This window comes from Odocoileus virginianus, chromosome 2 (assembly GCF_023699985.2).
Source record: "Odocoileus virginianus isolate 20LAN1187 ecotype Illinois chromosome 2, Ovbor_1.2, whole genome shotgun sequence".
Classification (NCBI taxonomy): domain Eukaryota; kingdom Metazoa; phylum Chordata; class Mammalia; order Artiodactyla; family Cervidae; genus Odocoileus; species Odocoileus virginianus.
Window position 1 is genome coordinate 29,206,852 of NC_069675.1, and position 121,896 is coordinate 29,328,747.

At 38.2% G+C, this 121,896-nt stretch overlaps 1 protein-coding gene and 1 long non-coding RNA gene across 6 annotated transcripts; one reads left to right on the forward strand and one right to left on the reverse strand.

Annotated features, from left to right (window-relative positions):
• Positions 1-59,648: 59,648 nt before the first annotated feature.
• On the forward strand, positions 59,649-115,193 carry FOXN2 (forkhead box N2). Of its 5 annotated transcripts, none has more exons than XM_070478032.1 (6): positions 59,649-59,669; positions 90,166-90,716; positions 99,522-99,646; positions 101,888-101,952; positions 109,116-109,184; positions 110,627-115,193. In XM_070478032.1, the coding sequence occupies exons 2-6, from the start codon at positions 90,180-90,182 to the stop codon at positions 111,148-111,150; spliced, it is 1,320 nt and encodes a 439-aa protein (XP_070334133.1). In that variant the 5' UTR covers positions 59,649-59,669; positions 90,166-90,179; the 3' UTR covers positions 111,151-115,193. The 5 variants fall into 5 exon arrangements, with proteins under 5 accessions (XP_070334133.1, XP_070334111.1, XP_070334128.1 ...); XM_070478010.1 differs by lacking the exon at positions 59,649-59,669 and adding an exon at positions 59,795-59,994; XM_070478027.1 differs by lacking the exon at positions 59,649-59,669 and adding an exon at positions 60,794-60,896.
• LOC110137622 (uncharacterized) lies at positions 97,426-121,528 on the reverse strand. The gene is made up of 2 exons (XR_002313978.2): positions 121,127-121,528; positions 97,426-97,761 (listed from the first exon to the last, which is right to left on the reverse strand). It is a non-coding gene; the product is annotated as an uncharacterized lncRNA (long non-coding RNA).
• Between the last annotated feature and the right edge of the window lie 368 nt (positions 121,529-121,896).

The following is a 121,896-nucleotide window of genomic DNA, read 5'->3' on the forward strand; positions in this document are numbered from 1 at the left end:
ATTAGCTTCACAGATGCCCAAAGGCAGTTGCAGAGGCAGCATCCTGACCCCAGGGATCACAGTCTCAGTGGTATATTCTTAGACTCAGCACTTCCAGAGGGAGCTCCTGAATCTCCAACTACTGGCTGTGATACTCTTCTGGCTGAAGAATTAAATGGTGATGTTCTAGGGGTCATTGGAAAGGACCTTGCTTATTCCACTCTTATCAGCCTCCCCAATAATTCTATTAGCATTTATTGTATTAAATGCTCCTGTAGCAGTGGTTTTTTTTTTTCTACTACTAAACTACTGATACAATTGATAACATGAACTTTTAACATAGGGAAACTGCAAATCTTACTTTAGAATCATAAAAGTAATTTTCTTTATTTGGTCTCTCCTATACACTGTCTGCTATCAAGGTTGGTGTTAAAGGGCTTAAAAATTGAGGATCATCTATGAGCTTCTCTTCTGCATGTGCTAACAACTACTGGCATGTTAGAACTTAAACACCAAATCAGGGGCAGAATGGTTTTTTGTTTGTTTTCTTTTGTTGTTGTTGTTTTATTTTTTAACTGGAAGATAATTGCTTTACAATGTTGTGTTGCTTTCTGCCATGAAACAACATGAATCAGTCATAACTATATATACGTATATATGTATGTATATATATGGGATATATGTATCCCCCCTTCTCACCTCTCACCCCCATCCCACCCCTCTAGGTCATCACAAAGCATCAGGCTGGCCTCAGGGACAGCATGTTTAACTTTGTTTTTAAAGTTTATCCAAAACATAGGATGAATGAAAAGGTATTAGGGATTATTTTCAATAAACTAATATAATTTTTAACTGATGAAAGTAAACATGACTGGCAGGGCACAGTGGTCTATTCTACTCTCTAAGAAAAGCCTGTGGGCATCCATTGCAAAGTATGACAGAAATAACTGGGAGATTCCAGGCTTTACTCTCCTCAATTCAGTAATGTGAAATGATTCTCAACGGGCTGAGAAACCCATTAAAACATCTCCTGGCCCATAACAATAATGGGCTTGTTACCTCTCAATCATGGTAATCCTGTGGGAGATGACAATTCTGGATTTTGTCTCTTTTTACATTGTTCAAAATGTGAATTTGAGAGTGAATAAGTAAAAGGGAGTGCCACATGAGCAGTTATAGCCTTTGAGTACCACTGAGCACACACTTAATATGTTTGTTTCTGAGGCAGCCTTTCATAATAACATTTAACCCAGTGACATTTTAGCATGTGCTTTTAGAAAAGAAGCAGTTGAAGGTGGTGGGTAAGAGAGCAAATGTTTAAGTCACAGCTCTCAGCAAACACAGACACACAAGTTTATGATTACCTGGTGGACAACAAACAGCAACAAACATCCGATTCTGAGTTTTCAGAAATTTACTCAATTATTAATGAGGTTGCCACTGAGGGCAGAATAAGACAGAATTGCTTTGACTCTCAGATCTATTAAAAACTGATGGGAGCCTTCCAGTTCTTGACCATATGTGAATTATCCACCTGGCAGATTATTGTTTCCTTGAAATTCAGCCAGCTTAGCCCCAAGTGACCTAGCCTGCCTAAGTTATATTTAGCAAATACTAACTTATTTAAACATAGACTATGCAAAGTATTTACGAGATGAATATATCCAAGGTAAAAAAAAAAAATATATATATATATAAAACATTTCTTAAATTAATGGAAATGTTTTATAAATCATCCAAAGTTTTGGAATTAAAAATTTTCAAGCTGCCAGGGCCCTTAAAGACTTCTTGTCCAAGAGTTTCATTTCATAGCTGAGAAAAATAGGCATGGTGAGGTTTACTGACTTGCCCAGAGTAACAGTTAATTGTGAAATTAAAATGTTTAAAGCATAGCTTCCCTTCTATGAAGTTTTTGGAAACATTTTTAGGATTATCTGCCATATGGGGGAAATGTCTGCACAGAGTCTCCCTAAGAACAGAGCTGGACTCCGGGGGTGATGGGTTGATGGTGTGTGTGGCTGGGGGAAGGGGAGCCTGACAGGTGTTCCCTCACTCAGCTCGGTTGCCGGCACTACAAGAAGTCTTCAGAATCTGTCCTCATTCTCTTATTTTACAACTCTCTCAAATTGCTTATTATTTTTGTGCTATCTCTTTCCTGTGAGTAAACCTTGTATTGCTCCCCTCAGTTGCCTTTTGTGAACCACAGACTCTTAGGGAAGAGCTGGGACCTACAAGGAGTTTGGAGAGACAATCCACAGTCTGAAGAGAGAATGCACTACAGCTTCAAGAGGAGAAAGTGGAGGAAAGTTCACAGTGTGTATTTAATGCTGCTGAGCAGCTGGGCCCCAGGAATTGTGAGAATTTGTATCACTGAAGGTGCTCAACAGTGGTTGGTAGGGCTCTGCCAGGAGTGAGCAGATGGAAAAAGAGGAATATGTGTCTGTGCAGCTGGTGAATAAACTCCAGAAGCTCACCTCAGCACCACTGGCTGCCTTTCAGACTAAAGACCCATAACTGGGGGCTTAAATGTATTTGCAGATGTACGTAGATTTTAAAAGGAAGTCTGCAGCACCTCACATCCAATAGGATGGCTACTATCAAAAAAAAAAAAAAGAGAGAGAGAGAGAGAGAAGAAAGGAAGGAAGGAGGGAAGAAAGAAAGAGAGAAAGAAAATAACAAGTGTGTTGGCAAGGATGTGGGGAAATTATAACCCTTGTGCTCAGCTGTGGGAATATAAAGTGACATAGCCACTTTGAAAACAGTATGCAGTTCCCCCAAAATTTAAAAATACAATTACCACATGATTCAGCCGTATATACCCGAAAGAAGTGAAAGCAAGAACTTGAACCCATGGTCATAGCAATATTATTCACAATAGCTAAAAGGTAGAAACAATCCAAGTGTCCATCAACAAGATGAATGGATAAACAAATGTGGTATATACATAAAATGGGATATTATTCAGCCTTAGAAAGGAATTAAATTCTGACACTTGCTATAACGTGGATAAACCTTGAGGACATTGTGATAAGTGAAATGCAGCAGTCATAAAAGGACAAATACTGTGTAATTCCATTTATATAAGGTACCCAGAATACTCAAGACTCTTAGAGACAAAAAGTAGAATGGTGATAGCCAAAAGGGTTAGGGTAAAGGTGAAATAGGGCTTCCCCGGTGGATCAGTGGTAAAGAATGTGCCTGCTGATGCAGGATACACGGGTTCTATCCCTGAGGTCAGAAGATCCCCTGGAGAAGGAAATGGCAACCCCCTCCAGTATTTTTGCCCAGGAAATCCCAGGGACAGAGAAAACTGGTGGGCTACAGTCAGTTGGGTCACAAAAGAGTAGGTTATGAGTTAGCAATTAAACAATAACAACAAAAGGGAGAATAGGGAGTTCGTGTTTAATGGGTACCAAGATTCAGTTTTACAATAGGAAGAGAGTTCTAAAGATGGTTGCATAAAAATGTGAATATACTTAATGCCACTGAACTAAGACGGCTTTTTGTTCTATGTATTTTACCACACTTTTTAAAATTTTTGTTTTTTTTTACAACCATACTTTTTATTAAAAAAATTTTTAAAAGGGAAGTCTGTAGTATTCCTGCACTGTTAATTGAATTTGTAAAGGATCTTTTTAAATCAGAAATGAAAAATCAAAGCTTATCTTCATTTATTCTCTTCTTTATTCCTCCTTTCTTTCCTTTCTTCCTTGATGTCTCCCTACTCCTTCCTTCAAACCTCTGTAGGCTACGTAACATGTGCCAAACATTGTTTGAGGCCCTGGGAAGCCCAAAGAAAAGATACCACACCCTGATCACAGTCCAGCAGTGGAGATGTGCCCAGATAAACAGACATGATTATGTGACCAAGGCTCTAACAGAGACTCTCTCAGACAGTCATAGCAGCTCAGAGAAGAAACACCTAACACAGACATGGATATGTGAGGCAAACTTGCTGGAATTTGGAATTCCTAAGAAGAATCTTGAAGGGTAAACAGAAGTTAACCTGCTAAACAAGGAAAATTTGAGTTCTCATAACAATATTAGTGATAGCATATTTTATAGTAACAAATCTGCAATTCATATACTACTTATTCAATTGGTGTCTTTTAAATACTAGGTGCCAAACACAGTTCAATGTGCTAGAAATATGGAGCTAAATAAGATAAGGTCCCTCTGACATGAAGCTTAGAGGAGATAGTCAATGAATATATAGACAAGTGGCTCAGTTGGTAAAGAAACCGCCTGCAATGCAGGAGACCTGGGTTTGATCCCCAGCTTGGGAAGATCCCCTGGGGAAGGGCATGGCAACCTACTCCAGTATTCTTGCCTGGAGAATGCCCATGGACAGAGGAGCCTGGTGGGCTACAGTCCATGGGGTTGCAAAGAGTTGGACATGACTGAGCAACTAAGCACATACACAGATACATAATATATTAGAGTACAGTAAAGGTTCTGGAAAACAATAGGGTAAGGGGAAAAGAAAGGGAGGATTGGGATGAGGGAAAGAATGTTACTAATTTTTATATGGTGGCTGGAGAAGGCCTCACTAGTATATTGACATTTGAGCAGAGGACTAAAAGTAAGGGCAGAAGGAGCCCTGTGCGAAGACATGGAGGAGGCCAAGGTGAAAGCAAGTGCTAAGTTCTTGAGGTGAGAACATGCCACATGTGTTAGGAGGACAGTGTAGTTGAAGAAGGAGGAGGGAGGGAAGAGTACTGGGAGAGGAAAGGATGGGGATTGGGAGGAAGACAGTGTTCCCATTACCTACAGGGGTTAAGGCTATAAGGACGTTGGTATGTGATACGAAATCCACTAGAGGGCTCTGCATAGAGGAATGACATGACCTGACTTAGGTCTTACAGGGATCATTTTGACTGCTCTGTTGGGAAGACGGGAAGAGTGAAACTGAAAGTGAAGTTCGACCTTGCTCAGTCGTGTCCGACTCTTTGTGATCCCATGGACCATACAGTCCATGGAATTCTCCAGGCCAGAATACTGGAGTGGGTAGCCTTTCCCTTCTCCAGGGGAGTCTTCCCAATTCAGGGATCAAACCCAGGTCTCTCACATTGCAGGCGCATTCTTTACCAGCTGAGCCACAAGGGAAGCTCAGGGTGCAAATAGTGTCACCAATTAGAAGACTTTGGCAATAATCCAAGAGAAATTGATTGACTTGGACTGGATGGCAGCAGATGAAGTCAGCATATTCTAGAAATATTTTAAAGATGAAACCAACATGATTTGCTGATAGATTGGATATCAAGTGTGAGAGAAAACAAAATAGTCATGAGTAGCTCCCAAGTTGTTGGTCTGAACAGTTAGAAGCATAGAGCTGTCATTTACTAAGGTGGGAAAACTGTTAAAAGAGCAGGTTTGAGTTGGGGGTAGGCAAGGAATCAGACATTTGATTTTGGACACATCAAGTTCAAGATTTTTGTTAGATATATATGGAAATATCAACTAACTTATATATAAAGATCCAGAGTTCAGGGTAGAAATACAGTTATAGATGTAAGTTGAAAGCTCTTGGCTTGTACTGGTTCAAAACCATGAATGGATGACATTCCCAAGAGAGTGAGTCTACATGTAGAAGATGTCTAATAATTGAGTCATGGGGTATTTGGGGCTATTTCAATAGTCAAAGGTTAGAGAAATGAGGGAGAACCAGCAAAGAAGACTGAGGAGGAATAGGCACAGAAATAAAAGGAGAACTAACAGACTCTTTAAAGTCAAATGAAAAGTCTTGTTTTGAGGAGATGGGGGTGGGCAACTGTGTCATGTTGATGACAGGTCAAGATGGATGAGAATTGAGATTGGACCATTGGATTTAGCAGCACAAAGGTCAGTAGTGATCTTTTCAAGAGTTGCTTTGTTGTAGTGGTGGGAGTGAGTGATTTGTTGGAGTGCAGCTGAGAGAAAGTAGCTTTTAACCACCTAAATTTTCTAAGCCTTGATTTCCTTATCTATAAAAAAGGGGAATGTTAGTATTTTCCAAACGGAGTTGTTGTAAAAATGAAAGGAAATAAAATATTTGAAGTACCTAGTAAGTGAGTGAAAGTGAAAGTCACTCAGTCGTGTCTGATTCTTTGAGACCCCATGAACTATACAGTCCATGGAATTCTCCAGGCCAGAATACTGGAGTAGGTAGCCTTTCCCTTCTCCAGGGGATCTTCCCAACCCAGTAATCGAACCCAGGTCTCCCACACTGCAGGCAGATTCTTTACCAGCTGAGCCACAAGGGAAGCAAAGTACCTACTAAAGGTCTAGCATATATATAGTTACCCCTTGGTTCCAGTATCCTCCACAAACTCCACAAATGTTGAAGTCTCTTATGTAAAATGGTCTACTATTCACATATAATATAAACATATCCTGCCATATATTTAAATAATCTCTAGATTACTTATAATACCTAACACAATGTAAATGATATGTACAAAGTTGCCAGCATGCAGCAAGTTCAAGTTTTGCTTTTGGAAACTTTCTGGAATTAAAATAAAAAATGTTTTTCAACCCTTGGTTGGTTGAATCTGCAGATGTAGAACATGAAGATATGGAGGGTTGACTATATTAGGTATTTTTATTTTTTATAATTTTATTTTTAGATTTCAACTATTCCAGAGGAAAAATAGACATTTATCGATACTTACCATCATCTTCGGGCTTCCCTGGTAGCTCAGACAGTAAAGTGTCTGCCTACAATGCAGGAGACCTGGGTTCGATCCCTGGGTCGGGAAGATCCCCTGGAGAAGGAAATGGCAACCCACTGCAGTATTATTGCCTGGGGAATCCCATGAATAAAGGAGCCTGGTAGGCTACATTCCATGGGGTCGCAAAGAGTCGGACACGACTGAGCGACTTCACTTCACCATCATCTTAAGTTAATCACCTTTCTTGAAAAACTCAGATAGGAATCGACATAGTTAACAGATCTTTTTTCACTTTTTTATGTTTCTTTTTAAAAAATGAGGGTATATAGGCAAATGGGGCTTCCCTAGTAGCTCAGCTGGTAAACAATCAGCCTGAAATGCAGGAGACCCCGGTTTGATTCCTGGGTCAGGAAGATCCCTTGGAGAAGGGATAGGCTACCCACTCCGGTATTCTTGGACTTCCCTGGTGGTTCAGACAGTAAAGGATCTGCAGCAATCTGGGTTTGATCCCTGGGTTGGGAAGATCCCCTGGAGGAGGGCATGGCAACCCACTCCAATATTCTTGCCTGGAAAATCCCATGGACAAGAGGAGGCTGGTGGGCTATAGTCCATGAGGTCCCAAAGAGTCAGACATGACTGAGTGACTAAACACACACATATAGGCAAACGCACAAAAAAAAAAAAAAAAAAAAAAGATGGGAGGAGAGGAATTGGAGAGACACACAAAGGGGAGAGAAAAAACTGAAAGCTATTAGAGAGTATTTTTGTTTTAGCTTGCTTTTTAAGATGAGAGAAATAACTGTGGATGGTAGAGAAAATGATCCAATCAAGAAGGAAATTTTAATGATACAAGAAAGGAAGGGGGTGTCTTTGAGAGGAAAAGAGTGGGATCTGGTGCCTAAGTGTAGAACTTGGCTTCAGAATGCAGACAATTCATTGCAGAGCCTGCAGGTATAGATGTAGGTGACTATATAAATGTAGACAGTGGGGGTACTGAGGGCCTAATTAAGGTTGACGGTGAAGAATTTGGGGCTTCCTAGGTTCCACTAGTGGTTAAGAACCCACTTGCCAATGCAGGAGACTTAAAGAGACTTGAGTTTGATCCCTAGATCAGGAAGATTCCCTAGAAGAGGGCACAAAAACCCACTTTAGTATTCTTGCCTGGAGAATCCCTTGGACAGAGGAGCCTGGCACCTATAGTCCATAGGGTCGCAAAGAGTCGGACACAACTGAAGTGACTTAGCAAATGCAAGCATGCCTAATGAAGAATTTAAAGTGAAGCTAGTTAGCATATTTTACAGTTGGGTTTATGTGTGCATGGTGGGAAGGACACATTCCACGGGAGAAGGTGGGAAATTGATAGTATCAGAGTTGAGGATTTGTTAGGTGAATACAATGAATGGAGAGAGGAGTACTATGGATATGCAGAGGGTAATCGTAGGGTGGGACCAGGTAAAAAGCGTGAAAGAGCAGGGAAGTGAGGCCACGAGGAAGTGAGGGATTATTGAATGGTATAGAATCCTGACAGAGTGCTAGAGGGAAAAATTGGAAGGTGGGCTCAGAAAACAGGAAAACAATGCTCTCAATGAAACTCACCACCACTATTCAATGAGCCATCAGAGAGAGTCTGCCTCATTTTCGTGAAATAAGGCTTAGTTAGATCTCAGAAGATAATAGAATTTACTCAGAACAGGAAATGGGCTCTTAGAGACTTTTGAGAACACTAATTGCAACGGATGAAAACTTTAACAGTCTTCAACAAACATTCATTGAGGGAAATCTTATCAAAATGCTATAAATTTTTGCTCCTGATAAATCCTGCCTACAGCATGTTTAAGAAATGGATTCGGTTTTAACAATTTCAGGAAAAGGAAGCTTACTTATTTAACTACTATCTCTTGAATCTAGGATGCAGAGATACAGGGATCTGCATATTCTGTGGGGGATACAGACAAGAAAACAAAAAGATACACAGTAGAGAGTAACATATAGCATAATGGATGCTTAAAATGTAATAGAGTTAAGGCACATAAGTGGGACCAGCCTTATGGTGATGAGGCTGCTGCCAGAGATGGATGAAAGCTTTCAGTGAATGGCGTACCTATGTTGTAATGTAAAGGCCTTAAAAACCTGACTTGACACAACTTGCATTTTTAAACTCTTTTATTTAGTAGAAATGTCTTTTTATAACTCTTTTCACTTACTCAGCATTTACTGGGGACCTACTCTGCCAGACAGTGGCCTAGGTCCTGAGAATACAGCTGTGAATTGGGCAGAACTTTGCTCAGTGTGGCAGAGAGACAACAGAAGTGTGTGTAAGTGTGAAGAACTTTGTGAGAGAGAAAAAGAAACAAGTGGTGGGCAATGATCTGGCATTAGCACCAACAGAGAATAAAGAACTGCTACCTATTAGCTCAGCTATTGGAAGAAATTACCAAGAGAAATTCTTTGCTCCTGCTTATATCATGGACTTGCCCCATAGTGGCCTGGGAAGCTCCATTTGGAAGAAATGAGAAGAAAAAAGGTAAAGGTCTAAGGGTAGGAGAAGCAATACCAGTGTCCCCCGAGGGCTTCACTGGTGTCCTGTACACTCACTGGACTGTTGACCTGCAACTCACCATTGCTCCTAAATGGACTTCTCCTTTGTCAAGGCGGCTAGAAGACACAAGGTTGATTTATTACCTCACTTCTTTCCCAAACATCTATGGGCACCTACTATATGCTTCTGGATACTGGAAATAAAATGATGAAGAAGATCCAGTCTCTGATCTCAGGGAGCTCACTGTAAAGAAACTCATCACTTCAGTCAGTTCAGTCGCTCAGTCATGTCTGACTCTTTGTGATCCCATGGACTGCAGCACACCAGGCTTCCCTGTCCATCACCAACTCCCGGAGCTTACTCAAACTCATGTCCATCAAGTCAGTGATGCCATCCAACCGTCTCATCCTCTGTCAGCCCCTTCTCCTCTGGCCTTTGATCTTTCCCAGCATCAGGGTCTTTTCTAGTGAGTCAGTTTTTCACATCAGATGGTCAAAATATTGAAGTTTCAGCTTCAGCATCAGTCCTTCCAAAAAATATTCAGGACTGATTTCTTTTAGGATAGACTGGTTAGATCTCTTTGCAGTCCAAGTGATTCTCAAGAGTCTTCTCCAACACCACAGTTCAAAAGCATCATGACCCAGATAACCATGATGGTGTGATCACTCACCTAGAGCCAGACATCCTGGAATGCGAAGTCAAGTGGGCTTTAGGAAACATCACTATGAACAAAGCTAGTGGAGGTGATGGAATTCCAGTTGAGCTGTTTCAAATCCTAAAAGATGATGCTGTGAAAGTGCTGCACTCAATATGCCAGCAAATTTGGAAAACTCAGCAGTGGCCACAGGACTGGAAAAGGTCAGTTTTTATTTCAATTCCAAAGAAAGGCAATGCCAAAGAATGCTCAAACTACCGCACAATTAATTGCATGCATCTCACACGCTAGCAAAGTAATGCTCAAAATTCTCCAAGCCAGGCTTCAACAGTACATGAACTATGAACTTCCAGATGTTCAAGCTGGATTTAGAAAAGAAGGAGGAACCAGAGTTCATATTGCCAACATCCACTGGATCATTGAAAAAGCAAGAGAGTTCCAGAAAAACATTACCTCTGCTTTATTGACTATGCCAAAGCCTTTGTGTGGATCACAACAAACTGTGGAAAATTCTGAAAGAGATGGGAACACCAGACCACCTGACCTGCCTCCTGAGAAATCTGTATGCAGGTCAGGAAGCAACAGTTAGAACTGGACATGGAATAACAGACAGGTTCCAAATAGGAAAAGGAGTATGTCAAGGCCGTATATTATCACCCTGCTTATTTAACTTATATGCAGAGTACATCATGAGAAACACTGGGCTGGAAGAAGCACAAGCTGGAATCAAGATTGCCAGGAGAAATATCACTAACCTCAGATATGCAGACGACACCATCCTTATGGCAGAAAGCAAAGAAGAACTAAACAGCCTCTTGATGAAAGTGAAATAGGAGAGTGAAAAAGTTGGCTTAAAACTCAACATTCAGAAAACTAAGATCATGGTATTCAATCCCATCACTTCATGGCAAATAGATGAGTAAACAATGGAAACAGTGACAGACTTTATTTTTTCTTGGGCTCCAAAATCACTGCAGATGGCGACCATAACCATGAAATTAAAAGACGCTTGCTCCTTGGAAGAAAAGCTATGACTAACCTAGATAGCATATTAAAAAGCAGAGACATTACTTTACCAACAAAGGTCCATATAGTCAAAGCTATGGTTTTTCCAGTAGTCATGTATGGATGTGAGAGTTGGACCATAAAGAAAGCTGAGTGCTGAAGAACTGATGCTTTTGAACTGTGGTGTTGGAGAAGAAATTCACATAAAAAAATAATTGCAGGACAGTGTTGTGAGTACAGTAACCCACATGCTTAGAAGATGTAGAGAGAAAGAAGGCTATAATTTCCTCTGTAGGAGCAGTATTTTGGAGTGGTGATACAAGCTAGGTTATGAAAAAACATAAATATGAGAACACCAGCCAAACAGGAAGAGGGAAGACATTCCAAGCAGACAAAAAAGAATCATTTATTCATCTGTTAAAAAATATTTATTGATTACTACCAGAAATCTTGTACTAAGCAAGCATTGGGGACACATTTCTGAACAAAATAGTTATTGAAGCTTGTCCTTGTTCTCGAAGTTTGCAATATGATGAAGTCAGGCAATCAAATTATCAAACAAATAAATATCTAATTACCAATTGTGTTAATTGTTATGAAAGGAAGGTATAAGGTGCCATGGGAACCCAACAGAGTTAAGACAGGACAGGGGGCTTCCCTGGTGGCTCAGTAGTAAAGAATCTGCCTGCCAACGCAGGAGTTGCAAGAGACGTGGTTTCGATCCCTGGTCCAGGAAGATCCCACATGCCTTAGAGCAACAAAGCCCATGCATGTTAACTATGGAGCCTATGCTCTGGAGTCCGGGAGCTGCAACTACTGAAGCCCATGCACCCTATAGACCTTGCTTAGCAACAAGAGAAGTCACCACAATGAGAAGCCCGTGTATTTCTAGTGGGGTCTAGAAAGTAGACCCCACTTGCTGCAACTAGAGAAAAAGCCTGTACAGCAATGAAGGCCAAGCACAGCTAATAAATAAACACATAAATAAATAAAATTATAAACTATATTTAAAAATAAAGGAGGGATACAAAAAGGATTCAATGAACCTAAAATTGCTCTTTAAAAAAGTGTACTAAAAAAAAAAAATGGGACAGGAATGTAGGGGGAGGGGTCACAGGATGGCATATCCAGGGACCTATAATCATTTTCATATGGATAGGAATGGAAGGTCTAGCTGTCTTGGACAGGGCAACATGCCCACTGCTCCCATTTTGCCCTTAGGCTATTCCATACTCATAAATAGTTCTTCAAAACTCATGGAGAGAGAATTATGAATTCTAGAGTTTTTCTCTTTCACCAAATTTAGCTTATCTGAGGACTTCAAACTTCCATTTGAAAATTACAGGTACACAAGTCAGGCCCATTCTGTCATATTGCTGTCTATTGTCTCTATGTCCAAGTCCATCTGGAGTTTCTCAAATTCCTTCAGTGGGTTTTCTTTTTGTAGTTTTTTAATTTTTTTTAACTTCTCCAAACAATCATGTCATCAGCTGCCTTCTCCAATGTAGGTTTTTTAAAATAATTTTTTATTTGAATATATATATCATATAAAAGCTTTATCTCATAAAAAATATGCCCCATATTAAATAGCTTTAAAGATACATAGTTTTATATATACATATAGAAAATGCTTTCAATATAATTTATTCATTATCATAAATCCTTTTGGTCCCTGAACTTACCTCTGTTTCCTTTTCTAAGGCTGGATGCAGACAGAATATAACTGCCCCCACATTGAGGAGCAAGAAATTAAGAAACCAGTCTGAGTTATCATGATGCAGTCAAGAGTCGCTCAGCAGAATGACTGTTATTCAAACATAGGTGAGAATATAACATATATGAGCAAACTTCAATAGGTGGCTCACATAAAGTATATCTCATTTCATTAAAGATTAAACTAATCTAAGTTACTTAACTATTTCTGAGTCCTTTGAAGTAACACCAATATTCCAGTTTCCACATTTTGTTAAAGATTTTGTTGGAAACATTTTAAGCACCCAACAATCGGAGATATTTTAAAGAGTTAACTTTGAATGCACTCTCTCTTCTACTATAAGAAATGACTATTTTTGATTCTCATTTAGCAAATCAAGGTAGCTCAATTTTGTCCTTGTATGACAACATATGTGATACTATCAGGTTGTGGGGAGTCATCACTGGTCTCTCCCACAGAGCACTGGCTTCCTGCTCTTCTGATTCATACTCTCTAACATATGCAGGTTCTGGATTTGCATTTACAAGAAAACACTCTGCGCATTCTGTTAAATGCTTCCCTAAGAGATGATGTCCTAGGAGCACTCAGACAGCTGTCAAGAGTCCTCAGCAAAGTTGCTATAGAGTTTGTCACCTCCCCAAACCTACAGGTTTGCTTCTCACATGTTCCTTCTCAATTGCAGTTTTCATGCTCTTAGCTCTAGTGAAGAACTCCTGAGATGGCCTGAAGAAGTCATTTGAGAGAAATGAAGAAAACCATGGTGCAATGACTCTGACAGTAAATGATTCCTTGGCTCTGGAAGTATTTGAAAGTCTATGTGTCCACACCCAACTGTACTTACACATCTTGAAAGACAGGCCCTCTTGGGAGGAGGGGTGGGTCTGTGGGAAAAGATAAGGGGGAGGGAAGCTGTCCAGAAAGGAGGAGCTCCGATGAGAGCTCCACCCTCAGGAGCAGAAGGGGAGCCACCAACACTCCAGATAAGGATAAAGTTGGAGGTTTTTGAGACTTCATAACTTCCTCATGTTATTAATTTTTTCCCCTTCTGTTTCCCCACAGTGACCCCCAAGAAACCTTTGCTATGTGCTTATTTTGGGGCATACCAAGATAGGGATCCATCCCACTCCATATCCACCCACTCTTGGAAAAAAATGAGACCTAAGAAAGAGAGTAGATGCTAACAACGTGGAAAAGAAAAGAAAGCAAACTGAATTTCTCAGATCAGTGAGAAGGAGAAAAGAGGTTCAAGGGGCTGGGTTATGGAGAATCTAACTGAGAAGAGAGCTATGGAGTCCCGAGTGACCCTCCTCCTCCCAGTGCCTGCCCCCCACCAGTGCTCTGTTCTCAAATGTCCTTTCTTTCCTCATCCTTAATCCAAACTCCCATTCGGACAAGAGGAAGAAGGAGTGGACCTCCATGGCAAAACCAAGGAAGGCTTTGCAGAAGAAGCCACATATGAGCGTCTTAATTTGGTGTCATCTCTAAGAGAATTCTTACATGATTGCAGTCTTCTGGGTGAGCATTCATGGCATCTTCAGGGAAAATATCATTTTTTCAAACGGGATAGCTACTTTCTATTTAGAGTTTGAAAGGAGAAGGTAGAGCAGAGCCAGTCCCAAGAGAAATATCCAGTGGAAGACTTTCTTAGCATCCCCTAGCTGTACTTCAGAAACCATGATTTCCTTGCATGTATTCCTCATTGTGATAATATTAGCAAGACACAAATGGCAAACATTTCATGGTAATGACTAATTTGTGTTCCTTTTACCTTGCCAAGGCAAGTGTCTGTATCTTTTCCTTTTATTCTGTCAATTACTGAGCACTAATGAAGGAGGAGAGTGAAAAAGTCGGCTTAAAGCTCAACATTCAGAAAACTAAGATCATGGCATCTGGTCCCATCACCTCATGGGAAATAGATGGGGAGACAGTGGAAACAGTGTCAGACTTTTTTTTGGCCTCCAAAATCACTGCAGATGGTGATTGCAGCCATGAAATTAAAAGTCGCTTACTCCTTGGAAGGAAAGTTGTGATCAACCTAGATAGCATGTTAAAAAGCAGAGACATTACTTAGTCAACAAAGGTCCATCTGGTCAAGGCTATGGTTTTTCCACTGGTCACGTATGGATGTGACAGTTGGACTGTGAAGAAAGCACCGAAAATTGATGCTTTTGAACTGTGGCGTTGGAGAAGACTCTTGAGAGTCCCTTGGACTGCAAGGAGGTCTAACCAGTCCATCCTGAAGGAGATCAGTCCTGGGTGTTCATTGGAAGGACTGATGCTGAAGCTGAAACTCCAATACTTTGGCCACCTCATGTGAAGAGTTGACTCATTGGAAAAGACCCTGATGCTGGGAGGGATTGGGGGCAGGAGGAGAAGGGGATGACAGAGGATGAGATGGCTGGATGGCATCACCGACTCGATGGGCATTAGTTTGAGTAAACCCTGGGAGTTGGTGATGAACAGGGAGGACTGGCATGCTGCAAATCATGGGTTCGCAAAGAGTTGGACACAACTGAGTGACTGAACTGAACTGAATGAAAAGCATCCTTGTGATACTTTTTGCTAATACCAGATTTCTTATGTCACTTTTACACATTATTCAAAAATAAAGACCTATATCAGCCCATTAGAAGCAGGAGATCCTTTTTTATCAACCCTCTAATTCCATCTCCAGACCTGGGTATTTTGCTCTAACTACACAGGTTCCTTTGAATCTTCTAGAATGCCCTGTCTATGCATCCTCAAGGGAAACTTGAGTAGCGGTCTGGCTGAACCCCATTTCCTGTCCTAGCTTCTCTTCTTCCTGTTCCTTGGGTTTAGGCTGGTGGCTGGAAGGAACTATGAGAGCATATCCTACCCTTTGAGGATAGGGCCCTATGGAATTCTGGTTATGAAGGCGGCCTCTGCAGTCTGACAACCTGCATCAGAACCCTTTCCCCCTTGACTAGTAGTATTACCTTGAGCAAATGTCTCAATTCCCAACAGCTATAAAATGGAGATCACAAACCCTTGACGTGGCCAGCTGAGAGTGGTACAGACTTGACTTCTGCTAAAATAACAACAGATACAACAATCCCTAGTTGGTATCTCATGTACACAGCAAAGGTAACTGACAGCTCTAACCCTGAATAGTTACTTCGCTTAAGTGGGCAGAAACCACTGCCAGCCAGCCCAGCACTTATACAACACACAATTATTAAGGCCAGATAGTGCTTGCCAACCAGAGACACTTCAAGTCTGTATTTTCTTAATACAGAAGAAAGATGGTTTGTGGTTTTTAGCTTTAAAAGATGTGGTGCTTGCATGCATGCTACGTCATCTCAATTGGGTCTAACTCTTTGCTACCCTGTGAACTACAGCCCACCAGGTTCTTCTGTCGATGGGATTCTCTAGGCAAGAATGGGTTGCCATGCCCTCTTCCAGGGGATCTTCCCAAATCAGGGATCAAACTCATGTCTCATGTTTCCTGCATTGGCATGGGGGTTCTTTACCACTAGCGCCACCTGGGAAGCTCAAAAGATAGTGGTAGCCAACCCCAAAACGCGCCCCCACCCCCCGCCTCTAGTGATCCGTGCCTCCAGGTATTCATGCCCTTGTGCAATTATTTCCTACATCACCTCAGAGTTGGTCTATGTGATGAACTGACCGCAGAAGTGATGGAATGCCACATTCAAGGCTAGGTTATGAAAAAACATTGTGCCTTCTGCCTTGCTATCTCACGCATCAGTCTTTATGGAGGATGCCAGCTGCCGTGGCTTGAGGCAGCCATGTGAGGAGACTGACCAGGCAGCTAACTGAGGCTTCTTGCCAAGAGCCGTGTGTGTCAGCCATCTTGGAAGTGGATTCTCCAGTCCTAGTCAAGCATTCAAGTGACTGCTGCCCTGATCAACATCTAATCTGCAACCTCATGAGAGACCCTAATCAGAACCATCCCATCTAAGCTGCTCCCAGATTCCTAATTCTCAGAAAGTATAAGATAGTAAAGGTGTGTTGTTTCAAGTCGCTAAGTTTGAGGTATCTTTGGGTTTACACAGCAATACATAACTAATACCAAATGCTTTCTCTCTCTTGAACCTCAGCCCCAAGAGTCAAAACTCTGCACTTTATTCCTGCCTAGAAGTAGAAAGAAATGTCTGCTCTGAGTTTACCCTGTGGTAATAGCAGTGCCTATCTGATCAGGTTGGGAGGATTCAGGAGGATAATACATTGTAAAGTACTTAGTGTGAGCCTAGCCCATGGTAAGCACCAAACAAATGCTAGTCATCACTATTATGCAGAAATTACAAGGGACTTCCCTGGAGGTCCAGTGGTTAGGACTCCATGATTTCACTGCTGAGGGCTTGCTTGAGTTCAATCCCTGGTGGGGAAACTAAGATCTGAAAAGACACACCGTGTGGCCAAAAACAAAAAAGGAAAGAAAAAGAAATATAGGATAGTTGGTGTCTGGGAGGCTTAGGGCATAGTATAATGAATGAAGACGTAGAGTTAGGGGTTCAGGGAAGGAAACCCTGAGGCACATTTTCCCACTTCTAGTAGCTCTTGGGGACAGGTCCTTAAATTCTGCAGCTGGGGTTTCTTCTGTGAGAGCAGGAGGGAGAGATCCACAAGAGAGACATTCTTTTTCGCTGGCTCCTAAAGTGACTAAAGCAGATGTTAAAAGATAGAAAAAGTTTACTAAGTAGAAAAAGGGGAAAAAAAACACAGAGTGGTGGAATCATTTTCTCTGCTTCTTAACTTTGCCTGGTACTACCTTGTTTATTTTTAGTATCCACTGGGTTAAGTAGAAGCTCTGCTCAGAAATATTCCTTACTGTGCGCAACCACACACTCTGCAACTCAGAGCAAAACACAGGTCTGTTGTCTAGCCCAGGCCATCTCTGGTGTTAGCTGACGGAAAGGTGGTAGGCTCTGAGAGTTGCATACAAGGAGGCTTATCATTGGGCATTTGTACTCATGGGGGACACATCAGAAGAAAAATACAGATTTTGAAAGAGTAAGAATAAATTAAAGAATATGAAGTACAAAGTGGGAGTTTGTCAATCAATGTGCCAAACTAAAATGATTAGGTAGAAAAAAACCTGAAAAACAATTGAGAGCCAAGAGTGGTCAGAGACAGACTAAAATAAAATGAGTCAGTTGGAGCAATCTTGGACCTGATTCTGTGAATGCGGCTCATACACTGAATCACTATCCTTAAATACCCTAGAGGATAAATTTCATAGTTTTTATCTGTTTCAATGACTGTGATATTCCAAGTACCTACCTCAGTGCTGAGCACATGGTAGGAGCTTGATAAATATTTGGTAAACACATTTATTTAACATGAAAGAATATGACTCAACATAGCTCAAAAAGTAGGGGCAAATCTAGAGACACCTTATTATTTAAGAGTACACATATTTATTTCTCAAGTTAAACACTTTTGATTTACACAGTCTTTTACTGATCTCCCTGATAATTGCATCTCTGCTGCTGCTGCTAAGTCACTTCAGTCGTGTCCGATTCTGCATCTCACCAGGCTACAAATTCCTCTTGTCCCAAAACTTCAGGCTCCACTCATTTGTCAGACAAATCAGAAAAAGTATTCTAGCTTTGTAGGCTGTGGAGAGAGGCAAGTTGGCTCTTTCAAAATGTTATATGAAAAAACTATAGCTTGAGTTCATAGGTCAGTAGTAACATATTAACGAAGTATTAATTGTTCTATACTTACCTCAAGGATTGTAAGCTCTAATGTTCAAGGGTAGAAATATGCTCCCTCACCCCTAATGATCTACTGTTAGAGAAACTGCTTTGATAACACAACCTGTTTAATTCAGCCTAAGGCTCTACAGGGTCACTGCATTACTGTCATTCCATTTGTACAAATAAAGAGGAAACCTAAAGAATTTCGATATCTTCTCTGTCACTTCTGGTATGAAAAAGAGGCACAAACTGTTCTTGTTTGACTAGAATCCTTTAGTCATTCGGGACTTTGAATCATTTCAAAAGTCTCCCGAGAGGTAAACAAATCTCTCTACACAAAGATAAACTAGCAGCACAAAGTTCAGGTCAGAGCCCATGTAGGAAAGACTCTCCTCAGTTACCCACAAGTTTCACTGATTGTCCACAGCAGCTTGGTTTGAGCTTCCTCAGAGCTCAACTTGGGAACAGTACAGTCATCTGGAGCCATTCTGTGCCAAATGACAACCATCTGCTGCCCACATGCACTTTCTACTTGGACAAATAAAAACAATCACCCCACACGAAAACCCATTAATTCATACTTCTTTAAAGACATTTAGCCTCACCTTGGAACAGCAACACTTCTGACAGCAATTCTTTAAGAATTAAGAATGGTATTAAGAATGGATCACCTAAAGCAAACCTTTGAAGTATTTAGAATGTCTATGCATTTTCAAAAGAAAAATACTCCTGGTTGGCTTCCTGTAGACTTTAATCTTCCCATCTGTTTATAATTGGATTACTCAAACAATGTACAAAGAGTGAACAATTATTTACAAGAGCCCTAGCTTATAGCACGAAGTTTTGACCATAGAGATACAGGTCTAGATTAAGATGGGGCAAGAATACACAGAAAAACTGTACAAAAAAGCTCTTAATGACTTGAATAACCACAAAGGTGTGGTCACTCACCTAGATCCAGACATCCTGGAGTTGAATCAAGTGGGCCTTAGGAAGCAATACTACAAAGATAGTGGAGGTGATGGAATTCCAGCTGAGCTATTTCAAATCTTAAAAGATGATGCTTTAAAAAAAAAAAAAAAAGGTGATGCTGTGAAAGGGCTGCACTCAGTGCGCCAGCAAATCTGGAAAACTCAGCAGTGGCCACAGGGCTGGAAAAGGTCAGTTTTCATTGGATCTGAAAGAAGGGCAATGCCAAAGAATGTTCAAACTATCGTACAATTGTCCTTATTTCGCATGCTAGCAAAGTAATGGTCAAAATTCTTCAAGCAAGGCTTCAACAGTATATGAACTTAGAACTTTCAGATGTAAAAGCTGGATTTAGAAAAGGCAGAGGAACCAGGGATCAAATTGCCAACATCCATTGGATCATAGAGAAAGCAAGGGAATTTCAGAAAAACAACTCCTGTTTCTTTAAAGTGAAAGTGAAGTCGCTCAGTCGTGTCCGACTCTTTGCAACCCCATGGACTGTAGCCTACCAGGCTCCTCTGTCCATGGGATTTTCCAGGCAAGAACACTGGAGTGGGTTGCCGTTGCCTTCTCCAGGAGATCTTCCTGACCCAAGGGTTGAACCCAGGTCTCCCGCATTGTAGACAGATGCTTTACCGCTAAAGTCTTTGTGTGGATGACAGCAAACAGTGGAAAATTCTTAAAGAGATGGGAATACCAGACTACCTACCTTACCTGTCTCCTGAGAAACCTGTATGCAAATCAAGAAGCAACAGTTAGAACCAGACATGGAACATCAAACTGGTTACAAATTGGGAAAGGAATACATTAAGGCTGTATATTGTCACCATGCTTATTTAACTTCTATGCAGAGTACATCATGCGAAATGCTAGGCTGGATGAATCACAGCTGGGCTCAAGATTGCCAGGAGAAATATAAATAACCTCAGATATGCAGATGATACTATCCTAATGGCAGAAAGCAAGAGGAACTAAAGAACCTCTTGATGAAGGTGAAAGAGGAGAATGAAATTGTTGGTTTAAAACTCAAAGTTCAAAAAACTAAGATCATGGCTTACAGTCCCATCACTTCATGGCAAATGGAAACAGTGGCAGACTTTATTTTCTTGGGCTCCAAAATCACTGCAGACAGTGACTGTAACCATGAAATTAAAAGAGGCTTGCTCCTTGGAAGAAAAACTATGACAAACCTAGACAGCATATTAAAAAGCAGAGGTGTCAATTAGATGACAAAGATCTGTATAGCCAAAGGTATGATTTTTCTAATAGTCATGTACAGATGTGAGAGTTGGACCATAAACAAGGCTGAACACTGAAAAATTGATGCTTTTAAACTGTGGTGCTGGAGAAGACTCCTGAGAGTCCCTTGGACAGCAAAGAGATCAAACCAGTCAATCCTAAAAAAAAATCAACCCAGAATACTCATTGGAAGGACTGATGCTGAAGCTGAAACTGAAGCCCCAAAACTGTGGCCACCTGATGTGAAGAGCCAACTCACTAAAAACGCCCTGAGGCTAGGAAAGATTGGAGGCAAGAGGAGAAGGGGAAGACAGAGGACAAGATGGTTGGATGGCATCACTGACTCAGTGAACATAAGTTTGAGCAAACTCCAGGAGATAGTGAAAGGGAAGCCTGATGTGCTGCAGTCCATGGGGGTCACAAAGAGTTGGACATGAGTTAGTGACTGAACAACAATGTACTGGTTTAAAAGTATGATTTGTTATAATCTTATCATTACTTACATTTATAACAGGTTTGCTTATCCTCATAGTTTATCCACTCTTTAAGTATCAGGGATCTGGGAGTGGTAGATAGAAGAAGTGAAATCCTTCACTCAACAAGTATTACTGTGCTCACTATTTGTTGGCCTGGGATATGTATCAGTGGGATGTAGGGGTGATTTTATCTTTATTGAAGTTAAACCCTGTTTTTCACTTTTTTCTTCCTTCAGAAAAGTACTTATATCTATATCAATTAATTTTTACCATAGTCTGCAGCATTATACCAACCTGCACTATAATTATTTTTAAGGGCAGAATTTTATCATTTTTCTATTTTATGCATTATTTTTATATATTTTTAAATTTTTTATATTTTGTATTTTTTTACATTTTGTGCATTGGACAGTTGGCCTGGGGCAAATGTATTTAGTTCTCTTTTCAGTCCAAGATTATTTTATCAAAACGGTTAAAGTCAGGAAAACACCTACTTTGAGAATGAATGTTACTGTTGTCACAGTAGTATACAAGTTGCCGCCTCAACACTACTGATGAAATAAATGACAATGGTTAAGTAGTAGCCAGATTCCCAGAATTGCAGAAGCCTGGGAATTGCTTAGACAAAAAGGTGAGAAAGCTCCAGCATCAGAAAAAAGAGCAACAAAAGTAAGGCAAAGGTTTACAGCTTTGGCGCTGCCCTGCCTTTGAGAAATCACTCTAAAGGGCAAAGGGCACTAGGGTGATTAGTGCTTTAAAATTAAAAGTCACCCTGAAACACTGTGAAAGGGGGATGAGAGACAAACTTCGTTATACACACACATAGAGATACATGAATACATATGTATATGTGCCTACATATGTATGTACATACATAGATACACATGTAAACACACATATGTGTATATATTTTATAAAATAGTGTGTGTCTGAGGGAAAGTAATGGGGAGAAGTCCAGCAGCCAAAGAACAACTCTGTGAATCTCCTCCTACTCCAGAATTTAGAAAATTTCTACTTGGCTTTTGAAGAATGCGCCTCAGTGAAGGGGAGAACAGTCAGAAAGAATTCACACCTGCCTAACCTGTTTTGTTTTTTGCTTTCTTTTACTTTGCCTACCACTGAGCAGCAGAATGGGCAGGAATTCTTTTTGGACATAGGGAATTTAGTCCCTGCTACTACTGGAAAGTTGGTCACTTTGGAGTCTGAAGTTTGGGTGTGGAGTTGGGGGGAATACCTGAGGTTTTCCTTATGCCAACTATTAAAATGGAAGTTTCACTTCAAAGCTATAAACCCTGCAGAAAGGTCAGCACATAGTTGGTCCTTAAAAAATATTGTTAATTGAATAAATGGATGAATTAAAGGATCAGTGAATAAGATCAATGAGTAATAACTGTTTTCTCTATGCAGTGGAGAATACAGAAAAATATAAGACGTACTCACTGCCTTTATGGATGCTTTAAAACCAGGTAGAGACACAAAGTTAATCATAAAGTAGTTGGAGGACAATATGCAATAGTGGCAATAAAACCACTATTGTTTTGGCAAAATAATCTTGAAAGCTAGCTTATGAGTGGTTCAGCCTATGATGTTCTTAAGTGGTTTGGAAAAGAGATGATGCTGAAAGTGAAAGTGAAGGTGGCTCAATTGTGTCCAATTCTTTGTGACCCCATGGAATTCCCCAGGCCAGAATACAGGAGTGGGTAGCCTTTCCCTTCTCCAGAGGATCTTCCCAAACCAGGGACCGAACCCAGGTCTCCCACATTGCAGGATAATGCTGAGCTGGGCCTTAAATAATTGATAAGGTTTAAATAACTGCTTGTTTATCAATCCTCCTACTCCACTGGCATCTTAGGGGTTCTGAGGTATATTCTCGAAACTTTTTGTGCTGGTTCCAATAATTTAAATTTTTAAGGATGTGTTAAATTCATCTGTCAGATCTACTTGCAAGTGCAGCACGATTTTCATTAAGAACAGAGGAAGGAAGACAAAGAATGGTTTTGTAAAATAGGTCTACTGTCCATGTATTTGCAGCTCCAACCCCGTATGTGAAATTGGGATTCCATAGAAAAACCTCTGCTCAGCGCACATTTGGACCCTGTCTGATACAGACTTCATGGCCCGCTTCTCACTTGTCACAAGGAATGTGTCCTTGACTGTACGGCTGACTCCCATTCTTTGCTTTAATTAGTATTTCAAGAAAGTTAGTTCAGAGAGATCTTTGCTGACAACTTAAAGACTGATTTGAGCTGCAAACTTATCTCCTCTGTAGCTTCAAGTCAAAAACTCAGTGGATCAAATGGATAAAAGCCCTTTTGTTTGTCTAAACTGAATGGAGTGAAACTGTAAATTTGAACAGTGAGGGACTCCACAGCTTCTCAGAGAGGTTTTGTGATACCCTCCTACTAATACTGCCATGCCTATGCCTACCTAAGCTTTCCCAGTTTTGCTTAATATTGTGTTTTTTAGAAATAATGCTTGGATGGCAAAACATTGGGTAAACACAATAACACCTAACGACTATACACTCTGGTATTTAGTCTCAAAACATTTTGCATTAAGGAGATCAGTCCTGGGTGTTCATTGGAAAGACTGATGTTGAAGCTGAAACTCCAATATTTTGGCTACCTGATGCGAAGAGCTGACTCACTGGAAAAGACCCTGATATTGGGAAAGATTGAAGGCAGGAGGAGAAGGGGATGACAGAGGATGAGATGTTTGGATGGCATCACTGATTCAATGGACATGAGTTTGGGTAAACTCCAGGAGTTGCTGATGGACAAGGAGGCCTGGCATGCTGCAGTCCATGGGGTCTCAAAGAACCAGACATGTCTGAGTGACTGAACTGAACTGAGCTGGGAGGCACATGTCTTGTTAGCTTTCCTTGTGTGATGTCAGCAATGTGTTGATACTCAGTGACTATACCCATTTATTTGCTGAGGGTTGAAAAATGGTGATACTCTGAATCTGTTATTTCTTTTTAAATTATTTAAAATGCTTTTGTAAAAATATGGTTCTCCTCACTTACCTTTTAAGTAACACAGTGGCACTGTTCATATAGGAAAAGAAGGATAAATAGTTGCTTTTGTCAATTTTCAAGACAGGGAATAGTTTCCAATCAAACTCTAAAGGAGACAACTTTAATAGATGTGAAAAATTATAATTTTATTGTAAATTTGTGATTGTCTTTAAATTGTAATTGTCCTATTTTTTCTTTAGTTTGGCTCTTAGGCCTTTGGGTATGACCTTGGTAAATCTTAACAACTTCCTCGCTATCTGATATAACAAGGTGTTTGACATTTATCCAGTATATTTATTGCCTACTGTAGGTTGAGTTGGGCTTCCCAGGTGGTGCTAGTGGTAAAGAACCCACCTGCCAATTCAAGAGATAAAAGAGATGCAGGTTCTATTCCTGGGTCAAGAAGATCCCCTGAAGGAGGACATGACAACCCACTCCAGTATTTTTGCCTGGAGAATCCCATGGGCAGAGGAGCCTGGCAGGCTACAGTCTATAGGGTTGCAGAGAGTTGGACCTGAATGAAGCAACTTAGCATGCACACATGCAATAGGTTGAATTGTAAACCACCACCACCCCACACCCCAAATTTATATGTTGAAGTCCTAACCACACATACCCCACACCCAGTACCTCAGAATGTGACTCTATTTGGATGTAGGGGCTTTACAGGGGTGATTAAGTTAAAGTGAGTTCATTCGAGTGGACCCTAATCTACTGACTAGTGTCCTTATGAAAAATGGGGGAAATCTGGACACAGAGGTACATCCATAGAGAAGACAGTGTGAAAAATAAGGGAAAGATGGCCATCCACAAGCCGAGAAGAGAGGCCTGGAATAGATCCTTCTCTCTAGATCCTCAGAAGGAACCAGTCCTGCCAATACCTTGATTTCGAATTTCTAGCCTCCAGAACAGTGAGACAATAAATTTCTGTCGTTGAAGTCACTCAGGTGTGGTATTTTGTTGCAGCAGTCCTAGAAACGAATCTACTACCCAAGACCGAAATGCAACCATTTCCCTAAGAATCTTGGGCTTCTTGTACGGAGAAATGATATTTTTAAGACCACAATGTGGTTGCTAGAAATACTCATGACTACAGGGTTTGTCTAGAGAAGGAAATGGCAAGACAACAAGTATCCTTGCCTGGGAAATCCCATGGACAGAGGAACCTGGCAGGCTACAGTCCATGGGGTCACAAAAGAGTCAGACATGACTTAGCAACTAAACAAACAACAGGATTTGTCACTGTTCTTGACCTCTTCAGTAGACGAAGACATGAAAACTTAAAAAGAAAATTAAAAAAAAGAAAACCTTTTCTATTATAAGACAATATACAGCTATGGAAAAACATACATTTTAAACATATTTCTAAGTTAATACTGATATTTTAAATTCAAATTCAGGACAATAGGCTTTTTATGTAACCCTTCCTATATTTAGTCTTCCACACTGGAAATCCTGGTACTCAAGGGCAAAGGGTAAAACAGAATTTGAATATTCCATAATTGCTGTTCACGTTACCCTGCATTAAAAAAATACAGAAAAATTCAGAAAAATACAAATAGAATTCCTGAGAGGAGACAAAAATTTTTCCCATATTCCTCTTCCATTCTCCCAGTTTTAATAATTGTACTGTATCTACACTGTCAGAGAGCCATTACATACCCTACGCTCCCTTTTAATCCTTATATAATCTTAGTCCTACATGAAATTATTTATTTAATTATTTATTTAATGCTCATGAGCAGGCTTAATAGAAGTATCTCTTTAGTCATTTTGATTGTCTAAAGTTTGTTGTCTAATAGACTCCTCAAAGAGGAGATGAGAGTTGATATTCCCAGAGGGCTTGCATGTTGGTAAACTCTTGTCTGTGCTTTTTATACTTGGTTATCAGCTTTGCAGCTCATCCTGATTCACATTTGTTTCCTTTGAGTGCCTTAAATATATTACTCCACTTCTGTCTGGCATAAAGTGTTGACAAGTGTGATGATAATCTCATTGTGTTTGTTATATAAATCACACATTCCTTTTGTCTAGATGCCTAAAAGTTTTTTTTTTTCCTTTTTCCTTTAAAGTCCAATAATTTTACAAAACTGTGTCTTGGGGTTGTCCTGGTGAATATTCTCAGGTACACAGTGTAATCTTTCAACATATAATTTCTTTTTTCTTTTTTATTTCAGCTAAGTTTTCTTGAATTATGTTTCTTTAATATTTGATTTGTTCTTTCACTTTGATTTCTTTTTTGAGGACTTCCTACTATTTATGTGTTGGATCTTCTTTGCCTTTAGTTTGTCACTCTGTCTTAAATTGTTTCTAAATCTTTTAACTTCTTTTTCATTTAAAAAATTCTTGATCTTTTTATCTTTTATTTCTCTTAAGATATTATTTATATGTTCTCTTGTATTCTTTCTAGTTGAGACTTCATTTCTAAAATGATTTTCCTTTTATTTTTATTATAAGTTTAAGATAAAATGTGATTTTTTTTAATGTCAGTATCTTGTAGATTATTTTTCTTAATGATGTTTAGATTATCATGAAATTAAAGATTATGGTCTTGGCAATTTTCTGGTGGTCCAGTGGTTAAGAATTTGCCTTGCAGTGCAGAGCACATGAGTTTGATCCCTGATCGGTCAGTTCAGTCGCTCAGTTGTGTCCGACTCTTTGTGACCCCATGGACTGCAGCACGCCAGGCTTGCCTGTCCAGCACCAACTCCCGGAGCTTGCTCAAACTCATGTCCATGAAGTCAGTAATGCCATCCAGCCGTCTCATCCTCTGTTGTCCCCTTCTCCTGTCTTCAATGTTTCCCAGAATCAGGGTCTTTTCCAATGAATCAGGAAAACTAATCAGGGAACTGATATCTTACATGCATTGCAGCAACTAAGCACATGTGCTACAACTACTGAGCCTGCAAGCCACAACCAGAGAGTCCCTGAACCACAACAGAAAGACCCCTCCTGATGCAATGAAGATGCCATGTGCCACAAATAAGACCAGAGGCAGCCAAACAAATAAATAAGGACTGGAGCCTGCATGCTGTAGGGCCCATGAGCCACAACTAATGAGCCCCTATGGCGCAACTACTGAAGCCTGAGTATCCTAAAGCCAGCAAGCTGCAACTACGGAGCCTGCATGCTGCAACTACTGAAGCCCATGTGCCTGGAATCTGCGCTCCACAACAACAGAAGTCACCAGAATGAGAAGCCCGTGCACCACAACTGGATAGCGGCCCCCACTCCCTGCATCTAGAGAAAGCTTGCAGGCAGCAACAAAGAGTCAGAGCAGCCAAAAATAAATAAATTGAAAAAAATAAATATAGCAGTGTCATGTCCGAAAAAAGGTTATGGTCTTGAGGAGTTGTGTGAACACATGTTTCTGATGTGCTTTCATCATTTGAAATGATGTCATTCTACTTCTTACCCCTCCACTCTCCTTTTTCAGTACATGTGTGTTAGTCACTCAGTTGTGTCCAACTCTTCACGACCCCATGGACTGTAGCACATCAGGCTCCTCTGTCCATAGGATTTTCCAGGCAAGAATGCTGGAGAGGGTTGCCATTGCCTTCTTCAGGAGATCTTCCCAACCGAGGGATCGGAGAAGCACCATTTTTGTTGTTGTTGTTGTTTTAGTATTGTAACTGATTTATTGTCCATTTTTATGTAAAAAGAGATTTCTGAATTTTAAGAAAGAGGCATGGTTCAGGGTAGCTTTGCTAACTTCACAGAGCTCCCTCTTTTGTCTCCATGAAGTGTTAAAAAATTAACTTCTTGCTTACTGGCTGTGGATCTTCTCTCTCCTTTGTCTCTACTGTCTTTATCCTGATCGACTGTGGTTCCGCTCTCAGAAGCCTTGGTCAGGTTCTATTATGGAAGGGAGCCTTAGCTGGTAGCTTCATGAGTTTACTGGACAAATCTGCTCTAGTCCCTTCCCCCCTCCCTGTAGGCCTCTGATATTCATCTCCTAAGGGAAATACCTTCCGATTTCAGCTGCTATTCCCAAAATAAATTTTTGCCTTTCCCGTGAATATCTCTTCACAGTTTTCAGGTTCATCTGAGGTCCTACTGCTTTCCTCTGCTTTCTCCCACACAAATGGAAGGTCTTGTGAATTTTGGTGACTTGTTTTCTTTTTTTTGAATTTTATTTATATTTTTGATTGCACTGGGTCTTAGTTGCTGGGCATGGGATTTCTCTAGCTGTGGTGGCCAAGGACTACTCTTCATTGTGGAGCGCAGGCTTCTCATTGTGGTGGCTTCCCCTGTTGCATACCTAGCACATGCTCTAGGTACACAGGCTTCAGTAGTTGTGGCCCACGGGCTTAGCCGCTCTGTGGCATGTGGAATCTTCCTGGACCAGGAACTGAACCCTCGTCCCCTCGTCTACTGGCAAGCAGAATTTCATCCACTGTACCACCAGGGAAGTCTGAGTTTTATGGGGATACCTTAGCACCTAATTTTATGGCAAATGCTACCTAATGGTTCTAGTGTTATATGGGGATTTGAAAAGATTAAAAAACTATGTCAATGTTGCCATCATCCTAGAATATTCTCAATCCTAAAAGATTTTTTAATGTATACTTAAAGCACAACAATATGGTCCAGCCCACAGTCCATAAGAAGATGGCTTCCTGAACCAGCAGGTCACATCAAAGATCTTAGAGCTACACAGAGCCTCAAGGAATCATCTGTCCAGCACTCTGTGGTCAGGTAAGAAAAGCATCATCCTAAGTTTAGAATAGGTAGCAGTAGCACTCTGAAATTAAGCAGAAAGTAGAACTACAATTTAATAGTAGTTTTAAATTTTGGTGCTTTCTTATAGTATTCATATAAAAATCTAAATATATACCACAAAATACTATTCATTCAAATTAAAATAAATATCAACATATTAAATACAAACAATTCAACAGTACAAACAGCAGTTTTATGTTACATTTGGGTATGAATGAGTGATAAAATGTTTCTATTAGTTACAGTCCTGAATTGGAAATATTAATTAAAATAGCTATTTTTTAAACCAAATCTGAAAATCAGCTAAGAGTAACATCCAATTCAATCAGTTCATGAATAGCTTTTTGAGTGAGCCAGAATATTTTAATGCAAATTCTTGTGAATTAACTCGGAAATAAAATCTCTGGTAACAGTAAAATATTGAACTCACTGATGATAGACAGATCTTTTTTAAAAAGAAAGACAGCTCTCCATAATAACAAAAAGGAATGACTATAATACAAGATGAAAATAACCTAAAAGCAAACAGAACATGTCATTAATAGAGTCCTTCATTATCTAGAATAGCCTGAAATGGAGAAAACGGCAAGTGTAATTCTGTTATCTTACCAAACGCAGTACACACACGCTGTAAAATCCATCTCTTCATTTTCTGGTTGAAAAGATCATTGTAGAAAAGGAATGCCAGGGAGTGGAGGTCATGCTGATTTATTGGCAATTAAACCTGCAGGATTTCTGCACTCTCTTCAAAACAAAGTATCTGAGGCTATTCAGTCAGGATGATTGCATAGCAGGCTATCTACTAAAACCCAGGAGTCTTTCTGTTAGTGCACAACAAATACAATTGACTTGGCTGCATTTAGAAGATTACTGCTATTTTTCTGTGCAGATTCATGCTCTATCTTTCTCAAATCACCTAGGCCCAAAGAACTACCTTGTTCATCAGTTTAATAAGTAGACTCTTAACCAAGTGGTCTATAATTCTTGGTACAAATATAAATATGCACTCATTTAAAGCAACGGAATGTATTACTGGATGCATATAATCTGCCTGTGGTGCCTCAGCCCCAGTTTAATGAAATATCTGAGGTGATATTTTGGGAGTTTAATGCTTATTATGGACTGAATATTTATACCATCACCACCACCCAAGTTCATGTTGAAATACTAACCCCTCGTGTGATAAGATTAGGCAGTGGGGCCTTTGGGAGATAATTAGGTCATGAGGGTGGAGCTTTCACGGATGAGAGCGGTACCTTGTAAATGAGACCCCAAAGAGCTCCCTTGGCCCTTCTGCTGTATGAAGATACGATAAGTCAACAGTCTGCAACCTGGAAGGGGACTCTCACCAGAACCTGACATGCTGGCAGGCTGATTTTGGAGTTACAGCCTCCAAAACTGTGAGAAATAAATTTCTGTTGTTTATAAGCCACCCAATATTTGATACATTGTTACAGCAGCCCAAACTAAGAAAATGGTAGTGCAAATTTTGACTAGTTTTTATCCATTCCACATCTGGATACAACCCAGGTTACCTAGGCTAGTTGTTTCAACCATGGATACTATTTATATTTAGACATTTCCTCTTGTCCTGAAAATGGTGATAGGCAGGCTTAGGTGCAAGGAATGAGTCTCAGCAACACAGGTAGGTGGGAAAGAGAAGGAAGGTAGGAATAGTTGGTTAAGACTGGGGAAAAGTGATTGGGTTTATATTTTTGCCTCTGCCCAGCCTCATTATACCTGAGTTGGTTTCACTTAGGAACAAGAATTATGACCATTGTACATTGTACCATATAGGATTATCTGCTTCAGGCAATAGCCTGCTTCCATGATTCCTACTTCCTCTTCCTCCACCGGCTTGTATTGGAAAGTTCTCAATTATTCATCCACCTACTTCATTCATTCATTCACTCTGTAAATATTTATTGATACTTTAATATACACCAGTTACTATTCTATGCTCTTGCAAGATAGTATGGCTCTGTAATGTACTCTGATTTTAAAATTTGTTTTCATTTATAAAACTTGAAAAGTGATATATTTATTTTGGAAAATATAGAGAATAAAGAAGAAAATTTAATCTGCTTTATAATCCTCAACAAATACTATTAAGCATTTTACTGTGTGTCTTTTTTTGTTTCCACTGTGTGTCTTTTTGATCTTTTTTTTACCTCTTCTAGTACTTTAAAGTTGAAACATAACAGGCATATAAAATGACATTGTTGTTGTTTAGTCACTAAATTGCATACGACTCTTTGCAACTCCATGGACTGTAGCCCACCAGGTTCCTCTATTCATGGGATTTCCCAGGCAAGAATACTGGAGTGGGTTGCTATTTCCTTCTCCAGGGGAATCTTCCTGACCCAGGAATCAAACACGCGTCTCCTGCATTGGCAGGCAGATTTTTTACCTCTGAGGTAAAACCAGGGAAACCCATACAAAATGTTAGAGATCAACAAAATAAGCACTCATGGATCCATTACACCATTTAAAAAATAAGTTATTACACAAACTGTTGAAGGTCCTGTCCCACTTGTACTCAACTCTGTCCCTGTCAGGGTCAAAGTCACTGTCATTACTGTGAGTGTTATTTTTATCTTTTTTTTTTTTTTATCACATTGACACATAGTATTGTAGTATATTTTTACTTTATATATGCTATATATAACACTGTTCTGCATGTTTTTTTTATTCTGCATGTTTTTAAAACTTTATAAGAATGTCATTCTGAATAAACTCTGCAATTTGCTTTTATCCCTTATCATTGTTTTTGCGTTTTATTCATGCTTATGTTTATAGCTCCACTTCACTGATTTTAACTGTTGTTTCATAGATATTCCAGTGGATGAATATGCTGCAGTTGACCTACTCATTTTCCTATAAACTGATGTGTAAGTTCGCTGTAATATCTTGTTGTTGAGCCTGTGGTCTAGAACCTGGAAACCACAACTACTAAGTCCATGCACTGCATACTGAAGCCAGTTTACTCTAGGGCCTGTGCTGTGCGACAAGAGAAGCCACCACAGTGAGAAGCACATGAACCGCAACTAGAGAGTAGCCCACGCAGAAGTGAAGAACCAGCACAGTCAAATAAATAAATGATTTTTAAAAAATAACATTTTTTTCCTCCCCTACAGAGGTCAGATCATATTCTTGGAGTGACTTCCAAGGAACAGCAATTCTCCCCCAACTTTGGTAATATCTAGTTAAAATGGAGATTAAAAAAAAAAAAAGATCCAGATCTGCACACTCGTTGCTCTAGTAATTTCATTCCCCTGTATATATCTTAGAGAAATGCCCTCATTTTTCTTACAATCCTCCTCTTAGTAAATTTTCAGCAACAGCAATAAGTACAGGCTAATCTTCTTGAAGCCACTATAAGTGATAAAGTATTCTTTGAAAACTATAGTTACATATAGGTCAGAATATAAAGCATATATAAAAGGCTTCCCTGATGGCTCAGTTGGTAAAGAATCCACCTATAATGCAGGAGACCTCAGTTCGATTCCTGGGTCAGGAAGATCTGTTGGAGAAGGGATAGGCTACCCACTCCAGTATTCTGGCCTGGAGAATTCCATGGGTTGCAAAGACTAGGACACAACTGAGTGACTTTTACTTTTTCATACAGCATATATATTCTACTTGCTTTGTAATATATATTATATGTATACTTTTTAAACATATATTACACATGCTTTTTTACATATAATTTTCACATATATTATACATGCTTTTTTACATATATTATACATACACGGTCATGTTCACAGTTCATCTTTGATCAACTTAGAAGAAATCTATACTGAGAGTCTTTAGCCTGGTCAGTTACCCAAGCACATTCTATTCTAAGTCCTAGGTCCTTGAGAAGTATTCACTCTCTTTCTGCTATCTATTTCTAGCTATCTTCTAGTCTCTTTTCCCATGTCCTGAGCAATATGCCCTTGTGCCACATGCCCCTGGGCCAAATCTACCCCCAAAACTTGTCTTTCCCCCCACAGTGCATCAAATTTTCAGATTTATTTTCTTGTCAGAATTTGCTGAAAATTCTTTTATTTTGACAGCAGCATGGTGTTGTAAAAAGAAAGCAGGTTTGAAATGGATAGAACTTCAAAGTGTGTTTGAATCTCCACTCTATCACTTAATCGTGTTCAGCAAGTTATTAAACCTTCACAATTTTTCAGGTGAGGAAGTTAGTACCTCTCTCACAGTTGCTGAGAGAATGAAGTAGGTCAACATAGCTTAAATGTATTTACCATAGTGTCCTTCATATAGTATGTGCTTTGGTAACTCTTAGTGTTATTCTTCTTTTATTCTCCTTCTTCCCAGTTGTCTTCATTTCAGAATTCTACCACTACTAATTAATTTAGACTCTTAATTGACAGCTATTTTAAGTCCCTTGTCCACCATAAAGAAGTTGATTAGGCATTTTGTCCCAGGACAGAGAAATCTGATATAAACTTGTTACCAAGGTAAATATTAGCTCAGCCAAAAAGTTTGCATGAGTTTTCTGCACAATCTTATGGAAAAACCCAAACGAAGTTTTTGGCCAACCTTATATATAGTGGGGCATTGAAAGGCACACTTTTTCAATAGGCAAGACAATCTTACCAGCTGGGCTAAGGGACCTACTGAGTATTTGATTGTCTCTTAAAAGTAATGAAATGTTTTCCCCCATATATATAAATATCCAATAAATATATATGTGTCCAATAAATACATCTGTATATATCTATGTGCTGTTCTTAGTCACTCATTCATGTCCAACTCTTTGCAACCCCATGGACTATAGCCAGCTAGCCTCCTCTATCCACGGGGATTCTCTAGGCAAGAATACTCAAGTGGGTTGCCATGCTCTTCTCCAGGGGATCTTCCCAACCCAGGAATTGAACTGGGGTCTCCTGCATTGCAGGCTGATTCTTTACCAGCTGAGCTACCAGGGAAGCCCATATATATCTATGCTGCTGCTGCTGCTGCTGTTAAGTCACTTCAGTCGTGTCCAACTCTGTGCAACCCCATCCCTGGGATTCTCCAGGCACGAACACTGGAGTGCGTTGCCATTTCCTTCTCCAATGCATGAAGTGAAAAGTGAAAGTGAAGTCGCTCAGTCGTGTCTGACTCTTAGCGACCCCATGGACTGCAGCCCACCAGGCTCTTCTGTCCATGGGATTTTCCAGGCAAGAGCACTGGAGTGGGGTGCCATTGCCTTCTCCATATATATCTATACCTATATCTATATCTCCTTACACTAGATATCTGATACACATACTGTCTTAATCCACTCAGGCTGCCATAACAGAACATCACTGACTATGGAGCTTAAACAACAGAAATTTATTTTTCATGATTCTGAGGCTGGAAACTCCAAAATCTAGGTGCTCACAGATTCAGTGTCTGGTGATAGCCCATTTGCTGTTTCATAGACCACCCATTTGCTGTTGTATCTTCACATGGCCAAAGAAGGTAGGCAGCCCTAAGGAGGTATCTTTTATAAAAGCACTAATCCCATTAATGAGGGCTTCACCCTCAGGCTTCAGCAATACATGAACTTGAACTTCCAGATGTTCAAGCAGGTTTTAGAAAAGGCAGAGGAACCAGAGATCAAACTGTCAACATCTGCTGGATCATTGAAAAAGCAAGAGAGTTCAGAAAAACATCTATTTCTGGTTTATTGACTATGCCAAAGCCTTTAACTGTGTGGATCACAATAAACAGTGGAAAATTCTTCAAGAAATGGGAATACCAGACCACCTGACCTGCCTCTTGAGAAACCTGTATGCAGGTCAGGAAGCAACAGTTAGAACTGGACATGGAACAACAGATTGGTTCCAAATAGGAAAAGGAGTATGTCAAGGCTGTATATTGTCACCCTGCTTATTTAAATTATATGCAGAGTACATCATGAGAAACACTGGGCTGGAAGAAGCGCAAGCTGGAATCAAGATTGCCGGGAGAAATATCAATAACCTCAGATATGCAGATGACACCACCCTTATGGCAGAAAGTGAAGAACTAAAGAGTTTCTTGATGAAAGTGAAATAGGAGAGTGAAAAAGTTGGCTTAAAGCTCAACATTCAAAAAAAAAAAAAGCTCAACATTCAGAAAACTAAGATCATGGCATCTGTCCCATCACTTCATGGCAAATAGACGGGGAAACAATGGAAACAGTGACAGACTTTATTTTGGGGGGCTCCAAAATCACTGCAGATTGTGATTGCAGCCATGAAATTAAAAGACGCTTACTCCTTGAAAGGAAAGTTATGACCAACATAGACAGCATATTAAAAAGCAGAGACATTACTTTGCCAACAAAGGTCCGTGTAGTGAAAGCTATGGTTTTTCCAGTAGTCATATATGGATATGAGAGTTGGACTACAAAGCAAGCTGAGTGCCAAAGAATTGATGCTTTTGAACTGTGGTGTTGGAGAAGACTCTTGAGAATTCCTTGGACTGCAAGGAGATCCAACCAGTTCATCCTAAAGGAGATCAGTCCTGGATATTCATTGGAAGGATTGATATTGAAGCTGAAACTCCAATACTTTGGCCACCTTATGAGAAGAGCTGACTCATTTGAAAAGACTCTGATGCTGGGAAAGATTGAGGGCAGGAGGAGAAGTGGGCGACAGAGAATGAGATGGTTGGATGGCATCACCGACTCAATGTACATGAGTTTGGGTGAACTCTGGGAGTTGGTGATGAACAGGGAGGCCTGGCATGCTGCAGTTCATGGGGTCGCAAAGAGTCAGACACGACTGAGCGACTGAACTGAACACTCTCATGACCTAATTACTTCCCTGAGTCCCCACCTCCAGATTATTATTATATTAGGGGAGTAGGTTTCTGTGTATGAATTTTCAGGGGACACAAACATTCGGTCTTTGGCACATACAGAAAATATCGACATCAATACACCAGAGATGGTCTGCCTCTCAACAGTAAATGTGCTTTTTACTACAGGCCCTCTAAAATATTTTTAGACTATTTTAGAATAATGTTATTACTTAGAATATTTAATTTTTAAAAATAATAAAAATCTCAATACCAGTAAGATTGACTCAACACAGCTCAGTTAATTTCTTTCTTATGTGAATCTACATCAAAGTAAATTCTTTGAAGGGTAAGCAGCTAGAGAATAGCTAGTTCATTCTGAATTAGCAACCTGAAAAATCTTTTACTTATCAAATAAAAGAGCTATCCTAAATCACCACAGGACTAGATAACTTGAGACTAAGAAAAGAATCATTCATTAGGAAGTGTGAGAAATGTCTTAGGGTTGATTTTGTTTAAATGGCAATGCAAATTGATCATTAGCCGCTAGAGCTGTGCAAATACTACCTAAGAGGCTAAACCAACGTGGAATTGTTTCGGAGCAATTAATTCACTTCTTACATTAACACCATCTTATTTCCCTAGTGTAAATAGACAATTTATTTTAAAAATCTACCAAACCATAGTATTCTGCCAAAAAAGATTACAAGAGTGAAAAAACAACCCCTTAGTCAAATACAAATTGTAGTCATATCAGTATGCTAATAAGCTAAATGATAAACTGTGGGTCAAATTTCCTCTTTCTCAGCCTAAACAGTAATTGAAAAATCCTTATTTTCTAAGTGTCTGGGAAACCTAGGAGCAGCAACAATTAAAGTTTAATACATGAATATCCCAGGTATCCCAGGTGGCGTTAGTGGTAAAGAACACACCTGCCAACAAAGGAGACATCAGAGATGAGGGTTTAATTCCCGGGTTGGGAATATACTCTGGAGAAGGAAATGGCAACCCACTCCAGTATTCTTACCCGGAGAATCCCATGGACAGAGGAGCCTGGCAGGGTCCAAAGAGTCGGACATGACTGAAATGACTCAACGCGCATGCACATCAATATTATCTGTTCAACAATATGAAAAATTAATAGATGGGACTGAATTAAAATGAGACATAATTCTTTCTAGTGATTAGTTATTGAGAAGCATGGCTTAAAGGAAGCATATTTTACTATTCTAAATTGGAGTGAAGTCTTTTAGAAAGTTCTTATTTAACAATTAAAATTAAAAGATTTGTCTGCTTTGAAAGGAGTTATGTTATCATGAGAAAGAGTGTCCAGATATGTGCATTTCTCTTTCTTGACTACTTATCAAAGAAGACTTTCTCAGTTGAACCTACTCCCATCACCAGATTTCAGCCTCTCACAAAGAAGTTATGTGCTTTTATAGAATTTTTCTATAAAGACTCATCTTTTATACATTTGTATTCATTCTGTAAGGTCCTTAAAATTCAAAGCAAGTTTGATTATATTTTGCAGCATCCAATTCAGCTCCTTGTCTGCAGACCAAGCTCAGGAAAGTAGGGTGAAGACCCAAGAGGGCCAAAAAGTGTGATGATAAGAGCCTAAAAATGAGGTCACATGGATGCCTGCTTTTCTGTGTACCCATTTCCATCTACCCTCTCTGCAATTTCTGTGAGCTGAGCAAATTACAGAATCTCACTGGGCCTCAACTTTGACAGTTCTAAGAAGGAGATGACAAAGCTTTAGGTCCAAGGCAGTGATCTCAGTCTTGGCTGTACAATGGAAATCACCTGGAGAACTTTAAAAAATATGGATGATGAGGTCCCACCTCCAGGTTGTTGCCAGGGCATAGAAGTTTTAAAAGTTCCTAGATGGTTGTAATGTACAGCTGAGGTCAAGAACCAGTATTCCATGTATGAAAAGAATTAAATAAAACAAAAATAGTACCTGGTAAGTAGAAGATCAAAAATCATTTGTTTTCTTTCTTCTACAATTAGTTTTTCTGTTTGTGTTAGTAGCTATATTCTATCCTGGCTAGAAGCTAAGAGACAGAATGAGAATTTCATTCAAAGATTTGTGGGTTTTTTAAACTTTTTAGTTTGAAATAATTTTAAACTTACAAAAGAGTTGCAGGAACAGTATGAAGAATTTTTGTATGTCCTTCAGATTCACCAGTTGTTAACAATTATATTTGCTCTATCACTCCTCCACATTTTGCTCACACATGCATTTTTTCCCCCTAAACAAGTTAGGAGTTTCAGTTCAGTTCAGTGGCTCAGTCGTGTCCGACTCTTTGTGACCCCATGGACTGCAGCACGCCATGCCTCCCTGTCCATCACCAACTCCAGGGTTTACTCAAACTCATGTCCATTGAGTCGGTGATGCCATCCAATCATCTCATCCTCTGTCGTCCCCTTCTCCTCCCGCCTTCAATCTTTCCCAGCATCAGGGTCTTTTCAAATGAGTCAGCTCTTTGCATCAGGTGGCCAAAGTATTGGAGTTTCAGCTTCAACATCAGTCCTTCCAATGAATATTCAGGACTGATTTCCTTTAGAATGGACTGGTTGGATCTCCTTGCAGTCCAAGGGATTCTCAAGAGTCTTCTCCAACACCACAGTTCAAAAGCATCAATTCTTTGGTGCTCAGCTTTCCTTATAGTCCAATTCTCATATCCATACATGACTACTGGAAAAACCATAGTGGCCACACATGGAACACTGGTTCTTGACCTCAGCTGTACATTACAACCACCTAGGAACTTTTAAGACTTCTATCCCTGGCAACAACCTGGAGGTGGAACCTCATCATCCATAGTTGCAGAAAAAAATGTGACTCTATCCCTAGAAAGCAAATATTTCTTAAGAACAAGGGCATTCTCCTACATAACCACAGGATACTTATTTGGCAAGTTTAATATTGATACAATAATATTATCTAATCTACAGTCCTTATGCAATTTCTCCAGATTTCCTGATGAAGTCCTTATGACATCTCTTCCATGCCCTCCCTACCATATTCAGTAGCCAATCCAGGATCATGCATTACAGTTGGTTGTCATGACTTTTTGGTTTCTTTTAATCTGACATAATACCTCTGCCTTTCATGAAAGGCAGAATAATGACATTTTTTGAAAAGTACAGCCTAGTTGTTTTGTATCCCACGCTGTCTTTTTTTGTATTTATTTACTGATTTTTAGTAATTATATAGAGTTCTGTAGCCATCACTACAATCCATTTTTATAAATATGTCCAGCACCCCTAAAAAATTCCCTTTTGTCCACCCACCCCCTTAACCTTAAGTAACCCCTAATCTACTTTCTGTTTCCATAATTTTGCCTTTTCAGAATGTCTAATAATAGAAACATACAGAATGTGGTCTTTTATGCCTGACTTCTTCTACTTAGCCTAATGTTTTTGAGGTTCATACATTTGTAGCAAAGCCCTGAAGTTTGTTCTTTTTTATAGATGAATAGGACCGCTGATGGATGTACCACATTGGCTGCAGCTTCTAAGATGGTGTTCAATGATTCCTGCCTCCTGGCAGTCATGCTCCTGTGTCATTCCCGCCTACTGAGTGTAGGCTAGATCTAGTGACTTACTCTTAATGAACAGAATGTTGTGGACCGTCATCCTGAGATTAGGTTAAAATCTTGATAGTTTAGTTGCTAAAGAATCCACCTGCAATGCAGGAGACCCCAATTCAATTCCTGGGTCGGGAAGATCCGCTAGAGAAGGGATAGGCTAATCCACTCCAGTATTCTTGGGCTTCCTTTATGGCTCAGCTGGTAAAGAGTCCGCCTGCAATGAGGGAGACCTGGGTTTGATTCCTGGGTTGGGAAAATCCCCTGGAGAAGGGAAAGGCTACCCACTCTAGTATTTTGGCCTGGAGAACTCAATGGACTATATAGTCCATGGGGTCACAAAGAGTCAGATATGACTGAGCAATTTTCACTTTCACTAATTAGGTTAAAATTAAAAATAAAAAGACTATGGTTTCCATTTTGGAGGCTCTCATTCTCCCGCTGCCATTTTGTGAGCAGTCCTGTAGGCAGATCCACATGGCAAGGAACTGATGTTTCTGGCCAATAGCCAATGAGAACCTAAGGCCTGCTAACACCATGTGAGTGACAATGGAAGCAGATACCCCCCACTCTTCAGGCCAGGCTTAAGATGAGGCTGTAGCCCTTGCCAGCACCTTGACTGCAGCCTTAGGAGAGAATAAAGCAGAGTTACCCAACTAAGCAAGGTACATATTCCTAACGCTTTGATCTCTCACAGAAATGGTAAGAAAATAAACATTTGTTGTTTTTAGCCACTACACGTTGCAGTGATTCGGTGTCATAGCAATGATAACAAAGAAACTACACTTTGTTTATCCATCCACCAGTTGATGGACATTTGGACTGTTCCTAGGTTTTGGCTCTTATGAATAATACTGCTGTGAACGTTCACATACACATGTCTCAAAGGACTTTTCTTATGACACCAAGTTCACCCAGCTTTTACTGTTCCTACAGTTTCAAATACAACTTTGGTTTTTTAACCATTTCCTTGCTTAAAATAGTTTCTTATCCTGTCAAATAAAATTGTGCGATTTACCACCTACATCTTTCAGTAATGTTTTAAATCAGAACACAGTATGTTGAAGAATAAATTGACTTGGTTTTAAAAAAAAAACATTAGGGTCAATCTGTACAGAGTACTGTCTCTTGATAGAGTATTTAATGTTTCAGGAATTAAAATATAATTTAGGGGTAGCAGTGACTATTTGTTTAATTTTAGCATACATAGTTATAGGGTAAAGGGTAGTTTTGTGCCCTGGAAGAATTAGGAGCATATTTTATTTTGTCACTTCCCTGCTCTCCAAAAGTCTACTATACCTGCACAGTGGTACCTGTACTCCTTTATTTCTTAGCTAAGGATACAGTTACCTCTACAATGTGTTCAGTATTTCCTTTGCCTAGCCAAGACAAGGACCATTCTCTAATAGTCAGCACCTAATGAACCCTCACCATGTGCTGGCACTGTTCTAAACCCTTCACATGCATTCCACTTCATTTAATCCTTACAACGATCTTAATCATCACAACTCTAGGAGGTAAGTACTCATAACAGGATAACACTTTTGCACAATTCTAGGGGATGCCATTGACACTGTAGTCTATAAGAATGGGATCCCCGGAATCATATAGTGCTAGGCTGCCTAAAGATATTATCTGTTAGACTATCTACTTTACAGATGAAGAGGCACAGAAAAGTTAAGGTTCTTGTCCAAGCTCACCCACTTATAAGTGGCAGAGCCAGAGTTTGGATCTAGGTTATCTGGCTTCATCCAATATATGATCTCATAATTATTATATTCTTCTGAGGAATCTCAATTTTTGGTTTAAAAAAAAGTTATGTTAGTTATGGTCATCTTAGATGATTATTCCTCAGGCATTGTTTCTCAAGGAGTGGTGAAGTTTGAGAACTACTGTTTTTAGGGAATAACTTCGTTGTTTTTTTGTAAGGAACAATATTTAAAAAATATTTTTCTCCATTTGTTTTAGAGCAAGTTTATTTCAAATAGCCTACTCAAGTTAGTTCAAGTGTTTATTATTCTCTTGATCTGTTATTTAAGAAATATTGGTCTTACAGAATTCACAGAGAAATCGAGGGGTGGAAAGAGGGTGGTCGCTCTTTCTAGCTCCCCCGTGAAAAATGATGCAGCTAACCACTCTCTAGGTGGTTATGTTCAAATGTTCAAAAAGGAGAATTTGATTGGTTTAGCTACAAGATAGGGTGCATCTCCTTGGGCCAACCAAGTGTCTGCCCATTGCTTACTTGCCAAAGTCCAGGGGAGAGCTGGGATCACATAGCACAAAAAGGCCAGCAAGGGCTCTGTTGTGATGGAGGTAAGAGTCAGAATCTTTCAGAATAGAGGATGGGTAGAATCAATGATCTGCATCCTAACACACAATTTATGTCTAAAATTATGTGGTAAAAAGAAAAGTGCATTTCATTCCATCATGTTCATTATTAAACAAGTGGCATTTGATATTCTTAATTGGCCTAGAAAAGGAAGAAGATATGGGCCTGGCTAGAGAACATAAGGCCAATAGCAGAGTAGCAGTGGGTGAGATTCAGTGAATTTCTCCATTAATTGACAACACAGATACCCAAGAAGCATCCAGTAATAATTAAATAAAATAATGAAAGAAGAAAATTATTTTCTATGCCCAGTCAACTGAATTAAGGTTAGCATTTTTTTCTTTTAGAGATCTGAAGCTTTTTTTAACACAATGTAAAATGCAGTAGTTATTAATGAGAAAATAAAGCCAGTGGTAGTTCAGACTTGTTTAAAATGACATCATTGGCTGAATTACACATTGTATCTAGCTATTTCCTGAACAGTGTATGTAACCTTTGAATAAATGCTGACTGGAACTGTTGTGGCTGCCCTTTTTCTGCCTCTGCCACAATTGACTGGATCAGAAGTAGACATCTGACTAAGGAGAAAAAGGCCATTTCAGCCAATAAGATTTTTTATCTCATGCAAAATGTTATTTTTACAATACAACTCCTTTAAAAATAATGTATTATTTAACACCACCTGTACAGATGGTAAAATCTATAAAGAATAACAAGAAAATGATCATCTCAAAAGAGCAGTGTAGGAACTTCCCTGGTGGTCCAGTGGCTAAGACTGCTCACTACCAACGCAGGGGCCCTGGGTTCCAGCCCTGGTCAGGGAACTAGATATCACATGCCGCAACTAAAGAGCAGTGTAGGAACTTCCCTGGTGGTCCAGTGGCTAAGACTGCTCACTACCAACGCAGGGGCCCTGGGTTCCAGCCCTGGTCAGGGAACTAGATATCACATGCCGCAACTAAGAGTTCACATGCCACAACTAAAGATCCCATGTGCTGCAACTAAGACCTGGTGCAGCCAAATAAATAAATATATTTTTAAAAGCAATATAACAGTTACCTCTGCAAGGGTGGTAAAGAGAAATGTTCAGAGAGGTGCGAATAAGGAGCTTCTAAGATATGGCAGTTTTCTATTTCTTAGTCTGGGTGGTGGTTACTTTATAGTTATTTTGAATATGTACTCATATATGTTAGTTTGTGCTTTCTTGTTCTATATGACACAATTTCTCAAAAAGAAAAAAGCAAATTTTTACTTGAGTAAATTCAGGATGTTTCTATTTATTCATGCAAATATGTTTCAAGACCCATAGATACTAAAGATAGTTTCATAGTAGTAGTACTCATTCAAATAGTGTATCTGTGTCTGTGTGTGTGCGCGTTTAAAACATGCTGTTCAAACTTCACTGGATTCCAGGGTTGGAAGAAACCTGAGAAATTTTCTAGTTACTTAAAGTTCTTTATTTAACAAAGATAAAATTGAGAAACAGAAAAGTTAAATAACTTGCCCATTTTCTTCTTCTATCTCAGAATCCTGGGTTCTTTAGACTAAACCATACTACTTACCTAACAAAAGAAGAGACAGAAAATGCGCATATCAAAGATTCAATTATTTTTGAGGATTATTTTATTCTTAGAAGACTTGTCTGCCTCAGAACTGAAAATAAGTTCTCCTATGTAATATAATATCTATACAGAAGCAGTATTTTATAGCATGATTGCTGGATATCAAGAACATCCAGAAAAGAAATTACTACAATTTAAAAGGAAATTCTGCTGACAACTACTAAATTTTCTTCCCTGCTTATTAATTTTAAATCATACAATAAAGTGAATTTAATGATAGAGCAATTCTTATGGGTATGGGAAAAATTGCTTCCTCTTTACTAAACCCATCAAAGGTAATTGAAGATTGTAAAAATTGGCTTAGTTTCACTAATGGAAGACACATCACCATGTCTGATGTTATAACCTGTTACTTAGAAAAGAAAAATGCAAAATGCATACGGACAGGACCAGCCACATTATTTGCAGGGCCCAGTGAAAAATGAAAATACAGAGCCTCGTTAAAAAAGTAGAAAAAGTGCCAACGCACTATAATATTAAAGATACCAAAATATAGAACATTTTTCTTTTTTTCTTCTCTCTCACCTCATCATGGTGTTTTTTTATTTGCCACTTAATATCCTGCTTCCTTGCACAGGGATACTTTCAAGTCACCACTCAAAGGCACCCTGAGGCACCATTCCACAAATGTGTGTACTCACCATCCACCAGCTGCTAAGTTCACCTCTCACAGGTGTGGGAGTTAGGAGCTGAGCCCTGGACAGGGGTAGAAGTCAACCTCCCTTCCCATGGCCTGCCACCCAAACCCATGGCAGATGGGCAATCCACAAAGGATTGCAGCCTCCACTCCATGACGCTTTTGGTACCCAGATGGGGGTAGTCAGAGCTTGCCCCTGCTAAGGCATCCATCAAATGCACTGTGATGCTGCCAGCTCAGGGCAGAGATGGGTCACTGTCATGCTTGCCCCAAGATGCTGCAGGTGTGTGCTGGACTGACCTACACCCCCTACCCAACGGGTACCCATGTTCCTGCTGGAGGGTGCTGGTAGAATGCAACCTTCTACATTCCCCCATGACCCAGGTGCCACTCTAGGCACCTGTGTTTTTTATTTCTTTATCTTCCTAGTCATGGCTTAATAATTGGCCTTATATAAGTCTAATCAACAATTAAAAAAATAGGGCTCCAAGCTATTGAGAACTTACTTAAATGAGATCAAAATTTTCATTGGAAATAAAAGACAATGGGAGATGAGGATATCCGGGTCATAAAAGGGTAGGTCAAGAATTACATTAGGCAAAAATGTGATGAAATTGAGTAGAATATGACCCAGCCATTCACACAAAGGAGCAGCACCTTAACCATGCCCTCTCCTCACTGCCAGGATGTACACTGTGGTACCAATGTTTGTTTAAACCTGTTGGCAGTATGCTTTGCCTCCAAGCAACCAAGCATTTCTGAAATGCCTCTTCCATCATAACTACGAATACTTTTCTTTTACTTTTTCTTTCAAGGCTTTGTTCCCTTTTATAGAAGAAGCTAACTAACCTCAAGTGTGTAAGTGTAAAATGGGATAGACCCTACCAATATGTCCCTTCCTAGTCAACACTTAGACATTTTAAAACAGATAGTTTGAAGAGACAGTTTCCTAACCCAAAAGGAGGGCTCTAATAATATGAATTTTTGTCGTTTTTATGGTCCCTTTCCCAACACATCTCTCAGTTACTTGAACAGGTCTTTATTAGCTCTGCTAATCATACTCCCTAAAACTTTCCTTATGTAACCCTGCCCTGAAAGCCTCCATTTTGGCCCCATGTCAACCTTAAAGTAGGAATCAGAATATATTCAAGTCCCTTCCAAAGAAAACCCACCCTTCAAATACTTAAGAGCAAGGTAGATTATCCTGAAGATTTGGTAAAGGAGCCAAGGGAGGGTTTTATAAACCATGGCGTAGAGCACACAATTTTACTAATGTCCCCACTCCATTTTGTCTTCTTTCTCTTCTCCCACAGGGGAAGGGCTAACAGAGAGTCAACATTTTCCCACAGAGGGGCCAGCCTCCAGATCTTCCTCTACGTACCACTGCTCCTATTATCAGTTATTATCCTATTATCCATTCTTTATAGCTATAGTCTCAACCCAGATTACTGGTCTGAGGATGACTGTCTCTCTGCCAATACATTAGACCAGGCGGTCCTGAAAATAATGAATCTTTAGACACATAAGTTATGTTTTGTTCATAGAGAGGGTATGGCTGAAGACTAGAGAGAAAATAGAAATGGCATAGATATATATTGAACAACCTGAGGAACATGGGTTCTTTGGTGAAGAAATAAGCACATCAGCTTAAAACAGATTTGTATTTGAAACATTTGGGTTTGTTTGTTTGTTTTTTAATCATAGCATGAAGAAGAAATTGAAACAAAGAGAAATGAAAAGAAAATGGAAAACCTCCAACTCGTGCAATTATTAGATTTGTTAAATTATTGTCAGTTTAATTTAGTCTTTTCAAAATAAGGCAGTGCAACAAACACACACAAAACTGGTGACTACAAAACTAATTAATTTGACAAATATTTGTTGAGTGTGTATATATGTCAAACAGTGTTCTAGATGCTTAGAACACATCAATGAACAAAACAGAGGCCGTTGCCTCTCTGGAGCTTACATTCATGTGTGTGTGAGTGTGTGTGTGTGTGTGTGTGTGTGGTGGAGGGGTGAAGATTTAAGCAAGATATAAGAAACCAGCTATCTAGTATGTTACAAAATAAAGTACAATACAACAAGGGAAAGGAGATTGGAATTCCTGGAATATGGTTGGGGTAATTTTTGCATAAAATTAGAAGGCCAAGGCAAGTCTGAGTGAGAAAGCAAAATTCAATCAAAGACTTAAAGGAGGTGACAGAGTTACCTAAATAGATATCTGGAAGAAGAACATCTCAGGCAAAGAGTGAAGGTCATAGGGCAGGGTGTGCCCGGCATTGTCAACAAAAGCAGGGAGGGCAATGGGGGTGCTAGTGATGGGGTGAGATGATGAAAGACTTGGTGGACTATTAGGACTTAAGCATTCTTCTAAGTGAAATGGGGAAGCCATTGAGTAGTTCTGAGCTGAGGGGTAATATGAACTGCCAGTTTTTAAGAGGGTTAATCTGACTGCTGTGGTAGGAAAATACCGCATGGGGACAAGAGTAGGTGCAGAGGGTTGGGAGGCTAAGTCATTCGGTGAGGGGTGACTGGTTTTGACCAAGGTGGCGGCAGTAGACGGGGAGAAGGGCTCAGAGTCTAGACATATTTTGAAGTTACGAAAGAAATAGAGGTACCAGGGATGACTCCAAAGTTTGGGGGTTCCACAATCTAGAAGATAGAGTGAGGCAATGGACCATAGTTCCTAAAAATACCTGACTCTAAATGCAACACTGCTATAGATCTAAATGTTGCATATGCTATAATTTGGAATCTCTTTAATACCCTCTGCCTTCTTTAAACATATGCTTCATTTATCAAGAACTATTTCCACAACTGCAGCATTTAATTTTGAAGAAACTCTATTTACTGCAGATAAATTTGCTTTACTCTTCTAGCAGTGGAAAATGGTTTTATCTGCCTTCACACATGCAATCATTTTAGGCAATTTCTTCTTCTTTTTTTTTTTTTACATTAGGCAATTTCTAAAACTGAAGTAGGTTGACTTTTCAGTTGTTTATTTAAAAATAATATCAGTCATGAAGAGGTTTAGAAAACGTTGAACTATTTTGCCTGGGCTAGGAAGTAGCAGATCCAGATTCAAGTCTGAGCCTGTCTAAATCTAGGGCTTTTAAAACTGCACACACTGTCTCTACTTCACTGCTATATAAAAAAGAAAATGGCATTTTAGCACTTTCTTATTTCTGAGAATGACTGAAGCTTCAGACCTATCTCTGTCTTTCTTCATTTCAGATGCTCCAACAAAATATAATAGACTGGCTGACTTACAAACAACATTTATTTCTTACAGTTCAGGAGTCTGGAAATTCCCACAGTTCAGTGTCTGGTTAGAATATTCCTGGTTCATAGATTATCATCTTCTTGCTGTAATCTGACACGGCCGAAGGGACAAGGAAACTCTGAGAGGTTTTTTAGTGTTGGTTGCTCAGTCGTGCCTGACTCTTTGCAACCCCATGGACTGTGGCCCACCAGGCTTCTCTGTCCGTAGAATTCTCCAGGCAAGAATACTGGAGTGGGTAGCCATTCCCTTCTCCAGGGGATCTTCCCAACCCAGGGACCAAATCCGGGTCTCTTGCATTGCAGATAGATTCTTTACCATCTGAGGCACCAGGGAAGCCCAGAGAGGTCTTTTATAAGGGCACTAATTCCATTCCTTAGGGTTCTTCTCTCATGATCTAATCACCTTCCAAAGTTCTCACCTCCTAAAACCATTACTTTAGGCTTTAGGGGTCAAATAGATTAATTTGAGGGGCCACAGATATCAGCCCATAGCAGCCTCTTGTTAGCAATCAGTGAAGTTTTAAATGTGGCCATATTTTAATGAAGTTTCATTGGTCATATTCTGAGCCTGAGTCTCCCCATCTTTAATGTGAGAGAAGGAATCTAGGTCAGTGATTTTAAAGTCTTTAAAAATTCCAACTCTCTCAAGGCAGGACATATTCCATCACTAACAGGGATTCATTGTAGTAGACATTCTCAGTGAGGTGGAAGTGGAAGAGGGCCTGGGAGTTTGACAGAGGTTGGCCCCGAAGATTCTGATATTACCTCCATTCATTATGTTAGATCAGTGGGTTTTCAAACTGTGTACTGGGGGAACATCAGATGGAAATGCCTGGGCTTTTTCAGTCCTCCTCTGCATGTCAACAAAAGAAGGTATACTTTGATCAGTTGATAGAGTTGGGCTCCATGTAAGATTTCACTCAAAAAAACCCCAAAAAACTACAACTGCTCTACTTTGAATGATCTAAAAGCTACTATTCTAATTCAATGCTTCTCATACTTCAACATGTGGATGAATCATCTGGGCAATATTTAAAAAATGCAAATTCTTAATCAGTGGGTCTGGGGTGGGACCTAAGATTCTCCATTTCTAATAAACTCCCTGGTGATGCCAATGACACTGAGTGAGCTCAGATCGCACTTTGAGTTGCAAGGACTAGAATTAGCTCTAAGATGGTTTAACCTTCTTTTGAAAGGTAAATATATAACCTTGTGGACATGCATTCAAAAATCTTTATATGTACACACTTTGCCTCAGCCAATTCATCTCAGGAAGAGCTAACTATGGAGGGTCTGGGAAATTTGCCACAAGTCAGTTATTTATAGGTAGTTACTGTGACATGCTCTTCTAAATTTAGCATCTTAATGAACTTCTCCAGACTAAGGAGTAACTGTCTTGCACTCTCCCATCCTTTGTGTAAAAAATTGAGCACATACCTAGACTGATTATTTTCTTTCCTGTGCTAGAACATTTAAATAGTCCTTTTCCCCAATTTTTCCTAGACTGCCTTTTCTCCACATTATCGTTTTTCCACATGTGGGGGTGGGGGGTAGGGGGTGGTTATCCCCTCTCAGAAGAACTTTGTTACCAGAGCTGACTGCCCCCACCTACCCTGTGCCACTCAAGCCCCTATACAGCCCCGTATCTCCACATCCAACTGTCTGATGCAGAGGTCAGAAAAGTTTTCTGGAAAGGTTTAGACAGTATACGCTTTGGGATTTGTGGTCCATATGTCCTCTGTCGCAACTACCCAACACTGTCCTTGTAAATGCCAAAGCAGTCACTGACAACATGAAAATGAATGTGTTTGGCTGTACCCTAAAAGCAGAAGACACAGGCTTCCCTGGTGGTCTAGAGGTTAAGTTCTAGAGCCTCAGAGCCACAATTCCTGAGCCCACGCACCACAGCTAGCGAAGCTTGCGTGCCTTACAGCCTGTGCTGTGCAGCAAGAGAAGCCTGCAGTGAGAAGCCCTCGCACCACAGCTCGAGAGTAGCCCCTGCTCGTCACAATCAGGGAAGGCCCAGGCACAGGGATAAGACCCTGCACAACCTGAATAAATGTATTAATTAAATATACATATTTTTAAAAGCCCAAGACAGGACAGATTCTTCCCATCCCAACCCCGCCTCAGACTGTAGCTTGCTGACCCCTGATCTACTATACTTGTTGAAGTAGTACCAGTCAGATTACAGTCCCTGGGAATTTGGAGTTGGAACCCTGAGGCTGAGTTAAGTAATAACTGGGTTGTTAAGCAGTAAAGTTGGGCAAACTGGGAAGGGGCCAGTGTTGGAGAACTGGGATCACTATTTGAGACAGTCATAGGACACGTGCAAGTGGAAAACAAGCAGAGAAGCCAGTCTGTGGAGGGACTTAAAGTGAAGAAACACCAAGATGAGAGAGAGCAGTGGGGAAGGAGAGTTCTTGCAAAGTTGGCTGTGCTTCCCACAGTTGTGTCTCATATAATCCCTGCCTATTTTTATACTCGTCCCTCCTTTCCTTTAGCCAGCTGGCATGAATTTCTGCTTCTTGCAACTAGATAACCCCTATCTCAATCAATCTTTTACACTCTAGACATTCCAAATGACTGGCAGTTCTCTGACTTGCAGAGTCATCTCTCACACAGCCAGGCTTCGCCGCTGCCTACCCCCACAATGTCACTTCTACTCCATATTCTTTTCATTTGTCATTTTGCTCAGGCGTCATCTGTGGCTGAGTTAGGACTTGGTTCCCACTACTTCTTATGTGCAGCTCTATCACTGCACTTATAGTACCAAATTATATTTCTGATTTGCTTGTCTGTAATTTTAACTATAGCTTTCATCTCTGTGCTAAGTATAATACCTGGCATATAGTAGGAACTTTATATGTATATGACAAGCAGGAACTTTATAAGTCAACTTTATATGTTGACTTAATGAATGAGGTAAAGGTATACACTGGTAAACAGATATGTAAAATATAGATATGTTCCAACCAGCATGAAGGCTTAGGATCTTTGGATGTCCATTCCAGCTTCAGGAGCCCAAACAGAAATAATGTAAGTGATGAATTTGTTTATATGCAAAGGATTATAGAAATGGCCTCAATATGCTCTTACAGTCAGTTTTGCTAAAAGTGTTGTTCAAATCTATACTCTTACTGAAATTTTTGTCTGCTTATTTTATCAGTAACTGAATATGTTACCCTCTTCCACCAAAATTGTAAATTTGTATTCCTCCATGTTATTTTTGCTTTATGTGCCTTGAGGTTACATTACTAGAACAACACAAACTTAGTATTTAAACAAATCTTCCTGGCCAATTAAATCTTTATCATTATGAAGACTCTCCCATTATCTCTAGTACTACTTTTTGTTTGAGTCTACTTAATCTAGTCTAGCTTTCTTTTGGTAGTATTTCATAGTTCAGTTTTTTTCCATCCCTTTTCTTTTGATCTTTTGCATTTTTAGAGTCTAGATATATCCCTTCTAAACAGCATGTAGTTGGATTTTGAATTTTTGTTGAGCCTGACAGTCTGTGCTAGCTGGTTACAAGGACCAGTGGCCCCAGACTCATCACACCTCCTAATATTTATGTCCATAACTATTTCTCCCCCCTTGGCTCTGGTATAGACCTGTAATTTACTTTATCCAGTAGAATGTGGCAGAAGTGCCAGTGTGCTAGTTCCAAGCCTAATCCTTCTGGAAGCTCTGAGTTTGCATAGAAGAAATCTGCCTCTCTCCCAGGAGAGACTATTTGGAGATGCACATGGAAAGGAAGTCATGAAACTATTTGTACAAAAATCAAAGAATCCAAACAACAGTGAGAACCGGTGTCCTATACATACGATCTAAGTTAAGCTGGTCCATCCTAACTGAGGTACCAGACATGAGAGTGAAGCTATCTGGGCTGTTTTAGCCCCAGCAGAAATCACCCACAGATGAGATGAGCCATTCCCTTTGTGTCCTATCCATGTTCCCGACCCATAGAATCATGAAATAGAATAAAATGGTGGTAGTTTAAAGTTACTAAATTTGGGGGTAGTTTGTCACACAGCAATAGGTAACAAAAAAAAAAAAAACCTTTTCATTAAATTATGAGCTCTTTTCACTTAATGTAATCAGTGAGATATTTGAGTTTAAATCCATCATCTTATTAAGTACTTTCTATTTGTCTTACCTATTACATATTACCATGTTTCTCCTTTCTCACACTTAGATTGATTACCTTTTATTACTCCATTCTCTCTCTCCTTTTAGGTTGGAAATTGTATGATGTGATGATTAATTTTATGTGTCATTTTGGCTGTACTATAGTGTCCAAATAGTTGGTCAAACATTATTCTAGATGCTTCTGTGAAGGTGTTTCTTGGATAAGATCAACAATTAAATTAATGCACTTTGAGTAAAGCCGATTACCCTCCATAACAAGGGTGAGCTTCATCCATTCAGCTGAAGGCCTTAATAAAACAAAGACTGATCTCTGAGCAGGAAGGAATTCTGCCAGCATACTGCTTTTGGACTCAAACTGCAACTCTTCCCTGGCTTCCAGCCTGCCAGAATATCCAGCAGATTTTGGACTTCCAAACCCCTCCATAATCACTTGAGCCAGTTCCTTAAAATAAATCTCTCTCTTTTTCTCTCTCTCCGCTCCCCACCACCCACATTCTGTTAGTTCTTTCTCTCTGGGAAAACTTGACTAATACACATAGTATATATTATTCTCTTTATTTTCTTAGTGATTATTCTAGTGATTACAAAATGTATTCTTAGTCTATTATTAATTGCACCTTTTTCCATTCCCCTAGACAATGCATAGATTTTAGAACACTTGATTCCATTTCCCCTCTCCTGATATATATACCATTATGTCGTTTAGCCATGTTCTACTCTTTCGTGAGCCCATGGATTACAGCCTGCCAGGCTTCTCTACTGGATTTCCCAGGCAAGAATACTGGAATGGGTTGCCATTTCACTTTCCATGGGATCTTCCTGATCCAGGAATTGAACCCACGTCTCCTGCATTGGCAGGTGAATTCTTTGCCATGAACCACCTGGGAAGTTCATTTACCACTTCTGTGTATTTTTAAATACAGAAGACATTACTACTATCGATGTAAATAGTCAGTATCAATATTCAGATAGATTTACTCACATATTTGCTATTTTGGTTGATTTTTGTTTCCTCATGTATGTCTTGTTTAACAACTGGGATCACTTCCTTCTGCCTGAAGAATGCCATTGTCAATCTGCTGGTGACAAATACACTATTTTGAAAAGTTCTTAATTTCACCTTTGTTCTTAAAATATTTGCTTTTAATCCTTGGAGGTTATAATTCTATCATTTTCTGGCTTAAGATAGTTCTATTAAAGAGTTAGTCATAAGTCTAATTTGTTTCTTTAAAGGTTAATTCTTATTTTCTCTAGCTGTAGTTAAGATTTTTCTTTGTGTTTGAATTTTAGTGGTGTTTTTCATGATGTGTTTATGTGTCAATTAAAAACATTTTTTATCCTGCTAAGGATTCATTCATTGAAATATTATTTCTGCTCAATATTGTCTTTTCTTTCCTTCTAGAATTCCATTTCCATGCATATTAAATTTCATTATGATATCTTCTATGTTCTTCCTCTGTATTCTATATTTTCCTTTCTTATTTTTCTTTGTGCTTCATAATGAATATTTTTTTCTGACTTATCTTCTAGTTCACTAATTTTATATCTCTGCTAATATGTTAACAGGTTAGTAAATTTTGGGGTTCTAAAATTTTCATCTGCTTTTTTTTTTTTTAAGGCCACACTACCAGGCAAAGGAAAAAAGGAAAGATATACCCATTTGAATGCAGATTTCCAAAGAATAGCAAGCAGAGATAAGAAAGCCTTCCTCAGTGATCAATGCAAAGAGACAGAGGAAAACAATAGAATCGGAAAGACTAGAAATCTTTTCAAGAAAATTAGAGATACCAGGGGAACATTTCACACAAAGATGGGCACAATAAAGGACAGAAATGGTATGGACCTAACAGAAGCAGAAGATAATAATAAGAGGTGGCAAGAATACACAGAAGAACTATGCAAAAAAAGATCTTCGTGACCCAGATAAACACCATGGTATGATCACTCACCTAGAGCCAGACATCCTGGAATGCGAAGTCAAGTGGGCCTTAGGAAGCATCACTAAGAACAAAACTAGTGGAGGTGATGGAATTTCAGTTGAGCTATTTCAAATTCTAAAAGATGATGCTGTGAAAGTGCTGCACTCAATATGCCAGCAAATTTGGAAAACTCAGCAGTGGCCACAGGACTGGAAAAAGTCAGTTTTTATTCCAACCCCAAAGAAAGGCAATGCCAAAGAAGGCTCAAACTACCACACAAATTGCACTCATCTCACCCGCTAGCAAAGTCATGCTCAAAATTCTCCAAGCCAGGCTTCAACAGTACATGAACCATGAACTGCCAGTGTTCAAGCTGGATTTAGAAAAGGCAGAGGAACCAGAGATCACATTGCTAACATCTGTTGGATCATCAAAAAAGCGAGAGAGTTCCAGGAAAACATCTACTTCTGCTTTATTGACTATGCCAAAGCCTTTGACTGTGTGGATCACAACAAACTGTGGAAAATTCTGAAAGAGATGAGCATACCAGACCACCTGACCTGCCTTCTGAGAAATCTGTATGCAGGTCAAGAAGCAACAGTTAGAACTGGACATGGAACAACAGACTGCCTCCAAACAGGAAAAGGAGTACATCAAAGTTGCATATTGTCACCTTGATTATTTAACTTATATGCACAGTACATCATGAGAAATGTTGGGCTGGATGAAGCAAAAACTGGAATCAAGATTTCTGGGAGAAATATCAATAACCTCAGATATGCAGATGATACCACCCTTTTGGCAGAAAGTGAAGAAGAACTAAAGAGCCTTTTGATGAAAGTGAAAGAAGAGAGTGAAAAAGTTGGCTTAAAGCTTAACACTCAGAAAACTAAGATCATGGCATCTGTCCCATGACTTCATGGCTAATAGGGAAACAATGGAAACAAGGAGAGACATTATTTTTTTGGGCTCCAAAATCACTGCAGATGGTGACTGCAGCCATGAAATTAAAAGACACTTGCTCCTTGGAAGAAAAGTTATGACCAACCTAGACAACATGTTAAAAAAGCAGAGACATCACTTTGCTGACAAAGGTCCATCTAGTCAAAGTTATGGTTTTTCCAGTAGTCACGTATGGATGTGAGAGTTGGACTACAAAGAAAGCTGAGCACTGAAGAATTGATGCTTTTGAACTGTGGTGTTGGAGAAAACTCTTGAGAGTCCCTTGGACTGCAAGGAGATCCAACCAGTCCTTCCTAAATGAAATCAGTCCTGAATATTCGTTGGAAGGATTGATGCTGAAGCTGAAACTCCAATACTTTGGCCACCTGATGCGAAGAACTGACTCACTGGAAAAGACCCTGATTCTTGGAAAAATTGAAGGTGGGAGGGAAGGGGATGACAGAGGATAAGATGGTTGGATGGCATCACCAACTCAATGGACATAATTTTGAGGAAGCTCCAGGAGTTGCTGATGGACAGGGAAGCCTGGCATGCTGCAGTCCACGGGGTCACAAAGAGTTGGACATGACTGAGTGACTGGACTGACCTGAACCAGGCTTGTGGGATTTCAGTTCCCCAACCAGGGATTGAACCTGGGTTTCCACAGTAAGAGCATGTAGTTCTGGCCACTGAACTGTCAGGGAATTTCCTGATTCTTTTTTCCAGTTTCTGGTTATCTGCCTAAATTTTAAATCTTGTGTTTTATTTATTTATATATAGCAAGCATTGTTATTTTTAAGTGTTTGATGATTTCACTATCTCAACCCCTTTTGTGTCTTTTTTTTCTATTGCTTGTTTTTCTTTCTTTGTATGATTTATTTTTAATTGTGTACTAAAAACTGTATTTGCATAATTATTTGTTGAGATGACTTCAGGCCTAACATATTACTTTACTCCAAGTAGGATTTTAGTTTGCCTCCACCAAGTGCTTGGGGACATTAGTGCAAAGGAATTATCCTAATCCAACCTCAGGATTTAAATGCTTTGAAAATGAGATGTCACCACTTTACTTCTAGGATGTAGCCATTTGGACTCCTAGTCCAACAGGAGCTTCAACAGAGCTCTCCTCCTCCCTCCTTAGTACACCCTGAATTCTAATCACTGTCTCTCATCCCTGCTCATCCTCTTAGCTACATTCTATGGAATGGATAAATGGATGTCCCTGGGTCTCCATCATTCTTCAGATTCATAGCCTGGTAATTCCTATCCTGTGAGCTCTCTGATGCCTTTGAATTATTTTTTTAAATACTTTGCTGAGTTTTTCTAGTGTCCTCAGTAAAAGGATTGGTCCAAATTACTGTCAATATAAGGGCTTATACAAGTGTAGATATAATTAAACATAGGTAGTTGTTTTTGTTTTTTTGAATGCACTGCATGGCATGTGGGATCTTATTTTCCCAACCAGTAATCAAACCCTTGCACTGGAAGATCTAAGTCTTTACCACTGGACCACCATGGAAATTCTGGTACTTGCTTTTATAAGTACATTGAAAAAGATCCTTAAAGGAAAAAAAAATAGACTTTCACTCACAATTGTAATTTCACTCACTTTGACTTTTGTGTCAAAGTGGCAGACCAGTATTTATCAATGTTGTATTCTAGTTCTGATATCATTTGAGGAAAGTTATTTCTTTTATTGATAAACACTACTAAACATCATCTCTGTTCTGAAAGCTATTCTAAGAAATTACATTATAAGGATGAAGAAGACAAGATAATTGACCTCAAGGGGGCTTGAAGTCTAGAGCCCTTGTAGGTAAAATGGTTATTTTTGGACTCACCAACTCGTGATCAAAAAGTCTTTTGTTAAATACACATGATATAATAATGAAAGAAAGTGAAAGTGAAAGTGGCTCAGTCATGTCCAACTCTTTGCAACCCCATGGACTATACAGACAATGGAATTCTCCAGGCCAGAATACTGGAGAGGGTAGCCTTTTCCTTCTTCGGGGAATCTTCCCAACCAAGGGGTCAAACCCAGGTCTCCCGCATTGCAGCTGACCCACAAGGGAAGCCCAAGAATACTGGAGTGGGTAGCCTATCCCTTCTTCAGGGGATTTTCTTCAGTCCGACCCAGGACTCAGACCAGGGTGTCCTGCATTACAGGCAGATTCTTTACCAACTGAGCTATCAGGGAAGCATTTAAAATATAAATGTGTATGTTTGAGTTTCTATTGAGGCAGGAGATAGATGGGCCCCAGACTGAACAGTTTCTCCTCTGTGGACAGAAATTCCATAATAGCAGAATGATGGAGGAAGGGACCTCCCTAACTACACATATGCAGAAAGACTCCTTGGAAGTCAAAATGGGAGAGGGTGTCACCTCATAGTAAGTAACATCAACTACTCATGGGCCTCTTCACTAGAATACATCTTGGCTTAGAGATGTATGTGTGCACACAGGGAGGATCTTGATATATACCAAATACAGACTCAGAACCAGGCAAAGCAAGAAAATTGGTCAAAGGAAACCTGGAAGATAGGCCCTATAGAAGTGAGTCAAACCACCAAAAGAGTGAGACTCTCTCTGAGCCCACCCATGTGTCTATCCAAACATACTGTATTCTCTTTTCTCCTAATAAATACTTTTCTTGCTTCACCACTTTCCATCTCTATGTGGAAATTCATTTCTACACAGCTTGTCATTGTAAACTGGTCCCTGGTGGTCTAGTGGCTAGGATTCAGCATTTTCCCTGACACTGTCTGACCTCAAACTCTGGCTGGCAACTGAAATTCTGCTTCAAGCTGCTGTAGGCTGAGGCCACCTGAGATCACTGTCACTTTTTAACCTAAACATGAGGACATTTTAAACAATATACTTTTAAAAATTGTCTTCAGTAAAGTTTATTAATGACAATGTTCCTGTAAAATATTTTGGAGAAAGAAGAATACAAGCTTTGTGTGTGCTGTGTGCTTAGGTGCTCGGTTGTGTCCAACTCTTTGCAATCCCATGGACTGTAGCCCACCAGGCTCCTTTGTCCATGGAATTTTCCAGGCAAGAATACTGGAAAGGCTTGCCATTTTCTTCTCCAGGGGATCTTCCCGATAGTAGGATCAAGACTGTGTCTCCTGTTAGCACTGCACCACCCAGAAGATATTAAATGCCAGGATTCTCATTTTCCTAAAGAGTTAGGCTCTGGTTTCTTAGCCTTTTTACTCTTGTAAGCTCCTGGGGAAAAGCTACTCACTCTGAATCATGGTTATTTTTAATCAGAGATTTTCCTTGGTAGGTGTTCAAAGTCCTCTAAAATAGCCGCTAAGTATACAAGTGTCCCTGGACTCTGAACTAAGTGTGATAGATTTCCTAAGAGACATGAGCCTCACCCACAGAGATTATTTAAATGTGCCAGCCTCTCTGGGGTGAATCAATCAGTAGAGAGGACAAGCAGAGAAAACTTACTGAATGTAGATGCAATAGATTCATTATTTGACCACTGACAAGTTACATCATTTTTCTGGATTTGTTTTCCCATCTATGATAGATTGAGCTCCTAGATGAAATATCTCTAAAGTATATATAACTTCCAGTTCTCATTCTGTAATTCTTCTGGAGTTGAGGATTGTTTGGTCATCTGGGTTTAAAACAGATTAGAAGGAAAAAGAGAAACTAAAGTTCCATGTTTCAAGTAAAACATTAGTACAATAATCTGTAGGGAGATGAAGACCTATGTCAGTGGCCACCACGACAATGACCAGCAGAGATAAAACAAGACTGAGGTCTGAGAAGATTGTCATTTCCCAGAAGCCATCTTCTCTCAAACGTCCTGCTTACCTCTCTTTCCTTTCTGCTACACTTTTCCTCTAAAACTTCCTTGAATTTGCCCACTTGAGGGAGCAACAGTGATTGCACTGAAGGGAGAAACCAAAGCAACTCTTACTTCAACTGAAGCATGTTGTACATTTGCCTTGTGGTCTTCTAACTCTGAATGCAGCTATGAGGCCCTCCAGGACAGTGTAATGAAAAGCAAGTGGAACTAGTAGATGACTGAACAAATCATATAAACAGTGTTTTCATCTGTGGAATGAGGGGAACATTTCCATTTTTGTTACTATATATGGTGATTCCTATAATTCTTCTGTATCTCTATCATCCCCACAGCTTGGCTTGTTTTGTTGTCAGCAGGCAGCTTGTTTCATATTCTGCCCACTTTATACTTAGAACCTGGCTCATATACTGTTCATTGTTCAGGAAGGAAATGAACTTCAGTTAGCACCTACTGTGCCTCAGTTACCGTCCACGTCTATTTCTTTAAAAATCCATTCAAGTGGTACATATACACCATGGAACATTACTCAGCCATTAAAAAGAATTCATTTGAATCAGTTCTAATGAGATGGATGAAACTGGAGCCCATTATACAGAATGAAGTAAGCCAGAAAGATAAAGACCATTACAGTATACTAACACATATATATGGAATTTAGAAAGGTGGTAATGATAACCCTATATGCAAAACAGAAAAAGAGACACAGATGTACAGAACAGACTTTTGGACTCTGTGGGAGAAGGCGAGGGTGGGATATTTCAAGAGAACAGCATCGAAACATGTATATTATCTAGGGTGAAACAGATCACCAGCCCAGGTGGGATGCATGAGACAAGTGCTCGGGGCTGGTGCACTGGGAAGACCCAGAGGGATCGGGTGGAGAGGGAGGTGGGAGAGGGGATCGGGATGGGGAATACATGTAAATCCATGGCTAATTCATATCAATGTATGACAAAAACCACTACAATATTGTAAAGTAATTAGCCTCCAACTAATAAAAATAAATGGGAAAAAAAAATCCATTCAACACATTTGTGAGGTAGGTATTGCTACTCTAGTTTTTGAAGATGTAGTATAGGAATTCATAATTTTAATTATAAGGATCAAAGTGGTAACGGTAAAATGGAGCCTTGTGTCAGTTACCCATTTTGACAGGTTATTTTTCTATGCCTCAGTTTCCTTAACTGTAAAGTGGGAATTAATAGGAGTTAGGAGAGGGTTGGCAGATTTCATACAAAAACAAAACAAACAAGGAATGTTCTCAATTGGAACATTCTTATGCTGAAATTCGGCTTTAACTAGACACAGCTGAATTTTATCTGGCAATACTATTTTAGCATTACGGTTACAACAATGTAACCGTGTAAAGAATTTAGCCCAGTCCATAGCACTTAGAGCGCGTTCTGGAGCTCCTTATTAAATTTTGGGTCTGATTCCCAAGCCCTTTTTTAAAAAAAAATCTCAGACATTTTGAGCTTAGTTTCCACATAAACTTTCAGTCAAGCGAGGGTGACACTACTGTAAATTTCTATTAGTGCTTTACCGTTTCTAAAGCTCTTTCAATTAAAGCCTGGCCAATGGCGGAAAACTCCTGAGGAAACACACAGAGCTCGGGTTACCAAGGGCAGCCGCTGCAGTCGCAGCACTAGCTTCTCTGACTTACCAGCCTGGCGGCCACCCTCGCCCCGCCCAGCTGCGTCCCGCCCCCTCCCCATCTCGGCCACTCAGCGGCCGCGCCGCGCCCCGCCTCACTCCTATAGGTCCTTCCCAGACAGGCGAGGCCTTTCCATTTTCCCGCCTTCCCCAGCCCCTCCACAGCCCGAAACCTGACTGGCTCACAACGTCACCTCCCTGCCTTCTGTGCCAGCCCCGCCCTTCCGGACACCGCTTCCCTCTTCCTCCGCCACCCGCCGCCTCAGCAGCCTGCGGGTTCCCAGGCCTGGGCCTCGGGTAGGAGGTGGGAGGGGGAGTGGGAGGGACTGGCGGAGCCCCCTCCCGAGGAGTCGCTGGAGGCGGGGACTGGAGGGAGAGGCGGGGCTAATCTCCTTGGCGCCTCGTTGCCATGGCAGCGGGGGAGGGCGGAGGGAGGAGAGGAAGCAAACGGGAGGGGGATGTGGTACTGCTGCGGCCGCCACCGCAGCTGCCGCTGCCTGATCGTGGCCGCGTCTTCCCGGAGGTGGCTACTGGAAGCGGCCGAGAGCAGCTGTGGTGCTCTGCCATATTGTGTCTTCCCGTACCCATCCCTCGCCCCTCCGCTGCGGCGGCCGAGCTGACGGTGAGTCCCGAGCGGAGCGGCGCCTTCCCCAGCCGGCGCCGCCCGGCTTCCGTGCTCCCCGCCCCGAGCCGCGCTGCGGCTCCCGGGCTCGGAGACAGCGCGTGCGGCAGGCGCCGGGCGTGGGGCGCGGAGGCGGCTGTCCCGTGACGCGCCCGGACATTTTTGTCCCGTGATGAATTGGCGCCGCCAGGGGAGTCTTCCCTTGCGCGTGGCTTGGGTGGTTTGTGGGCTCCCGGGGGGCGGCGAACTGAGGATAGTGCGGCCCGGTGAGGAGTTAGGAGTTTTTCTTGAGGGGTGTAATGACGTCCCGGGAGCGGGTGTCCACGGCGAAAACTGGGGTTAGTGTTGCTGGCGCTTCGGAAAGGCTTGGAGGTGGCACCGAGGACTCTTCGGGCTCGACTCGGGGTGAATCTACTGTTGAGGGAAGCGCCCCAAGCCCGTCGGGAGTCATTGCCGGAACCCCCTCCCCCGGCTTGAAGTGCAGCGAGACGTGCCGGGCGTGGAGTTGTCGTCCGGTCCCGGGCGGACTGACTGTGCCGGGCCAAGTAGAGCCCGGGGAGGCGCCGGGCGCGGCCGGCAGTGAACTCTGAGCAGCCGGGCGGCCGAGCGTTGGGGTGGGCAGGGCTGGGTCCCGGATGTGGGGGTGATCGACCTCGGCACGCTCTGGCCCTTCCTCCAGCGGGCGCCCGAGGGTCCGCCGAGGGTGCTGTCTCGGGGTGGGAGTTAATGTTTGCTCTGCAATATGGACACTTCCTGTTCGCCGCTTCTCTTGGGCCCTCTATCTCTGCCCTTCAGTTCTTTTTAGTGGGAAGGCGAGAGGTCGTGAGGGCGTGTGCGAGGTCCCTCAGCTCTTTTGAGTTCGCCCCGCTGCAAAAGCCGAGAGTTTGGAACCCGGGAAGAAGGTGGGAGTCAGGGGAAAGCCGTCCATGTGTGTAGTGCTCCATTTTACTCAACTCCACCCTGTTGCCCCTTTGCAGAATGCCTCTGTTCCCATCGCCGCTCACGAGAGTTAGCGTGTCTTAATTCACTGGGGGCACCCTCTCGGGAATTTTCCGGGACCTGATTTCTGCTTTAAAGTCTCTTTAAAGCAGCCCCTGGACTTCGTGTTCTGTTTTTAGAAAAAAGGCTTAGCGTGCAAGGAAATGACACACAACTTTCTTTCACCCCAACTCAGGTTGTGGGAAGAGGTCGATTGTTATTTCCAGGTTAGTTGACGCTGTTAATCCTGTCTTCTGACTGTGACAGCCACGTGGCCGACTGGGTGTAATTGAGTGCCCTAGCACCGCTAGAGCAGAGGCGTCACTGGCAGCCGGGGGCTTTGTAGCCCTGCAGTTGCTTTGGACCCACATTTTGGTGTTTGCTGAGATGGGGAAGTGGACAAAGCTGAATTGTTCTCTCTCTGTTCCAACCAAGTCGACTTCTCCCTGTTTGCTTGCAGTCCGTGTAAGGTGCCTTCTGTTTTGATGATTCGTATTTAAAATCTAAGCAGTATTAGGTACCATTAAGAAGTGATGGTGAACAGAAGAGTACATTATGGAGTTTCTCAACTCGAGGGGTGGGGGGAAAATCCGTTTGAATTTCAGAGTGGTTAATAAGTTTCTAATGTAATCAGAAGTAATCTCATTCTGGAGGATTTCTTTTTGATAGTTTCATTATAACCTGAAAAGATGTATTACTAGTGGAAATACTTGTTTAGAGATAAAATACTTTGTTTGATTTGTGCATGGGCACCTTTTCTTTTTTAAGGGAAAGTATTAATAGCTAGTATATATGTTAACATCACCGGATTTTAAAGAAATGAAATTGTTTTAAAATATATAAAAGTAAGAGACCAAGGGCTGAAGATCAAAAATAACAAAAAGCAAAATAAATATAGTATTAAATTATTTTAAAGTAAGATAAGTTAAAAAGGGTTGAAGATAGATATTTGGACAGTTTGGAGTTTTCAGAATTTAGGTATCAATAGAAACAATTTAAGTTTGATTAAATCTTTGATTTCATCATGTTAAATTTTGTAAATATTTTGATGAATTTGAATTATTTCTGTCACATGTTTTTATTTGCATCACTTTTATTTGAAGAGTGCTAAACCACAGGAAACATTTAGAGTTATGTGAAGTTACAGCAGCACCATTTATTAGAATTTTAATATGCCATAATAATGGTTTTCAGGGAAGCTAATAGCTAAAAAGATTGGAGAGGCTTCAATGCAGAAAAGACAATGCAATTGAGAAGTAAATATGTATGGTGACCACTGAAACCAGTGCATAGTTGAGAAAGAAAACTAAATGAGATGAAAAAGTACTTACATAATGGAGGAAACACTGAAAACATATGCTGGGAGATAGCTACATAAATAGTTATGGGATGTGGCTATGAAATGAAACTTTACAAAGTGCCATCCAAACAAGGATTAATCTTGTTCTTGTGGCAGCTTGTATATGTGTGTCTTGCTTTTGGATTGTTGTCATTTTCGCACCTGGTTTTTGCATACTTGCAAAAAGGTCCTCCAGAATAAAGGGCCCAATTCCTTGTTGATTTCTTAGGGAAGAAAAAGTGCTTTAAGATTTGATCCTTATTCTTGGGTTGAAGAAACATGATTAATACGTGTGAAAAAAAAAATTTACAGTGTGAGATGATATAATTAGGAGTTAAATTGTATGATGCAGGCAGGTACTGTAAGAGTTGAAAAGGAAATTGGAAGGTTTGAGTAAGATAGAGGGATAGCTTCTTGAAGAAATTAAGGTTTTTGCTTTCAGAAGTCTTACCTTCATGTTAGTCCCACTAGATTAATCTTCCTAAAGATTATATCACTCTATTAACCAAAACCCCTTGTATCAAGAGTAATATCAAATTTCTTCTCAAGAGTCTCTGAAATTCGGACCTAGTCTTCTCCTATCTTATCTTCCACAGGAAGTGTTCATTATTTACTACTTCAACGTGGTGTAACAATTTACTTCTTTTTCCCTTGGCTGATACATTTTTCTGTTGGAAATGCACCTACACACATCCTCTTAACCACTGAAAATCTACTCAAACTTGAGGCTTGGTTAAAATGTTAATTGTCTTGAGAGCCTTGGAATCATTTTAGACCTGCCTTCCACCTCTCCAACAGAAGAGTCTTATTCTCTTGGGTTGCAGCATTCTATACTACCTTGTTTTTTTTTTTTTTTTTTAATAAGTAGTTTTCAAGCACCTACCATTTGGCAGGCACTGTTATCAGAACAAAGGCTATAGCCTTGCAAAAACAGAGTCCCTATTCTTCATCCCAAGAAAATTATGAAGTCTTTGACCACCCAGAAGAGTCTCCCTCCCCAGCCCCCCCCCCCATTGCCCCCAGATAGATGCTTAGTGAGTATTTGATTATTTTCTGAATAAAGGAAAGGCAGGACTTACAAGGTTGAGAGATGGATTGAAAGTATGCATGAAGGGTATGAAAGAATAACCAATTGGATGGCCTTGCAAACATCACTTCTGAATTTAAATATGGTTTAACCCCCCCCAAAAAAAAAGGAAGATGGCATTTAAGCCTGGGGACGAGGGGATAAAGTCCTTATTTGAGGAAGGTTCATTTGACACCATTGTGCAAGGCTAGTTACTAACTTTGAGAATGAGGTTTGGAAAGGGAGCATAATCAAGAATGGTGAGTTTAGTTAGAGTGTAAGGTGAGTAGAAGATATCAAGGTGAATATAATCCATAATGACTAGAGATTAGAGGTGTGAGATAATTCATTCAATATAGAGGTGACAGCTAATGTTACAATTTTTTGTTACAGAGTTACTAATTGAAGTGTGGAGGCCTAAGAATGATGCTTTGGAAAACAAAAGCAGGAGCATCTGCTTTGGTCATATGTGACTTCATAATTAATACTGTAGACTTGTTCAAAACCTTAATTTCCACTGTATGAGTTCAGTTCAGTTCAGTCAGTAGGTTGTGTCCAACTCTTTGAGACCCCATGAATCGCAGCACGCCAGGTGTCCCTGTCCATCACCAACTCCCGGAGCCTACTCAAACCCATGTCCATCGAGTTGGTGATGCCATCCAACCATCTCATCCTCTGTCGTCCCCTTCTCCTCCTGCCCCCAATCCCTCCCAGCATCAGGGTCTTTTCCAATGAGTCAATTCTTCGCGTGAGGTGACCCAAGTACTGGAGTTTCAGCTCCAGCATCAGTCCCTCCAGTGAACACCCAGGACTGATCTCCTTTAGGATGGACTGGTTGGATCTCCTTGCAGTCCAAGGGAGTCTCAAGAGTCTTCTCTGACACCACATTTCAAAAGCATCGATTTTTCAGCGCTCAGCTTTCTTCACAGTCCAACTGTCACATCCGTACATGACCACTGGAAAAACCATAGCCTTGACCAGACAGACCTTTGTTGGCAAAGTAATGTCTCTGCTTTTTAATATGCTATCTCGGTTGGTTATAACTTTCCTTCCAAGGAGTAAGCATCTTTTAATTTCATGGCTGCAATCACCCTCTGCAGTGATTTTGGAGCCCCCAAAAATAAAGTCTGACACTGTTTCCACTGTCTCCCCATCTGTTTCCCATGAGGTGATGGGACCAGATACCATGATCTTAGTTTTCTGAATATTGAGCTTTAAGCCAACTTTTTCACTCTCCTCTTTCACTTTCATCAAGAGACTTTTTAGTTCCTCTTCACTTTCTGCCATAAGGGTGGTGTCATCTGCATATCTGAGGTTATTGATATTTCTCCCAGCAATCTTGATTCCAGCTTGTGCTTCTTCCAGCCCAGCGTTTCTCATGATGTACTCTGCATATAAGTTAAATAAGCAGGGTGACAGTATACAGCCTTGATGTACTCCTTTTCCTATTTGGAACCAGTCTGTTGTTCCATGTCCAGTTCTAGCTGTTGCTTCCTGACCTGCATATAGGTCACTTTGTGAGAGTGCTACCAAATATAAAGGATCCAAAAGAATGTTTATCACCATTCATTTCCAAAGGATTTTGATTCATATATTTCTTATTTGCCTTGCCCTTTTTTTTTAAATAAACTTTTGGTTTTAGAATAGCTTTACAATTACAGAAAGTAGCCAGACAATAGAGTATACCTCACCCAGTTTACCCTATTGTTAACTTCTTACACTACTATGGTACAGTTGTTACAACTAAGGAAACAAAGTTGCTACTTTACTATGAACTAAATTGCATACTTAATTCAGATTTCATTTGTTTTTACCAAGTGTCCTTCTTCTGTTTCAGAATTCTAGTTTCTCACATTTTTCTTATTTTTGATGATTGTGACAGTTTTTAGGAGTACCAGTCAGAAATGTTATAGAACATCCCTCAATTGAAAATTACCTGATGTTTTCCTCATGAGTAGACATGGGTAATGGGTTTTAGGGAGGAAGACGACAGAGGTGAAGTGCCATTCTCATCACAGCATATCAAGGGTACATACTGACAACAAAAAATTGACAATGTGAACAGGCTTTGATTGCTTGTTTGTGGTTTTTGTCAGGTTTCATTCCCCACCCATTTATACTCTGCTGTTTGGAGTCAAGTTGCCAAGCAAGGCTCACGCTCAAGGCCTTGACCTAATTTTGATTTGTGTATTTTTTATTTCCCTCAACCTAATTTTCCTGTCCATAAATAAACATTAAACTTGGACAGATGTTTATTGAGCATCTACTGTATTTAAGTGCTGTATTTAAGTATATCGAACATCTACTGTATTAAAGTATATCTCTTTTGGTGAACAAGAGACATCATTCTATTCTTTTGGAGTCAGCCTGATGTGAACGTAAAATAGAATTTATCCCCTCACCTGTATAGGTCTTATTTCATTGACAGTTGTAAACATAGTATTACTGTAAGCCTAAAAGGCTAAATAAAGCTAAGTAGCCATGTAGAAATATGCTGTTATTGTAAAAGTTAAATATGTATACTATTAAAATAGCCATCTTTTTGCTACCAACATGAATAATGGAGAGTTATTTTGATTCTCTCCAAGTAGGTGTAGTACTATTAAGTTAGTAGAATAGTTTAATTATCATTAATTATCTTCATATCTTATCAAGTTTGCACATCGTATAAGAAAATTCTTGACTTCTTGATTGTATTTTCATAGATATTTGCTGCTTTTGCTACTTAGAGGTTTTTTTTTTCCCCCCTCAGAAATGGTTTGAAAGATATGTTAAGTAAGAATTTCAGTTAATTTTTTCTATCTAACTGGGTTAACTAAAAGCATTTTTACATTGAACTCTTATTGAAATTCTCTCTAAAATGCATTGCTAATACATTTACACTGTTCACATTTTATAATGTTCAGCTGACTAAGCATAATTTATTATTTAAATTAGAATTTTGACACAGAGTACAGTTATTCTGAATTTTTTATATAACCTTAGAAGTAGAGAATTGAGGAAATTGATAAACTTACATTCTTGTGGTTTATTTGTCTTAAAAGAGAAATACAGGAAAAAGGGAAGAGATTTCTTGTAAATTGAGATTTTACTGTTCCATCTGTCTGCCCTGTTTTTCTGTCCAGTTCTTCCTTAAAAGTTCAGGTTAAATTCTTCATCTATGCTGAGTGAGCAACACTTACTAATAATCACAGTAACAATTCCTACCTTTTATCAAGTGCCTGCTATGTTCTGACATGGTATTATATTAGACACATGAATATCTAATTATCCATAATGACTGGGCAGGACATATTTTATTCTTGTAAAGAAACAGAAATTATGTAAATACCGAGCTGGGTGTTTGAACCCAGGTCTGTCAGATTTTAAAATTTCATATTTGTTGTGCTGTGACCTGCAGTGTTTGAAAAATGGATGTTTGCCAGGATGAGATAGATGTTTCTTTCCCAGGAAAAAATAAGGAAGAATACAGGTTAGAGAAAGCAAACTAATATTTGTACAATGCTTATGCTGTGCCCAGGTGGCTCTAGAGGTAAAAGAACCTGCCTTCCAGTGCAGGAGACACAGGTTCAATCCCTGGGCTGGGAAAAGCCCCTGGAGGAGGGCATGGCAACCCACTCCAGTATTCTTGCCTGGAGACTCCCATGGACAGAGGAGTCTGACAGGCCACAGCCCATAGGGTCACACAGAATCAAACAGGAATGAAGCGATTTAGCACATTCTGTGATATGAAGGACACTACTTTGTTGTCATAGTGAATTAAACAAGTAGTGTTATTCCTTGGGATGTGAGGGGATGAAATCATTTGTCGGAGACAGCATAAGTAAGTTGGTAGGTGATGGGGTCTGCTTGACTTCAAAGCCTTATTACTCTTTTACTTTTCTAGTACAGAATGCTGCTTTATTTACTCATTTAAACATTTGCTTACTAAATGTTATGGTGTGTGGCAGAGCATAAAAATGAACGTATTTTTGTTCTGCTTATGAGGTTTTATATTCTAGTACAGCATTTCTTAAATGGATGGTAGAGGATCAATATAGTAAATTGTGACCAATTTTTCTTAAAAAAAATACTACCAAATAGTAAATGTCAGTGTACTGTATGTGGTAAGGGTAAAAGTGTTATTTCATTTTGTTTCAGTTATATATGTGAGCATGTCATGGTTCTCTTATAAAAATGTATTTCTTATTGTGGGATAGCATCAAAAGTTCGAAAACTACTGGTCTAGTGCCTGAATTAGAAAGGTAAGCAAATAATGGTGAATAATCAGAAGTAGCAAGTAAGTTCTATGTCTGAGCCACCAGGGAAGCCCAGGTTCTGTGATAGGACTCTAAATAGGATGCTGAGGAGCATGATTGGAAAAGTTAAATAATTCAAGGAAGGCTCCTGGAGAGAGAACTTTGAGCCTCTGAAACACAGGGTGGAGAGCCTGAAATGCATTTTAAGACATAAAGGAGTAAAAGAGCACTGGATATTCGGGAAGCTTGGGTGGCGTGAAATAGGTGCAAACAGAAGCCAGATTTTGTATGGAATTGTCAGCCACCGTGCTAAAGATTTTATTAGGCCCGTGGTTTTTCTGAAGTCTCATGGCATTCTTTTGCTAAAGAACAGATATATTAATGTATTTGATTCTATCATATAATCTAGAAACAATTTTAGGAACAGAAAATTTGACCATGTAACCAGGTATATAGTATAAAATGGTGTGAGCACAACTGTTGATCACAACCAAAAAAAGGTGAAGCAGTTTTGAGGTGACTATCAAATGTTCCTTTTCTATTTTTTCTTGCATTTTTGTTATTGCCAGCAGACTAATGGTAGCAGGTGCTAAAGCTTGAAGAAAACGTAATGAGAAAATTGTTCATTGTTTCCTTTGAATTTGAAGACAACCATTATTCAATTTTGAGGACAGTAGGGGCCCTTTATTGGAATGTTAGTATCATTTCTGTAAGCCAAAGTTTGCAACCTTTATCTCCAGCTGTGTTTTGTTGGGCTTGAAATATTAAAAAAAAAATTTTGTTTCATATTTGCCAATATTTAAATGTTGGTACATTTCACACAAAAATCTAGAGTTCTTTTGTCCCTTGGAAGAAAATGAATATTGTGGCAGCATTGGTTTCATAGCTGTGATTGGCTGAAACTTATAAGTAACTGCCCTCTTTTAGCAGTCTCCATCTTTCTTACAGAAGACCAGCTTTACTTGTTTGTTGCCTGCCTGGTTCTTGTAAGGCTTTTGAATTGTCTGCTGTGTACTGTTATTTTGTGAAGTGTTTTAAAAAGAGGATTTGGGGTCTGCCAGTATTGGGAAAAATGAATTGGAGGAATATAAGAGGCATCTGGTTAAAATACTAAGCAGGTGTGATGTCCTTTTCTTCTTCTGTCCTTTTCTTCCATAGTACTTTGTACCTTTCTCAAAGCACTTACTATATATAGCTTTCTCTTATCTGTGTTACTTATTTTTTCAACTGAATTGTAAATACCTCATACATAACATGGGCATCCCAGGTGGTACTAGCGGTAAAGAACCTGCCAGCCAATGCAGGAGACGCTAGTTCGATCCCTGGGTGGGGAAGATCCCCTGGAAGAGGTCATAGCAACCCACTCCAGTATTCTTGCCTGGAGAATCCCATGGTCAGAGGAGCCGGGCGGGCTGCAGTACATAGGGTCACAAAAATCCTGACATGACTGAAGTGACTTAGCACACATGCACACATAGCATATGCTGAGTGAGTGCTTGTTGAATTTAATTATGTTTATTTTTTAAATTACCATGTTTGTTTTTCTCAAAGGTGAGTTTTCTTGGCCGTTTTAGAGTATCTCTCAATGGAAGAAATCTTTTGCATGTTTTAAGTATTGGAATTTATCCTAAGAATGAGTAAATGTCAAATACTTTTAGAGCATGTGTTACATGTGAAAAACAGATCACATCAGTTCTGTATAATAAGATGGTGGACTTCTAATTCGTTGTCCTGGTTGCCAAACATCAGGATGAAACACTGGGAAGCCTGTCTCTTGCTTTGTCCTGTAATTTTATTAAGTCATTTTGAAGATTATTCCAAGATGTTTTTGTTACTATGTTCTCTACTGATAGCTCGAAGTAGTAACATTAAAACAAAGATCATGGCACTTGGTCCCATCACCTCATGGCAAATAGATAGGGAAACAGTGACAGACTTTATTTTCTTGGGCTCTAAAATCACTGCAGATGGCGACTGCAACATGAAATTAAAAGACACTTGCTCCTTGGACGAAAAGTTATGACCAACCTAGACAGCATGTTGAAAAAGCAGAGACATCACTATGCTGACAAAGGTCCATCTAGTCAAAGTTATGGTTTTTCCAGTAGTCATGTATGGATGTGAGAGTTGGACCTTAAAGAAAGCTGAGCACTGAAGAATTGATGCTTTTGAACTGTGGTGTTGGAGAAGACTCTTGAGAGTCCCTTGGACACCAAGGAGATCCAACCAGTCCATCCTAAATGAAATCAGTTCTGAATATTCATTGGAAAGACTGATGCTGATGCTGAAACCCCAGTACTTCAACCACCTGATGTGAAGAACTGACTCATTGGAAAAGACCCTGATGCTGGGAAAGATCAAAGGCAGGAGGAGAAGGGGATGACAGAAAATGAGATGGTTGAATGGCATCACTGACTCGATGGACGTGGTTTTAAGCAAGCTCTGGGAGGTGGTGATGGACAGGGAAGCCTGGCATGCTGAAGTCCATGGGGTCGCAAAGAGACACAACTGAGCAACTGAACTGATAGTTTTTTATTTTCTATAATTTTTAATGCTTTTTATTGTTAAACCGTAGATGCTAAAAACCACTCAAGAAATGTGTAGCTTAGTGAATTATTCTAAGGCCAGCCCTCATGTAACCAGCTTTCATGTTAAGGAATAGAATTTTGCCAGCCACTTTAGATGCCCTTTTACATGCCTATTCCAAGACATAACTCCCTTTCTTCAAAAAGTAACCAGTATCCCTTAAGTTTCCCAACTATGTATTCTTATACAGTATGGGTAGCCTGCTTCCTCTTTATTTCTTTCTGATTAACTTTTCTTCCTTTTCATCCTCTGTTTCTCTTAAGGCTTTGTACGTTTATTTTTTCTCATATTTCTTTAGCTTAGGTCTTCATTTCTGAAACAGGTTTTTTTCTCCCCCTCGTTTATTTCAGATTCTTTCTTGAGCTCTGTTGTTTTATTTCTGAGCTTTTCTAATTCTGATATACATTTTTTTTCATGTCTTATGTAATTTTTTAAGCTCATTTTGTATTTGTACTGTAGTAAGAACATTTAGCATGAGATCTACCCTCTTAAAATTTTAAGTGTACGATACGGTATTGTTAGCTGTAGGAACTTTGTTGTACAGCACATCTCTAGTAGAACATATTCATCTTGTGTGATGTAAACTTTTACCCATGGTCCCTGTCTCCCCCCTGCTTCTGAATTTAACTCTTTTTCTGTTTCTCTTATTGTAACTTGGTGTGATACTCTTCCTTAACGCTTTTCATCATTTCTTTACATGAAACTAGTTTTCTTAAACTTCTAGGAGGAGGCTTGGTTCTGATAGCTCTTTTAACTTCACAGTCCTCTTTTGTTGTTGTTGTTGTTCATGATTTTAAAAATGGTAAATGGCTTTCTGAGATTTCCCAGCTCTGTTCTACTCTGGTATTCTGTCTGGACTCTCTTTTATCTCTTTTTTTCCCTATCCTGCTTAATTTTTTTGCCATTCCTGGTACTTCCTCTTAAGCTTAGAGTTTGTCTTAGAAGAGAGCCCCAAATGTCTTTTGAATGCTCAAAGAGACTAGATTGTTCCATGCTTATAGGAACTGTAGCCTTACTGTAGTCTCCTTGCATTTACCTACTTTTGAAATAGTTTCAGCTTTCATTCAGTAAAAACAGTCTGTCAGTAGTTTCCAGCAAATATTGGATATTTTGTCGTTTTGTTCTCAAGTCCCTCATGGCTTCCCTGTGTCTCCTCTCACCTAGACACTGATAGAAAGTAAGACTGTGGACTGTGGGTGATTTGTTTGAGCCCTTGGTATTTTGGGGTTGGTGGGGAGACTGTTAAACATAGTTTTGTAGATATCAGTATTACCTATGGGTTTGGGGTTTGCTCTCTAGTTGCTCACTCTGTTTTTATGTGAAGATTATCAAGGAATCAAAATTTGTTACCACCAAAGTTGCCATCTTCTCAAAATCCTTTTCCTAATTTAATTTGGGGAGTGTGCATTTTTCCCTCCAAATCTTAACAAAAATCTTTCATTTCTTCTGAAATTATTGCCACTTAATACTGTCCACTGATTGTAGGTACATGTCACAAAATTCTGAACCTGTTTTGCCCTAATTATTTCTTTGTAGTTAAGAGAACCTTTAAGAATCTATTAAAGATCCTTTGGGAAATTGTGAAAGGGTCATGGGCTTGCCTTTCTGTTGCACGTATACAAGTGTTTGTGCTTTGACTTTTAATGCTTTAGCTTTTTCCAGTATTTAAAAGCTAACCTCCATTTAGGTTACCACACAGTGATACACCTAGGACCATTCTTAAATTATGGAGCAAACATTGGGTTAAATACCAAGAATCAGATGCATGTAAGTAAATAATTGCAGTATGAGATGTGCTTCTAGACGTAGATTCTAGTGCTGTGGAAACACAGAGTAAGAACTTTCCCCAAGGAATAGGATTGAGTGAGGTGGGTTTTATCGTCATAATGTGGGTTTATTAATGCTGTATCAGTACCTTTAATAACTCATTTCCCCTATTTTGTCAGACTTTTCCTTTGGTAGTTCTTTATACAAATGGATTAACAGTAGGCTTCCTTTGCTTGCAACTTCAAAATAGCATATTGTCCACATGGAATTAAGATAATTGATGTCTTAAAAGTTTTCTTTTGTGATAAAATTTCTTAAGTAGAGAAGTGAAATTCAAGAAGTGAAAAGATCACAGAGCATAGTGGAACATAGTATCTAATGTAATATCATCATTGCAGTATAATTTAAGTATAATTTTACCTTTGTGTTTCTTGTCTAGTTGGCAGCAAGTTAGAACCAAGTTGTACTTGCTTGAAGTATTCTGCTTAGGTGTGTTGAGCCCATTATTTCCTAGTCTCTTCTGGGTTTTATTAGTTTTTTATTTACTTTATAATGTAGAACTTTAGTGTTTATAAAGGGATTTCGTATCGATTGTTTCTTTTGCGCTGTTGACACAAATAAATACTGTAAAAAGAGAACATATAAACACATTTGGAACATTGTAGGAGAGACTGAAAATCCCTAAGAGAAGTTCAGGTGGGAATTACTTGGAGGAATTGTCATTAAATGAGGCCATAAATATTAGGGTTTTGACTGAATAGTGGGAGGGAGGGTAAACAATCCAGATGTTGCAGAAGAAAGCAGATATTCTATTTAATAACATATATCTTTAAAAATTTAACATAAATATATCTGACTTCAGTAAGTGTTCAAAAAAGGTTGGTTTAGTCCTGTTTTAAAGAGGACTTAATTTTATGTTAATATTACTTTTGTGAGGGTTTTTTGTTTCTGTTTACCTTTTTATTTTTAACTGTGCTGGGTCTTCCATGCTGCATGGATTTTAGTTGTGGCGAACAGGGGCTATTCTGTAGTTGTGGTGCGCAGGCTTTTTATTGCAGTGGCTTCTCTTGTGGTGGTGCGCAGGCCCTGGGGAGCCCGAGCTTCAGTAGTTACTGCGTGTGGGCTCAGTAGTTGAGGCTCCCAGCACTCGAGGACAGGCTAAGGTAGGTGTGGTACACGAGCTTAGTCGTGTGGGTGGGATCTTCCGGGATCAGGGATTGAGCCTGTGTCTCCTGCATTGGTAGGCAAATTCTTTACCACTGAACTGCGGGGGGGAGCCCCTGTATTGTTTTTAGAGTTACATAAAAAACCAGTATATTAAATCAGCCATATACAGTCTTAAGTTGTACTTTTGCTTTCCAAATTTGTTATGGGGGCATTAGTAATGTAAGAGATCACTGTTTGCCTTTATTAAATTTATTTTGATCATGAATGTGCTTTTAAAAGACACTTATTTTCAGTTGAACAATTTAATTCACTGTATACTTACTGCATGGCTGATTAATTATGGCTTATATTCAAAAGCAATGAAAACCATGTTACCCAGAAATAAATTTTGGTGACAAAGAATACCACCTGTTTGTATTCCCATGCCAACCAAATTTATCTTTTTACTTTAGGACATTTGATCTGTTGATTTTTCAGGTTTCTGAAACTTTGGTCCTTTCAAAATAGTTTTTCAAGTACAGTTACAGTCCTATAGAAAAACTGAAGTGCTGGTTGGGTTCCTGGTTATAATATGATGATAATACTTCTCATTCTACATGGTAAAGGTATTTCCTTCCATTTGTGTTTTGTTTACTTTTCTGTACTGTTTTTTTCAGCTTCTAATGCACTTTCGTTCAGACATAACATTGATCGTCATCCCAAAGGTTGAGAAGATGGGTCTTGTAAGCTAGATTGACACCAAAAGCTAGTAGTGCTTTTTTTTCTATCATGTTTCATAACATGTAAGCTAAACTCGTGTTTTAGATACTAATAGAAGTTACAACTTATTTTGTCATTACCTTGTCTGATTCTTTCAATCCCATGGACTGGGTGGGACTCACAGTCCACCAGGCTTCAGCTGTCCATGGAATTCTCCAGGCAAGAATTCTTGAGTGGGTAGCCTTCCCTTCTCCAGGGGAGCTTCCCAACTGAGGGATCAAACCCGGGCCTCCTGCACTGCAGGTAGATTCTGTACCATCTGAGCCACCAGGGAAGCCTTTAAAAGCAGTTATTAGAAAATCCTATTTTTCTCAACAGAGAAAACAATTTTCACTCAACTTAGATCTATTGTGGAACTATTTTTTGAAACCAGTGTTTCTCTGTGTGAAAGGCGGGTTATGTGCTAGGGTTCATTTAAAAAAAAAAAAGGGTAATTTGGTCTTTATACAGAGAATATCAGGTTTCTTTACTGGTTAGAAGCAAACACCTTTCTTTCTTTCTTTTTTTTTTTTTAAACTTATAAAGCTATTGCTTCATTTTAACATCTCCAAGAAAGAAATGAACAACTGAGACCCTTTTTTAAATTTAATTTTTTAAAGACAAATGCCGCAACAATGTGTATGGAAACTCTATACTGTGTACAAATAGCACATTTTTTCATATAGAAGTGGCATTTGAACCATGGTTTTACACAATGTATCTGGGCAAGTTGATTTAGGAGATAAGTGGCTTTGGTAGAAGATTACCACACCAGTTCCCCCTCCCCTCCCTGATTTTAATGTTTTCTGCCATTTAGCATGAGTTGGTCAAAGGTTTTTCCCTCATTCAATTTTCTCTTTTTTTTAATTTTTATTTTATTTATTTTATTTTCTCTCTCTCTCTTTTTTTTTTTAATCCCTATTTGAAAAACAGTTTCCCTATGAGACAAATCTTTGACCCTTTTGTATTCTGTGTCCTCCCCTCCCTTTCCCTTTCTTGACTGGGAAATGCAGCTGCACACATTTTTTGTTTAGAGACAATGGATCACATGCTGTGTCACCTAAATCTATGACCAAGAGGCAGTTTTATCCCTCAGAGACCGAAATGCTTCAGTTGTCCTGGATATGTGACATCATGTAGCATTATAATCAAACATGCGTCTTTTTGCAGTCACACTTTTGGGATTTGAATCTATCCTCTACTCTCGATATTGGGTTTTATGGGATGGATAGTATTTATAGCAGAGAACCTTAAAACAAAGAATGTGTTGTAGGAAAAGGTTGTGAGTTCCTTCAATATGGCTTATTTTTTTTTCTTACCTGGGAGTTAACCAATGTTATCAGATAATGTGAGCTAGTAGAATACTAAAGTTTTTAGCATTATATTTGTTACACAATGCCTTGCAAATAGTATATGCTCAGTAAGTGTTACACTATTATTACTACCAGTGTGGTAAATCAGCAAGAAAATTGTCTTTGTGATTTAAAAATGATGAACTTGAGATGTTGAAAATAGTATCTGTAAACTGCTAAAATATTTAATGGTGAGCTTGTTGTAAGCTTATTGTATTGCTGAGTCAATCTAGTAAACGTAGTACTATGGCTTCCGGTCTTAAGTAGTGGTACCATTAATAAAAATGGTTTATTCCTAAAGAGATGAAGATGAGGAAAGGAGGGGAAATTGAACGGAAATTCCTTTTATTATATAGTATATCTTAATCAGAGGCCAAGCTTGAGTTACAGTAGAGAACTGAGGTAACTGCCAAGCAACGCTGATAAAATCCACAGACATCTTGAATTTCTGTGTTATGCCTGGACTCTGTGGTGGACATTTTCTGTAAAAAGCATTGTTTAGTCATCTGAGCTAAGTGAATGACAGCTTGTTTCCCCTTGCTAGGGTTGCTGTAGCCTGTCAGATGATGTTTTATATTGGTTACTTTAAGGTGATTGGATGGAAAAGCCACAAGTCTGAGAAGGGGCCTACTCTCTGGTTGCTCTTTTGACACTTCTAAGGTTGTTTAATTTACTGATAACAATAAGTTCTTGGTGAGAGGTAAAATGACAAGTCAATAGAAATGTTTCCAAATGTCTTGAGAGCATGTAAAAAGACATAATTAGATATTATAAGTGTACAAAATTAAATATAACCAAATATCATACTCATTTGTCACAAGTTTTAGGAATTTGGATGTTTAAAGTATTTATAGTGAGACTGATTTTAAATAGGAAGCTAGACTAGTAGGGTGAAAATGGTGAGAAACAACTTTATTTGTAGTTCAGATGCTGCCATATAGCTTGAGATTAGCCATCCCTTGCTTTAAGCATGGGACTGACTGGAAGCCTTCTTCAGGGCCTCTCAGTATGATTGCTCAAGAGTTGGTTTCAACTTCTTTCCAATTCCAGTAGAACATAACAGATGGCATGGTTCCTTTTCACTCCAGTGTAGTAAAAGTTTTGTAGAAACAGCAAAATGATTTTCCTCATTTATCCTTTCTGTATAATGAGGAAAGAAGTATTCAATGATGTTCAGGAGTGTAAGAAAAAAATAAATTGTAATAAATTTGCTTCCTGGTGGTTCAGATGGTAAAGAATCTGCCTGCAATGCAGGAGACCCAGGTTCAATGCCTGGGTCAGGAAGATCCCCTGGAGAAGGGAATGACTACCTACTTCAATAATCTTGTCTGGAGAATTCCATGGACAGAGGAGCCTGGCAGGCTATAGTACATGGGGTCACAAAGAGTCAGACATGGCTGAGCAACTAACACAAATAAACACACATCAAAAATTAGCTATTTTTCGATATCTTTTTTCAGTGCTACTCTTCATTTCCTAAAAACAATTATATGATATAGTGAATTAAATATAAATTTACAATTAAAAAATTTTCTCACAAACAATAACTTACAGATACAGGGTTCTAAGAACTATGATATAGGTAAGATAAAAACTTAATTAAAATGGAAAAATGTAACATGAAACTCTAGAATAATTTGAAAGGGACTTTTAAAAAGTATTAAACACATTCATAGAACTGAATTAATTGCAGTTAATTCCTTATTTGCCATGGATTTATTTTACTAAGGTATATACTAAAAAGCTTTTATGTTCATGGGAATTGCTGGACTGAGGGCCTGATTTTTGGGGTTGTTTAATTTTGTATACATGAGTCCATATTTTTAAGGTTCTATAGATATTTTTAAGGTACTGTAGATATTATCCAGAAACTTACAATATAGTAATATCTTGAAAGAAATTATTTTGTATATTTTAACTTGGTGAGAATTCTGTAGATTCAGGATAGTAGATTCTGAACTAGTTAGATATAAATAAAACTATTACGTAGATGGAGCTTCCCTGGTGGCTCAGTAATAAAGAATCCACCTGCCGATGCCGAAGACTCAGGTTTGATCCCTGGGTCAGGAAGATACCTGAAGAAGGAAATGGCAACCCACTTCAGTATTCTTGCCTGGGAAGTCCCATGGACAGAGGAGCCTGATGGGCTATGGTCCATGGGACCACAAGAGTCGGACATGACTTACCAACTAAACAACAACAGCATGTATGTATTTATATTCTTGTCCTGTTTTGATTACAGCATTATATTGTGACTATATCTTTTTATTATTGAGAATGTCATTACTACTGAAAGCATGCTTTATTTCATAGGTAGTGTAGTTGATTTGTTTTTTTATATAAATTCTTTTCTTATATATTAGAATGTTAACATTAGGCAGAGCTGTTAATAAAGGAACTTAAATGCCTCAGGGGCTATTAATAGCAATCAACTTTAAAAAGTTCTGAAAGTTTATATATGGTTTAAATTCTTTTAGATTATTGAACTAGAAAGATTTGAAGAAAGATTCTGTCATGTGGCATGACTGGTAAAAGATTGACATAACATAAAGTTCATGGAAACAGTAAAAGGAAGTGAGAGTCACATCATAAAGAAAATGATGAAACTGTTATTGCAGCACTCTTCTGAGAAGTCCTAATTTGTGCCATACCAGAGGGTGTCATTAGTTTAAAAGGAGGCCCATCCTTAATGCTAGAACTTCTCTAAAATTTCTAAGCTTTAAAGCATAAAATATTGTTAGGGATCTTGTACTCAATTTTTTTTTAATTTGAGAGATACAACATTTATATATATACTGCTTTAGAGAGAAAGCTAATAATAGTTTAAAAATTAGTAATAATAATTACCAGCTAGTATTCATTGTGTCCTTACTCTCTACCTCTGTTCTAAGTCCTTTATATTCTCATTTAGCTTGTACTGACAATCTTATGAAAGTAGGTACTGTTAGAATTCTACATTGATAGGTCTTCTAGTCTGTTGAGTAGCAGAGCTGGAATTTGAACCCAGGAGTTATCTCTTCACAGCTCATGCTTCCTCTTAAACCCTCTGCTTCACTGCCACCAGATTCTATTATTAATGATAATGATTTCTATCTTATGACTTGATAATATGAAATTGTCTTATCTTTCACAATTTTAACTTCAAATGTACTGCCTCCTCACATTTCTATTCAGTATCTTCTGGTATTACATACTGGAGAAGGCAATGGCACCCCACTCCAGTACTCTTGCCTGGAAAATCCCATGGACGGAGGAGCTTGGTAGGCTGCAGTCCATGGGGTTGCGAAGAGCCCGACACGACTGAAACGACTTAGCAGCAGCAGCAGTATTACATGCATTCATTCCTTTCTCAAGGAAGAAGCCTTTCATTTTATAGTTGTACACTGTTTTACCATTTAACTAACAACTATGACAACAGAGCCATGAATGTAGTAGGAATAAAAGGTTTCTTCTTGAAGGACCAGGAGAGATCGTTCTGAATAGTATAACATTTATACTTCTCTTTCTCTCTTTTATCATGTTACTTTATGTAAAGACATTATACTCATAATCCAATATAGCTAATATGTTATCTTTGGGATATATTTAAAATTCCTATATGCATTTAGATATTTCTGGCATTTTAGAGTTCATATTATAGTATATTTCCTGCTTAATAGGAGATTATTTATCTGTATCCTCAACTGTTTAAACTATAAGTAGACAAAAAGGGTCTCTTAAGTAGTTGGGAAAAAACTTTCAAAGTTTATACATTAAATTCATGTACCTTAAGGTGGACTCTTTGCCCTTATCATATCTGTATGAAGTTCTAATGAAACTTATTTGGCTTTCCAGTCTATAGCAGATAATGGTTCTATAATTGTATTTCCATGTTTTTAACAGAATGCTCTGAAAGCCAAATTATCTTTTAACCCATTGAGTGGTAAAAGATAATCTGAACTGATAGAAAACTATTTATGGCCTTTATTTGCTCCCTTCTTAGTGTGAATGTATATTTTTCTGCAAAAATATTAACATCTTTCTTATGGGGTCCTGTCTCAGACCTCAATGACACGTCATATAACATATCACATATACATTGTAGTCCCTTTCTAAAATCTAAACTACTCTATAAATTCTGAAATATATCTGTCCCCAAGGATTTTAGATAAGGGATCATATACCTGTATAATCAGGTACAGTGACTACAGTACAACTGAGAGCTAGGATATGGAACAAAGATTAATCCAGTAACTCAAGCATAGCGTATGTGAGACCTTTCAGTGTGAAGCAGTGCTTGTAACTGGAATAATACATGGATCTCTTTTAAAGAAAATAATTATAGATTCCATTTTTAGGATCACTGACTTTAGTTTCTGAAGTAAGTTTATTTTTAAGTCTGATTTTTTCCTTTATATTGCTTTTGAAATGAAAGCACAAAATGAAAATTTTTAAAACTTGTGTCCCCCAGAGTTTATCCATGGCACATACTAATTGAGAAATACTGAGAAAGTGGCAAATAGTCCTATATACTTGAACAATCCCTGTAAGTATTATTGTTTGCCAACTCTTTGTTTACAGTAGCCTGAATAATGTATGTGTTAAGTCGCTTCAGTTGTATCTGACTCTTTGCCACCCTATGGACTATAGCCCACCAGGCTCCTGTGTCCATGGGATTCTCCAGGCAAGAATACTGGAGTGGGTTGTCATGCCCTCCTCCAGGGGGTCTCCCAACCCAGGGATCAAACCCGCCTCTTCTGTGGCTCCTACATTGCAGTCAGATTCTTTACCGCTGAGACACTGGAGAAGCCCTTCATATATGCAACTAGGAGATAGACAAACGTAAGTGGAGTTGGGAAGGCTAATGATTTTTCTTGCAAGCCACCAAACATTTCTGAACACTTTGAGTGTTTTTGCTATGTGCCAAAGTGCCAAGTGCCAAACGGCCTGGCACTTGGATGAAGAGGTGAGAGGAAAGTGGAGCGGGGTTGGGATGGAGAGAGTGGACTTCGGAAGACTCAGGTGTTATCCTGGATGCACTGCCTCACAGGAAATGGTTTTGGCAAAATCACTGACTCTGAGGCTGTTTCTTCCACAGTAAAATGAAAGGGTTGGAGTGTATCTCTTGGCCCCTGTTCGCTTTGGTGTTCTGTGATCTGCTGCCATGGAAACAATACAACCTTCGAAGTGGGGCTTAAACCTCACCTTCCACTTGGAACCACATTTTCCCTTTGACTCCTAAGGCTTCTAGATCTGCCTCAACTATGAGAGTCATTAGAGGAAAGGACACAAAGGTAGACTGAATTAAGACATGCCAGTGGGGGCCTCAGCGAGGATCAGGGGCCCCCAGCCTGAATCGTAGTTAAGGGGTTAAAATATTTTTCCTATATTTAAAAAGTATGATTTTTAAAGGGGATGAGAAGAAGCACCCTCTTGAACAAAAAATGTACACATGACTTTTAATTACTACCTTTCACCTCCAGGGAACTGTCTTCTACCTACTACCAGCTGGCAATCACTGTCATTACAAGCGACTCTTAGTGATAGTAAGTCAAAGTTCTCAAATGTAGGGAGGTAGAAGAAACTTAAGAACCAGTGCTCTGACATACAGGATAATATACTTCAGAGATATTGCCATCAGAAACTAATGTAAACCTCTGTTTCCAGCGACATGGCGAACTAAGCACCTGGACCAGCCTTTCTGCTGAAAACCTAAAATGGTGGATCAAATGCGTTAGTTAGTTTAAACCAAACATTAATTGGAAACCCAGTGAGGTAAGCTGAGTACCGAAGCTGGCTCCTGCCTTGAAAGTATTCACCAAATCAAGTGAGCTTCTGTTTTCATGGCCTTGTTGGGGCTCAGGGATCATGAATCAAAACCTAGAGCCATGGGTGCATGAGACAAGTGCTCGGGCCTGGTGCACTGGGAAGACCCAGAGGGATCGGGTGGAGACGGAGGTGGGGGGGGGGGGGGCCGGGATGGGGAATACATGTAAATCCATGGCTAATTCATTTCAATGTATGACAAAAACCACTGCAATGATGTAAAGTAATTAGCCTCCAACTAATAAAAATAAATGGAAAAAAAAAAACCCCAGAGCCAGCCAAAGTAAACACATTTAGATCTTCCCTGATAATAGCTCTTTACCATAGGTGTTCTAGAAGGTAAGAGTGATCTAGAAATTCTTCCCCAACAAAGTTATCTTTCTAGAATATTGCTGTGAACAGGAAAAATAAATCTTTACTGAAAATTTGTTACCATAAACCAGCCCTTACACTGGTTTGCAGCCTGAATTCACATTAGACCTCAAGCTAAGAATTTTAAATGATCCTGGATTGTTGCTACTCCCAGGGGCCTGACAGAGGTAGCACAAATCATAATCATGAAACAATTCCTGTTGGTAAAGTTTTAATGAAAAATGAAATGCTTAAAATAAGAGTTTACAAACCATCTAAAGAAATAGGGCCCAATATAAGAGAATCTGTCAAATCAGACTTACAATTCGATCATATCTTGGGATTATCAGATGTAAAATATAAAAAGTATATTTAATATGTTCAGTGAGGAAAAGAGCAAACATTCTGTAAAAGAATCAAAAGTCCTAGAAACGGAAATATATAGTAACTGAAATTAGAATGCAAGGGTTAGATAAAAGCAAATAGACCCCATTGGAGAAAAAAATGATATAATGAAAGATAAACATGAAGAAATCCAGAGAGACAAGAAAATGAAAATTATAAAAGAGGTTAATAAAGGGGAAATATTTAAGAGAAAACATGGAGCACTTTGAAAGGAGTATCAGTTTTCAATAGCAGTAATGGAAATAGAGACCATGAAAATAATAAACTCAGTGAAAAATACATCTAGAAACTGACCTACTCTGAAACTGAAGTGAAAGTGTTAGGCCCTAAGTTGTTTCCAACTCTTTGCAACCCCATGGATTGTAGCCTGTCAGGCTTCTCTGTTCATGGATTCTCTAAGACAAGAATATTGGAGTGGGTTGCCAGTGAACTACTCTAGTTCAATCCAGAATTCTATAGCTAGCAAGAAGAAAGACATGCTCAGAGAAATTTGAAAGTTCACTAGCAGACTGCTTTTTTTTTTTTAGATTGAAGTATGATTGATTCACAGTGTTAATTTCTGCTTTTTAGCAAAGTGATTCAGGTACATATATGTATATTCTTTTTCTTATCCATTCTGTATATAGTCATTTGTGTCTGCTAACTCCAAACCCTCATGCTGTCCCTGAATCTCAGACTCTCAATGACCATTTTTCTTCTATTTAAAATGGTCTGGTCATTGAGAGTCTGAGATTCAGGAAGGAATGATGATCAAAGGATAGTACTAAGTGTATGTTAATAAAGTGTAACTTAATTTTCAAAACTTGTATAAACAATAATAATAGTGTCTTATGGGGTTAAAAAAAAGCTAGAACTAAAACAGCAGTTATTTTAGTTATTTACTAAATGCCAGTTATTTTATAATCTGGGAGGAGGTGATTTGAGTTAGTATTCAAAAGTATTTTTATTACTCAGGAGAAGATTAAAATTACCTTTGGATTTTGATAAGTATGTGTGGTAAAAATTTTTAAGTAACAGAATTTTTAAGTAATAGAAATACATAACTTCCAAACTAGTAGATGATGAAAAGGTGGAACCAGAAAAAAATAATCCCAAAGAAGGCAAGCAAGATAAGAGAGAAGGAAACAGTGCAATGACAAATAAGATGATACAAGTAAATCCAGTTATATCATTGCCTTATTTTTAAAATGTTTACCTATATGGGATTTAGTATAGACTAAAAGAAACAATGAAGAAGGAAATGGCAACCCACTCCAGTATTGCTTGGAGAGTCCCATGGACAGAGGAGCCTGGTGGGCTACAGTCCGTGGGGTCGCAGAGTCAGGCATGACTTAGCAACTAAACAACAAAGAAACAAAAGGAAGACATGTTGTAAAAATGTAAAACATGTAAAAACATGTAAAAAAAATGTGAAACGTAAAATGATGGAAAAAGATATACCAGGCAAATATTAATGGAATGAAAACTGGTATATCATTTGAAATAGACTTTTAAGGCAAGTGGAATTACTAGAGATAAGAGTTGATACACAATAGTATATGTTTCACTTCTCCATGAATATATAGAAGTTTTAAATTTGTATGCCACTAATAAAACCACAAATAAAACATATATTAATAGAACCACCAGGAAAATTTGACAAATTTCACCACTGTAGTGGGAGATTGTAGTATATCTTCCTCATTAATTGGTAAAGAGAGCAGGACCCCCCCCCACACACACACACACACAAAATCAGGAATACAGAAAACTTAAACAGTATAGTTAACAAGCTTGATCCAATGGACATATATTGTATCCAGTACTGTAGAAACATCAATTGAATCATCATGAAAATCAACACCTACTGGACCATCAAGCAAGTTTCAACAAATTTCGGAGGGTTAGTACGCTATAAATCATTAAAGTTAGACATCACTAAGAAAAACAATCCCATGGAAATTAGGATATATTCTTTGAAATAACTCAAGTATGAAAAAGGAAATGTTAATGGAACTCTTGCTGCCCTTTGTCTAGAAAGTGTTAAGTCATTCCTCAATTTTGCGTGTGGCAAACACAATCCTGTGAAATGGGCCACATAAAGGTCTTTCATTCTTGGCATACCTGGTGAGAGTGCTAAGAGTCAATGATGGATTGGTTCTCCCAACAGAAAGGACAAAAGTTTTAGTAAATGATGCTGGAACAATTGTGTCTTTATACGTAAAAGATGAAATTGAATTTGAAAAAATACATCCATATATTTGGGGGGGGGGAATTGACTTATATGTGAAAGGTAAAAGCTATAATACATATAGAAGACAGTATGGGATAAAACTTCTATGAATTTTGTATACAGAAGAAACTCTTAAATGAGAAACTATAGTAACCATAAAGAAAGGGTTGATTCACCCTATTAAAGTTGAGAACTTTTTCATTAATAGGCAACTAATAAAAAGACAAGCCATCTAAATAGGGGAAGATATTTGCATTACATATAAAAATTAGTATCCAAACAATAATGGGGTGCCATCGCCTTCTCAGACAAATGGCTTCAGTAGACACTTAATAGAAAGGGACTCTAAATGGCACACACACACAAAATTATATATACGTTTGCCTTCTAGGTTTGTTTTGTACATGAAGAGATATTCAACTCCATTAATAATATGGGAGATGCAAATTATACCACAAGGAGATACAATTTCACAGTCATCAGGTTGGCAAAAAAATTTTTTTGATGAGTTCATGGAGCAAACAGTACACTTGTACATTCCTGGTAGTAATCTGTCATTAGCAGTTAAAGTTGAAGAAAAGAATACTCTGGCCCAATAACTGCTGCTTCACATGTATTATGCTTTTAGAATTTCAGAAAACTTGTTTACAGTTGTGTTCCAAGAGATATAAACAAAGATGTCTATAGCAATACTACTTGTAATAGCCCCGAACATAAACATAAATAAATGTCTAAAGAGTGTAATAAATAATGGTATATTCATACAGTAGAATGTAAGTCATCTGTAAAAAAACAAATGAATTACTGCTGCAGTAATGTTAATGAATTTGGTGGAAGGGAAAACAAGCTTCAGCACAGCTCAATTTTGTAAGATGTGTGAAAAACTTATAGGGCTAAGTAATATAATATTCAAGGATTCTAACTATAAAGGGAAAAATTTTCATTTGCTTTGTCTTTGTTACAACCAATTAAAATGTGAACAGATTAAGTCATAAAATCTATGTGGCTTTAAACAACACTGTATGTTTAGGAGGTTTCTTATTTTGGGCAAAAAAAAAAAAAAGCTCTCAGTGTGATCTCTAATACCTTTAATTCAGCACCTTGTAACACTGAAAATTCACTGCCTTGGTTTCCCTTATTTATTCTCTGTCAAGCATTTCCTCTCAGACCAGTATTATTAATAATACAAACCTAAGCAAAAGTGCTGTCCTCTAACATTTTGCGATGTGATCTAAGAATTACAATATGAAATCTTATATTGCCCTGAAGTTGAGTATCACTGTATCATTGAACATGATATGCAGACATGCAGTTCTCTGTTAGACACCTTTCGAGATGCGTGAGCTGCATAGTTGTGAAAAAAATATGGTGCATTTTAATACTGAGCTCTCTTCTCAAGATACTACCATGGCCGTTACACAGTGAAAATCTAGGCAGGGGCTCAGATAATACTGGGATTATTTGAACTCTTCACTTTAAAAATTGTCCTTGTGGGAGAAAATTCTGTTCTTTCCTGAAGTGTAGATTTAGAGTCACAAATGTGTATTTTACTAAATTGTCTTGTACATTTACTTCCTTTCTTGGTAGCAGTGTCTTGGTTTTAGGAATCAGTTTATAGTGAATGTATTCATTATTTGAGTTATGTTAGTTACACACCTAATAAACTATGGTAGATTTTTCTTTTCTCTCTCTCTTTTTGGCTGTGTGGCGTCTTCATGGCTGCACACAGGGTTTCTCTAGTAGCAGCAAGGACTCCTCCCCAGTGGGATGTGCAGGCAGGCTTCTCATTGCAGAGGCTTCTCGTTGCTGAGCATGGGCTGTGGGGCATGCAGCTTCGGTAGCTGCAGCACATGGGCTCAGTAGTTGGCAGCTCCAAGACTCTGGAGCACAGGCTCCGTAGTTTTGGCACACGGGCTTAAGTTGCTTCGTGACGTGTGGGATCTTCCCAGGTCAGGGATCAAACCCCTGTCTCCTGCACTGGCATGCAGACTGTTAACTACTCTTCCCCTGAGCCACCAGGGAAGCCTAGGATATATTTTTCAAATCCCACATTTTCTAGGCTTAACTGCCTATTTTGAGTGACATTTATTATGTGTAACAATTATATTTGGTTGATTGAAGTATTGTTCTTAAAAGATTACTGAAAGGAAGTATTACATCACTAGTCCAGATTTCCTTTTATTTCTGTGCTTATTTAGCTTTATGAATCAGACTTCCATGTGTATTATTATTTGCTACTGAATATTTTCAGTTCATTTTAAGAAGTAGTTTCATAAAAACGTAAAACTAAAACTTTTCTTGATTTTGGTGTAAAATGTATAGACCTTCTGTTACAGTGTTACATATTATGTATTTCTGAAAACACTGAAATTGTGCACAGGTGAGATGGGTCACACCCAAAACTTGCAAAGCTTTGTAACCAGAACACTAACAGGAGTAAATAAGCATGCTAGAATATTCTAAAAGATACATTAAATCTATTACAAGTAAAGAAATATTACAGGCAACCTGAGGTTTTTTTTAAAAAAAAAAAGACGAAGATAAAGCCTGATTGAAGGTTGTGCAAGGAAAGGTTGAAGCTACAGGGTTGTGGAGGCAGTAGAATGCATAAAGATCTGGAGAGGAGATTTCATTAAGTATTTTCTAGAAAATGCAAGTGGCCAAGCTGTGCCAAGAGGTGGAAAATGGGTTGAATAAGAATTGTGTACATACTGCTTTCCACTGTGTTAGCTTATTTCAAGTTTAGCTTTTATTACTTAGTAGTGTAAAGACGAAGACTGAGAAAAGTCATGTACAAACCTATGTGACTTTCACATTGTGCTAAACTCTCTGCTCTACATACCAGTGAGCTAATTTGTGTTACAGAAAAGCTAAGTAACAAACTAAACTGTACTAAGAATATGAGAGATAGCTTCTGTTTTTGACTAGAGGCCTTTGATCAGTCTGTGACTGTTTTGTGATTTTGTCTCGTGTGAAATCTAAATACAACTAAAAATCTAACACAACCTTTTCTGCCTTGAGTATATTGTTTTAATTTTAAACTATAAAAGTAATAAACATCTTAAAACACTGGGGAATATAACAAAGAAAAAAATTACAAGTTATTATATAAGTTACTATATAAACCACTGTTAGCTTCTTGTGTATTTCTTACTTTTTTTTTTGCCAGTTTTTAGTAAACTTTTTTGATTACTTCACAATCTTTAATTTTTACTTCACAATCTTCATTTTTAATGACTACTAAATATTAGATTAAAGAGATGTGCTTTCATTTACTTAGCTATTTCTCTATAATAAAATATATAAGCTGTATAGTTTTCCTCTTTTTTCATAATTCCTGGATAAACATCTGTGTGTGTATGTGTGTGTGTGTGTGTGTGTGTGTGTGTGTGTGTAAAAGATAAGGAGAGAATATTTTCTCTGACTTAGAATTATTTCACTGGAGTGGCTCATAAGTGGAAGCATTGAATCAAAGAATATGACATTTTTAATGATTCTTGGTGCATATTGCCATCTTGTTTTTCAAAATGGCCCCAGGTCCTTGCCCAAAATTGTGTATGATAAATTTTTTTAACTGGTGATAGGGCTTCCCAGGTGGCTGAACGGTAAAGAATCTGCTTGCCAATGCAGGAGACGCAGGTTTGATCCCTGGGTTGGGAAAAATCCTCTGGAGAAGGAAGTGGCAACCCCCTCCAGTATTCTTGCCTGAAAATCCCATGGACAAAAGAGCCTGGTGGACTACAGTCCACGAGTTCGCAAAAAGTGAGCAACTGAGCATTAGCGTGAAACGATTGATATTGAGCAACAAAAGATATTGTTACTTGTATAATGTTACTAATTATTTGTTTATCAGACACTATGATAAGTATATTATCATACTTAATGTCACCTTTTTGTTTTGTTTTGCATTTTTTAATAATCAGTGAAGTTGAATATTTTCTAATACATATGTTTGTTATTTATGTACTTATTTTTAAGGAAAGATCGTTTGCCTATTTATATTGGTGGACTTGGTGTTCTAAAGCACTTGTTAAGGATAATTTAAAAACAGCCTTTTTTCTTTCCTTGAAAATACAATGACAATTGAAACCTTACTAAGAGGATGTCAGTCTTTCCACTTGATTTTTAACTTTGCTTGGCTATTTGTGGTGCTAGTGGTAAAGAACCCACCTGCCAATACAGGAGACATAAGAGATGCAGGTTCAGTCCCTGGGTGGGGAAGATCCCCTGGAGAAGGAAATGGCAACCCACTCCAGTATTCTTGCCTGGAGAATCCCATGGACAGAGGAACCTGGTGGGCTATGGTCCTGACTGGCAAAGAGTTGAACACAACAACTGAGGCAAAGTAAGCAAGCAAGCAAATTTGCTTTATGTAATCTTTGGCACATTTGCTGCCATAGTATTGTCTTGCATCTTAAAGTAACGGGATTTCATTCTAAACTTGTGATTCAGAGGATAACATATTTGCAACCATTTGAATTAGTTTCTGATGAGACTGTCAACAGTATCTGTTTTAGGTAGTGTTGCTAAAAATAAAGGTTCCTTAAGAAATTGAGTGTATTCAAATGGACAGAAAAGCTTGAATCTTGAACTCAGCCTAGTTTGTAATTTTGGCTTCACTTTTTATTAGCTTTAGAACATTAGGCAGTTTACTTACTTGGCTTCCATAACAGCAATTTCAGTTTTCTGATTGTAACTAGTGGGGATATTTCCTAGCATTAATGGTTTGTTTCAAAAATAAAGTAACTTCTAAAAGCAGGTAGCCCAGCACTTGGTATTTGTTGCTTATAAGTTCATTTCAGTTTGAAATTATAATTTGAGTGCCTCCTTATGCCCAATGTTTTGTTGTGATGTATTACGAGTACAAAAGTAAAAGACTCTTATTACGGAATTCACAGTGGGTGAAAAAAGGATCATATGTAGAACTAAGTAATAGTGTAAATAAAGTTTATGCATTTTAATTGATAGTCATTTGAGATACAATATGTAGTATTTAGGACAATGGCTTACACCCCAAATATTAGCTGATGGATGCTACTGATAATTGGGTGTTCTGAGACTACATCTAGTAGCTCCAAGAATCCAGATTGTTTTATGTCCAACATCGACCGGCTTCCATGATTCTTGGGGAAGCCTGCCAACTGTGTTTTAAATAAACTCAGACCCCGGGGCCGCTCCTCTCGCTTCACTTACACGCCTGTAAGATGCTTGCGTAGAGTGATAGTAGATGCAGAGGGCTTTTCACAGGATTCGGAAAGGAGGCACCTTGAACCATTGAAAATGAATTAAATGGCACGTTAGTTCTGCCACTTTCCTTTTTGGTCAGTTATTCTTCCATAGTAAGATTTTTGAATTGAAGTATGTTTCAGAAGCAAAACAAAAATCATTGAGAGAATAGAAACAAAAAAGGATAGCTTAGAAACAGCTTTTTTTCCTCCCCTTGAAAATACAGTGACAGTTCAAACTTTACTAAGAATGTCAACCTTTCACCATCAGTAATTGATGAGATAGTATATAGAAGGAAGAGTTAAAAATACTGGAATTTACAATAATAAATCTGTAGTAAATATGTTTTTGCTAGTAATGAATTTAGTGATTAAGAAATGTTATCTTTTTAGTATGATATACTATAAAAATATTAGAAATTATTTCTTTATAGTATTATAATCATGTTTGAGGAGTTTATTTGGAATTACTGTTTGAGCTTATTTTAAACTTGATTATTATCTATTTTGAGCCATATGTGTGACTGTTAACTTCACTGTAATTATAATGAAATTATAGATGAATAGATTATAGAATTTTATAATTGAAAGAAGTTATCTATTCATTTTTAGTAATAGCAAACATTACTTATTAGGCAGTTACTATGGGCTAGGGACTGTTATAAGTATTCAGAATACATTCAACTTTATTAATATCACCTGTACATATTGTGCTATAGTGGGGCATTTTATTTATAGCCATTTCAAATAACATGAAATAAGTTCTGTTCCTTGTATTATAACTTTTAGCATTTGTTATGCAAATATTATACTTAAATATTATATGGGATATTGATTGTAAAATATCTCTGATTTGGGGATTTTTAAATTTGTGTTTCCTTTTTCCATGTGCTTATGGATCTTAAGTATAACATTGGTTGATAATTGTTTCTTTTGTTGCAGAACTGTAAGAGTAAATGGGTCCAGTAATTGGAATGACTCCAGAAAAGAGAGCTGAAACTCCAGGAGCTGAAAAGGTTGCAGGATTAAGCCAGATTTACAAAATGGGAAGCTTGCCTGAAGCTGTTGATGCTGCCAGGCCAAAGGCCACTCTAGTGGACAATGAGTCAGCAGATGATGAACTCACAAACTTGAACTGGCTTCACGAAAGTACTAACCTCCTAACAAACTTCAGCTTTGGAAGCGAAGGTCTTCCAATTGTTAGTCCATTGTATGACATAGAAGGAGATGATGTGCCATCCTTTGGACCATCGTGCTATCAGAACCAAGAAAAAAAATCAGCAACTTCAAAGCCCCCATACTCCTTTAGTCTTCTCATTTATATGGCTATTGAACACTCTCCAAATAAGTGTTTGCCAGTCAAAGAAATTTATAGCTGGATTCTGAACCGCTTCCCATATTTTGCAACTGCACCAACCGGCTGGAAGAATTCTGTTCGACATAATCTGTCCCTGAATAAATGTTTTCAGAAAGTGGAAAGAAGCCATGGCAAGGTCAGTGTTTACGAACATTGCTATATTTAGGGAGGTGGGGGAAAATAACATGGAGATCTTAAAATATGAGGAAGTCAAAGGAAGACAAAAAATAGTCAAGTCAGCTTACTTCAGCTTGAACTTAATTTTATTCACCATTTGCTTTCATCTCAGATGTTTTTAAGTTTCTTCTGTATTGATATAAATCTAGCAGAATTCTGTTCAGTCTACTAAAGGTACAAATTAGGTATAAATTAGGAGTTTATTATTTTCTTTTTATTTTCTTTAACTTTTAAAAATTGAAGTATAGTTAATTTACAATGTTGTGTTAGTTTCAGGTGTACAAAAAAGTGGTTCGGTTATAATTAGTTTTTTTAACGTCCCAACTTTCTATTCTTAGTTTCTGTAATATTCTTGTTGCTGTATTTATATATTCTTATTTATTCAATATGACAGTGTCTGCCTTATAATTGGAATGTGGATCATTTACATTAGTGTAATTGATACGGTTGGTTTTAAATCTATCATTACATTGTTTGTTTTCTATTTAAATACTTTAAAGACTTATTCTCTTGTCTTCTGGGTAGCATAGTTTGTGATGAGAAGTCTGTTGCCATTCTTATCTTTGTTCTTCTGTTTGTAGTATTTTTTTTCTTACTGTCCTCAAGATTTTTATCTTTATCACTACTTTTTAGCAGTTTGACTATGATGTGTCTAAGTGTGTTTTTCTTTATTTTTATCCTGCCTTGGTTTTTCTGACATTCTTGGATCCGTGGTTTGTTGTCATTCATTAAACTTAGAAATTTATTTCCTCATTATCTCTTCAAATATTTCTTGTGATTCACCACCTACTTCTGGGCTCCAAGTGAAAATATGTTAGACCATTTGCTGTTGTCTCACCTCTTGATTACTCTGTCCCTCTTCCTACTCTTTTTTCTTTGTTTCAATTTGGATAATTTCTATTGATCTTTGTACAGTTTTATTCTTTCTTGTATCCATTCTGCTGATCAGCCTAATAAAATCATCTTCATTTTTTTTTAAGTATTTTCATTTTCCTTTAAAAAAAATAGTCTCCATCTTTCTGCTAAAAATTTCCCACTAGGTCTGTTAAACAAATTAACCATAGTCACAGTGTCTGTCTGATAATTTCAATATTTGGGCCATCTCTGGGTCTGGTTTTGTTAATTGTTTTGTTTCCTGCCTTTGTCTGTCACATAATTTTGCATTAAATGTCAGACATTGCTTGTTAAAAAATGGTAGAAACTGAAGTAAAGAATATTTCTATTGAGAAATAGATATGCCTCTACTTCTATCAGGTTGTTAGTATGGACAGGTATTGATCATCTAGTTAACAGTTGAGTTGGGTTTGGGTTTTGTGGTTGTCATAGTTACCCTTGATATACCACAGTCTTTACATTCCTGTGGAGAGACTGCTGATACTTTGTACTTAGTGTGAGGCTTGGAATGTCAGGTGATTTTTCTTAGCTTTTCTGCTCCACCTTTACCTTTCAGTTCGCGACACATTTAGCTTAGAAGTGGGAGGGGAGTTAAATATTTCTCTCTGTACTCTTGCTCCTCACTTAGCAATACATTGTTTTTCCTTGTTACTTGGTGCAAGCTTCTTGGTGTGAACAGGATAGGTTTGTTGGTTCATCTCCAGTTTCAGTGTCAGGCAGGCTTATTGTATGCCTTTGCCTCAAGTGTGAGACTTCCCCGTCTCTTCCATGAGCAGACTCTCCCATCTACCCAGTGAAGCCCAGAGCTGCACTTATCAATAACCAGATACCTACATGTGGCTAGTGGTTGGTATACTGGAGAGCACAAATATAGGATACTTTGTCATTGTAAATACCTTTTGAACAGCACTGTTCCAGCATTCAAGACAGTTTCTTGTCCACTCCCATCATGGTAAAGTAAATGTTACCTAATATCAGTGGGAAGTTCCGGGTACAAGTGAGTGACCATTTCCCAGCGGCAGCAGGTCTCTGCTTTGTATCTTTGGAGCATTTGGGCATGAGCTAATTTCCTGTCCTCCTCCACATGATGTATACTACATTGCCTAGTATCAGTAAAGTGTGAGGATAACTGGGTTTTGTACTTGCCTTCCAATAGCAGCTGTCTTTTGCTGGTGACCGGGCTGAGGCGGGGGTACTTTGTCTCTCAATGGCAGACAGCTTTTGCTTCTTATTTGCTTTGTCCAGGACTAAGGCAGGTTTAGTGCCTCTCCCAGAGTGACACCTGATCTTACGTTATACTCATTGAGGACCTGGATCATGAATGAGCTTTGCCTGATATCCTTGCTCCAACCACAGACCATAGTCGGCTCGACACATCTATCTCCATCTCCGAGGGTGTCTTCCTTAAGTCCCCTTGAGTATTCTATTTATTGTGACTGCCACTTTTTCCATGCTCTACCAAAAGTGAAATAGCTCTTATGTTTCATCCCTCCTCACAGGACCTGTCACACCTCAAAATTCAATTCTTCTTGCAGCCTCAATTTTCAGGCTCATAAAAAATTATGGTTCTGTAGATTATTTTGTTTTTTTTTTCTTGTTAATCTAGGAGTGTTCTTTTGTAGTTTTCTATAACCCAACTGGTAGCAGAAAACTCTGATTTTTATTTGGAATAAAAGTTTAAAAAGCAAGCAATTAAATCTTTAGATAACCAAAGGATTTCATAGGACAGTGCTGTTCAGACTTAAAAGTATCTACCGATCATCTGGGGATCTTGCTAAAATACAGATTCTTCTTCAGCAAATCTAGGATAGAGACTGAGGCTTTCTAATTTCTAACGGGCTCTGAGGTGATCCTGATGCCTCTAATCCATGAGACACCCTAGGTAGGAAGGCATTTGGGCACATCATTATCTTATGATTAAAGGAGATTGTATTAGTTATCTATTGCTATGTAATAACTTACTATTTAACACATTCTTTACTACACATGGAATGTTGATGAAGGCCAGCTGTGTGCTTGGCCGTTATGAAGCCTCAGCATGTTAAGGATCGCTTTGTTGTAGCTAGCCTCCAAGATGGCCCCCAGATGAGCCCTGCCTTCCAATATCTGTGCCCTTGTAGAGTCCCCCTTCAACACTGAATTTGGCTGCTTTGTGTAACCAAGAGGCTGTTGTGGAAATAGAGTGTGCCTTTTGAACCCAGGTCATAAAAGACATGGCTTCCATCTTGGGTTCTTGGCCAATTAGCTGTATGGGAAGTCAGCTGCTATATCATAAGGACATTTAAATAGCCCTAGGGAGAGACCCATATGGCGAGGAAATCAGACTCAATATACATATGAGTAAGCCATTTTGGAAGCAGATTCCCCTATCAGTCAAACTCTCCTTTCAGATGACTGAAAATTTTGGATGTATTCTTTCCACCATGCATCATTAGATTTTATTTTTTGAACTGTATCAGTTAATTCTTTTCTAGTTTTAGACCTATTGTATTTATGCTTGTAGCAAGATATAAAAGAAAGTAGTTATCAGCACTGGTGTTCAGTAGAAGGGTCTAGCGAAAATATGATAGAATGGAAGCGAACAAGGGTAAGTTAAGTGTGAATGAGCAACAGTGTCAAATGTTGCAAAAAAAACTTGAAAATGGGGATATCCCTGGCACTCCAGTGGTTAAGACTCCACACTTCCACTGCAGGGAGTGCAGGTCTGATATGGGTCAGGGAACTAAGATCCCACATGCTGCATCTCAGAGCCAAAAGAAAAAAAAAACTTGATTAGCATCAAGTAGCAGCCAAACGATTAGAATTAAAAATATATGAACAGTGGTGTATTGATAAATATTTAACAATTGGGTTATGGTGACGGTATCACTTTTGCCAATTTCCATGATATAAATATTTCTCTCGTGGCCATTTTCAAGCTGCCAACATTACATCATTAAATGCAAAATTTGGACAAAAAGTGATACATTCAAGTGGTATTGGGAGTGCTTGTGGTTTGTTTTTATTTTTTAATAAAATACTGCTTGAATCAGTACCTTAAAATACTGATTTTTTTTTTCTATTTCAACCTGCAAAACGCAAGTAAGTTATACTTACTTCCATTAAGTTTGGCAACCTTGAAAAGCACTTTTTCTGATGAATAGTTGTTGTCTGGAGATGATAATCTCCAAAAAGAAAGCAAGATGACAAAGGTCCAGGTCAAACTACAGGTTGATACAGACATCTGGTCACCTGCTATGGCTGCTGCTTAGCTCCCTGCCCTCATCCATACCATAGTTAACCACTCTCAAAAGATAGGCCTAAAAATCTTGGCTTGTTATTTGTGAATTTTAAAATCAGAAAAGCTAGGCAAGGTGTTTTTGCTTTGTTTTTATGTTTTGAACATTAACATTGAAGTCTTAAAATCTGTTTTTCAAACTTTGTTATAAAAGCCAGACTGAAATATTTAATGTGAGATTTTAGCTGGGGAACGTGAAATCAGAAGTTTTGCCTGATTTAGTACAATTTCAGGCGGTACATTTTCGTGGTGGTGATTTGCTTCAATAGCTGAATCCCAAGAAATGAAGTCATGCAAGCCACCATTAAAAGTTCACACTATGAGCAAGAATCATGAACGCCCTTTTAAATTCAGTGATTTTAAAAACCACTGAAAAGGGTACTGGGGGGGGGGGGGAGTATTAAAGTGTACCGTGCAGGTACATAAAAACATTTCAGGAATAGTGAGCATTGTTTCTTCTCCCAGTGTTCTTTACAACTTCCATTAAGATAAATCTTAAAGTTCAATTCTCAGTATATCCCTTATTTCTTCAAAACCTTTGGTGGTTCTTTACCAAATATGTCCAAAAGCCTTAGAGTTTCAAAATGCAAAATAGTACATGAGAAAATGCACATTTCCTGTTTCCACTGCACAAAAAAAACATGTCTTGTAATAGTCATATTCACAAAACAGCACTTCTTAAACTCTTTTTTATTTGTGTTCTGTCATCTAAGCACAACTTAATAAAGAGGCATAGTTTTTAACTGAGACTTAGATTTAAAAATAAGTTTTTTGCTTTAGATTCTAAAACATAGATTAGCAAATATACAATTTTATCTTGTTACTGATAGTTTGTGAACAGGCTCAGTGAACGGAAGTGCTGCCATGGTAACACAAAACAGACAGTTATTTGGAGACCTTACTCAAGACACTTAACTGCCCTGAACTGCAAGTTTTCAGTACTAGTGCTTCCAATGTGCTATTTCAAGGAAATACCAATTCTTCTATGATCAAAACAATTTGCAGTTCTCTCACAATAGAATTTTAAAAGTAGATTTGAACTAAATAGCTTCTGGGAGTATAATCTCAGGAATACCAAGATAGAACATGGTTAGAATCATTAAAATAATTATCTTAGTCTATATATGAAAAATAATTTGTGTATTTATTTTCTATATGAAACTGAAGTGCTTTGGGGACAAAGGATACTCTGGGTGCTATCATTTTAAAGTTTTATTTCTCTACCTTCATAATACCACTTAGGCCAAGTGATTGGAAATACATGTAATTTAAGATGGGATGGCCCATCACTTAATTCAAAAATACATGGGTAGAAATTTGACTTCCTTTGGAAAAAACTTAAAATTTCAATATAGTTCATGTGATACCTTGCTGCCATAGGCCAGAAAAGGTTTCACCTGATAGGATGGTATGTTACTTTCTGTGTTACAGTATGATATGACACCCATGGTTTTTCTTTTCCAATATATTTAAGTTGCTGGGATGTTAAAAACTGCCTTACACTCAATCACCATACTTTTCCTCGCAAAAAAGTGTTTTTCCCCTTATCAGTTTAATTCTTGTAACTTTTGTCTCGTATTCAAAATTAATTAATTTTTGTTCTTACTGTTTGTTTTAAAAATTCCTTCATCTCTTAGAAGAAAAAAATAGGCACATAAACTGAGGAACATAAACTGACTTTCTGCCATTTTCAGTATAACCTCTTAGTATTCATTTACTTTGCAGCTCTGTCACTTATATAAAAATTATCGTATTTGAATCTCGTCACAACTCAGTGAAGTGGTCTGTTTTCTTACAGATAAAATATGAATTAGAGGACAGACAGAGATTAAATGACTAGTCCAATGTCATGTAGCCGGTCAATAAGCAGTGTTTTAAGATTTTCCTTTTAAAACCTGTGAAACTCTTCCTTCACTAAACTGTCCTGCTATAGTAGTTGTGACATGATATTCAGAGATTAAAAAAAAAAAAACACCTCAGTAATAGACTAATGTTACCTTGAAAACAGTTCAGGAAATGGAAGCACCCTGGAATTCATCACATTAAATCTTCAGCGATCATAATAGCTTACATCATATGGGATTTTGTATAAGCAGAAAGGAACAGGGGAATAAGACACAGGTCAGTTTTATTGTTGTCTAGATAATTGTTAATGTTGTGAGGTATAATTCAAATTTTCAAAAGGGGTTTTTGAAATAGAAAAGGTATAATGTAAAAAAAATTAGTAGCAGTTTGAATCTCACTGATCTTGTGAGGAAATTTTGTACACCATGGTGAGAAGGGTTCAGGTTATACCTTATATTTAACTTGACATTTATATCTTCAAAAGATTAAATATCTTCAAAAATATTTATTAAAGTTTAATGTCAGTATCTAGTGGAATAGAAGCAGAAAAACAAATTATTAGAGAATAAAAACAATGATATTAGACTGGAAGAAAGAGGAACAGTTTTTAAAACTGCAAAGAAAATGAACATAAAACGTAACAATAGTAGTATTTGGTGTTAAGGGCTTATGTCCAGAAGGTACTGTTTTTTATGTATTTTGGGCATACTAATACACAGAGAACATAGACATTTTTCTAAAGGTTACACAGCTGTTAAGTGACAGAGCCAGGTTTCCAAAGGTAGGTATTCTTCTTCAAGGATTATACTCTTAACTTCTGTGCAAGTGGTGTTTAGCTCTTGGAAAGTGGCATGAGTTTGCAGTTGAATCTCCTCCTGCTTGCATGTCTGTGGGCTTCTGTGTGTAAGCTGTGGGTCCATGTGGTACGTTTGTAGGGCTGTTCTTCTAGTCAGACTGTTCAGGTTGGTAGATGGGGATGGACGTTCAGCTAAAGAAATAGAATAGATATATCCTTAAGGAAGAATTAGCAGGTGATGTTACAGTTCCTGAAATCCTTCAGTTATTTCATTTAACTAGCTTAACTAATGTCTGTGCATTTGACCACATCCACTTAGTTTTTATGTTTTTCTTATGCCTTTTATAATCTGTAATTATAGTTTGGATAGCTTTTTAAATTCAAGAGTGTTTATAAATTTCCAAGTGATCAGAGAATTTTGCTATTGGGTTTTTTTTTCTTTTTGCGCTAGAGTGACCTTTAAATGAGATTTATTTTTCTTCATGGTCTAATCAATGTTTGTAGTTTTTTCTACCAAAAAAACCCATTTCTCAGTGTTAACATTAGGAAAGTATATTCTATAAGAATTCATCAGTTACATCAGTATTTTTAATATAAAACAGGTTTAATTAAAGCAAGACTATTTAGGACCCCTCATAGCTCAGTCGGTAAGAATCTGCCTGCAATGCAGGAGACCCAGGTTTGATTCCTGGGTGGAGAATATCCCCTGGAGAAGGAAATGGCAGCCACTCCAGTTTTCTTGCCTGGAGAATCCCCATGGACAGAGGAGCCTGTCAGGCTACAGTCCATGGGGTTGCAAGAGTCAGACATGACTTAGCAGCTAAACCACCACCAATCTGCTAATATGTAGTGTGACTGTCTAAGAAGGAAGGAGGTAAAATATGCAGCATTTTTCAAACCTCTCTGAAGGAATTATCTCCTGGTCTGGCCTTTGCCCTGCACATTAGATCATTTTAGTGTATTCCTCAGGTGTGTTGTATGCTTACCTTCCTAGTAAGCTGTTCCTTCATATCAGGGGAACTGTGGAGCAGGCAAGCCATTCTTTGAGGCATCTCTCACTTACCATTTAGTGGGTGCTTCTGTTTATATTTTCCCTAGTTTCCAATAACCATATTTATATTATTTTTAGATTGTTATGGCTATTTCCATGAAATCTGGGCTTGTGTACCCTTTACCTTATTATCCAGAAGGGCCTCAAATGTTGTAACTTAACCATCTTGAGGGTAGGGATGGTCTTTAGTCCTCTTTTTTTTTATCTTCAACAAGAGTCTTTTCCATCCCTCAGTTTTTTATTTTACTCTCTGAGACTTTTGCCATCTCTTCATTAAATTGTTTGCTTTGAATTTAAGCAGTTTAAATGGGAAAATAAACACTAGTGTTAATGCCATAAAAATAATTATTTTTTGATGCATCACCCAGTATCATATTGTTTAGCACTTTTGGGGGGAATGGCACCACCTAATTGAAGGGCCATCATGCATAGCCCTTCATTCTGTTCTCTGCATAGCTTGGTGTTGTATCATTCTCACAAACTTTGATGTGAATGATGTGTCCTAGAGTGCTGTGGTCTTGTGGCCCTATGCACCATGCACTGTGCAGAGTACTCTACGTGTAATTAAATCCATACAACAACCCTATGAGGCAGGTACTGTTATTATCCGTACCTTCCAAATATGGGAATAATGACCCAGAGAAATAGAAGTTAGTTAACCTTCCTAAAATTACTTTCCTAAATTTACTCTGCGAGTAAATGGCAGAGCTGGAGATAGGAACCCAGGCTGTCTGCCTCCAGGGCTTTTAATCACACAGTTCATTGCTAGCAAGTTTACTTCAGTGTTTGCATTGTTTCAAAAGGTGCTATGGGGTTTTTTTCCCCCACACATTTATGAAAAACATTAAGACACTTTTTGTGTCTGATTCCAGGTTACTAATTCTTATGTAATTTATTCTAGGTTAATGGAAAAGGTTCCTTATGGTGTGTTGATCCAGAATATAAACCCAACCTTATGCAGGCACTGAAGAAGCAACCTTTCTCCTCAAAGTCCACATTTTACAGCCCTCCTGCATCACCACAAAGGTACAAGATTTAAGATGTAAATGTCAGTGGCAATATATAAGATTTCATTATATGAGATGGAATAACTTAAAGTTGTGGGGTTTTTTTTCATCTTTTTTTTTTTTAATTACATAGAGAATTATTTACGGATAAGTCATTAGACTAAGGCATTTTTACTTATAGTCTTAACTTATTAGGAACCGAGATATTGGGTAATTGAGAGCATAAATTCTGGAAAATGTATTAATAATTAATAATATATATATTCTAACTAAACTCTGAAGATAGTGATAATATAAGTTCAGGTATAACCTGAAACCTTTTTGTAAAGATCAGATCATTTACATTGTCTGCAATACTAATACTGACCTAAAGACACAAGAAAGTAGTAGTATGTTTAAAATTTTTAAAATAAGGTAGTTGTTTGTCATTGCAGCATTTTTATATATACACTTACATTTGTTTTTCTATTTTAAGATTTTTTTTCCTTCACAGCATGTCTAATATTTAAGTCTCAAATTTTTAAATGTCAAGTAAAATAATGCTTTGGATTTTTATTTGATTTGTTTCTACTGGCAAATATGCTTTTCCTTGGCTTTTGTTTTCTAACTCAGTAATCATTAAATTAATCTTATAGCTTTCCCATTTTAAGTCGAATCTGAAAATGATGACTTTAAATCTGACTATTGCCTTTGAAAGAAGCCTTCAGAATCTTTATTTTTAAGTTCTATTATATATATTCATTTGAGTTGAAAATGACAGTTTTGTCAAAATACTTTTAAAGAGTAGTCTATAAAAAGTTTTTTAAAGCTTTTTAGTAAAATAATAAATGAAAAATTTGAAACATACACAAAAGTAGAAGCGTGAACTGCCATTTGCAGCAGTTACCAACATTTCATGTAGTGTTTAAGGAATTAAAGTATTTTTATATAACTTTTAGAGGAGTGTTTGTAGCTGATACAGTTTTAAAAATTAGCCTAAAGTTGAAATTTCAGCAATATATATACATACATACTTATTGAGATTTTACGCTTATTTACCATATTAGTAGATTAGAAGGATGATTGTAACAAGAACTAGTTTATCCTTATGAAATGAAACTCCGAAAAGATGTTATCAGAGTTTATATTCTCATGGATTGGGAGTTAATACTTTCCTTAGTGTTGGTGCTTATGAGATGTCCTAGTTTAAAAGAACAATAGTTGGGAAACTAATGGTAAGTTCTGCTGATACTGCTTTTATGTTTTATTTAGCAGTGCTTTTTTTTATTAAAAATTAAATGGGAGAATTAGCACACTTTTTTTGTATACCATCAGAAATACACTCTCCTATGCCTTTGATATGATACATTTTCATGTTTTCATTTTTTATATGTTTAAATGTTAAATAAAGATGATTTTGTGGTTTAAAAACAGGTAGATAAACAGCAGCATAGAGGTTGTAATCTTTGACTTTAAAATATTTTTAGAAACATTTTCTCTTTATTATTGTTTGACAAAATGACAGTTCCATCTGACATGCCTTTGTGTAGCCCTTTCATGCCATAATTGGTTAAGTCTGAGGAAGAGAATGAACTATAGTGTATATGAAACTGTGACTAAGAAATAGACTTTTAATTTAGTTAGCCAAACAGATTTTTTTTAAAATACTATCACAAATTCCAAAGAAGAGGAAAGTTTGTTCCAAAAATATTTTAAAATTTTTGAAATTTAAAAAAAGAAACTGCTGGTCTCTTTTTCATAAATATAGAAATTTTAATTTGTAATTGATATTTTTAATTAAATTAGGAACTTATTTTTTTTTTGTCATCACCATACAGTCTTCTTTAAACATTGTTTTGATAAACACTTTCATTTCTGTAATAGCACCTATATTAATATTTTATCAAACTTAGGCATCCAGTGTAGAATCAAACAGTAACTATTATGTATTGTCTGTTGTTCTGGGCATTTTAAATTTAATGTTCTTATTTAATTATCACAACAACCCTATGTGGGAGTTTTAATTATTCCTGTTTTACAGATGAAGAAACTAAGGGGTTAATTATTTTGCCTAAGAACGCCCAAATAGTTGTGATTTAAACTTGGATCTTATGCTCTTTCTGCTTTGGCAGACTCTTGCTAAACTGAATAGTATTAGCAAAGAAAACAAGGTAAAAATCTGTTTTTTATTGTACAAACTAGTTGTATTTGTAACTAAGTTTTATAAAATGTGAAATAAAGTTTTTTTTTGAATAAGTGTGCTTGTCTTATCTCTTTTTAGTGGTTCTTTATCACCTCACTACTTAAGCTCTGTACTCAAGCAGAACCAGGTGCGAACTCTCAAAGGTATGTGACAGATCAGCATTTTAAATCATAAGAACTCAGGTTAAAATCAGAATTTTTATTTAATTGTTTTTTAATTGTAAAAGTATTGCATGTTCATTATAGAAGGTTTAGAAAATAAAAAAACATTTATAAAAAGAAACTAAAACTTACCCTTTATTTGCTGTTAACTTTTTAATTGGGCTATACTGGATGTACAATATTGTATGTTTCAGGTATACAACATAGTTATTCACAGTTTTTAAGGTTATACCCCATTTATAATTATAAAATATCGACTGTATTCCGTGTGTTGTACAGTGTATTCTTGAAGCTTAGTTATTTTTTACATAGTAGTTTATACCTCTTAATCCCCTACCCTATCTATCTTGCCCCTCTGTTGTTAACATTTTTAATATAATTGCTTTGGTCCTTTTTATGCCTTACACAAGAGTAGATATGTTTGCATGCATGCCCATACATGCACATACCACCACCCCCCCACCTCCCAAACACACTTTTTCTCCAAGTACTTGGATTATACTGTGTATACTGTTTTATATCCCTGTTTTTACTTCCTTTTATTGTATACTTTTCCTTGAAAATAGGGAAATATTTCTTAGTAATGTGATAAGTACTGAATTATCTTTTCAAGTCTGTCAGACTAGAATAGTTGACAAACTATGGCCTATGGGTGAAATCTGGCCTGCCACTCATTTTGTTATGGCCTTTGAGTTAGGGATGGTTTTACATAATTCTTTTATAGATAAGTGTAAAGAACTATAATTTAAAAGCAATAAGCTTTCAAAAGCTAACTTTTGAACTTGGTTGACTTTTAAAAAGTAGATCAAAATTTTAAATTAGTTGTTTTTTCCTCTACTCATAGTTAATATTATAGGTTAGTGATATACTAACATAAGTTTTCCTCACATTGTTGCTTTGGAGCTTGCAGATGTTAACTCTGACCTATAAAAATAAAAATTATCAGATGAAAAGCTTTTCTGTGTATCAGAGACATTTTGACTCTTAAGCCAAACCTAGGAAACATATGATGGTCTGTAAAATAAGGGAGCAAAGAGTGTGAAAAGCTTAAGAGAACTCTGCAAAGAAGTTAATGAAATTAGGAGTCTGCCTCAGATAATGTTGTGACTGAACATATATCAAGTACCCATTTTCCTGTTACCTACATGAGTAAATGTGCTCTCTTTATGTTTAGGTATTGCTGAAACTTCCTTTTTATTACTTCAGTAAATTCTGACCCTTAGTCTTTTAAACTTTAGCTCATATGCTTTGAGAACATGTTCTCTTGTGAATTCTGGGGTTTATTTAGAATTTCTTCTTGTTCTTGTTCTATTCCATCTGAATTCTCCTTCTTCCTTTGGGGATCAGCTTCCACAAGGAGAGCATAGGTACTTCTTCATCTAATGAGTTATATGTATTATCCATCATCTCTCATAAGTTTTAGGAGAAAAATGAAATACTGTACCACAGAAAAACTTGAAGAAATTTTATATTTAAATCAGGTTGATTTACCACATATGCATAGATTCTGGCAAAATTTGCTTTTTCTTAACTCTTGATATTATTTCTAGGGAAGAGTTTGAAAAATACAGCAGTAAATTGATTAAACATTCAAGTACTTGTTGAATTCATCCATTGTGCTAATCACTGAACTCTGGGTGCCTTGGGATATGCAGAAAGAGACCCAGGCCCTAGTCTTAGAAAATATACTGTTTAATTAAAGAATTAATTCTTGTTTAATTGATTCGAATTATACAGAATATACTGGGAGAAAAGGAAGTGGGTGGCAAATTAAGCTTAGAGGTAGGTTGGGAAAGGCCTCTTGGAGAAGAAAGTGTATTGCCTGAGCTCTGGGCCTCAAAAGTTGGAGGGATACTTAACCTTGGTTAGAGATTTGGTCTGGGACAGTTGCTAGGAACTGTGGGTTGGTGAGCATGGCTGAAACCTAAGAGCATAGAAGACTAAGTAGCCTTGGTCCTGTAGCTATAGATGTGATCGTTTAGCATGGGCAAGGCAAATGGAAAAAGTTTAAGCAGGCATTAGCCAAATCAAGGAGAGCTTCTTTAGCATAATGAGTTGGAACTTCTTCCTGTAACTGTAACATTAGTTTACATTGAGTTTCTGACTGTGGTGTTTTGCTTGCATTATTTCTTTTAATCCTTACAACAACTCTTTGAGGTTTTGTTACACCCTTTTACAAATAAGGAAATTGAACTTTGGAGAGATTAAGTAATTTTCTTAAGGTTACACAACTAGTAAATGTTATAGAAGGAACTCTGATTTCAGAGCCTGCACTTCTACCGGATATGAGGAGTTAGGGGAACTACTGAAGGTCTTTAAGGATAAGGTGACATTGTCAATTTTGTGTTTTGTAAATATCACTGAAATTTCAATGTTGGCTCCAACTTTGTTATTGTTATTCAGTGGCTCAGTCATATCCGACTCTTTGCGAACCCATGGACTGCTACATGCCAGGCTTCCCTGTCCTTCACCATCTCTCAGAGTTTGCCCAAATTCTTGTTCATTGAGTCAGTGATGCTATCCAACCATCTCATCCTCTGGCATCCCTTTCTCTTCCTGCCTTCAGTATTTCCAAGCATCAGAGTCTTTTCCAATGAGTTAGTTCAGGTGGCCAAAGTACTGGAGCTTCAGCTTCAGCATCAGTCCTTCCAATGAAAATTCGGGACTGATTTCCTTTAGGATTGACTGGTTTTTCTCCTTGCTGTCCAAGGGATTCTCATGAGTCTTCTCCAACATCACAGTTTGAAAGCAGCAGTTCTTCAGCACTCAGCCTTCTTTATGGTCCTACTCTCACATCGGTACATGACTGCTGGAAAAACCATAGCTTTGACTATATGAACCTTTGTCGACAAAGTAATGTCTCTGCTTTTTAATACACTGTCTAGATTTGTCATAGCTTAAGTCTCCTCTGTTTTGCTCATCTGGCCAATAGCAATGTTACAGTATTGTATAACAGGCAGCAGGAGGCAGAGAAATCTCATACTGAGATAGCAGAACAAAACCTTCTTTGGTCAATATTTTGATTTGGTGTGGGTTCGTAGTAAATTCATGTGTTGAAAAATATTTATTGAGTGCACTAGTGTGCTAGTCACTCTTCTAGGCACTAAGGATGCATCAGTGAACAAAGAAGACAAAACTGGAACCATATTCTAACTAGTAAATTTTAGTATTTATACTTAAGCACCAAAGTATATGTAGCATATTACAAGCAAATATAAAATTCAGATAGTTAATGATGAAGGTAGGAACTAAATGCAAATCTAACTTCAAATTTAAGTTTACAAATTATCATAATTTTTATCTTAACTAAAATGAAAGTAAACTGGTAGTCCAAACAGCTTTACGTACTAGTAAGTTATTGAAATCGCTCTCCTACTTTTAAGAATCATGAAAAACAGCTTCCTTGTTTGGATGCTCTGTTAATGTATATACTGGTTTTGATAAAGGCAGTAAATCCTGCTATAGTTAATACTTGGCTTATAATCATTTAAATTCTGCCACTGTGGTTCTCATATCATTCCTTAAGCAAATGGACTGAGAATCAGGTAATAGAAACTTGTTTGTCTTATTATAACTCTTACTTCCACATAGTTAAAACTGATGTCTTTAGTTCTCTCTCAACTATTGTTAATAATTTCTTAGCGTCAAGGCTAAGAAAGTATAAACTAAGAAGCCTAAGTTAACAGTTTTGACAGAGATTTACTGAACCAGTTATTAAATCAGTAGCATATTTTGAACTCTAGCCAGATCTATGAAGGATAAAAAGGAAACTATATAATACTGCTTAATATGACTTTTCACAGGTCGTTGTTGTTGTTAACTCACTGTTTGGGTGGCTCTTGTGGCTCTGACCTATGACTTTAAGCTGGAAGTGAATGATTGGATTAACCGAAATAGTGTCAGAGAAAATATATACAAAAGGCTTTATAAAAAAAATGAAATTTTCATTCTTCATAAACTGAATATGTTAGATAATATAGCTAGTAGTATACTTATTAAGAACACAGAGCCATCTTTAAAATTGCAAAAAGTATCGAGTTGACCAAAAAGTTTTCTCAGATTTTTCAGTAAGATAGTATGGAAAAACCTGAACAAACCAACCCTATACTTATTAATGAAAAAAACATTATAAAGTGTTTTCAGCCGTGACAATAAGTAAGTCTTAAGTTTAATTTTAATACCAAAACTGATTTGGTACTATAAATAAGAATTGTAAAATCTACACAGTTTTGTTGCTTTTGTTCCAAGAAGTTCAAGAATGTACTTTGGACAAATCATTGATAATTAGGTGGTGGTGGTATTGAAGTATGGTTGATTTACAGTGTTGGATAGGAGACTTCTCTGGTGGTTCAGTGGTTTGGACTCCGCACTTCCAATACCATATTGGATAATCAGGTGTTCTTGATTACCAGATGGGATTATTTCTCTGGTGCTTATTTTAACAGTGAATTTTAACTTTTTTTGAGTTAATTGACAAGATGCTGTGGGAAGCATATTTAGCAAATGTTCTGAATCAAACAAAGTCAGATGTAGATAAAATCCGTTTGCAAAGAAGTAATTTCATGTTGGACTATTCAAATTAATTTGGATGTAACACATTCCTACAAGAATTTGTATTTAAAGAACAGTTTTCCTGTCATTTCTACTGTTACAGAAAGTGAAAGTGTTAGTTGCTTAATCGTATCTGACACTTTGAGACCCCATGGACTGTCACCCTCCAGGCTCCTCTGTCTGTGGAATTCTCCAGGCAGGAATATGGAGTGGGTTGCCTTTCCCTTCTCCAAGGGATCTTTCCAACCTAGGGATCGAAACCCGATCTCCCGCATTGTGGGCAAGATTCTTAAGCTTCTGAGCCACCAGAGAAGCCCCTACACTAACTATAAAGATATACTAATTTTTAAAGTTAAGAATCTTTTATAGGTGCTTCATTTACAAGATTAATAAATTTCCTGATATTGTTTACTTGTTATAACGCATTTCAGTATTAGATTCTTTCCCTCACCACTATTCCCCCTTTTTTTTTAAAAGAAACAAAGTAGATTTTTTTTTTTCTTAAAAGAAAATAAAATTATTTCATGGAACGGAAGTCTCTCTGTTAGTATAATGCCACCCAGGTTGCACCCTGCACGAAGGACACCTGGCTGAGACAGTGAGTGGGCTGACTTCAGAAGGACTGGACCACACCCAGTCCTCAAGCTGTGTGCCCTGGTTTAGAGAGGCATTCACCTGGAGGCCAGTTGCTTTTTTTCCAATTCACACAGAGATACAATATGGGCTAGAGCTGTACTAGCTTTTTTTCCTTTAAAGGAAAAAAACATGTCCTTTTTAAAGACATGTTAGAATACTGAACTCTATTATAGTCAAGTCTTGTTCTAAAAGATGGGAATTGGAGAGGTCTTCGTTTTACTAGAGTCTATGGCTGTGGCATGTGGGAATCATTGATTGTTCTTTTTAACTTGATTTTTTTTTTTTTCCCTGCCTGAAATGCTTTTCCTTTGAATATCTTCATGGTTTCCTTTCTTTCACCTTCCTGAGGTTTTTGCTCAAATATTATCTTTCCTTGAGGCCTTCCCTAACCTCTGTATTTAAAGTTGCAACTACCTTTCCCCACATTCTCTGTCTTCCTTCCCTCCAGTTTTCTTTTCCCTAGTGTTTATCTCTCAGAAGTTGTGTTTCTTTGTGTTCTGAGAGTCAGGGATTTTCCTGTTTTGTTTTCAGCCTGGAGTGTGAGATAGGACACTCAATTTATCGAATGAGTACAGAATAGAGAATTTCCATTATACTCTATAATTTCCTGCAAAATTTCCTACTCTAATTATAGATACTTGGTAAATGTTGAGGAATGATGAGATTACAAATTGAAGGCCTGGATTCTGGAGGTAGACTGCACGGGTTAAATCCCATCTCTATCATTCCTAGAGATCCCTCTTTGTCCATTTTCTCATCTTTAAGATGAAAATAGTGATAGTACCACCTCATAAACTTATGAGAGTGAGATGACTTAATAATACTTAGAACATGCCAAGGGCTTAGTAATTTGGTGATAATCAGCTTAATCTAAAGAAAGGAGATGTGGCAGAGATACAATATATTCTTCACTCATTTATCAGGGAACTACTGTTTTTTTCAGGTATTATGGAATATAGAGAATAAGACATGATTCTTACCTTAAGGGAGCTGACAGTCTAATTGGAAAGACATTCATATAGAAACTCTGATTAATGAGATCATACTTTATTCAAGGGAGAAGAATATGTGCTCTCTCATAGCAACAATCTTCTGATTTACTTAAACCTATTTTTTAAGGTCATAACATTTCCTGCCTTTACAGAGTTTGTGGTCAAGATGAGGAGGAAACAAGTCACTATCCACATGGCTTTATTATCTAAGATAATTTTATAATTAGATATTATAAATAAAATGTAAGATTTGGGGATAATAAAAATTTTCCAACTTTGAGGCAGAAATGGAATGTTTTTGAGTCTTGTTTTAAGCCTATCCTTTATAATCTAAAATTTGTAAACATTTTCTAACTTTTCCTTCACATTTTAGATTATACCATTTTACTTTTATTTGATTACGATTATAAAGGCTCACAGATTGCCAAGATGTAGAGGAACTTCTAGTGCAAAAGTAGATATGAGAGCATAATGACCTCTGGAATAAAACCTGCTGATTTTACCAGCCTATTAAAATGCATTTTTCTTATGGAATATCCATAATTGTAGTATTTATAGGCTTGCATGTAATTATGACTGAAGACAGTGCTAATATTTATGTGTGTTCTTAGCTAATTTAATCTGTTTAAGGGCAAGCCTTATTGACATTCAGGTCAGGTTCTTATTTTCATTGTGAGTAATGAAAGAAGAAAACTTTCATTATCTCTAGTGCCTCTCCAATTCTCCTTTATACTGTATTGTTCATAATTTTAAGTGAACAAAAGTAGATTACAAAATAATAAGTCTCATTTTATACATTTATTTGTGTTGTGTCTATGTATATATATAATATCTATATATATATGTGCATGTATAAATTACATATATACCAAAACCTTAATGTTGGTTACCTTTGGATACACGCATATACTATAATAGCCTCTTTTTTATAAAGAAGATTAATATTATCACTTTTTCCTTTTTTAGAATCTGATATTGATGCTGCCACTGCAATGATGCTTTTAAATACTTCTATAGAACAAGGAATTTTGGAATGTAAGCAATCATACTTTTCTTTTTTGTGAGCACCTTTCAAATGTCATTTAGGATGCAAAATATTTCAGTGTTACAGGCAAAATTACTTCTTTCTAGGTAGGTTGTGTTTTCATCTAAATAGCTTAGTTTCTGTTTTATTTTATTTTAATTTATGTGAGCGGTCGTGAAACTGAGGTTAATGCTATGATAATTCTTGTTACATTGGCCAAGAAATGGAGAAATAAATAGCATGTTTAGAAATTAAACTTAAAGATTTAAAAGTGAAAATGGAGATGTCCCTGGTGGTCCAGTAGGCAAGACTCCATGCTCCCAATGCAGGGGACCCAGGGTCAGTTGCTGGTTAGGGAACTAGATCCCATATGCTGCAACAAAAGATTTCATGTGCCACAATGAAAGGTTGAAGATCCCATGTTCTGCAACTAAGACCTGGTTCAGCCAAATAAATAAATAAAAAATAAATATTTTTAAGAAATGAATAAAAGTAAAAATGAAAGCTATGAGAAAACATGGAAAGTATGCTTATAACCTTGAAATGAGAAAAGCTATCTTTGACATACAAAGTGCAAAATCCATAAAAGCTGTGTAAATTTAATTAAGCATCAAACTCTTATTTAGAGTTCTGACGACAGCAGATACCTGTAAGAAAAGTAACACAAGCATAATACTGGGATGACGTATTTCTTCACTGTATGTAGCAGACAAAGGAATCATGTTGAGTATACATATGTGCACAACATAAAAAGATTCTGTAAGTAAGAAATAAGAAAACAGTTCAACAAAATATATGAATAGCTAGGCCTCGGAGGAGGAAATATACAGATGGACAGCGCACATTTGAAGGAGATGCAAATTGAAACAATATTGAGATAGTATCTTTTTGTCCTGAGGTTATGAAAAATTAAAAGGATTGATAATATTAGGGGTTAAGTATAGGAACTGGGTGTTGTCATGTAATGTAGGATATAAATTGATACAACTATTTTGGAAGGCAGTTTGGAAATACCAACTAAAATTTAAAATGTATATATTTTTTACTTAGTAATTCTGTTTCTTTTCATCTCTCCTAGAAAAATTCCATATGTGTAAGAAAAGGCATGTAGAGGATTTTCATTGCAGTATTACTTGTGATAGTGGAAAACTGGCAACAACCTAAATATCAACAAGTAAATTGTTAGCTAACCAGTGACACATTAATATTGAGGCATTTTCTGCAAGCAGCTCAAAATAATTGTATTTTCCATGGGAAGGTCAAGACATACCATTAAGTGGTTTAAAAATATTTTCGATTGATTCCTACAGGATGATGCTCTGCATAAAATTTAAAGACCCACGAAACATCACCAGTCTGAAGCACTTATTCAGGAGTGATATAATAGTTTTAAATGGCCTGTTTCTGCAGTCAGATGCATTTGATTTACTGATGGAAGCTTTGTTTTCCACAGGTGAGAAGCCTCTGCCTCTTAAAACAACAATGCAAAAAAAGAGGAGTTATAGCAATGCATTTAATCATTCCAGTACTATGCGATTACATGAGAGTGATTCTTTAGCCACCAGCACTGATCCAAAAGAAGACCACAATTACAGTGCAAGTAGCATGGCAGCACAGCGCTGTGCGTCCAGGTCTAGTGTGTCTTCTCTGTCTTCTGTGGATGAGGTGTATGAATTTATCCCAAAGAGTAGCCACGTAGGAAGTGATGGCAGTGAAGGATTTCGCAGTGAAGAAGACACAGACGTTGATTATGAAGATGATCCACTTGGAGACAGTGGCTATGCATCGCAGGCTTGTGCAGATACCACTGAAAAGGGGCAGCCAGACAAAAAGATGCGAAAACAGGCATGTCAAGAAATTGATGAGGAGCTCAAAGAGGCAGCTGGATCTCTGCTCCACCTTGCTGGTATTCGTACATGTCTAGGTTCCCTAATAAGTACTGCAAAGACACAGAATCAAAAGCAGCGGAAAAAATAGAAATACTTACTAGTGTGAAATTATTTTTAAATGTGGCAATACTCTTCTACTTAATTCTTTACAAGGGATATCAAAGCCATAATGGACTACTTTTGTTTTAGGGTGGGGGAGGGGTGCTAATTACTTGTTTATTTCAAAATATTTTTGTTTTTTGAATTTTTATTAAATAATTGCTGTTAGGATCATGCCCAATCATCAATATGATGTGAAATCCTAAAAGCATAATTTTTGTGATAAGTGTCTCCAAGATTGGAAATTTTATGTTAAAAAAAAAAGTCTCAAGCCTGTCTTAAATTTGTAGGGAAGTCTTTTGTTCTGTTAATATGTCCAAGTGTAAGAACTGGCAACTCTTAACTTTTTTTTCATTTTATTTTCCTATCTGTAATTAACTGTAGTTGCTGATCCAGCTAGAAATTTTGCTGCTTTCTTTCTCCCATACTCTGCTCTTGACACATATAATCCACTAGGATGAGATTTGAATATTTTAGTTTGTCTTAATTTTTGTTTTTAATTATTTTTTGTTGACACATGAACAGAGTTGAATGTAAGTTGGAAAAGATGCTAAATGTCCAGAAAGTTCCTTTTGCATACATCAGCAAAGAGATAGCAAAAAGTTCTGATTTAGAAAAGGCAATTTTGTGATGTAATTTCATCTAAGAACTTCAATTCCTGTTAGAATATTATTTTTTCAAATTTTTTAACTTTCCAGATATTCCATAGTGTTTGATTGGAGCCATTTATTCTTTCCCAAAGTGCTTTGCAACTGTTATTTTGATTTTGCCACTAGCTGTCTTTGTTGAGGAGAAAGTATCCAATGAAAGGATATAGCCATGGAGTCCCATTTAGGCACTTTTGCAAAAAGAGGATCTTTCATTGGCTTGTTAGATATACTGCATTCTGAAAATTACACAAATGGAGTGTAGTCTAATATAAACATTTGAATATGTGCTATTTATGTCATCATAAATAAAGGTAGATCATTTAGGAAAAGAATTCTATTCAAGCTTTGTATGAATTAAAGTTGTATTTGCACCCAATTAAGTTAAAGGATTTAGCAAAACTGTAGAGATAAAATGCCTTACATCCTTTTAAGGAGGCAGTGTAATTACGTGCCATTAAACCCATCCTAAAAGATTTTGTTACTCTTCCAAATGTGTATTGACCAAGGCCTTTTTCAGTATTTGAACAAATCTTATATGATACACAGTGTTTCATATCATTTGTATAGCTTGACTGTATCATTCAAAATGGACAAAGGATACTAATAAAACTAAACTTATTCATAATGTATTTTTTTACAATGGCAAAAGCAGCTTGCTAAAAGTTCAGTCTTATGCTACATCCTGTTTCATAGACAATGACTTTGTTTTTATTTTCTGATAATTTCATATATACATACACATACATACACACATAAGCTTGTGATTTTGGTTTGTTACTTTCGGCTGTCTCTATGACGATAAAGCATTTTTTTTTAAAGACATATTTTTCTTTTAACTTGTAGTTTGAGCAAAACTGTCAAATGAGAAGCATAATGAAAATGTCTTTTTCAGTTGGCAAGACGTTAAGCCAGGGATAACAACTTTTTCTGTCCTGTTTCCGTGTTAACTGTGGTTGAACCTGGATAGTCACATTAATAGAATTGCTGCTGTTGAAAATAATGATCTTTCAATTTATTGGTAATAAGTGTGCAGGATGAGGTATTGAATTTTTTGTTCTTCATATATATCACATCTGCTGCAGAAAATTGCTAACCGAAGTTAACATCTTTTACTCTGCACAGTGACTATAACACCAACAGTTGTTAAATTGTTTTTACCACAGTGTAAATAGTACATGGGGCTTTCCTGGTGGCTCAGTGGTAAAGAATCTGCCTTCAATGCAGGAGGCCCAGGTTCACTCCTGGGGAAGATCCTCTGGAGAAGGGAATGACTACCCACTCCATTATTTTTGCCTAGATAGTTCTATGGACAGAAGAGCCTGGTGGGCTACCGCACATGGGGTTGCAGAGTCAAATACAGCTGAGAAACTGGCACACAGACACAAACACAAATAGTACACAGATTATAAAAGTCATTTTAATAACAAAATATTTTTAAGCTGTTGACTGTGGTCCTCTGGATAGACCTTATTAACAGTGTTTTAATGATCTGGTTCCACTTTATTTTGTTAACTGAAATTCTGTACTACAAATGTTTTCTCTCTGGTTCTTGTCCATTAGATCATTAGTCTTTGTAAGTAAAGGAAAATGATCTAAGATATAAGGAAGGGAGAAAGTCATTCCTGGTTCAAATAAAGATCTTTAGTTATTTTTGTCTTAATATAAATAGCAATAACTTTTAAACTTGATTTTCCTTCCCTCTTCATGTGCTCTTACCACAAATTTAAAAGTTAAAAGTTATGTTCATTACTAGCAAAGTCAATAAACTTTCACACTAAATGCTAACAGGAAGAAGTTACAGGATGCTTTATTGAATTCTTACATAGAATTCATTGTATCACTTTCCATGTTCTGATTTACCAAGGCAGTTATTTTTAAGGGGAAGAACCTTTTTAATTACCATCCCCCTTTATTACTTCCATAGACATAATCCCATTCCTCAGGTGTATTGAGACAAAAACATGCTAATAACCACCCAATTAAGGGAAGTCATTTTTAGTCCTATGGACTGGAAATTAAATTTCTAAGAATATATTACTAGCAAATTTTACTGTAATAAAAAACAACTTGGAAATCCTGAAAAGGTTCAGTCTTTTAAAATTGTGACTTAAGCTAATGTATAATTTGCCTCGCATCAATATAAATTGTTACAGCCAATCTCAGTTTATGATAGATTCCTAGTAGAAGTTTTAACAATTAATCTTCATCTTTCACATCCCAAATAGAATCAGTGTTTCATGAATATATATTTTTGAAATTTATTTGTGCAATATGTAACTCAATTAGTTCATGTTTATTTTACTTTTCAAATTCAGAGAAAGAAAACATTACATGGAAAATGAATTGATGGATCACCTCCTTTTTTCCACCTTTGAGCCTTTCCTATCCTCCTTATAACCAGCATGGCTTCTCTTAACTTTGATTCCTTTGTATATAGTAAAGTTTAGAATATACATATTTTTTTCTTTTCCTACTCTCTGAGGCATTGTGTAAAGGGTCATACTAGGTGGTCAGTTAAATATATGTTAGCATGAATTCAAAGCTAGAGAAAGTGTTGGGGTGTGTGTGTGTGTGTGTGTGTGTGTGTGTGTGTGTGTGTGTGTGTGTGTGTGTGTGTGTATCTTGGTAGACCAGGAGGCCTTTCTCAGCAATTTAAGCAATGGTTGTGAATACTTCACAAAGCTGTAAAGACTATCGTCTTAAATACTACAGTAGCTTAACAACCTTTTGTGAAGACCATAGCATTTAATTAAGAAACTTTGAGGCTTTCTGGTTTACATATATATATTTTATAGTTTTTTTTTGTTTGAAATGTTATATAAGCTTTGATTTAAACAAAATTTGCTTCAATACATTAAGATGTAGTCAAAATATTTATTTTCTGAAAAACAAAGTATTTTAATGTTATACCTGCCATTTTTTCTTAAAGCACATTTTTTTTTGCATCTGACTGCCAGTGCCATTGTCAAAATTGTTGTACATTTCTTATTAAGTGCTTAATTTTAAAGTATTATGTTGCCATTAAATAGTGTATAAAAATGTGTAATTGCCAATTCATTGTAACTATTATTTATTTTTAAGTGAAAATTAAGAATGGTTTCTGATTTAAGAAATTTGGGTTATTAAATTGTGTCCTTATCCATTTTTCTAATGTAGCATAAAAATTACCCTGAGTTTGAGTTATAACTGCCAGTAAGTAGATGACCAGTCCAAGTGAACCACTTCTTAGTTGCCAGTCTTTGCTCATATTAAAAACAACTTAACAAATGTTTAGTTTTTGTATCTAATCTCTGATTATTAAATTGTTTATAAAGTTTATTTTTACCAAAGAGATGCAATTCACTATGATAAAGTATTACAGAATAAATGTTGTTTTATAACATTTTTGTGCTTTCTCTGTCTTTTGGGGGTTGGTAATATAGATGTAGGTGGTTTCATACTCCTACACACATACACTTTCCCCTCCAGTGTTACGAAGCTGGAGTCATAGAGATGAAGGATGAAAGTTTTAATTTCAGAATGTTTTGAAAGGCTACTTTTTGAAAGTATTGTTTTTCCAAAGAACCAGATCTTAGTTTTAGATATTTTCTATTGTTTTTAGTCTCTGTTTCATTTAATTGTTATGATCTTTATTTCTTTTTTTCTACTGACTTTCGATTTTGTTTGTTCTTCTCTTTTTCTTTTGTTTACCTGTTCATCTATTGATGCACATTTCAATTGTTTCTACCTTTTGGGTCTTGTGCATATGTTCACGCTGCTGTGAACATTGGTGTACAGGTATCTGTTTAAATCCCTACTTTCAGTGCTTTTGTGTAGACACCTAGAAGTGAAATTACCAGATGATATGATAATTCTGTGTTCAGTTTTGGTTTTTTTGTGTGTGTTTGTGGAACCACGATAAAGTTTTCTAAAGCAGCTGCACCCTTTTACATTCCCACAGCAATGTGCAGATGTTCCAATTTCTCATATCCTTTCCAGCACTTGTTCTTTTCTTCCTTTCTCCCTCTCTCCCTTTATAATAGTCATCCTAAGTCATCCTAATGGGGGTGAAGTAGGGTGTGTCACACTTTTGCATGTCTTGCAAGCAGAGGCATTGCAATATTTTCTTGCAGACTATATTTTCAAAAACATATGTATGGTAAATAACTGTGGAAAATAAAGTCTTCCTTCAGAATGGAGGACAGATTTGTTTGCAGTCCAGTATAATAAAGATAATGGCTCCCTCTGGGGCAAAGGTCAGACACATTTGCTTGCAGCCTTTATAAAATATTAGGGTTTCCTAAGCAGCATTCAGCTGGGCTGCTCTGCACACCCCATGGGAAAACTAAGACCCAAACCCTGAGTGTGAAGCTCATGTTGCTTGCTGTGAGTAATAAATTCCTTTGTCTCTGACCCAGAGACATGTTTTCTGCCAGCATCCATGAAACTGTAGGAAGCAAGCTTGTCAGCATGAAAGTACTGTAAAAGCTCACATCCTTCACAGTTTTTTTTTTAAATAATCCATTGTTCTTTTTTTTTTTTTCCATTTATTTGTTTTTGGTCTTGCTAGGTCATCAGTGCTGTGCGTGGGCTTTTTCTAGTTGCAGCGAGCGGGGTCTACTCTGGTTGCAGTGCACGGACTTCTCATCATGGTGGCTTCTCTTTTTGTGGGAGCACAGGCTATGGATCCTGCAGGCTCAGTAGTTGCAGCTCACGGACTCACTAGCTGTGGCACATGAGCTTAGTTGCCCTGCAGTATTTGGAATCTTCCCAGACCAGGGATGGAACCCATGTATTCTTAACCACTGGATCACCATGGAAGTCCCATCCTTCACAGTTCTTGACATTCTTGTGTTTGATAAAGGCATCTGTGAAAAATCTACTGCTGACATCATATTGAATGGTGAGAGGCTAACCACGTCCCCTCTAATTATGCATAAGCCAAGCATGTCCCCTCTCATTACTACTATATTTTACTGGACCTCTTTGCCAATTTGGCAAGGTGAAAAAATAAGGGGGAGGAAGAAGGAGGTGGGATAAAGGGCATAGTGTTTGGAAAGGAAGAAGTGATGCCAGCTTTGTACAGACAACATTATTGTATATGTAAAAATTCCTAAGGGATCTGCAAAAGGCTACTAGAACTAATTGAGCAAGCCCTCAGGATTCTAGGTCCGGTGGTAAAAATCAATTGTATTTCAATATAGTAGCAGCAAACTTTTGGAAAATGAAGTTTTAAAAAGTACTGTTTACATTAGTATGCAAGAAATGAAGGAGCAAATGTAATGAAATATGCAAGACCTACAAACAAAGCTAGTGGAGGTGGTGGAATTCCAGTTGAGCTATTTCAAATCCTGAAAGATGATGCTGTGAAAGTGCTGCACTCAATATGCCAGCAAATTTGGAAAACTCAGCAGTGGCCACAGGACTGGAAAAGGTCAGTTTTCATTCCAATCCCTAAGAAAGGCAATCCCAAAGAATGCTCAAACTACCACACAGTTGCACTCATCTCACACGCTAGTAAAGTAATGCTCAAAATTCTCCAAGCCAGGCTTCAGCAATACGTGAACCGTGAACTTCCAGATGTTCAAGCTGGATTTAGAAAAGGCAGAGGAACCAGAGATCAAATTGCCAACATCTGCTGGATCATCGAAAAAGCAAGAGAATTCCAGAAAAACATCTATTTCTGCTTTATTGATTACTCTAAACCCTTTGACTGTGTGGATCACAATGAACTGTGGAAAATTCTGAAAGAGATGGGCATACCATACAGACCACCTGACCTGCCTCCTAAGAAATCTGTATGCAGGTCAGGAAGCAACAGTGAGAACTGGACATGGAACAACAGACTGGTTCCAAATAGGAAAAGGAGTACGTCACGGCTGTGTATTTTCACCCTGCTTATTTAACTTATATGCAGAGTACATCATGAGAAACGCTGGGCTGGAAGAAGCACAAGCTGGAATCAAGATTGCTGGGAGAAATATCAATAACCTCAGATATGCAGATGACACCACCCTTATGGCAGAAAGTGAAGAGGAACTAAAAAGCCTCTTGATGAAAGAGGAGAGTGAAAAAGTTGGCTTAAAGCTTAACATTCAGAAAACTAAGATCATGGCATCTGATCCCATCACTTCATGGGAAATAGATGGGGAGGCAGTGTCAGACTTTATTTTGGGGGGCTCCAAAATCATTGCAGATGATGATTGCAGCCATGAAATTAAAAGATGCTTACTCCTTGGAAGGAAAGTGATGCCCAATCTAGACAGCATATTAAAAAGCAGATACGTTACTTTGCCAACAAAGGTCCGTCTGGTCAAGGCTATGGTTTTTCCAGTGGTCATGTATGAATGTGAGAGTTGGACTATAAAGAAAGCTGAGCACTGAAAAATTGATGCTTTTGATCTATGGTATTTGAGAAGACTCTTGAGAGTCCCTTGGACTGCAAGGAGATCAAACCAGTCCATCCTAAAGGAGATCAGTCCTGGATGTTCATTGGAAGGACTGATGCTGAAGCTGAAACTCCAGTACTTTGGCCACCTCATGCAAAGTGTTGACTCATTGTAAAAGGCCCTGATGCTGGGAGGGATTGGGGGCAGGAGGAGAAGGGGAAGACAGAGGACGAGATGGCTGGATGGCATCACTGCCTCGATGGACATGGGTTTGAGTAGGCTCTGGGAGTTGGTGATGGACAGGGAGGCCTGGCGTGCTGCGATTCATGGGTTGCAAAGTCAGACATGACTGAGCGGCTGAGCTGAACTGAACTGGACTGAAAGACTGAACAGACTGTTAACCAAAGATATATATGAACAGCCAGTAAGACCATGGAAACATGCTCAACATCATTAGCTGTAAGAGAAATGCATATTAAAGCCCCAATGAGATACTACTACACATCTAAATGTCTAAAATTAGAAGGATTGACACCACCAAGTGTATTTAAAAATACAGAGCCAGTATAAGCTTCATGGTTGCTGGCAGGAATATAAAACAGCACAAACACTTTGAAAAACAGTTTGGCAGTTTCTTATAAAGTTCAACATATATAGCCCAATGTACTAGTCGGCTAGGGCTGTTTGCTATAATAAAATGCCACTGACTGGATGGCTTAGAAACAAAATTTTATTTTCTTACAATTCTGAAGGCAGGAAGTCCAAGGGCAAGGTGTGGTTCCTCCTGAGGCCTCTCTCCTTGGCTTGCAAATGGCTGCCTTCTCACTGTACCCCACATGGCCTTCCTTCGTGCTCTTGAATCCCTGGTTCTCCCTTTTTGTCCAAATTTCATCTTCTCACAAGGACACCAGTCAGATTGGGTTAGGACCCATCTTCAATGGTCTTGTTTTAGGTTAATTCCCTTTGTAAAGTCCCTATCTCCAAATACAGTCACATTCTGAGGTACTAGGGGTTAGTGCTTCAAGATAAGAATTTGGGAGGGGAGCACAGTTTAGCCTGTAACACTCAGAAATTTTGTTCTTAGGTGTCCACCCAAGAGAAATAAAAGATTTTTTCCTAAATATTCATGGCAGTAAGCTTTCATAGCAGTCATATTCAAAATAGCTCCAAAAATGGGAAACAACACAAATGTCCATCAATAGGTAAATATTAATACATTATGAGTTCCTGCAATAGACCACTACCCAGAAATAAAAAGAAACAAACTGCTGATATTAGTAACAGTGTAGATGAAAATTATATCAAAAGAATACACACTATGTGATTCCATTTACATGGAACTTTAGATAAAACTAATTGGGCTTCTTTGGTGACTCGGTGGTAAAGAATCCGCCTGCCAATGCAGGAGACATGACTTCAGTCTCTGGTCCAGGAAGATCCCCTGGAGAAAGAAATGGCAACCCTTTCCAGTATTCTTTCCTACAGAACTCCATAGACAGAGAAGCCTGGCAGGTTACAGTCCATGGAGTGGCAAAGAGTCAGACACAACTTTGCGACTGAACAACAGCAATGGAATCTATAGTGACAGAAAGTACATCCATATACCTCCAGCTGGCAAGCAGGCAGGGTAGGTGGGGTGAGAGCTAAGCAACAAACAGTGTCAAGAGAAGAGCTCCTTGACATTCTAATTTCTTTTTTGCAAACCAAAATTAAGTTGTCCTATTTGAACTGCAGAGTAAGGGAGTTAATAAAAATTTGTTAGTAAGGAACAAATGAGTAGTTAAAATGAATTCAACAGCTTCAGAGCTGAGAGTTGAATAAAAACTCTTCAGTTTTTATTCAGACAGGTGGTTCCCCTACAGAATATGAGATAGATTGAAGAGAAAGGAATACTCTCTGGGGAGGATTGGGTGGGTATGGAAAATCACTTGCTGGGAGTTGAATGGCTTTTTAATTAAGAGCTACCTGAATCTGACTTAGTAATCTATGAAGGGTATTACCTGAAATGTTATAACTACTTATTGAGTATTTTCTACTTGACAGACTTGGCGAGTACTAAATCAAACATTTAGATAGCTTATTTTATTTAATTCTTACATCACGTCTTTGAGGTTAATGTTGTTGCTGTGTTTAGTCGCTAAGTCGTGTCCAGCTCTTCTGTGACCCAATAAACTATAGCCCACCAGTCTCTGTCCAGTGGGATTCTCCAGGCAAGAATACTGGAGTGGGTTTCCATTTCCTCCTCCAGGGGATCTTCCCGACCCAGGGATCGAACCTGTATTTCCTGCATCTTCTGCATTGGCAGGCAGATTCTTTACAACAGAGACACGTGGGAAGCCTAAAAAAAGCAAGTCTAGTTCCTAAACTTGTGCTTTAACTACCAGGTTTTACTGCCTCTGGTTTAAAGAGCTAATCATGCACAAGAAGAATGCTTGGCTTTTTTTTCATTTATTCAACAAATCTTTGCCTAGGCCCTCATAGTTTGGCAGTGAGCAAAACATGAAAATCTCTCTGTCCTCATGGAGCTTACATTCTAGTGCGGGGAGACTAGCAAAATAAAAACTTGAAATAAAATACTGAAAGTGATAAGTGCTATGAAGAAAAACAGGTAAGGAAGGGGCAAGGTGACAGTTGCTATATGATCAGGCCCCTCAAGATGGCTATTCTCTCTTGTACATCCCGCTGCTTGACTAGTGCCTGCTTCACCTGCACCAGGCACATGACTGGCCTTCCTACATACTTGCCTCCGGCCCGCTAGTGATTGTTCTAACTATCAGATCAGATTATCTCCACTAGGATAGCTTATCAAAGGGGCAAGAGGGGCATGCCCCTTGGCTAATTGCCCTGGTAACCAATGCGTCAACATGATGTCAGTTCCCCTGTAACTGGTTAACCTCACCCTTCCACCGGGAGCGAAGAATGCCGCCATGTCCAGCTAGTCACCTACCGCACACAGTGGGAAGTCGCTCCAGGACCTTGTCTCAGACAGGTAACCTCCCCATCTATGAAAACAGTGGTATCTGTTGCTGACTCAGAGCTCTTCAGTCTTGAAGCTAGGCCAGTCCAGGATTTGCAGGCCTGCAGGATGCAGCCCAACAGTTGGCCTTTTAGATGGGGAGGACCTCTCCCCTAGGTGGCTCTAAGCAGAGATTAGAGTGATGTGCAGGAGTGCACACGTCTCCAGAGGGAAGGAGCGGTGAAGGCTAAGCCAGAGGCTGCAGCTCTTTGATGTTTTTACAGCATTAGCAAGAAGAAGAGCTATTTGCCTGGAGCATCCCTTACAAAGGAAAGACTGGTAGAAGGTGAGGCCTGCAAAGTAGTTCGGTCCCAGGGGCCAGGTCTTAACACAGTTCTGTGGCTACCATGGTAAGAACTTAGAATCCAAGATCTAGAAGCAGTGGAATCCAATTGCATTTTCTAAGGATGGCTACCACACCTTGAAATTTGGAGAGTGTCCATAGCAAATTTTTAATACAATACAAATTAACAAATTATTAATCAAATACCTCTGACAACAGGACATCTCTACACTATCACCTGTTACAGTTACCCTTTCAGCTAAAATAACTCCAAAACCAAGAAATGTACATAACCTTATTGTTCAGTTGTTCCCAACTCTTTGTGACCCCATGGGCTGCAGCACGCCAGTTTTCCCTATCTGCCACCATCTCCCGGAGTTTGCTCAAATTCATGTCCATTGAGTCAGTGATGCCATCC

Bases quoted from the DNA above. Each gene is read 5' to 3' on its own strand.
- FOXN2 (XM_070478032.1), top strand. From the start codon at position 90,180: ATGGGTCCAGTAATTGGAATGACTCCAGAAAAGAGAGCTGAAACTCCA. The intron at 99,647-101,887 runs GTACAAGATTTA...ATCTCTTTTTAG, and splicing joins CCTCCTGCATCACCACAAAG to TGGTTCTTTATCACCTCACT. The intron at 109,185-110,626 runs GTAAGCAATCAT...TGTTTTCCACAG, and splicing joins AGAACAAGGAATTTTGGAAT to GTGAGAAGCCTCTGCCTCTT.